The sequence below is a fragment of the Aulonocara sp. 'chitande type north' Nkhata Bay genome, linkage group LG18 (genome assembly GCF_057382095.1).
Source record: "Aulonocara sp. 'chitande type north' Nkhata Bay isolate Kocher_YH1m ecotype deep benthic linkage group LG18, A_spYH_male_GT1.1, whole genome shotgun sequence".
In the NCBI taxonomy this organism is placed as follows: Eukaryota; Metazoa; Chordata; class Actinopteri; order Cichliformes; family Cichlidae; genus Aulonocara; species Aulonocara sp. 'chitande type north' Nkhata Bay.
In genome coordinates this window covers 29,134,918-29,256,813 of record NC_141361.1, presented here as the reverse complement: position 1 = coordinate 29,256,813, position 121,896 = coordinate 29,134,918, and the positions used below count along the sequence as shown (strand labels likewise).

At 40.8% G+C, this 121,896-nt stretch overlaps 8 protein-coding genes across 15 annotated transcripts; 6 read left to right on the top strand and 2 right to left on the bottom strand.

Moving 5' to 3' along the window:
- Positions 1-432: 432 nt before the first annotated feature.
- Positions 433-8,537, top strand: LOC147308924 (cysteine/serine-rich nuclear protein 1-like). 3 transcript variants are annotated; one of them, XM_086272545.1, is made up of 5 exons: positions 433-555; positions 3,413-3,633; positions 6,120-6,382; positions 6,465-6,767; positions 7,045-8,537. In XM_086272545.1, the coding sequence occupies exons 2-5, from the start codon at positions 3,414-3,416 to the stop codon at positions 8,008-8,010; spliced, it is 1,752 nt and encodes a 583-aa protein (XP_086128671.1). In that variant the 5' UTR covers positions 433-555; position 3,413; the 3' UTR covers positions 8,011-8,537. The 3 variants fall into 3 exon arrangements, with proteins under 3 accessions (XP_086128671.1, XP_086128673.1, XP_086128670.1); XM_086272547.1 differs by lacking the exon at positions 433-555 and adding an exon at positions 689-812; XM_086272544.1 differs by lacking the exon at positions 433-555 and adding an exon at positions 961-1,125.
- A 1,333-nt stretch (positions 8,538-9,870) lies between these two features.
- Positions 9,871-16,468, top strand: gorasp1a (golgi reassembly stacking protein 1a). Of its 2 annotated transcripts, none has more exons than XM_086271291.1 (9): positions 9,871-9,990; positions 10,746-10,826; positions 10,973-11,176; positions 11,288-11,374; positions 11,468-11,598; positions 12,567-12,699; positions 12,781-12,886; positions 12,973-13,116; positions 13,742-16,468. In XM_086271291.1, exons 1-9 carry the CDS (start codon positions 9,871-9,873, stop codon positions 14,170-14,172), a joined length of 1,437 nt encoding a protein of 478 aa, XP_086127417.1. In that variant the 3' UTR covers positions 14,173-16,468. The 2 variants fall into 2 exon arrangements, with proteins under 2 accessions (XP_086127417.1, XP_086127418.1); XM_086271292.1 differs by having other exon boundaries at positions 9,944-10,107.
- LOC147308922 (WD repeat-containing protein 48) lies at positions 15,382-24,583 on the bottom strand. Of its 2 annotated transcripts, none has more exons than XM_086271289.1 (18): positions 24,442-24,583; positions 23,578-23,718; positions 23,364-23,442; positions 23,069-23,281; positions 22,813-22,901; positions 21,759-21,860; positions 21,455-21,679; positions 21,230-21,304; positions 20,905-21,007; positions 20,713-20,810; positions 20,005-20,112; positions 19,794-19,890; positions 19,602-19,697; positions 19,274-19,379; positions 19,032-19,119; positions 17,266-17,342; positions 16,978-17,170; positions 15,382-16,891 (listed from the first exon to the last, which is right to left on the bottom strand). In XM_086271289.1, exons 1-18 carry the CDS (start codon positions 24,511-24,513, stop codon positions 16,796-16,798), a joined length of 2,058 nt encoding a protein of 685 aa, XP_086127415.1. In that variant the 5' UTR covers positions 24,514-24,583; the 3' UTR covers positions 15,382-16,795. The 2 variants fall into 2 exon arrangements, with proteins under 2 accessions (XP_086127415.1, XP_086127416.1); XM_086271290.1 differs by having other exon boundaries at positions 23,364-23,439.
- Positions 24,584-25,989: 1,406 nt separating this feature from the next.
- On the top strand, positions 25,990-73,588 carry LOC147308920 (sodium channel protein type 2 subunit alpha-like). Of its 2 annotated transcripts, XM_086272316.1 has the most exons (28): positions 25,990-26,338; positions 39,693-39,990; positions 41,503-41,623; positions 42,672-42,759; positions 44,881-45,009; positions 45,599-45,690; positions 45,822-46,064; positions 46,183-46,246; positions 52,840-52,981; positions 53,807-54,004; positions 54,098-54,286; positions 54,369-54,740; positions 54,837-54,984; positions 55,516-55,754; positions 56,485-56,658; positions 57,066-57,422; positions 60,342-60,752; positions 63,541-63,658; positions 63,772-63,926; positions 64,152-64,325; positions 64,700-64,726; positions 65,988-66,110; positions 67,525-67,797; positions 68,073-68,126; positions 68,207-68,344; positions 68,589-68,693; positions 68,872-69,142; positions 70,160-73,588. In XM_086272316.1, the coding sequence occupies exons 2-28, from the start codon at positions 39,733-39,735 to the stop codon at positions 71,386-71,388; spliced, it is 5,892 nt and encodes a 1,963-aa protein (XP_086128442.1). In that variant the 5' UTR covers positions 25,990-26,338; positions 39,693-39,732; the 3' UTR covers positions 71,389-73,588. The 2 variants fall into 2 exon arrangements, with proteins under 2 accessions (XP_086128442.1, XP_086128441.1); XM_086272315.1 differs by lacking the exon at positions 64,700-64,726.
- Positions 27,969-32,998, bottom strand: LOC147308921 (sterile alpha motif domain-containing protein 3-like). 2 transcript variants are annotated; one of them, XM_086272318.1, is made up of 8 exons: positions 32,637-32,998; positions 32,309-32,467; positions 32,063-32,150; positions 31,185-31,242; positions 29,608-29,756; positions 29,172-29,343; positions 28,964-29,043; positions 27,969-28,779 (listed from the first exon to the last, which is right to left on the bottom strand). In XM_086272318.1, the coding sequence occupies exons 1-8, from the start codon at positions 32,867-32,869 to the stop codon at positions 28,483-28,485; spliced, it is 1,236 nt and encodes a 411-aa protein (XP_086128444.1). In that variant the 5' UTR covers positions 32,870-32,998; the 3' UTR covers positions 27,969-28,482. The 2 variants fall into 2 exon arrangements, with proteins under 2 accessions (XP_086128444.1, XP_086128443.1); XM_086272317.1 differs by lacking the exons at positions 29,608-29,756; positions 31,185-31,242 and having other exon boundaries at positions 27,975-28,779; positions 32,637-32,996.
- Positions 73,589-77,357: 3,769 nt separating the features above from the next.
- On the top strand, positions 77,358-83,564 carry LOC147308919 (uncharacterized). 2 transcript variants are annotated; one of them, XM_086272674.1, is made up of 7 exons: positions 77,358-77,509; positions 78,746-78,957; positions 80,302-80,385; positions 80,472-80,564; positions 80,644-80,754; positions 80,863-80,995; positions 81,484-83,562. In XM_086272674.1, exons 1-7 carry the CDS (start codon positions 77,506-77,508, stop codon positions 82,860-82,862), a joined length of 2,016 nt encoding a protein of 671 aa, XP_086128800.1. In that variant the 5' UTR covers positions 77,358-77,505; the 3' UTR covers positions 82,863-83,562. The 2 variants fall into 2 exon arrangements, with proteins under 2 accessions (XP_086128800.1, XP_086128798.1); XM_086272672.1 differs by having other exon boundaries at positions 77,364-77,515; positions 81,484-83,564.
- A 1,737-nt stretch (positions 83,565-85,301) lies between these two features.
- LOC147308918 (uncharacterized) lies at positions 85,302-91,046 on the top strand. Its single transcript, XM_086272417.1, has 7 exons — positions 85,302-85,696; positions 86,491-86,693; positions 86,796-86,888; positions 87,079-87,174; positions 87,300-87,410; positions 87,489-87,618; positions 87,704-91,046. The coding sequence occupies exons 1-7, from the start codon at positions 85,672-85,674 to the stop codon at positions 89,575-89,577; spliced, it is 2,532 nt and encodes an 843-aa protein (XP_086128543.1). The 5' UTR covers positions 85,302-85,671; the 3' UTR covers positions 89,578-91,046.
- A 1,985-nt stretch (positions 91,047-93,031) lies between these two features.
- Positions 93,032-117,249, top strand: col6a1 (collagen, type VI, alpha 1). Its single transcript, XM_086271125.1, has 35 exons — positions 93,032-93,310; positions 93,891-94,020; positions 94,435-94,635; positions 94,729-94,888; positions 96,042-96,155; positions 96,292-96,312; positions 98,648-98,668; positions 98,756-98,800; positions 98,906-98,959; positions 99,062-99,106; positions 99,414-99,440; positions 99,540-99,566; positions 99,691-99,735; positions 99,826-99,879; positions 100,414-100,476; positions 100,558-100,620; positions 100,709-100,762; positions 100,856-100,891; positions 100,974-101,036; positions 101,318-101,380; positions 102,439-102,501; positions 103,424-103,486; positions 103,588-103,638; positions 103,726-103,761; positions 103,975-104,037; positions 107,042-107,107; positions 108,046-108,081; positions 108,438-108,474; positions 111,700-111,708; positions 111,802-111,935; positions 112,331-112,428; positions 113,238-113,424; positions 113,516-113,687; positions 113,942-113,971; positions 115,289-117,249. The coding sequence occupies exons 1-35, from the start codon at positions 93,223-93,225 to the stop codon at positions 115,891-115,893; spliced, it is 3,024 nt and encodes a 1,007-aa protein (XP_086127251.1). The 5' UTR covers positions 93,032-93,222; the 3' UTR covers positions 115,894-117,249.
- Positions 117,250-121,896: the final 4,647 nt, after the last annotated feature.

Below are 121,896 nucleotides of genomic sequence, written 5' to 3'. Positions count from 1 at the left end.
ATATTAAAGGAAAACAACACAAACGCCAAAGGCTGTATCTCACGTTTAATGATGGTCTTATCACAATTTTACTACAGGTCTAAAGGTGGCTTACAAAGATGCGAAAGCCTTGTTTAAATAAAAGGATTAAATCCCCAAGGAAGTCTGAATACTATTGAAATACTATTATGTTTACTTTACTTTTACTTTAAGTAAGTTCTGTAGTTCTTTTATGTTTGTGTTTTCTATTCATTTATTTGCAAATGCATTGATCTGATATTTGCTAAAAAAAAAAAAAAAAAAAAAAAAAAAAAAAATACACCCTACATAGGAATAAACATAAACGTTGCCAAGGCACGTGTCCTAACTCGTTTGTAACAGTGGCTGAGTGCCTTCTGATAATAATCACCAGCTGGAGGTCTAAAGGTTATTTACCAGCACATCACCAGTGGGAACAGTACAGTGTGAACACAACAGACAGGAATCTGTGGGCAGCACTGAGTGAGAGGCGTCTCCCGCCTCTACGTGTGTCACCGTCTGCGTCAAGACAGACAGGGCAGCCACAGAGGACTGATGGTAAGCAAGAGGACTACCTGCCCGACACTTCCGGATTATTAAGCTAAACGATTGAGCTTTGGCTAATGACTCTATGGGACAAAATAGTGATACAGTATAAGAGAGTAATGATGGAAGCTGTTATACTACTAGCGAGTAAATATTAAGCTCTTGAAACGTTTACGTCGAGGCTAATAACATTGTTATGCTAGCGTCTTATATATTATTACTTTCTTCTGCGCGAGGTTTAGCCTGTGCTGAAATGTCAACGTACTATGGTAAGTGATACAAAAAGCTCAGCGTTAATGAAAACGAAAATGCTGTTGCTGTCTTATGAGGCGAAACTGCCGTGTACGTGATTTCCCAAGAAACATAGTTGAGGTCTCGAGGAGGGGGTGAAGTATCTTGTTGCCGTGTTTCGTGTCTTTGGGAGCTCCCAGCCAGTCCTCTCATGATCACACTGGTACTACTGTGTCGCTTCACTTAAACACAGGCGGACACACAATGCTCAGCTGGCTGGACGGCGGACAGGACACGTAACTTTGTGTCAATTTGCTCCTTCTTTGTTACTATGCTGTGTGTTAATTTGTGGTGAGTAACTAAAAAAAACTCTCTGTCAGTAAATACTTTAGCCTATAGAGTGACCTTAAATTGTTTCATGCTTTTTTCACTTCTCTTTATGCTTATAAAAACTGTGTGGCATATTTGTGTGAAATGTGGTAAGTTACAGTTATGCTGATTTTCTGCTTCATATTTCACACCTTAACACTTAACGGACAAGAGTAATGTTGAAGAAAACTTGTATGTGTTTGTGTGTATGTTTGTGTCCTGCTGCGCTTACGCTGACCGTGCCCGCAAGTGTTTGCCCTGTAGCGAGCAGTGGGGAACAGTGTTGTCATTGTGGCTGATATGATCGCTGTGTGTGTGTCTCCCTCCGCGAGGTGAAGAGGTCAGCTGCCTAATGACTGTTATTATGCCAAACAGGAAACGACTCCTACTCTCTTCCAGTGAAAACCCCGTGTAACATTCCTTAAGGCATTTAATGATTGTCTGAACGTTTTATTCTATCCTTGTATTGTTGTGGAAGTTTTTGTCCCATTAAAAGTCCTGCAACCTCTTCTTAATCACTTATGTGCGTTAACACAGTGTAGTACCTCCCTCTTACTGTTACACGCGCACGCGCACTCTCCGTTGCTGCTGCTGCTTTGAACCTTTAAATTATTGATGTGGTCTCAGCGGACACCTAGGCGAACTGCGAGGCTTTTCTGCTCTGTCAGATATTAAATGTAATAAATGTGATAGAACTGGAACAAGAGGGTGCTATAATAGCACTGCTCTGCAGTATTAATTAGACACAACTCTCACTCTGATTCTGGAAACCTTGAGCATGACTGTGCAGATGCTTTTCACCTGAGATAAATTCCTTTCCAGCTGTCTTTGTAGCAATGGTTCCTTTTGTGTAAACAGTGTAGGAGCTGAGCTAAGTCTCTTGTTTCATCTCGTATTTGCTGATGGATCCAGGAAGTTGCTCAGTCTGAGTGCACACACACACACACACACACACACACACACACACACACACACATACACACAGCCTCACTGGTCTAAGGTATTTGCTTACTGCAGACTATCTGAAGCCCCGTGTGGACCCTGGCTGACTGTGTATTAGTGTAGGGCAGTGACAGACTGTCAGTGCAGTGGTTTACATTCCTTTTCTCTGACAAGAAAAAGAAATGCTTCTGTTGTAACTGTGGGTGTGTGTGGTATGTTTTCGGTTGCTTGTGTTAAGTTCAGTCTAAATCCCAGTCCTGTTACCTATTGGATCACAATAGCATGCTCAGCGCAGATGTTTCTAACTGTTGGCAAAGAAGAATAAGAGCTATATGCCAGGCTTTACATTTTAATAGTTTTTTTTCATTGAAATGTCTTCATATAACAGGGCAAAATAGGAAACGTGCATATTCACTGACTGACTTCTACAATATTATTCTCACACGGATTTTTGGAGGTTTTTTTTTAATGTTTCTCAAGCAAAACCACATAAACATATGTAAACCTTTTTTTGAGAAAATTGTGCTTTGTGTTTTCAGAGCTTATACGGCTCAAACCGGTCGGTCAGTATTTAAAAATACTTAGCAGAACAAAATCGGTCATCTGCTGCAGCCCTCAAACAAGCAAGCAGTAAATGGGGCTTGTGCCTAACAGCTTTTATTTTCTGTTGCTACTCACTTTTTCTCAGTAGTTTAGGAAAGTCTTGCCAAAGTGTGCAACCCTCAGAGTTTGTATTTCCATGTTCACATCCAAAAATAGCATTCACTTGAACCATTACATCCCCCACCCCCACCCACCCCACCCGAGCTCTTAGCACACAACCACTGGACGGCCTGTTTCCACGAATTCTTCACAAAAAACTCGAGGAATCACTGGAATGTTAATTACTCAGCGGGGAAAAGAACAAGAAAAATAAATGTTGATTTTTTTTTATTATTTTTTTTAAATATATAACTCATCTTGTTGTTAGTCAACAAAAGATTTCTCTTGACTACGAAACATGACTTTGTAGGATAATCACTATCAAGACTGAATTCGCCTAAACAAACTTGTGGCCTGAAACTGGCTCGACCAGCTGACAGGCAGCTTTTGGCAGGAAGATCGTTCTTTCCCTTAGCTTTTGAAAAGTGCTGTTTACGTTCTCAGTTTCCATTACATGTGAGAACGCAGCGCTGTCTCAGTATCGCTCAGCTGTCTTGAATAGTTGTTCCAGTATTAAAGTGCTGATTTGCATAAGATCTACTGTAATTGTAAATGACTAAAATCCATTTCTTTTTCTTCTTGTGTGATTCAAACTAATGCCCCTGCTTCCTTTTTGTTTCTGCAGAATGCATATCACCCACTGCAGTGCAACAATGAGAGGCATCCTTAAGAGAAAGTTTGCAGAGGTTGATGACAATGCCTACTCATCCTCCTCCTCCTGCTCGTCTCCTCCATCCTCCCTCTCCTCTCCTGCCTCCTCAGAGTCAGACTCTGATGGAGAGCGCGGCTCTTCTGAAAATCAGGATTTCACACCTCGCAGCCCTGCTTCACCCACCAGTTTGCCCAGTAAGTCTTCAAACCAGCTGTCTTTTTTCCTTGTCTTTCAAATAATGCAAACGTCTTCCTTATCTGTCCACTTTCCCATCAGCTTTTTATAGGAGTGTCTCTTATCGCCCCGCAGCAGCACAGTTATGACTGACTGATATGAAAACGCTAACCTTAGGGCTGTTCTAGATAACACAGAGGCAGGATGGCTCGCCTCTGGACTGCCTGGCTGGTTGTGTAGAAGATCATTTGCCTGAGTGCTAGGAAGTTGTGGAATCAATTTGAATAGTAGGGTCACTTTAAACAAGCCATATCGAATGGCCTTTATTCAAATGTCACGAGGCTGCACACCCCATCTATCATCACTGGAAGTGCTTATAGTCACAAAATTTGATGCATCAAAGAACAGGATTGCCAGAGATGTTAATAAGCGGGCAATCAGGCTGACGCAATTATAGATCTGTAGATACAGGAGGATATCAAGCCACATCCAGGTGCCGCTAAACAAATACTTGAGCCTCAGAAGCGAAACAAGCTGCACTAACAGAACACACATTTCACACACATAAAGGAGAAGGGAACTGGCACACAGATGGACTGAGAGACAACAACAGCACACACACATTAGAGAGCGAGGCAAGAGGAGAAGTTGAATGTCCCAAAGGACAGAGATTCGTAATGAGGCACCGGCAGCCAGAGGAGAGACACAGAGAGGTCTGTGGGTGGCCGATGGTTCGCCACAGAGGAAATCGGGAGGTGAAAATAGGAAGAGCGAGCTGGAGGAGGGAAAAGACAGACACAGAGACACGCTTTGGGTCATGTTCAAATAAACAAAGGTTTGGGGGAAATGTTTTCAGAATATTTACAGTAATCTCTTGGACAGGACAAACACGGTGTCTGCTAGACTTGATGGATTCGGTGTGGAAGTTGCCTGGACAAACAGCAGCTGAGGCAAGCTTAATCAGCTGGCCTCCCTTGTTTACTGACTTTTGCAACTGGAGTTCAGCCTCAGTTATGTGTGAAGGTCAGGCAATTTGTTGAAGCCAAACTGTTACATCAAGCAGTAACCCGATGGATGGATTGAAAACTAAACTGCCAGTGTCTAATTATACTGTGATAAACACCCAAGTAGCAGCAGGCAGCAAAGACGTGAACTCGTCTCTCCCCCGCTCTGTTCTGTTGATCAGCCTGTTGTTGCAATCGACCCGTCTTGGTATTTCCTTTGTACATGTGTTCAACTGTTGACCCTGGCCTCTGTAGTGAAGCACCTGTAGTGTGTCCCCTAGTGGCCACGCTGAGACCTGCAAAGCCTGTGTCACAACTCAGCCCGTATTTATCAGGCATCAAGGAATCTTTTCCTGGAATTGTGCTTCATGTGAAGTTAGGAGAAAAGGGACTTGAACAGTACTTCAAAGCAGCACTTAACTTTGAGCAAGGCGGATTCTGTCTGTGAGAACGTGGCATTGCTCTTGAAAGAGCAAATTAAGAATTAAAGTGACCAAATAGATTTCTTTTTTCTGATGGTAATCATTTGGAAACATAAAAAATAGAGCCTGAGGATCTGTGTGTACACTTTGGTGACCAAGTTGAAAAGTCAAATGTTAAAGTTTTGCTTAATTTCTTTAAAGCACCCCTTTTATACACACATCAAACAGCACTTTATACAAAGATTCTTTTAGAGTAGCTTTGCATGATTCACATAATCAAAACCATCCGACACTGATTTAATCCACTGTCTGAAATAAGCCATTTTATCTCCCATTCCTTTTATTCTGATTGGATGCCCCTCACAGACATAAGGTTCAAACAATTGATGGACAATTATTTGTAACGTTTGTCATTTTTAATAATAAGGAAAGGAATAATAGGTGCGCTTGAAGTAACTTTACAGATGCATGTCTTTTATTATCATTATGGGGGTTAATTTCAGGGGAATGAGTCTATATTCAGAAGTACAGTCATTAAGGACCCTTTATTTAACAAAGTCCTTTTTTTTCTGTCACTGTTCAGCCTTAATGTTCTTCTTATTCTTTGGGAATACTTCATTTTGAAATCCATGTCTTAGTTATTTATGCTGAAGTAAACCTAAAATAAATTTCTATTTCCTGGCCTCTCCTGCTTTTGGGGAGGAGAAAATTACAAAAAATATCTTATTTGACAGAACTATAGGAGGTATTTTTAGCCATATAACACATACGTGTGCACTATTCATGGGTTAATGAAACTCCAATTTGCAAAAACTGGTTTTAAAAAAACAACCAGTTTATTTTAACAACGAACATTTTCCTGTTTGGGGAGTCCCAAAACTTCTGTATGTAGGAAATATTATTGCATCATAATTATTTTTGCCAGGATGGACTGATATATGATTTTGCTGACCAACATGCTTATGTTTTACAGTGTACTTATGGTGTCATTTACCAGATGCTTACTTTACACCACAACCAGGTACCGTAGTTCCTCAGTTTACGTGATGATTCTGCTGTTTGTTTTCTAAACACAACCAGCTCACTCCATCCTGAAGAGGCCTAAGCTTGCAAGCAGACCGTGCACCGTACGCTTTGACCAGGTGACAGTGTTCAGCTTCCCGCGGTGCCAGGGCTTTACCAGCGTGCCCAGCCGTGGAGGTGCCACCCTTGGCATGGTGCGGAAGCACAGCAGCCTTCAACAGTACACGATATCCGAGCATGCACTGGAACAACGGGACAGGCGCAGACAGAGACTCAGAGAGAAACGGAGGAAAGAGCGGTTAGAAGCTTTAAAACACAAAGTAGGTGCATTTCATTTCTAAACGTTTGCAGCGCCTGTCTGCATGACGCCTTTCTGACTTACTTCTGTTGTGCTCACTCCAGCTGATTACCAGTGGGGCCATTGACCAGCAGGAAGCAGACAGGCTTACTACAGATCAAATCCCAGATGAAGACACTGACAGCGACGTCAGTGATAGCGATCAGGAGGACAGAGGTTTCCTTCAGCCATTCTCCTCTAAACATCGCCAAGCCATCCTACAAGCAGCAGGGGTCAAGTTCATCGACAGGGAGGAGAAGAGGCAGCTTCATGCCTTGCGACTCTCTAGAGAGACCTGTGGATGTGACTGCCGAGGCTTCTGTGAGCCGGAGACCTGCGCGTGCAGTCTGGCGGGCATTAAGTGTCAGGTACATCTCCACATACACAGAATTTCTTCTCCAAACCTTCCCTCCATAAAGGGTAGTTTCAACATGTGTAATTCAGACTGATTTGAATGTAAATTGTAGTCTACCCTGAGTACGTATGCTTGTATATAGTCAGATGCTGAATGTTGGTTATTATTTCACCTACGTTTGTTTCTTAGTGACTCACTGATGCAGAGAATCCGTGAATCACTAAGCTGAGTCAGTAGGTTCTGTTTATGAGTAAATCACCATTTTCTTTCCTTGCTTTTGTCACATACAGGTGGACCACTCCAATTTCCCGTGTGGCTGCAGTAAGGACAGCTGTGGTAACATTCAGGGACGCTTCGAGTTTGATTCCCGCCGTGTGCAGACTCATTACATCCACACCGTCATGAGACTGGAATTAGAGCGGCGTTTGCAAGATGAAAAACAGAACCCTGAGGACCGGGCTGGACTTACAGAGGTGATTCAACAGCATGAAGAGGAGGAGGAGGTCTGTACAGAGCAGAATGCACAGGACAAGAGCTGTCCCTTTGGCTTTACCTCAGAGGAGGCTGGCCTTCCTGTCACCATGCCTGCCACCCCTTCATTCCATTTCATCCCAGAACGCTTGGTAGTGGAGGAGAACAGCTGCAGCAGCGATATGACTGAATCTTCTTGCTCCTCCTCTGACTGTGATGCAGGAGGAGGCTGCAGCGGGGGTCACAGTCTCCCTGATGTTGATGGAGGGTTGAGCCGTGCTCTTAGCCTCTGTGACTCGGACAGTAATAACTACTCCTCATACAGCCACCTGAGGCTTCAAAGAGACCCAGTGACACAGCACAGCAGCAGCAGCGGCTCTGCCACTCACAGCAGTACTACTGACAGTACGGGACCACACACAGTCGACACATTCGCAGACAATATAAGCAGAAACTCAGTGACAGATTATCTTGATGAAAATGCGAATCAACCCAGAGACGTCTTCAACGACGACTCTCTCGATGACTTGCCAAACACGCCCTCTCCCACTGTGGACTATTCCTTTAGCAGATACATGGACTTGAGTCTGTCCTCTGACTCCGACCTGGAGTTCTTTGACAGCGATTATCCCTGCGGACCACTGCACAGCTCTTTCAAAGGGCACAGACACCCAGACAGTTTTCGCCACCTCCAGCTGTTTAGCTCCGTCAGTTTGCCACAGTACGAGTCGAGCACCCAGCTCCTGGAGTCTCTGATCGGGTTAACTGAACAGAACACAGAGTAGATTTATTCAGTCACTGATACCCAACTTTTTTTTTCTTTTAAGCAGATTTAAGGAATTCTTGTGATACGATAAAAGAAAATGTGTGAGAGAATGTAATGTCCTGAGCACTGCTTTTATGTATTAGTAATAATTTTTTGACGTACAAAGACTAATGGATGATGACATATTTTTCGTAGCTGGATATTTTTCTATTGCTGAAAAAATATTTGCCTTGAGTATTTGAAGAAGTATTTGCCTAGAATCTATGTCTTTTTTAATTTCCTAAAACTATATAATAAAAATCTGATGTGTTATTTAATTTTTTTTGTCATCGTGCCCATACCCTAGAGGGTATGCAAGAAGAGAGAGGTGCCATGTGAATAGAAACACGTGTATACTGCTGGAAGGTGGCCAAGACAGGATAGAGCTAATCCACTGTGACTCATGACTCCAGCCTCTAGTATGTGAATATTTTTTCTTAATAACTGCCAGGGTCACTGTGGATTATCTGTTATGTGTTTAGCAGTATGGTCAGAGTGTGTCTGTGATGGAATAATAAAATATTTTTATTTATTTGATTGCAATTTTTTGTTTGGAGGTGCAATTTTGTATGAAAGTCTCTATTTTTGTGGTTGTTCCAGGTGCTCCCACTATTTACACTACAAACCAAAATCCAAAAATGTTATGCCGATTAAAATCTAAAGAAAAATAGAAAGCACCAATCTTCCAATTTCACAATGCCACGCTGTATTCATAATAGAACACAGAAAGCATATCAAATGCGAGAAACAAAGTGAGACATTTTATTAGTTAATGAAAATGCACGTCTCAAAAAAGTTAGGACGGGAGCAATGAAAGGTTAGAAATGTAAAAAAAAAAGTGGCACTAAGAAGAAATAGCTGGACCAACATTTTGAAACTATACACTATAAAAAGAACATCTTAGAGAAGCAGAACTTCTCAGAAGTAAATATGAGCATAGATTCACTAATCAATTTAAAACTGCGTCTACAAATTCTGGAATAATTTCAGCATAATGATCCTCAGTGTAAAATTGTGAAGACTGTGAACACAGTTTACCACAAATGCAGATTAATGTTGTGCAAAGAAGAAGCCATATGTGAACATGTTCCTGTCTTCTGTGAGTCAAAGCTCATTTAAAGTGGATTGAAGCAAAGTGGGAAGCTGTTCTGTGGTCACGGGAATCACAATTTAAATTCTTTTTTTCTTTTTCCATCAGCACCTAAAAAAACCTTCATCTCTCATGTTATTGGGGAGCAGCAGTATCTGTGGAAATGGCAGTTTGCACATCTGGAAAGGCTCCATCAATGACATAACGTATATAGAGGTTTTACAGAAACATATCGACATGACATCTTTTTCATGGAAAGTCTTGCATATTTCAGAAAGATGATGCTTAACTGCAATCAGCAGCTACTACAACAGCATGGCTTTGAAGTAGAAGAGTCCAGCCTTCCTGCAGGCCAGACCTTTCACTAGTTAAAGCATCATGGAACAAAAAAGTAGGAAAAATAAGACCCAGGAATGTTGAACAGCTAGAATCCTCTATCAGACGAGAATAGGACAACATTCCTCTTCTGAAAGTCCAACAGCTGGTCTCCTCAGTTCCCAGGTGTTTACTGGCTGCTGTTATAAATAGAGGGGATGCTACACAGTGGTAAACATGCCCCAAGTTAAAAATATGCAAAAAAATAAATAAATCCTAGAATAGAAAAAGTCCTTATTTTAAAAATTGAATATGTTTTGTGGGTACTAATCATATAAGATACGGGTTTATGAAATTTGCTAACTTTGCAGGCGTCACAGCTGAGTCACATCAAATAACACTGAAATTTGAAGCCGGTGTAACAGAATCTGAGGTATGAGGCAGCAAATAAACACTGTCAATGATGTGCGACCCTGCACGGTGTCCGAGGATCGACAGCAGCGATGTTCGACTGGTTTGGGCTGCGGACAAGATGGCCGAGAACTGTCAACTGTGGTAATTGTCGGTATTTTCTGATGACAGTAATTTTTAAACGAGTTCCCGGCAGAAATGGGTTTATCTCAGAGTTCAGAAGCATCCGAAGGAGGGACGTATGGATATCATGTGCACGGTGTAAGGCTTATAACGCGGCTCGTTTTTCTCTGAAACTGGAGCTGAATGTACAGCAGCTTATGAACTGTGTTGTATGCTAACAGGTAGCTAGCTTCGTAGTGTCAAAAACCTGACAGAAGAGACGGAGTTTACGTGTCATTGTGGGCGCAGCTGTGCATTAGGACGTATTTGTTTACGGTGTTATTAAGAAATAAAATGTTAGCACAACATATAACTTGTCGCAAAGAAAGTCTTTTAAGAAGTCTGAGTCCACTGAGCTTCTGTTTTAATAAGTGCCCGGAAGTGATGCTTTGACAAGTAGAACTAGCGCGACGACAGTATTAATGAAAATAAATGTTTACCGGCTTAGAACGAACCGCTTTCCTATAACCATTTCATGCTTCAGCAAAAAATACAAGCAGTACTTTGGATTATAGTTCAGAGATGCTTAAATGGTTAGTCGATCGACTGATAAATCGATGCGACTGATCAAGATGTGCGTTTGCGACGCTGTTATTTTTTTTCAATTTAAAATAATGATGCAATATTTAGTTTTTCTGTACATTTGCTTGCTTATATATTAATTTGAATTAAAACATTCCAGTAAATCATTTTCTTCAAAGATTAAAGTGCAGACTTGCTTGTATTTATTTTGACAGGTGCAGCCAAATTCCCCTGCAGAGAAGGCTGGCCTGCAGCCCTTCTTCGACTTCATCCTGTCTCTTGACACCAAGAGACTTGTAAGTTTAATTACAGCCATATAATAACAATTGCATTTACTGGTTATTCACTGCGACTGTAGATAAATATGATGAACATGAAAAAAGAAGAAGGTTAACACAGCTGGTTGCTATAATTGTTGTCTTCTTTAATTATTCCACACCAGAATGAGGAAAATGACCTTTTGAAGGAGGTTCTGAAAGCCAACGTGGAGAGAGCAGTGAAGATGGAGGTGTACAGCACTAAAACCACGAGGGTTCGTGAGCTGGAGGTGGTGCCCAGTAGCATGTGGGGAGGGCAGGGTTTGCTGGGCGCTAGTGTTCGCTTCTGCAGCTACCAGGGGGCCAATGAAAATGTTTGGCATGTCCTGGTGAGTTGCGTCGTCAAAGAACTACTAAAACGCATTGTGCTTCACTGTAGTCTCAGCTTCTGTAGCTGTGAGTCCATTATGGCTTCATCTTTTGTTTCTGTTTTCTCCAAGGATGTGGAAGCCAGTTCACCGGCTGCACTGGCGGGGCTTCAGCCCCACAGTGACTATATTGTGGGAGCAGATCAGGTTTTGCAAGATGTAAGATGTCTTATTAGAACCATGCAACATTACTTGTGGCATGAAAATTTCGAATTTGCACCTTCAGTAGTTAATTCAGTTTGTCATTTGCAGTCAGAAGACTTTTTCTCACTGATTGAGGCCCATGAAGGAAAACCTCTGAAGCTGCTGGTGTACAACACACAAACGGACCTATGCAGAGAGGTGGTGGTCACACCAAACGGAGCATGGGGAGGAGAGGGCAGGTATGGCCAAATGCAGCTGACAGTATATAAAAGATGGATGTAATCATTGTCATGTCACCCGGTGGTTTCTGGACTCCACATTCTAACGCGTGTTAGTGTTTTCCCCCCCACTATTTTTAGATTTTTCTTTGATGCAGATGCACCCTAAGGCCACTGGAAGACATACATTTTAAACTTTTAACTGTATTTTCACAAGTTTTACAGCTTTTCCTATCTCACTTATGGCAATTTTAACTAAACCAATTAATAATTAAGTAATAAATAAATGCTTCAATCAAAGAAAAGTTCCTGTTTTTTCACTTTATGATATAAAAATTTCAGGGTTTTTTTTACAAGGGGCCCACACTAAAGAAAAACAAAACCAGAAAAATGTCTGTGAAGTTTTCTCAGTCATCCAGGTCATTGTAGTCTAAGGAGCTTGGAAAGAAAATTGTCTAGAGTTCTGGACTTCCTCTACCTTATCACATGAGCCAAGGTGTGAGAACGGGGTTTCACAATGAGCTCACCCGATACCTTGACTGATTGTGACCTACGCACGTTTTCACACCTTGGCTCATGTGATTAAGTAGAGGATCATTAGGGTGTCCATTGTCCCTCTCGGGGGCACACTCCCACCAGGCTTAAATCTGGGACTCTCCACCTTTTGACCCTGCAGCTGAAGAAGCTTCTCGGATGAGAGGTGAAACGTCTTAAAGCCACTTAAAGAAGTCCAGACACTTTTCTTTCCAAGCTCCTTAGAAAACCAGAAAAAAGAACATTTTTTGTGACATAACAAGTATGTAGTTTACACCAACAGAAAATGGTCCAGCCCACTGTGGGCTATCAGGCTCACATCCCTAAAATAAGACATTCCCAGAATAGGGTCTTACTTGGTGATGGTCTTGCATGTTGCAACTATGATTTCATGTGTAAATTGTTAATCAGTTGTTGTATTATATCTTATAGCATCTGCAAATGTTTGTCTGCAGTTTGGGTTGCGGTATCGGTTATGGCTACCTGCACCGAATCCCTGCTAATCCAGAAATATCAACAGTCGAGCCTTCTGCCCCTGATGTTGAGGAGAAACACTCTCCAAAGCTGCCTGCGCATGGATACACAGAGGTGACAGTAAAATACAGCAAAATCTCACATTTGAGAAGCTGACACAGGTCAATAACTTTCACCGTGTGCGTGTGTCTCCAGGCACCTCTCATGGCACCTTCAAGCAATAGTGAAGAGTTAAACCTGGAGCAGGTCACCCTCGAGGACTCTTATCTACCTCCACCCATTCAAAGGGTCACCGAGCTTGGTCAGTTAAGATTCTGTTCACCTTAGCATATGCTGTGTTTGCAAAAATCTTCTTAAGATGTGTGTTTTATTGTTGGAATTTTCCAGGTTTTTCTGATTCTGAAATGGCAGTGATGAACCCCGATCCTTCAGACTTGGTGGACAGGCTGGATCTGTCCATGTCATCCATTGACATGACAAACACCTCGCTGGCGATGCACGAGGAGAAGGAAAGCGAGATATCTGGTGTTGGTAAGTCAGTGTGGCAGCTGTTCATCACTGTCCAGTGACTTTCATGCATCAGTTTTAAGAAATATATTCAGTTTCATTTATATAGGTTCAAATCAGAACAACAGTCACCTCAAAGTGCTCGAAAAGCATTTATAGTGCTTTTCGAGACCCTCAAAGCGCTTTACAATTCCACTATTCATTCATTCTCACATTCACACACTGGTGGAGCCACAGCTGCCCTGGGGCAGACTGACAGAAGCGATGGCCCCTCTGGCCATCACCAGTAGGTGGTAGGTGAAGTGTCTTGCCCAAGGACACAACGACCAAGACAGAGAGAGCTGGGGATCGAACCGGCAACCTTCCTGTTACAAGATGAGCCTCCCAACCCCATGAACCACGGTCGCCTTTTAATTTGGGAAAAACTTGAGGTAAAAACGTAACAATAATACACAGAAAACCCCAACAATGAAACATCTATGAGCAAGCACTTGGTGACCGTGGGAAGAAAAACTCTTCTAACAGGAAGAAACCTCTAGTATAACCAGGCTCAGTGAGAACTAGCCATCTGCCAATGAAATATGTTGTATGTTTAATATAATTCTCTCATCCACTTCTTTTGAATTCAACCATATTTGTTTTACTACAGAAGAGTTGGAGGACAGTGTTCTGCTCCCATCATTAGCAGACCACCAGAATGAGCCACAAGAGCACATCTCCCAGGCAGCCAGAGACTTCACTCCTGCTCTCTTGTCTGCTGATTCAAGTGTCCCACCAGCTGGACTCTCCCACCTGCTCACAGAGTGTGCAGAGCCACAGAGCTCTCTCATTGAGTCTAGTGATAGCCAAAGTCCAACTATAGGTGCGTTGTCTTTTTCTCTTGAGCCTTCTGTGCCCGCTGAAGACCTTCCTCGCTCATCTCCTGTCGATCTCATCCCATCTCTGGTCACCGAGGAGTCCACCGCAGACAGGTCTCCACCTCAGGCCATCGAGGACACTCTCGGGTCAGTGGATGAGATCGCAGAGCCTCTGCATGTGGCTTCTGCTCACCACTGTGACCATGAGCACGATGATGAGTAGGAACCCAAGAAGGCACATTTTGAGTAGGCTTAAGTCAGGCCAGACAAATGCAAAGTGTCGACGACAATCGTTTTGTTTTGTTTTTAAAGAAATGATTTTTAGGATAGATCATCAGAGGGAAGACTTTATCTTGTCAGTCTGTCTTGTTTGCATGTAAGACTGCGTCAGCAGATTGGTGACACTACATAAACCAGCTACAGCATTAATGCAGAAGATGGGTGAGGAAAAGGCACTGTAGTAATCTTCTGTGTGTTTTGTATGTGAGAATTTAGTTACTGCTTAGTTGTAAGCCAGAACAGTTTTTAAAGGTCAAACTTTTTCCTTCCGAGTGCAAATTTGGATCATACGGGTAATGAGACTGCTTCTGGTAGGCCGATGTGACAAAACTTGAATTTTTCCAAAGACAGACATTGCAAAGCACAGCTGCACCTTTATATCAAGGACAATTATCAATATTCTTTTGAAGTTACTAGACGGTTGGCCACTCAGATTAGTCGCCATAGTCTTTGGCGGTGGTGCAGTGTTACCTTTAATGTTTTGAAGCAACGTCGTTTAAACTCTTACCCAAAGAAACACTTTTAATTATAAGACATGGGACATTTTACTTTATATCCTCCAGATTGGTGACACTACATAAAGGGCTTTCACTGTGGGACGATGCTGAATAGAAACAGCACAGGTTTTACTTTTGTTTTTAACACTAATATTTAATTAGATTTTGTTCAGTGATGTACTTTGTAATGAGTCTAAAATGGATGTTTACTGCTGTATAGCCAGATTTATGCCCCCTTTTAATTTCCATGACCTATGCAACACTAGATTATACCCACCTTTCATTTCATAGACAATGCATTGCTAATGTAAAGTAAGCATTTAATTAAATCTAAGACTGCCAAGTTAGTAATACTTGAGTAATTCACTTTTGTTTGTTTGTTTGTTTTTTTAGGGGCATCTTAATAGTTTTCATTGGTCAAGTAGGTGCTAGTGTGTAAAATAAGAAAAAGTATTTTTTGCAGATATTTTTATCAATGAATTGTCTGTTTTATTAGGAATGAGTGCAAAGTCTTGATGAATGTGAAATGGGTGAATCTTCGATGGTTAAACAATCACTGGGAGAAAAAAAATGAGTCCCTCGTTTCTCTTATTTCACTTGGATCAGCTCAACACAATACAACTCGAGACAGCCATTTATAATCCTGGTAAAACCTGTCATTGTTAAACCATTCCAATTTATTTCTTTGAATGCCTAAAATATACATATTTCACAAATGATTACAATAATGGATATTGCAGAGTTATGGCCTGATTATTTGTACCCATCTTGGATTTTTATTTTTGGCCAATTAGAGCTCACTCAATGCATCCTCCCTCCTGCTATGGCATTACACACACTCGTGGCAAAATTAAACTCCAGGAAATTACAATGAAAAGATCTGTTGTTGTGGCTTGGTGACACACCAAGCGACAAGATGTGTTAGCATTTATTACACTTTGGTGAAGTTCCCACAGTGGCTGAATGTTCGTATGTTATCTCAGATGAGATTCCCCTTCAAGTTAAATTTATGCTCCACTGAACTCCTACTGAATCTAAATGAAATATACATTAGGAACAACCCTCGCTGTCATCAGAGTCCATGCTCGTGAACCAAACGCAGAGCATCTAAGCATGAATTACTGTTTAAGATATATACCCTATATATAATTTCCCCAATTGCTAAGATGACCTACACAAATACTAACTGCAAGTTTTAGATTGCAGTGAAATCAACAAATGCAAATCTTACCATTCAAGTCATTTAGCGTTCATGACCATGAATGTGCTGCAGGGATTTGGAAAAAAATTTTTTGTGTGTTTTGCTTTTTTAAGTAAACTGTACAAAAACAAAAAGAAAACAGCTGCAAAACCAAAAGAAAAAGTAATTTAAATGAAAAATGTTGTACATATATTTACAAAATAAAGAACATTCATTCCTTTGAGGATAACACCGCTAAAAACAAAAGACAACGTGGACTGCTTCTGTCGATGAGGTTCAAGCTCTGCACTAACTGGATGTCTAAGCCGAGGTTAAGTTCAAGTTAATGCAGACGACGTCGACTACAGAACAGAGGGGTTTTTTTGTCTTTGAGGGACTGTGAGGCTACCCAGAGACCAAGTGTACTCCTAAACTGGTGATACTGCTGAGACAGGACTGGAGTGTCTGTAGAACAAGGACAGTTTCCTGGAATGTACTAGAACAGACAGTCTACTACATCCGTGTGCATACATACACAAACTTCAGTCGCTTCAAAAATAAAATGCCAATCAGGAAAGGGTGGGCAGGGACAGTCAAAGATGTGAGGAAGAAGAACAAGGAAAAAAAAAAAGGATGCAGAGAGGAGACATTTACGTCCAAACTTAAAAAAAACAATATGGACCACTTATTTCCCAGGTGTCTGTTGGCTGCGCCGGCCTGTTCTTCTCAGTTTCCTATAATACAACATGAGCCATGTCCCCACAAATTTTACTGGATTCTCACTGTTACTGCAACTCTTGACCACACAATGGGGTTTTAGGGTACTACATGTCAGAGGTGGGTGGTGATTGGCAAATGACAAAGAGTTCTGCTTTTAAAAATGACGACTTTCACGTGGACTTCTGCCTATAGTGAAGTGTCAAGTCCCCTCCGCTCTTCCAGATAAAATGTTTAACTGTTCGCAGGTCCATGTTGGGATCTAGCACCTGGATGAATCAAAAACAAAAGAAGGTTACTAACATGAAAGAGAAGTTGTGTTCAGTGCATTCACAGAGCGTGTTGATGTGCCCACCTGGTCTTGACACATTAGCTCAATCTTCTCTTCAGCTAGCATGGCCATGTCCTCCTCCTTCTCCTGCTCCCCGGGTTTATCGTTGGCCGAGGAGCTGGTGGTCTGTGACTCGTTGTCCAAGTTGATGATCTTCTCATAAACATGTTCCATGACCTTTCTCACCTGGAGCATGTCACTGGCCGACAGTCGGTCCCTGTGCGACAAAGGAGGTATAAAACCCGGCTCTGAACATTGCAGAGCTGCACGTGACACGGATCTTTGCTGAAATACGAGAAATTACAAACTTACTTTTTTAGAGTTTTTGCACCAGAGGAAGAGTGGGGCTGGAGGTAGAACGGGATTTTGTTGAACTTGGGCATATTTTTCTGTCATGGAAAAAAAAAAAAAAAGACGTGTAACTCAAACGTGAGAACAAAATTTAATTGCAAATGTCACATCACAAAGATACAAGAAAATGGTATTGCTTCATCCAGGGAAGAACAGTGATGGATCTGTAACACCGCTGAGCTTTTTTCTGGCTTAGACCGGGCCTGTTGGCGAGCAGTGCGGTGATTACGCAGCCAGGCACAGCTGGTCCGTGTACTTTAAAAGCAATGACTCTGTGTCACCTTGTTTGACACAAATGAGTTCTGACCGTGTGATAAAAATAACATGTATTAAACTTGAGTAAATAAATCACAAAGTGGTTGAAGAACTTTTTTAACGGCAATGCTGCAGAGTTCCCTCTGCTTTCTCACTGCAAGAAATCTCCTGCAATCAGGTTTCACATTTGTATCATGTTGTGATAAAGTGCACAGTCATAGCTCTTAATGTCATACCTTAGTCCCTACTGAGTATAGAGCAATTTGTGAAAGGCAAGTACACATTTTTAGTGCTCGTCGTTTCTAACTGCCTTAATGTTCACTCATTCACTAACAACTGAGTGTTAGTGGATTACTATTAGAGCAGGCAAGCTGTGCACGTCTAGTCTCTTTATACAGAACAGAGTGTTTAGTTTGAAATAACAGAAAGTTGGTCAGGTCACATTTGTAAACAGTAACCTGATAAATGAATAACATTTTGCTGCTTCAGGTTTTAAGGTGTTGTATATTCTGGCCACTACTGATTGAGAGAGAATCATCATTGGAGTCACAATTCTGCTTTAGTCTATAAGCAACTCAAGGAAGTACTCATTACCATCATCTGTACCAAGTATAAAACATGTTACACAAACTCAGAAGTACTGAATCTCAAATACAAACACAGGGCTATTTTTGCCTGTTTTATGCAGCTTTTAGTTCCTTCCCACACTAAAGCCGTCCAACTAGAGTATACGTATTAACACTTTGTAGTGTTTAGCAACAAAAGCAGTCATGATTTTCTTCCTCCAAGCTTCCAAACCAGTGGGCTTCAACTACTCATGCCACATTTTTAAAAAATCTTCTTTTAATTTTTGAATGAAATGTGCATGAAATATAGACACGAGCACTTGGGCTTTCTAATTTTAATAAATTATGTAGAGCGATGTAGACCAAAGTTAGACGAGCAGATGAAGGATGATGCCCAGGATAAAGGGCAAATAAGGGAAAGGCTTTAAAAAGGGAGCCAGCTGCTCATTTCCAGTTCCATATTTTTATTCTTGGACTAGCTTTGCATGCTCCACAGTTCAAAAATAATGCTTATTTATCTTATACTGAGTCTCGGAGCAGCCTCTCATGTCGAACATATATGAAATGAGCTGCTTAGGTTTCTTTCACACTCACTGTCAGACAACTTTCTGATGATTGGCTACCCTTTGCAAACAAGAAATGTAAAACATTAGGTGCTGTGCTGTGCTTGATTATATTTAAGATAGCCCCTCTCTTTCAAGTTATGACCCTATGATCAGCCAATAGTGTCACAGAGATTATTATCCACTGATTTTATTATGTGAAACTTTGACCAGGTTTACTATGATCAGCCACCAGTGGAACACTGCATATGACAGGATAGATGAAAAGCACAACATGCACACTTTAATAAAAGATCAACGGAAAGGAGGTTTAAAAAAAATAATAATCAGCAGAGATACTCACATCTACAGTTATATCAATAACCCACTGTGGGACTGTCTCATTGAGCAGCATGGATTCAGTCTCTCCGCCTGAATCTCTACATAGCAACCTGCAGCGTAAAAATAAAGCAGATCAAAAGAAACGCTGGACTTGTGCGACCATTTCTAATGACATGTGATGACATCACAAGGGGAAGATTTGACTTTCTAACATGACCTTAACTGACGATCTAAAAGTTTGAAAGTTTGTTGGTGAGAGCTTACCTAAAAAGGGTTCTGCCTCCCGCTTCTCCAAAGATAACTGGTGTGTGTGGTGGCACCTGGAAATATCCGTTGCCTTTCTGGACCCTGTTTTCTTGCTCTCCGTTCACTGAGGGAACAAGAACATAATCAACAAACCCGATGACATCTTGGCTTAGAATGCGCTCACTGGCACAGTTTGCAGCCAATTCATGTTTGAGGCCAAGTGGATAAAAAGACGAGGGAAACAAGACAAAGGAAAAAACATGCCCCGATGACGCTCCCCTCGGTGCAGACATTTGGCAGTTTGTGCATTCACTGGATAATTGAATCAGACAATCAATCTCCTCACCATGGTTCACCTCGTTCTCTTCCTCGTCCATGGGGTTGATTCGGGTTCTGGGCCAGAACTCCAGCAGAGCCTGAAGCAATAGTCCGCCCAGGTTCACTGCAAAGGGGAGAAATCAGCGTTGTGTAATGCTAACTTAGACCTCTGGCTCTGCATTACGTAACCTTCATTAGTATAGAAAATGTAATCTCTTACACTTTGGATCCGATCCATCGGAACTTGAAAACCCTGCGTCCTTTGCAGACACCCAGGCAGCAAAGCAGTCACTCTCATCCAAAGTGATAGTGAGCATCTGTCGAGCACATAACCACGACAGGAATCAACCAGGAGAAGTTAGAACTCAGCTAGAAAACACTGAATGTCAAATCATGTGACGGGCTCCTGTATTACCAGGTTTGAAACTCACCCCAGTTTTCAGATCAACAGAGAACCAATTTGGCACATAGACCATCTTGAAGCGCTTTTTAATCTCTTCGTCAAATTCAACCTTCCCCAAGTCTTCGCCCTTACATGCCTACAGGTCAAATGTGAGCACAAAAGGTCATTTCAAACTACAGATATATCGACAGGTGTGCATTCCTACAATTTCACTTTAATTCACACAGATTCATCAGCTCATTCAGGTGGATGAGCACCAATAAAACCACAGTGGAGTTCTCCGCCCCAACACCCACGCCTGGGAAACTTTCAGAAGAACTAAAGGTTCATTCGGGGTCCATCAGTTCTTCTTCCTGGACGGCAGCCCCAGGAAGATTAAAAAATAAGGCAAAATCATTCATTTCACAAACCAAAAACAACAGCTCTTCTTTATTTTACACAACTATAAAACCATTCATTCTTGTTGGGCATCACCACCCAGTTCTGCTGTATCTCCATGTTGTCATGTCTTAGAACAGTGAACAAAAACAGTCTGCATTAGCAGCTTTTTTTTTTTTTTTAAATTTGGCTTTCTGATTCTGATATATTCGACTAATCAGTGACATTTAGTGATGCAAGCCACGCCCTGAAATCTCCTTCACTTATCCTCCCACCTATGAAGACCAATAAAGACCAAGATAAGAGCACATCCCATATCCTAATATCTTAATCATTAATGCCAGAGTGTGTGGTTTACCTTTAGGACGTCCCAGAAAGCCACATTGTTGTTGGTGTCTTTGGTGAGTATGTGTCTTTTGTCATTCAGAATGTGGCACTGAATAATACTGGCACCTCCTGCAACATCAACAGCGCTGTTAGTTAACAGAGGGAAAAGAGATTTGGAGGATTGTATACTTTCACATAAAAAAGAAACAAAAAACAAAAGTACCCTTGATGACTTGTTCTGGCTGAGTACACAGTGGTGTCAGAGGGGTGGTGCAGTCGTTGTCATACTCTCCGGATGATCTGAAGTTGTGCATTCCCTTTAGAGACTAAACACACACCAAAAAAACAAAAACTTTTAATAATTGCTTCCCCACTCCTTGTTCTTCTCTTTTGTAATACAGAATTACAAAGCTGCTTTTAAATTTTAAATGAACTGCAGATGAATTATGGCTGAACACAGTTAGGTGTGGCCACATGAACAACCCTCTATCTATACTTCACTACATTGACAGTGGATCACTGATCTCAGAGGTGTCACGCATGCTTACCCATTTATTAACAGATGACTTGGTGGTGGAGACCCAGATTGCTGGAGGTGGGTCCGCAGATCTGTCCAGTTCCATCTGTGCAAGAAAAGGCAAAAGGCTGAATGACCCTGAGACCCATCCTTTTATATTTTCAATATTATGGTTAAATATATCCTAAAATTAACTATTACACAGGTTGTTATGCAGTTATTACAAAAATCTAGCCCTTATTTGCTGGACCCTTACTTTGAGCACTGGGGCCTTCTCCTCACAGATAAGGACACGGATGTCTGGGTTACGCAGGTCCGTACAGTAGATCTTTTTGTCTCTGCCTCCAGAATATACGTGCGTAAAGGCCTCATTGACCTGCAGGGCCCACACCCCTTCGTCGTGCACACGGTAGGTGGCGATGCACCTCTGCTGGCCGAGGGACCAAAGGCGAATGGTCCCATCTGAACTGCCTGATAGGCACTGTGGGGAGGACCGGTGACTTTTAGATTCTGAAACTCTGCTCTTTGGCAGCCACGGCATTTTAGATTATTTAACTCACCTGAGTGCCGTCTCGATTCAGCAGCAACGATTTGACGTTGTCCGTGTGACCTTTTAGCTTCATGAGCTTAGCGCATGTTCGAGGATCCCACACTCTCAGAACCTGAAGAAAGACACAAGAAGGGTAACGACAGCAGGCACTACTTCACTGTGTTTACATGCATGATAATCCTACTGGGCTAAAACAAAGCAAGGTACGCACTCAATTACACCATTCATGCATTTCCTTTATATTAGATTTTTGAAGCAGTCTTTATAGTTTATAATATCCACAGATTTGTGACAGCCTAATGGAAATGCTTTAAGGATATCTGAACAGAAACCAAAGGTCAGTGAAGAACTTGTATTATCACTTGCTTACAAATTCTTAAGAGAAGTTAGAGTTAAGTTTTCTTATAATAGTCATTTTACTAAAGCCATGTAACCTACCTACATAGAGCTGAAGACTACAAGTTAGAATATGAAAGAACTTTTTATGGGTTTTGCGTTTTAAGAAATTAGTAAAAATAAGTTAACAAGGCAATTACTAGATTATAGTGTAGTAATTCATTGTCTACTGCTCAGGTTCAAGTTTTTGAAAAAATTGAACTCAGTGAATGGAAGAAGGCTAAAAAGGCTTTGTTGAGGCCTGAGGTTTATTTGGAAATCTGTCAACTAGACAAAACTGTGAAGGTACAATTTAAGATCACAAATGATACCTGGATTACAGAGCAACGCTTAAACTATGCTATTATACATCACCCCTAAGACAATTATGAGCATTTTAGGGACCCAAACAGGACTAAGAGACGTGTAATAATCCACAGAGACCCTAAAAAGCAATTCTAATCACTGAATGAGTGATTATAATTGGTACCTGTGACGCTCCTGAGAGCTGAGTTATTGAAGCTTAGAGTCCTTTTAAAATTTATTGTAGTTAGAGAAACAGATTGTTGCTCAGTGAAGCTGTTTATGTCTCAGTATTTTCAAAAATTTAACACAACTGAAAGTTTGCATTTATTCCTTAGTGTAAACACTGGGCACTGTGTAAATCTGTCCATCTGTGTGTCACAAACCTTTTCTGTGGATCCTGATACAATAACCGTGCCCATCTGGTTCATAGCCAGACTATAGATTGAGTCCTTGTTCCCACTCAGCGATGAAGCTGTTGGAGACAAATTATAATAAGTGCAAAGGTACAGACTGACTTTGACATAAACATATCGGTCATGCTGAATACAAATTACACTCAGTACAATTCACATCTAATCTAAGCTTCTGTCCAGAGGACAGAAATGGATACTAGTGTCACACTGCAAAATCTTTACTTACTGGTGACAGTGTTGTTGGAAGCAGTGAGTGCTGTTAGTGTGTTCACATCCCAAAGAAAGATCTGCCTGTCCAGACCTGCTGATGCTACCAGCTCTTTGTCCTTAGCGTAAGCCAACGCTTTCACGTAGTCCTTATGTGTTCGTAACGTTGACATACAAAACCCTTTGTGTGCGTTCCATACTTTGACTGTCGTATCCGATGAGGCAGATATCACTGAAAGCAAATTTTTTTTAGATTAGAAACGGGGGTTTCAAAATAAAATGTTGGGTGAACTGAACAGCTTAAAAAAACTCACAAGTTTTTCCATTGCAACAGAGGACTATGTCATTAACCCAGTCTGTATGATGCTCCATCGATGCAATGTATGGGTCCTGCTACAATAACAAGAGAGGACAAGGACAGTTAAAACAGTCTTAGGCATGAGATTTGAGAAATGCATACTAAAGCAGCTGCCTTGTGTAAAATGAGTTGACTGTTTTAGCATAACGGAGCAGGGCAAGAAGCTGTACTTTGTGCTGGTAGACGCTCCATATCCGGATGATGGAGTCCCTCCCTGCAGTGAAGAGCCGGTTCAGAGCAGGGTCGAGCTGGAGTGCATTCACCCCGTTTCGATTGTACTTCTCCACCTCATCTCTAATGACATATGATACCTGGAACACAGAGAGGAGAATGGGCGCTGGGCTCAGACTCCTAATCTCGACCTGTTTTGTTTTGGCCCACACAACACACCCACCCAACACACCCACCCTTTAAGCTCTAACGCTCTAACACTTGTATAACGTGAACTTTCACTGCAAGGACCTGCAGAGTTAACGAGACAAACACAGACCTTAACTAAATGTCACACACACTGGCATATAATGCAAACCGGTTTCAGTTTAACAACAAGGAAAGTGCATAACTTTAATGTGTATTTTTACGGCAGCTGGGCATACTGGCAATGGTTCACGACAAACCTGCCCGGACGCGTACGTTTCACTAGCAATTAGACGGAGCCCGGACACAGTAGCTAGCTTAGCTTCCGTCAACGCCGTAACAGCTTCAAACGGCAACCCAAGAGGGGTGTTATTATTTTGTACTGACAGGCGATATCTGTAGTTATCTTATAAAGTATTTTACACTTGCTCGTATGAAAAAAATGTTTGCAAAAGCATGTAATCATTTGGAAGCGACCGTTAGCACATGCCGCTAACACCTCTCGTATGCTAAGCTAGATAGGTTAGCTGGCTTGAGTCATGACACCTAACTGCAACGCTATCTTGTGCATGTGCTTTTTACTCCCTATCGGGTGTTTGTGAAGAGCATCTTTAAGCTGGAGGCCCCGATGTTGCCGTTGTCACACATTTATCAATAATGTAACGCCTCTAATTTACCTGTACTTTCCTCCGCCCAGCAGCATTTTGCCTGTGATGCGTGGCCATCTTGCATGTTGACAGTGAATTCATGTGATGCTACATCCGGAAAAAAAAGAAAACATATGTACCTGGGCTTTCTGGGTAATGTTGTTCTACACTTTCCTAAACTGTTAACTTAAAAGGATTTTATTTTATTCATTTTTTTGTCTTTCCCCACCACTCACTCCTGGGGATTTGTTCACTGGCACAGTGGTGCTGTTTTGTAATAGTACACTTTGGGTATCAATCAATTTAAAAATGTAATAATCAATGTAACATAATTTATGTATTTTAAAACTAGTTTTTGTTTTGTTTTTGGTTTTTTGAAGACCTAGAATCTAAATACGTCTCTCTCTCAAGCACTTTGGGTCAACTTATATTGTTCTATGTGCTACCATAATTAAAACAGATGTGACAGTCAACACAAAAAAGGTGCAGAGACATTTTTCATAGTGCGTGTTTGATATAGCTATAATTGTTCATGAAATAATTCAGTGGGGTACATAGGGGAAAGAAAGAAAGTATTGACTCTAACCGTCTCGAGCCAATATCAATACCAGCTTTGGTATTGAAACTATCAATATTTATATCGATCCGAGTACCTGTATGGCACAGTGATTGATACTTCCGCGCAGTTTACCATGATGCACGCTGGGTAATCGTTATGGCTGTATTATTATATAATATGCAAATATAAACATCTGTTTATATGGTCGCAGAGGAGGATTAACACAAGACTGTCCAATCGTCCAATGTTCACATTATCTGGGTAAACTATTTACCAGGCTTTTTATCTTTTATTAGAATGACTTAGAAATAAGCTTAAAATATGTCCCGCCTTCCTCTATACCTTAATGCACAAAATGTGATGTATGAATCCTGATGAGACAGTATTTGGGTCTATCAATCTGCGCAATGTTCTGAAAATAAGAATTCTTCCTGCTCCATACAAAAAAGAAAGTCTATTACCGAACACTAGAGGGGGTAATACACTATCATGAGCTGCACACGAAGTCCAAACCTCCCGGAAAGACAGAATAAAAGTCTGAGGACCGGTGGTGTGAAATCACGTCTTTTTAAGGATTCACTCATGCGAATCAGGTTTTGAATCCAAACCAAATCAGCTCACTGTAGGGTGCATGCTGTGAACTCGGGCTCTGGCTGTTCTTCACGGGTGTGCATGCCTCTGGTTGACCATTAAACCAAACAAAAGTGTTTCAAGTGTTCAAAACCCCCGTGTGAAAGGTGAGGCACGTGAAATGTTGGCTTCTCTGGTAGGAGACTGGGCGTTTCCCACACACACTTTTTACAGAAATAAACTTTGAGTTTCTTCATAGTCCTTGGACTAAGGCATACTTGGTGATGTGGCAAAAGCACAGCGCACATTATGCCTGAGAGCGCCATGGGACGCCTATGGCGCAGTAATCCTCTGTGGCCCAGCAACCCCCCCCCCCCCCCCCCCCCCACTTCCCCCACCCTCACTGCTCTCCTGCTCAAGGGCAAATCGAGACAGCGCAGCATCCTCCACGCTCGGCAGCCGGAGACTTTTCCTTCATGGGATGAAAACCGACGGGCCTCACGAATGGAAGGCAAGAGGACGAAGTTTTACTTACACCGCACCTGTGACAGCTTTCAAAATGTCCAAAATAGGGTGACTGCAGACCTCTGGCGCTTACCAAGAAGTCAGTTTTGACCGTTTTTCTCTGGATTCTGATGACACTTTTTCCCCCGTGGGCTTGAGTTTGGATCCACGATGAGGCGAAGTGAGCCTTGAAAAGAAAACATGGATTTTGCACGGAAGGTTTGGTTGTTTCTTCTTCTAAAACCCGAAGAACTTCATTCTGGAAACGATGCTGTAAAACTCACAGTTTCACATGTAAGTATATTCTGCACGGAATCCTCATGTGGCTGCAAAAACATATAGCAGAAAATGATTGGCACGACTTGTTGGCTGTTTGTTCTCTCCTTTTGTTTTTCATTTTTTATTGTATTCGCATAAGGGCCGTATGTTAACGGAGAAGCGCTCATTACTTCATCAAAAATAAGTGTTCAGTTTCAAAAAGCTTTAGGGTTAAGCTACATGTGGAAATTCACTTTAACGAGGTCAATGTTTCCTTTGGCTTCTTATCTCCATATGAAGTGAAAAGACACTTAATGTAATGATTATTACACGTCATTCATGACATCACAAACCACTTTAAAAAAAAAAAAAAAAAAAAAAAAGCTCAACAATCTTCATGTTTAATGTGACTCATGTAACTTTTGATAAGTTGTAATATTCATATTTTGGGTGTTTTTTTTTAAAGTAATATCTGAACACTGGCAACTGGGATTCAGTTCATTATCAGCTACTGGTTTCATGAGTGGATCATTTTACCACTGTCTATATTTTTATATGTGTGTACTTTCTGTATGCTTGGCGTTTAAGCTATCTTTTGCAATTACATTGAAAGGTTTCTGCCAAAGAAGTAGGTCATCAGTTCAGGCTGTGCACCTCAGATCACAGTATGAAGCTCTGAGGGGGAGAAGGACACATAACATGGTGATGAAGAACACACAGAAGGCCCAGTTACACTAGACCCCCCAGAAAAATTTGAAAAAAGTTGGACTCATTTCTAAACTTTTTAATGTTTTTAGTGTAGTTTTTAATATTTCGATTGCAAAATACAGCATTATTTAAAAAAAAAAAAAAAGTAAATCCAAAGAAAGCAGTCTTAAGTTAGAAATGAGTTAACAACCAGATAGTGAGAGCTATCGCCTGATAACAACTTTCTTACCTGTTAAAACAATCTTAAAATAAAAGATGATGGAATAGATAGCAGCAGTACAAAGTCCTACTGTAGTCCCATAAAAGATGGGGGGGGGGGGGGGGGGGGGGGGGGAGACAATAGTCTTCTGTGGCTCTATAAGGAACTATGCCATGTCTAATAGTCATGTTACTCCATTCGTATAGGTTAAAGAGCTGAAGACTACAAGTTAGAATCTGAAAGAATCTGAAAAATCATCTATTGACTATTTAAGACCACATAGCTAATACACTGTGCTGTGGACTATAGTGTAGTGATTCATACTCTACTGTTCAGGTTCAAGGTTTTAAAAACTGAACTCAGAAAATGGAAGAAGGCAAAAAGAAAAAAAGGCTTGGTTAAGGTATATATAGAAGGTTTATATGGAAATCTGTCAACTAGACAAAAGTGTGAGCTACAATCTAAGATCACAAACAATGGCTGGATTACAGAGCAACAAAATGTATTTAAATACATTTGTCGCATAATAATAGTTCTTCACTGCACACTCAGAAATTAAAGTACAGAAATGTACCTATAGGGGTACAATGGCTTGTCACTGGGGTGGTACCCTCTAAGGTACCGTTCTGTACCCTAAACTGTGGGTACTGATTTGTACCCTTGTAATTTGTACCTTTTACACGTCAAACCTGTACTTTAAAGGGCAAAATTGTACCCTTAGTATAAAGTACAAAAAAGAACCCTTAAAAGGAGTACAAAAATGTCTTTCTAAAGGTTCAGTATCTACACACAGATTTCCTATATTTTTCCTCTCAAGATTTGAAAAATTGAAGATACAAAGTCAAAAATACTTGTCACATTTATTACCTTCTTAAATACATTGCTTAACTGTTACATACAAACTGTTATCAACAGAGTATGTGTCATAAGCTGCAACATCAATTTCCTGTCCAGGTTTTAGCAACGTCCATTCACTATCAACTCTAACACTGTATGAATGAAAATGGTTGTCATATAACAGAGGAATGAGAATTTTTCCACAAAAGACCCACATTGTGTCAATATTAACACAACACCTGTTCTCTGTGTTTCCTATACACATGTCGTCTGAAAGATTCATATTTTTTGAAGGAAGAACAGCAGTCACTGAGTCCACAGGTTATATCAAAATTGGCATCATGGGAATGAATAAGTCCTATGTGCTGAATAAGCTTTGTCAAACTAAAGGTTCTTCTGCCACATTTGGAGCACTGATATGGCTGAGGCATGGTGGTCAATACAGAAGATTTATTTGTCTGGTGACTGTGATTGGCAGAGGCCGGTCCTCACCCTCATCTATTTTCACAATGTACTTTTGGAGAAAAATCAGGGTGTTCTTCAGATGTTTTGGATAAGCAAGGTTGAAGACAAAATACAAGCAGAAAGAAGAGATGATTCCTTCAAAAATACACGAGCTTCTGCACACTTCACTGCCATCCAACTTCACAATGTTTGGAGCGCTTCTGGAGAACACTGGTTTCCAGTCTTCATGAAGTAGCTGAACAGTTGGATAGGGGGTTTTAGGATGAACCTTTGAAGTCAAAAGAGAAGGTAGAGGAAAGCAATATCGTTAGCTTCATAGCATAATTGCCTAAGTCATTTGACTAAGTCAATGACTTAGGCACTTATGCTATGAAGCTAACGATATATTAGTCTCTTAACAAAAGATACATTTGTTTTCCTTTTATATAGACTAAATATTTTAATACACACACCTCTCCAAGTATGACAAAGAGATCCAGTTTCTCCTTGAAGACGTATGGCAGGAATAAAAGTGCAGCCCTTGTGTCAAGATCTGCCAAAAGAACAACAAAACACAAGATCACCCATGCATTTTATCTGGCATTTCCAGTTACCTATAAAAATTATATAAAATGGAAGCCTTGAAGTTAAAAAAAAAAAAAAAAAAAAAAAAGCAAATACCCGGTAGGTCATCAGTGAGAGCCTCCTCTCTTGCATCAAGGTAGAGCTGGTAGAGTGGGGTTTTCCCTTGTGTAAGGTCAATCACCTTTGCTGCAACACATGAGAGCCCTTCACGAAATCGCTGGCTTACATTACCCGTTGTTGGTTGGATCCACCCGAGTTCGTTGCACAGCTACAAGTAAAAAATTCATTTTCAGTACAAAATAACAGTGTATGAAAATGAAATAATCTAAAGTTGATATTAATTATGTATGGTGCTGCATAATTATTTTTTTTATAGAATTTAACAACAATGCTGTAAGAAGTTACATGAACATACGAAAAAAGGAAAGAGGGACAGATGAAGAAAACAAGGTCAAGGGCAAATAAAATTTACTACTATAAACATGTTAAATGTGACAGCTATTTCCAAGTTCAATCCAGCTTTCTGACTTACACCAGTAGGCATCCCTAAGAAGGGGTACTTCTTCAACACATCCTCCACAGGCATACCATTTGCAATTTCTTTCTGCCGCCAAGCAAACGTTTGCTGCACACGGTTATGAACCACCATTGTATCTGGTTGCATCTTCTGATATTGGCACTAGGGCTGGGCCATATTATACCGTTCACGGTAATACCGGTATAATGTTAGGCAACGATAGGAAAATGAAATATCGCGATAGAATGGGAGTAAAACGCGCATGCGCAGTGCCTTTGTTTTCATACGCACATGGCCGATTGTTGGTTTGTAAAAATGGTGCAACTTCCGTGATGTGGAACTGGTTTGGTGTTTGTCCGTCAGATACACAACAAAGCACATTTTTTTGCAGAACATGCAAGCGGCCGTTGTTATTGTCGTGTTTGTCGGACTAAGATGCTCTTAAATCTGGGAGTAATCTGGGTCCCAAACTCCGTATATTTGACTTCAGGTCAAACAACACTGCAGCATCACTGAGAGTTGAAAACTGTCTAAATTCTTTGATCTTTAATAAAACGATCAGCATTGCTGCTTTACCAGGTGTAACTATAAAGTTTAACTTCCAGGCATCCATGAAAACAAAAGTTATTACATTTAACGGAGTTAGAAGTTAGCAGGAAGCTAGCGGAAGTTAGCTCGCTAGTTTCGCTAGTTACCTAAGCATGATATAGCATGTTCTGACTGAGAGATTTCTGAAAAAAATCAAACGTACAGCTCTGCTATCACTTCCAACATAAATGAAGACAGGAAACTAAACAGCAGTGACGTAGGGTTACTGAAGTTGGGCTAGCTGGTATATAATGATGTGCTACGTGATCGCTAGCGACACAGCTATGTTAGCATAACATAAACAGTGAAGCTGGAGGACGAACACTAACACTTTTCCACTTATAAAAGTTAACGTGAAGGTTCCTCATGGTTAGAGACAAATGCAATCGCATGGCAGGATGCTGTAAACGGACCAAACTTCAGTCAGGAGAACAACTGAGATAATCCATCCACAATACGAGGTTAGTCATTAATATACTGCAACAACATGGGAATAGCTCAGCTGCCAGAGAATTCAACATTAATGAATCAATGGTACAGAAGTGGAGAAAGCAAGAAGAATGAGTTTAATAAAGTTTGATTTATCTGACTGCTTTGTTTCGCTTAATGTGCCTTATAATCCCGTGTACCTTATGGTCCGAAAAATGCGTACTGCACACTGCAGTTTAATGTTGCAAAGCACCTCTTTTTAACTTCAGTGGATATTATACATGGTTATGCTCAGGATATGTCAGCCCATTTCTACTGGAAATGCCTTTGGGTTAAACTTTCAGCAAGGAATTTGCATTTGCACTGTTACATTTTTATAAAGCTTTAATGTACATAAAAACCAGCTTCTTGTTTACGTGAAAATAAATGGAAGGTTGTCTTTTTGCGCTAGTAATGTTGTGGAGTTGTATTTTGTCTCGCATCAATTATATCGTCAGTTATATCGTTATCGCAAATTTTCAAATATATATCGTGATAAATATTTTTGGCCATATCGCCCTGCTCTAATTGGCACTGTAAGACCTTTAAGTGGGCGTCTATGGATAATAAATCCTCTCCTTGGACGCATGGTCCCTTGAAAGAAAGCAAGAGTGAGAAGAGAAAGTCAAAACAGATTAGAAACCCAACATAAGACTAAATATACAATTAGAGCTGACACAATCTGTGCATCACAAAGAACTCGTATCGGTTAAAGTTAACCGATACCATGAACCAATATTTAAAATATGGAAACTCTGAAATAATTTCACATAAAATCTTAATTGTTAACTTGAAATTTTAGTTTTGGAGTCATATTTAAAATGTTTTTTTGGTTTTTTTTTTAAAATCTAGTTCACCCTCTTTTAGCGCCTTCTAATTAATAATATTTTGTGAGGTAGAAGTATTAGCACTGGTACTTTGTATTAGCAAGTGCTCTAATCCAAGTATTGGTATTGTTTCGGTTTGGAAAAAAAAGGGGTACAGTTGCATCCCTAATCCTTAGTTTTAGATGTAATAACAGAGGCAAGAACATTTTATAGCTCAAGATGTCCCTCACACCAACCTGACAAACATTTCTCTGACTTGTTCATTGACATTTATTAGGCTGCCCTCTCCTCGTAGAACCAAACTTCTCCTTACAACGCCTCACTGCCTCACTGTCGACTAGTGGTGCCCGCTCTGATTTGAATTTACGTCTCAAAGACATATGCCATGTGTGCTTGTTGAACAGAAACATAAGTTACTGTAAAAACAATCTACACAAAATACACCCAACAAAGAATCAGTAAACATACTTCATACAAACCTACTGAGAGGCTACAGATTGTCTTACTAACAAAACAAGATTGAAAAAAGCTTCACTTTTACTTTGTAATCTTGAAGGAACCTTATGCAAATTTTAAATTTAACTTACATAACCATTTCCCTCACGATCCTTGAGGAAAGGATACTTCATTACCAGCGTCTTCACAGCTTGCACATATTCAGAATTTGTGGGATACCTGTAATATCAGAAGAAACATAAGTGTTAGAGCAACTGCTGACAAACAAACTTTATCAAGTGTCAGTTATTGTTTCTTAGTAATGTAGCGTTTATTTTCAATATGACAGATTCAGCTTTTTCTAAAGCAACAAGCTAACATTACCCTGATTAACTTACATAGTATACTGTGCCACAGCTTCATATAGAACTCTGATTATTGTGTGTCTGTCCCTTGGATTTTTATGGCACGGTTCTTTGTTGTCCAGTTTTAGTTGGAGATTTTTGGGAAATCTTGGAATTTCAAAAGACGCTGGTAGTCTCAAAGTATTTTCATTGCTGTGAAAACAGTTAAGCGTTTGTTTTTATTGCATGAATTGAAGTATAAAACACTACAGTAACAATACATATGGTAGAAACAATGATCATATTAACTAAATCCTAAAAGTGCATAACAGCCAACATGTATGTTTCAGACATACTAACTTCATTATAAATAAGAAAATACCTTATTGAAGTTGACGAAGTAGATGGTTGCCAGTCTTCTGGAGAGACAGTCTGTAGAGTCAGCGTCACTGAAGATTCCTTCATCCTTGACACAAATTGGTTGAATTTAACCTGCTTTTTGAAGGATCCTTGGAAAAGGTATGCAACCATAGTCTCAGTAAGACCGCAGTCAACTGTGTCACCATCAACCTCATTGTCTGCAAGATAAATGGTAGTACAAACTCTAAATTCCATGTAAGAATATTTATCACCACATTTTTACATGGGTAAAAACCGTATATCACACACATTAAAACCTTTTGTACAACTTCTTTCAGTTCAAAGAAATATTCATTTAAAAAAATCAGTAAATTAAATAAAATAAAGCAAATCTTTAGAGTGAATCCTCTTGATATGCAAAGTTTTCATTTTTAAATTTAGATGTTTGTTTGGGACTACTGGACACAGGAGAGCAGAGTCTGAGCATGCTTTTGTGCCCTTTCAAGTTTGGAAGAAAAAAAAAGACTAGAATGCTGTAATTTGTTAATATTCACTACTAAGGTGACTCCTTTCTTCAGATTTCCGACAGTTTCTGCCGTCTGTTCTTTCAGACCGATTACTTATAGCGATAACACCCGCAGGACCGTATTACAAGCTCAGATTACATGCTGAAAAAGTTCCCACATTGCTTAAAACGCGACTATCAAACCCCAGCTGCGACACCCTTGTTATATTTTAAACAAGTGCGGTGTTAAGATATTTCCTTTAGACGTTATATTCAGCCGCCCATGTGTGTTGATGGCCTTGGAATGGATGTAAAAACGTGATTTTATTAAACCATTAATACACTAACGGTAAACTGCATTCAGCTACCAGGGAATCAAATTTCGCGCCGTTCCGCTGCGCAGGGGTTACCGAACCCATAGACTGTGGCCGAACCACATATATAAGTTCAAACTTATACAAATACTATGTGTACACATTTTTCAGAACTGTGACCTCAACTTTACACATGAAACGTTTGTAAAAACGTTTGTAAAAAGACATAATTTGAGCTAAGAGAGTGCCGAAACTAGCTAAATTGCTAATATACGTTAAGTTACGCTAAGTTGCTTAGACCATGGTCTAAGCAACTTAGAGATTGTGCCATAAAAACCTGAAACTGAACAATTCGAATATAGTTACAATTACCAAGTAAGCTGTGAGAAAATTCACAGCTTACTTGTTTTGAACTATAGAATAAGACAGTATTTTCCATTTATTTTAGGTAAGCCACACATTCCAAAAGCCTACATTTTATATGTTTAACTATTTTATATGTTCTAAAATGTTTCACTTTTAATGAGAGAAAAATTAGTTAATTATGAGCACTTTAGGGACCAAACAGGAGGAGACGATTTGTAATAATCCACAGATGCCCTGAGAGGCATAAAAACAGGAGTTACCATTCGATGATTATAACTGGTAAACCGTGACACACGTGAGAGTCACAGAAGACTTTATATAAACATCTGGTAACAGACACAGACTTTGTTACAGTGTTGCTGAAGCTTAGGGTTCTTTTTGCAGTTATTGTCGTCGCAGGGACAGAATATTGTCAGTAAAGCCGTTTATATACTTAACAGAGCTGAAAGTTTGGATTTATGCCTCAGTGTAAGTTCAGCATTAGAATCAGACTCTCATAAAGTCAACAGGTGCTTTAAAAACATGTTTTGTTACCTTTGAATTATCAGGTTGGTTTGTACGCATGCATTGAACCTCAAAACTGCCCAAACTGTTCTGTCACTGTCCTATCATAATGTTCCATATTAATTTACATCAAAACACATCAGACTTCATGCAGTTATTGAACTGTGAGTCTTTACTTTAACCATTTTTTTCAATGCATAGCTGTACGAAGCTAAATTCTGGCGTTAGCTGATGTGAGAATCCATGTCACAATGCATGTGTTCGTGCATGTGCGTGCATTTGCATGTGAAAACTGCCAGTGTGCAGCTCTGCTCTGCTTTCAATCTAATTATCTTAATTATTTGCACTGCTGATGACCACAGCACATCTGGCTGTTATGGGAATTAAATTTTATTCAAACTAAAATGAGTGAAATACTTTACAACCACTTCCTCCTATGAGTAAGCTGGCATGCAAAGTGAAACTGTGCATGCTGGCAGTTGTCCTCTCTGTGCATTTAATAATATTCACATTAAATTTGTATCATTCATTCATTTGATTTATAGACTGAATGTTGGGGGCTGTGTTTCGCTGAAAGATTCGTCACATCCTGTCCCGTCGCCTCATGACAGAAATATCATTGCTTTGAACCTTTTATCTGCTTTATGATGTTGTAAATGGGCCTTAACCTCTTTATTTTGACAGTAAATGGGAGAGCACTGGATTCTGTGTATGAGACAAGCTGATCTGAGATAAACCTGGGCCAAATAAGCAGATCAAGTGAAAGCAGATAACTAGCGTCTGGCTGGACGTGTGAAGGGATCAATGCATTTCAGGACAGGAGTAGATGCAAAACTCGCAGAGCTTAGTCAATAGGAAAAGGATACAATGGTATTTCTCTTTCAAAAGGAGGGCATCGAAATGTAATCCTCCTGTTGGAAAGCTTTTTGAGTTATTAATATAGCAGACTCTGTCATGGATAACATGTAGCAGTGAGTTTTCGATAACGTCTTTAGTATTTATCTTTATTTACGAGTAGACTTTGGTTTTTATCTCTGATCAGATGACCTGAAAACTGTCTTAATGCTTATCCCATGGGAACGACATTTGCCATTAAGAACAAAGCAGATGTGCTGCTTTCGGGCTTGTAAACATCCACAAGTAGGATTTCGAGCTGTTTAAGCTATATTTACTTCTCTGGTAAAAATAACGGTGTAGTACCGATGACCTGCAACCTGTCTTAATGCTTATGCCAATCAGAACAAAGCGGATGTACTCTTCTAGACTGTGGGTTTGAGGTGAGCAGGATTTCAAGCTGTTCCGCCTTTATCTGTAATTCTCGAGTCAAAATAACCTGTTATTCTCTGATTTGTCAAAGGGAAAGACTAAAATTAACAACAGTTGTTATACAAATCTTTTTTTTTAGTCTAATGAAGTTTTACAGAGTGGAGGAAGTACTTACAGTGTAAATAATATTACACTGTAGTTATATAATATATGGCAGAGTCCAAGTAAGCTATAGCACGGATCAAATGAGCATTTCTCAAATCCAAATTGTTTATAATGTGGAAGAAGAAGCTCATGGTGAACAGACATTTTCATCCCAGTGTCGACTTTACTTGTTCTGCTTCTGTGGTTAATACATTTCACAGTTTCTGGCTTTCAAACTTGTTTCCAAGCAAACGTGGCAAATAGAAAACAACCCTGTGTGATAGATGAGCTTGCTTGCTTTGCTTGTTTGAGAAGCACCACCACCGTGCCCTCAATGTCCGAATGCAGATTTAGTTGATTTTTAAATGATCTCACTGTAGACTGAAAGAGAAAAAATATTCATATTTTCTTGGTAGTCATTAACTATTGATGCATGAGAATGTGGTGAAAATACCAGATATATCTTTAGAGTTGGTTGAGACCTGGAGTCCAAACAAGGAGTTTGATGTCACATTTGGTGATAGCAATTATGAAGCTAGTTCTTGTTTTCAGTTTTAGTGGCAACAGAATGACAACTTACGCTTAGGATTTTATTATTGCAGGCTGTTTCTCTTGTACCCTATATAATTTCTGCCCTGAGCTTTAAATATTTTGAAAACTTAGAAGCATACAGTTTAAATTAAGCCTCAGGAGCTCATTTTGGCATTTGTGATGCTGTAGTGACAACAAAGTGTGCTAAATATGTGTAAATGTACTGATAGCTTTGCATTTTCTCTTCTTGCTGTCACCTGTTGCAGTCAGCAAATGATCGCCATCCTAATCCTGATTCCTAATCCCTCTGATTTAGAACTATGTCTGCCTTAGTCTGACTGAGAAACAGAAAGCTGGTGGTTTGTGGTAACAGTCAACAATTTAGATCATGTCTCTTAACCTCCTTTAGCACAGTCTTACCATCAAAACAATAAGAGCTAATCCCATGTTTGACTGAAGTCTTCATCCTGTTATGCAATGTTTGAAATGAACCGTGTGAGGGCTTCAGTGGCATATCTGTCTCCTTCATAAATGCTACAAACCTCATATCAAGATGGGTGCCCAAAATATTTCATTGTGATTTTTGGGGTTTTTTCTTCTTCTTCTTTAGACCCCAAAGCAGGGCTGCTAGCCTAAACAAAACTAGGAGTAACTGAGTGTGTATTGTAGTTCGACCAGTAGTACAATACTGGTAATTAAATGATCTAATGGGGAATGGGATGTAGTGGTTGTTCAAGCATTATCGGTTAAGTTGTGCAGTCGAATTGCAGTGAAAGACGAACAGGATGCCACACAAAAACAAATGATAAATTGTCTAGGAAAGCTGGACACAGGCACCATGACATGATTTGTTTTGAAGCCTCAGTTTGAGTATTTTAGTGTTCTCGAAGATGTTTTTAAGTAACACTTTGCTGTGTTAACCATGTGTTAGCAGGTTGCTTAGCAGCTGTATTAGTCAAGGAACAGCCTCCATGACTGGAAGCCAAGTCAGAAGTGTTGAAAACCTCCCATGGTAATGTTTTTGGTCCCTTTCCCTTTCATGACAACCTTACAGTGATAGAACTTTTTAATGACTTGCCTTTTTAAACTTCATTTAGCTTAATTTAGTAGTCCGGCAGTTTTGACAGAGAAGTGAGTGCACATGCAGGTTTTGCTAATAGCTCTTTGCTAGGATTCACATCTGCTAACTAGAATAATCAGTAGTTGTAGTTTTATCCAACAAAATATGCAGCCTGTTGTGTGGTTAATTGTACTAACAGTCCATCCAGAGGCCTGTGCTAAAGTTGTGGTGAGTGAAATTCTAGTATTTTATTATCTAATTATATAGTTCTAATTTAAAGATATCTGCCTGATCTGTGCAGTGGGCCCATGCACTTGATGGATTCATCCTCGCTACCCAGGCTTAGCTAATAACTTACAGCTACACACTTTTGTCCAGATATGCTCACTTCTAGCTCCAGCTAACATGGCGCACAGATAAATGCTAATCTTGACTCTTCAAAATGGGAAAACAGGGCTTAAAAAATTAATATGTAACTTCATGTTGCCTGTGTCCATCTTTTACATATAGCTATGTTATAAGTGCATTGCACAGACAATTGGTAATTAGTTCAAAAATATAGGACAGAGTTTTTGGACTGGCTGTTAAACTTAATCATACAGCAAATGTGCCTCAGACTGGATTCAGATTTTGAATGCTGGCACAGAGAGTCAAACATGTTCAAATTCAGTCAGTAACAGATTTCTGGGCATTATGGGAGAGAGCACACCAAGCTGTAGAAGAGATCTGACACAATAGCCACTCAGTGCTTTAATATCTATCTGCAAAGTCTAGTTTTTGCTTTCTTCTGCCAAAATTGTACAACAATGCTGTTAGCCTTTTTTAGAGTTAAAAATAGGCAATGTTTTGTTTTTTAAGTTATAGCTGTATATGTCTTTCTAGATACAAATAAAATGGGTTTTGTGATTAAAAAAAATATATCTTTAATTATTTCTATATTCAATTCAATTTTATTTATATATCGCCAAATCACAACAACAGTTACCTCAAGGCGCTTTATATTGTACAGTAGATCCTACAATAATAGATTCAGAGAAAAACCCCACAATCAAATGAACCCCTATGAGCAAGCACTTTGGTGACAGTGGGAAGGAAAAAATCCCTTTTAACAGGAAGAAACCTCCGGCAGTACCAGGCTGAGGGAAGGACGGGGTCGTCTGCTGGGACCGGTGGGGTGAGAGGAGGAAGACAGGATAAAGACATGCTGTGGAAGACAGCTGGAGATTAATAACAAACACGGTTCAATGCAGAGATGTTTATTTACACATACTGAGTGAAAAGGGTGACTGAAAAGGAAAAACTCAATGCATCATGGGAGTCCCCCAGCAGCTTATGACCAATACAGCATAACTAAGGGAGGATTCAGGGACACCTGGTCCAGCCCTAACTATATGCTTTAGCAAAAAGGAAAGTTTTAAGCCTAATCTTGAAAGTAGAGATAGTGTCTGTCTCCTGAATCTAAACTGGAAGCTGATTCCACAGAAGAGGGGCCTGAAAACAGAAGGCTCTGCCTCCCATTCTACTTTTTAAATACTCTAGGAACAACAAGTAGGCCTGCAGTGTGAGAGCAAAGTGCTCAAATGGGGTGATACGGTACTACAAGGTCATTAAGATAAGATGGGGCCTGATTATTTAAGACCTTGTATGTGAGGAGCAGGATTTTGAATTCAATTCTGGATTTAACAGGAAGCCAATAAAGGGAAGCCAAAACAGGAGAAATATGCTCTCTCTTTCTAGTCCCTGTCAGTACCCTTACTGCAGCATTTTGGATTAGCTGAAGGCTTTTCAGGGAGTTTTTAGGACGTCCTGATAATAATTAGTTACAGTAGTCCAGCCTAGAAGTCTAGAATGCATGAACTAGTTTTTCAAACAGTAGTGTGAGCAGAGTGTTCTTTGGATGAAGCACGTGAAGATTATACTGTGAAAACAGAAGTTATCTAAAAGTTTTTAATTAAATTGCTATGCAGATAAACTACTCAAAAACACCCCTGTGTGTTGGAACAGGAAGAGGAAGTGATACTTTACCGCAGAGAGAGCGAACACCAAGTGACAGCGCCACCCGAAGGACAGCACAGTTCTACAAGAAAGATAGATGGATAGATGCAGAATTTTGAATAGTATTATAATCTAATCAGTATAATATAATAATCAGGTGACAGAGAAACAGTCTTCTCTGACACCAATTCAGTTCATTTACTGTTTACATTTACATTTAGTGTTTGAGTATGAGTTCCAATCCAGCTTTCAGACATTTTTTAATTTGTTTTACCAAACTACTGGTACAGATAGCTACAGGCAGATGATCTGATTCATGCAGTATATAATGTATTTATCCTCACCTTCTTCAATCTGTTTTTCTGTGTTCAATCTATACTTCCCTCCCTGTAGCTGTAAGTAAATTCTAGTACAGGAGAATCAGGATGAAAAGATGGCAACCATGCTGTTACCAACGGGTCCTGATGGCTTGCGGCGGTTCACTCGCGAATCCTTGGCTGCCTTGGAGCAGCGGATTGCGGAGGAGCAGGCCAAGAATGCCAAGGGGGCTCAGAAGAAGACAGAGCCACCGAAACCCAGGGTCGACCTGGAGGCAGGGAAGCAACTGCCACGCATCTTCGGTGAAATCCCTCAAGAACTTATTGGGGTGCCGCTGGAAGACATCGATCCATTTTACTACAAGAACCAGAGGGTAAGAGTTTGGGTTTGCTTGTCCCCTTGTGGAAGAAAGGGTTACTGTGAATCAGCACAAGTTTGTTCTGAGTGATGACCGTTGTGCTCGGATGAATAGGATACTACTCCCAATAGGAGTTGTTTGGGTTTTTTTGTAGTTATATGATTTTTATGACTTGACAGCTTGATCTCAACTCAGATTACGTAAAAACCTGTGGAAGTTTTAAGACTACAGTGTTAGCTCTCTTCACTGCCATCATCAAAACACCAAATAATGAAATGTCTTTTGGATGAATGGTTTTCCATATCTCTACTAGAGTTCCAGAAAGAGAATCATTGCAAAGGTGCCCTTATTTGAGTGGTTTGTATGCCCAAACTAATGTATGATGATGATAGCAGTTCTTTTAAATTCTTTTGTATTAACAAAGCTAACTGTCTTTTGCTTAAAGAAACATGTCACAGATATATTGGTTCCAGCAATCACAGACATTATGGGCAGAAACTTATTCATGTTTGCAATAAAATGATCAGTATTGATAAATCTGCCAAAGATTATGTACCATTTAAATTAAAATGAGCACATCAACACTTTTACAGTGGGAGTAGTGGGAGACAAAATTCAGCCTGTTTTAACAGACTGAATCAATATAATTTTTACTGGTTAAAGAAATACTTGACACAAAATGACCATTTTCTGGGGTTTCCTTCATAGAGGCAATTTCTTGGCAACCGTTAAAGAGATTGTAACCATGGCGAATCCCTGGCAATGTTAAAGTTATTTAACCACGTTTATTAATAATCGGCTTGAAAATGAAAGTGTTTGTGGTTACTAATGCAGAATTTTGCTGCTATATTTTCTGCCATGTTCGCTGATGAATGTTCATCTGAATTTGAACACGATATGATAGCGAGCCTCCAAATAAACTGGCATTTTCACAGAACTTAGCAAGTGGCTATTTGGAGCAGCGAGCTGAGACGTGGCCTCTGTGACTGCTTCGCTTTAGATCTCTTGCGGATGCAGAAATAGGATTAGCAAGTTTTGATTTGCTGCTGCCCGTTAATGGGCCGTTTATGGAGAGATGAAAAAAAAAAAGGATGTGGCAGTCATTCTCAGGGTCTCTTTGTTTTGGCATGTGGCGCACTGCTGGATGGGAGGATTATCCAAAGACGGAAAAATATTTAAATAAATGCCACATCTGTTGGGGAAAGGGTCAGCTCCCATTGGAGTTGTCTCCATTATCTCAGCCGGCCTCACTAACAGTGTGGACGGGCACTCATTGCTCGCTCACCTCTTGGAGCCATAAGTGCTCACGGTGAATATTAACACAGATGGTAGCTATATTGTTATCCCTGCTTGGTAAAGACAGCAGCTGAACTGCTGCTCAGACCTGCTGCTGCTGCGATTCACTGTTGTTGTTGTGCACAAAGTGAAAATCATTTTAAGAAATGCTTTTTTTGGTGTGATGTCTTTTCAAAAATGTGATTTCTGTCAATAATGTTATATTTTTCTTTTTTTTCTCCCCCCTTGCAGACCTTTATAGTACTTAACAAAGGGAAGGCCATCTTCAGATTCAGCGCCACATCTGCACTTTACATATTTACTCCATTTCACCTCATCAGAGCGATTGCCATAAAGATTTTAGTTCATTCATATCCTTTTTGGGTTCTCTGCATGTGCCTCTTCCTGCTTTTATTTATCTGTTGAAGGCTCATGTGTTCCTCTTCCCCTGCTACACTTGAAAAGGGACTTTTTAAACCACTAAAAAAAAGGTTGTTCTCTTTAAACTAAAAACATGAATGTCATTTTCCTGACATGTGATAACATGGGGATTAGACTGTGACTCAGATGTCCTGCCGTGAACAAACTAGTTTGAACCATTCCTACTGTAATTTATATATTTTACAATGAAAAGTCCAGATTTCACTTCCTGCTGACAGATAAGCCAATTTGTGATATTTACTGATTTCCCCCCTGTAGGTTTCTATTGGATTTTTCCAGTCCTATTTTTGAAACATCTTTGTGATGGTTCTCTCTGGCATCGCACACTAAATCCCCTCATATCCCTCTTTTAATCTCTGAAATGAAATAAGAGCAAGGAGATTTCACATCATGTGATGGCTGACTATTAGTTGTCAGACAGATGATTTGTAATTTTCCCAAATTTTCCTCCAACTCTCCCCTGTTATAGATTTCACTTCTGTTACTGATTCTCTGAAACATGCAGATTACCGCAGTCGGTTCTGAAGTGCAGGCTAAAAGCCCTCAATACCCAAACTATCGGTTTATTTTATAATGTAATATAATCAATCAGATAATTTAAATTATAGCGAAAAACTTTAATGTTCATTTCAGTGAATTTCTTATCATTTTATGCTAAAGCACTTTAATCTTTGCAATCATTTGTAAAGATTCAGTAGATCCTTTAGGATTTCAGTCCATGTCTCCATATGGGAGATTATGTTTTTCTACCGAGTCGATATTAAATAGAATTTGTTTACATTGTTTTTTATAATCTGCATTTACTGTAGTCTGTAGGTACAAACAGTGACCGTTCATCCTCGTGTATATACTCCACAGGATTACAATAAACCTTTGTTGTTTTATTTGAATACATCGTCTGCTTATCAGAAAAACGTATTTGATTGGGTAACTGTAAATCGTCACCTTACAGTACACATTCCTTAACTCTCTTTTCACATTGTTTAGCTTGTTCATAATGTTCACTATCCTGACCAACTGTTTCTTCATGGCCATGTCTGATCCACCAACATGGACCAAGTACCTGGAGTAAGTTAATGCAGCTTGAAGTTGTTTTCTTGATTCAAAATTGTCTGCATACGTTCTAATGTGTAGTTTGCTGGGGTTTGTTGCTTTGTCAGTGGCAACTGGCAGAATCAATTGACATATGTAAGTATATGATGCATGTGATATATTCGCCATGCTTGAAAACACCACATTTGCATGTTAAGTTGAACCAAGAGAAGAATCTTGCAATATAATGTGTTGTGCATGCTGTAAAGAGGTGGTGAAGCATGCAACAGGCTGTCCACATTCACAGAGACTTTTTTACTTTTTGCAACATCAGGAATTCATTTTTAGTTAATGTGGGAAGAAAAGCAGTTTTGTTTTTTGCAATAGTTTTTCCATTTGTCTTAATCAGTCTCCCGCATTGTTGGTCTTACATACACTGACTGATCACTTCATTAGGTATACCTGTTTAATTGGAGATTATGTATCGGAATTTCAGGAGCGGGACCACGCCTCCAAACACGCTCCTTCCGGTTGTCAACTATATAGGTTCCTCCAGTTCTGCAAGCTGTTCATTCTTGTTTACGTGCCCCACCCTCCCTCCCTCCTTGTTTTCAATTCTTTAACTTCTTCACTTGTATTTAGTACATGGGGATCTGCCTTCGAGGCTTTCCCCAAAACGCTGTCAAACCTAAAATGAGGACGTGGGTCCAGCTAGTGAACTGCTCTTTAATACAAATGTCTAATCAGCCAATCACATGACAGCAACCCAGAGCATTCTGCTATGTAGACATGTTCAGTTTGCCCTGTTGAATTTCGGACCGAGTATCAGAATAGGTGAATTAAAAGACTTTGAATGTGGCGTGATTGTTGTTGTCAGATGGGCTGGTCTGAGTATTTCAGAAGCTACCGGGATTTTCACTAAATTTTTCTGCGCAACCATTGCCGGGGTTTACAGACAACAGTTTGAGAAAGAAAGTATCCAGTGAATGACAGTTCACAATGTTTGAAAATGCCTTGTTAACGCCAGGTAAGAGGAGAACCTCTAATAACTCAAATAATCACTTGTTACAACTAGAAGAAGGCAGAAGAGCATGTCTGAACACCCAGCATTACAATCCTTGAAGCCTACACCAGCAGAAGACCACAGGGGCGACACCTTCTCACCTAAGAGAATGAAACTAAATTCACAAAATTGCAAAAAGGAAGATTGGAAAAATGTTGCTCCATGTGACAGTGACCGTATATCCCGCCTCTCGCCATCCATAAGTGGAATGGATGGATGGAAAAATGTCACCTGGTCTGATGAGTCTCCATTTAATTTGGATGGTAGGGTCAGAATCTGGTGTAAAAAAACATGAAAGCATGGATTCATCTTGCCTGCTTTCAGTTTTTAGACACTGTACCCATCTTCTGATGGCTCTTCCTAGCCACATGTCACAAAGTTCAGATCATCTCAAACTGAAATCTTGAACATGGAAGTGAGTTCACTGTGTGCAAATGGGCTCCACAATTACCAGACCTCAGTCCAATAGAGCAAATTATGGATGTGATGGAACGGGATCTCTGACGAATGTTTCCAGCAGCTGGTTGAATTTGAGGAATCATGAGGAATTAAGGCAGCTCTGAAGTTAAAGGGTATCTTGTAAAGTGGTCAGTGAGTGTATATATGCTCTATAAAGACCATGTAGTTACAAAAACAGATCACCAAACAGGATAATCAATTGTACAATTGCACCATCAGCAGATAAACTGCCCGTGCCACTTATACAGTAAAACAGCACGAAACTCTGAAAAACCACAAACTGAGAAAATGAGTTGTGTGACGCTGTCATCACACTACATGTAGTTTCTTTTTTTTATATCTGTCAGTCTATATATGTTTTAAGATTTGGACTTTATCATGATTTTAGTTATAGTTAGATTTCAAATCTTGGTAGATTTTTTAAAAATGGTGACAAATATTAAACAAGTAGTATTTTTTTTCTTTTTCAAGCTCTTTCAGCAGGCTGCGTCATATCTCAAACACAACTCTTCATTGTTATCTTACTATAAATAGTTTTAGTGTTGAGATGTATTTAAAGCTCCAGTTTGTTTCAGTGTAACGTTGTCCTTGGTGCTAATGCTACATTGTGTTCTCCTACCATGGATCTTTTCCAGGTATACCTTCACTGGTATTTACACATTCGAGTCAGCAATAAAGATATTAGCGAGAGGTTTCTGTACAGTGCCATTCACATTTTTGAGAGATCCGTGGAACTGGCTGGACTTCACGGTGATTATGATGGCGTGAGTACAGATATCATTTCACCATTGCACACATCATCACTGTCTTCTGATTCTCTGAATCTGTGTTTGTATTCTCTTGTGAGGAACAGTTTTTAAGAAAAATGTAATGCAATCATCTGATAAAAACAAAAATCCTCTCCCTCACTTAGTGAAGCAATAATTCTCCGTGGTGATTTGAAACACAACATTTGCTTTGTTACAAAAAAACAAACACTTCTACTGGATCTCATCCTTGAAGCTGCACATGACATGCATATGAATGGATGTGAGCCCTTGCAGCATTGTTTTTGAGAGCAAAGGGCAAAAACAGGAGACTTTAAACAAAAATGTTTTGTTGTAGCCTGTACTCACTGTGCATCCCCAGCACCTAACTCCATGCAGACTAAGTTAGTGACTAGCTATTGAACTTAGTGGAATGTTAAGCAGCTCAACACAAAATAGTTTGAGGTTGGTGGAGACCAAAATATGAGCTAAAAGACGACAAAATGTCAGATTAACATTGACCAGCTGAAAAGCTGTAATATAAACTTGTAACACTACATTCCAGACAAAGATGTGATTTCTCTTCACTTGTTGTATGAATTTCCAGATATTTGACTGAATTTGTAGACCTTGGAAATGTCTCTGCCTTGAGAACCTTCCGAGTACTGCGAGCACTGAAAACCATCTCAGTTATCCCAGGTAAGAGAACAATCAGGTTTCTTTGATTCCTTTTAGTTCTCTCTAAAATGTCTAAATGTTATTCACAAAGGTTTCTGTAATGGTGTCATACAACCAATACATATTGTTTCCTCCCCACACACACACACAAGGTCTAAAGACCATCGTTGGTGCCCTGATCCAGTCTGTGAAGAAGCTGGCAGACGTGATGATCTTGACCGTGTTCTGTCTCAGCGTGTTTGCCCTCATCGGCCTGCAGCTTTTTATGGGGTTACTGCGACAAAAGTGCGTCCGCAGTCTCTCGCACTGCGTCAACTCCTCGTTTAGCCCCAACACATCCTTCATCTGCAACAACAGAACCTGGAGCTCCACGGAGGACTTCCTCAGCAGTGAAGGTCAGCCAAAAATAGAAGAGCCTGCTATTGATCATCAGATGTACAGTGCTCTTAACAATGTAATATTTAATACTTTACATATTACAACTTTTTGTATGTTTAACTGGCTTTTCCTCAGATAATTTTTACAAAGTTGAAGGAGCAAAGGATGCCTTAATATGTGGATATGGAAGTGATGCGGGGTAAGTAAACATTCACTTTTCTTACTGCTTCTTAATCTGTTCACCTGTTTGGCTCTTATGTAATATCATATATATATATATATATATATATGTGTAGTTACATGTAGCTCAAGGCTCACAAGAAAAGGAGGATTCAATGATAGATGATGTCCTGTCATTTAGGATTCTCAGTCTGTGACTTAGGTATAATATATAGGTAACTGATCCCATTGGAGGGAGAGGTTTCGCCTGAGAGAAGCTGAGCACAAGACAACATGTGGCGTGGATAATCACCACGGCTCCACTGGAGCTCTTCACAGAGAGACATGGCATTGCCAGCTGGAGAGCGGGAGGTCTTTGGAGATTTCATCATCTCAAAAGCTCTGTGCTGTGATTAGGGTAACTGGAGCAGACTAGAACACTTTGGGATTGATATTTTGTTATCATATTTTTATTTCGACTGTACTGAAGCTTTTAACTAGTGCTTCTGACGAACCTGCTTGCTGAGCTAAAATAAGTCAAAACAATGCTAAATATAAGGTCCTTAGATGTAAGTAAATATAGATGTAAATGCATAGGTGAAATGGGTGATGGACTTTGTTCCCAGTCAAAGGCACAGTCTGAAACCATCCAAATATTGCTACTCAGCCTACGCACTGAATAATCCTGTAAATCCAAATGCTTTTGAAACAAGCACAACAGGATGACTCTGCCCAATGCCAGGCCCAGTTCAGGGGTTATAGTGAACTAAATACCCATCTGTGTGAATCTGAAATCCTGTAGCTCCAACAAATGGCTTCCATTAGGTGCTCTTGTTAATAATACAAGATAATGAATGATAGCAAATAAAACATGGTGATGATGTTAAAGCCTCTGCAGGGAAGTTTGATGCAGATGTTTTCAATTTATTTGCACGTTAAACAAAGGTGGTTCTATATGAAACCTTATAGGTTTATGTCATGCATTTACTTCATGTACCATTAGCTTGTCATGTTTTTTGGAGAAGCAGGGATAAGCACCTAGAGACAGCAGGAGATGATGTAGCATATTTGCAATGTTTCTCTTTTATGGTGAAGAAATTGTTGAATATGATTCTGTAATTAAACATACCAGAAGCTTTATGTTATGGTAGAAGGCACGCCAGATTCCTTTTATATCAAGAGGAATCAGAGTAATACAATGAAGGGAAAAAACTTGGCCAACCTGAACTTGATTTGTCTGCTTAAACATCGCTGGTCAACCTTGGATGTTGTTGTGGGTTATAGTTTCATATGTTGTATTCTTTTAAGCAGCTTTAGCCACGTGCATCTCACTGAGAGTGTTGTTACACAATGTAGTGGTCTTTGCCCTCATGCTATTTCTCTATTTAAATCATGTCTTATATGCTTTTCTCTCCTGACCCTTTAGGTTTTAGATTCAGAGCATTCTCATTTCCAACATACCGACGATTTGTCCCGGCCCGAGGCGTCTAATAGTATGGCGAAAGGTACCCTTCCGCCTCCTTATGAGACGCTCTGGATTCTCAATTGAATCCAACAGAATGCTGCTAGTGGAGATAACACACGCTTTGAGCAGGGGCTCCAGCGGTCCATTCCAGCCTTAACCCTATCAGATCATGTTTTCCAAAGTGATTAATGATCAGAAGATTATAGCCAAGTTTTAGTTACTTTGATTCTAAAATAAAAAAAAAAGATTTGTCCACAGTTTATCTAAATGGTCTTTTGTGACCCTCAGCTAGTCACATACTCGAAGCAATCTTCTGGTTGTCACTGGTGGTCACTTCACTTCTACAGCATAGTACTGTTGGATTATGTAAGCTCAGTGATTGTCTCCGGCCAAAAAGTAGCTTTTGGCCGGAGACAATCACTGTGTCAAAAAATAGCTGTTTTTGACATTTGCGTGGACAGAAGTTTTTTTCCTCAAAGAACCAGAAATTTTGTTACAATGGCTGTTATCAATTTTTTGTTGATACCAGTTCAAATTGTTCAAACACTGTCATTAAGAATAAAGTAAATCAACTTTTTATTCTTGAAAAAAGGGCGCACCAAAAATAGCTCCTCTTGCTTCAAAGCTAACCCTTTGCACAATGTTTGTTACAGCTAACCAGGCTAGTGAACTAAAAAACAAAAAATATATATTTTAATAAAAGCAGAGAATATTTAGAGTTAAAATGTTTGAGGAGTTTGACGTTTTCTATAAATGATCAGCTAATGTTTGAATAAGGACCTAATGTTTAGCCGACATTAATAACTAATAATAATGGATTGGATTTATATAGCGCTTTTCAAGGCACCCAAAGCGCTTTACAATACCACTATTCATTCACACACTGGTGGAAGCAGCTACAGTTGACTGACAGAAGCGAGGCTGCCATATCGCACCATTGGCCCCTCTGGCCAACACCAGTAGGGTAAAGTGTCTTACCCAGGGACACAACGACCAGGACAGAGAGCCCAGGGATCGAACCGGCGACCTTCCGGTTACAGATGCGATTCCCAACCCCCTGAGCCACGGTCGCCCGTGGCTAAAACTAGCATTTTAGCATATATTTAATTCATGCAGATATTTTGTTAGAATAATCAAGAAGAAAAAAAAACCTCTTGATTCTTTTGCTTTGATGTAGTTACTTCTCTAAGGTGGAAAGTTTTTTTCTTCTTCTTCTTCTTGGTTTGTTTGTTTGTTTTGTTTTTGCTTTGTTTTATTATTTGCTTTGAGCCCTGTGTACAGGAGCTGCATGCAAAAAGGCGTAATAAGCAAATGCTTCAGCCAATACCTTTTGATTAGCCTTGTCTCATGCTTTCTTGCTTTGTGGTAGATCTTTGTTCTGTCTTCACTGAGATATTTGAATGCTAATCAATAAAATCAAATCAAATCAAATCAATCAATCAAGTCAAGACAAAAACTGCCAGTATGAATAAGCTAACACTATCTGACTGCCACAACTCCAGTTTTTATATAGAATTCAAAGAACAATTAAAAAATACATATTTATATTTAATTTGCAACTTATAATCCTTCCCATTCCCAGTTATAGTTATTATGAGTGTAGTCACATATTTTTAGAGGCAACAGAATCCAGCCACCCTTTAGTTTTTAATCCCTCTCCTCCAAAAGCACAGGACCTTAATCTCCCAAGAAGTACCGTCTGATTCAGTAATTTGTGTTGAAGTCAGAGCAAAAGATTTGGACGGGGAAATGATGTCACTAAACTCACTTAAATAGTGGGTCAGTAAGATCAGGCGAGACCTACCCAGCTGTCCCACCTACAAGTCACTACATGTGAACTTTCTTTTGTTGCCCGCTTTTTGTGTTTTTGCCATTTGTGGAGCTCTAACAGAGCGCTGCAATCGATACAGCAGAGTTTGAACCTTTTTGTTGTTTTTAATGGCGTCTTTGTCCCCTTTTATTTTAACATTGCTACATCATCATCAAGAAAATGCATTTTGTTGCACTTACTGCATTTTTAAAAAACTTTCTCTCCAGCTAAACTGCAGCTAAAGCAAGAGTGGCACAGATTCGTGACATGCTTGACAGGTTAAAGATACCATAAGGTAGCTTATGGTTTTACTGGCAGATAACTGAGATGGCCTCTTAACTTGTGCAACATTTTTAGATGGAACTTTCTGAGGCTGGCTGTGGAGGAGAGCAAGATATTAAGCAGGTCAGGATGGAGGACGTAAAACATAGAGGATGCTTAATCTTTTGAGTGTATTCCAACAAGTAATCCCTGAGTAGATTTCCAAATTAAAGCTTTGGATACGTTATGATGACACACACACACAGTCACACACATGCGCATAGCCCCCATCACGCCTACTGTAGAGTCGAGGCAAGTGCTTATCCCCTTACATCTTAAAACCACTATGCATTAAGGATTATGACTGATTGTATTGAAAGTTTCCACTTTTGCCCTGAGCTGGAGCGATGCGGGCAGGAAACTCACCGCCTTAGCCCCACCCAGGAAAAAAAACTGTTGCCACCGACAGATGTTATTTCCTGCTGTTATACAAACAGCAGGAAATTGATGTTGTCCTCACATATATAATATTAAAAAAAACCAAACATTGTAAACATGGAGCAAAGGGCTTTAATAGAGGTCTAACACACCCGACCCTGTGTTAGCTGTGCTCCAATGATTGCACAAAATGACTTGTAAAATCAATTATTATTCATATTTTGCCTTTCTTTTCACATGTCGCTTTTTAGATTTTTGGCTGCATGCTTCCTATAATTCCAGTAAGCAACAGGTTAATAAAATCATAAGGCCTTTTCAACTGGAGGAACTGCAGATTGCATCACTCAGCAGTGGCTTCATTTTCAGCTCCCTGGGTTTCCTCTTTGGATTAACTTAAAAAATCAATAAGTGTTGTCCTTTTTAGCTCTTACCCCAACTTCCTCAAGAGGCTTTGAGGAAGTTGGGGTAGACCGCCACTGTCGCCATGGGTTTGTTCTTAATGACGTGTGGTTAAAAGAATGAAATGGGGGTACTGCTTTACCTCATAGTTTGAGCAGCTGACCATATACCCCAAGGCTAAATTCAGCTGCCCGGGTTCAACTCTGACCCAAGGTGCTTTTACCTTTGTCTTCCCCAACTCACTCATTCCCTGCTTTCCTTTCTAATCAAGGCAAAAGCCCCCAAACAGTAAAGTAAAAAAATAAAAGGGAATTTTTGCTCAGTGTACTATGGTAGAGAATTCATATAAAAATAACTTCCTAGAGCCTGAGAACAGATATATATAGTAATAGTAGTAATAGCAAGTGGTAAAAATGCATGAAAAAACAAACTTGCAGAATACTTAGATGTGATGCACAGCTGAGTTATATCTGTGTGTATCAGCAGCTGCTCCATTGGGCAGTTGCTATAGAGACTAATGGGACATGAACTCTGCAGGCACCTTGTTCACAATTACAAAACTACGAAAGGACTCTCACATTTTTGTAGCTGTTTAATGGACAACAGTGGATTAACAAGCATATCATTGAGTGCAGTTTATTCATTTATAAACTGCATACAGAGGCACCTAGTCTGAGCACCTACAGAAAGTTGCTCAGACTTGATTGCAGAATGACACGATGAAAACATGGAATAGTGATGATTACAGGAAATATTGTTAGCTAAACTTAGTGATATGACACCTTCCATGCATTGTTTACCATTGTATTATTATTTTCATTTTTAATTAAGCTGCAGTTTATTTTCCAGACTAGTCATTTCATGTGTAAAGTATATAAAATGTTCCAAAGTCAAGTTATAAGTACTGTGCTGAAAATGATCTCAGACGTAAGAATTAATCACCAGCACACCAGGGCCGCTTTACATGGATGTCAATCATCAGTAACCTATACTCTCCTTGGTGGTTTATCTCGGATCTGCCCTCGTCGCATCACCAGCTAGTCGCTCAATGTCATTGAGGTTGTATGGTCTGTTAAAGTGAATTGTTCTGAGTTTAGACCCAACATGGTCTTTCATTGGACATTGCCGTATATCACTTCCTGTCAGGAAGCAGCTTTAGTTGACAGGAACTCAGCAGTATACTTGGCATGTTTGCTTGAAGACGCATTAAGCTGCAGTGTATAGGAAGCTCCACATAGTGCACATAGGAAGTGATTTGCAGTTGTGACCAGAGACAATAGAAAATCAATGGCATGTGGCATCTTCAAGCAAACACAAGGTGGAAATTTCCGGGATAAACTTTACAGTTGGGAGTACACTCGGAGTCTTGTAGAAATCACAGTCTCCATTAGCACGTGCTCCGAAAGCCTCTTTAAGCTGACAAACTTGACAAAGACTAAAACAAAAGACAGTTATTTTTTACAGGCATGATACTGTTTTCAGTTAGTGTGCATTTTTTTTTAAATAAAGTTTTCCTTTTGACAAAAGTCGAATTTTTAAATCACAACATTTGTTTAGATGCCGAGTTGACAGAAAGATTTTTGCTAATTTTGCTCAACAATGTTGATATGAAATAAACTAAATGTGCATTGATTAACAGAGGTGAACAGATTGGTGTGAGTGATGTAGCAGAGGGCCAGCCTGACAGGAAGATGTCGCTGGCCTCACACAGCATCCTCTGCCCTCGCTGCTGGATATTAGTGAGCTGGCGTGTTGGTGAGATCCACAGCTGTTCTCACAGCAGCGCTCTTCCGCCCAGCTGTTTGCCTGCCATTATGAAATTATTCCACACTGAGATTGACATGGCAGTCCAGCTTGTTCTCAGCTGCTGGACTTAAATATTTGCTGTAATGCCACTATGTTGACAATGAAGATCAGAGGCGCTGGAATCGAGCTGATTTTTTTTTCCTGCTGCAATTTGATATCCATCTGGCTAATCTCTTTTTGCTCCAGTGCATTTTAGTGCTCCTGTCTGAAACAGGTTTCAAGTGCCGTCTTCTTTGAAATAACGGTGATGATAGTACGTACTTACTGACTCATCTCCCAGTTTTCTCTGTGAAGAGCCACATGTAGAATGTTTTTAACTCTGGGAAAGCAGCACGCACACCGGCACGGCTATATCTCTCCGCAGCTGCTTTTAATTTCCTGTGTTCGGCCTTTGTTTATCAGTCCTGGCCTCTAATCATTTATCTTCTACCTCTCAATCATTTGCACATTACAGGAAGTGTCCAGAAGGATTTGACTGCCTAAAAGTAGGGAGGAATCCAAACTATGGCTACACCAGCTTTGACACTTTCGGCTGGGCTTTCCTGGCACTTTTCCGTCTCATGACGCAGGACTACTGGGAAAAACTGTTTCACCAGGTGCAATTTTCTACTTTTGGTTTTTTCATCTATCAGCATCCTGTAGTTACAACCTTCAACTTAAAAGTTCAATTTTCCTCTTATAGGTTCAGTGTTTTCAGCAGTGGCTCTAAGAGGTCAAACGCATTGCAACTTAAGGAAACACCAACAAACAGAAAAACGTCACCAAAGCTCACAAAAAAAACAATAGAAGTTGAATAAAACACAATAGAAACAGAAAAACAACTCAAACGCTCACAAAGAAAAGACCCTTAGAAAACACAACAGAAGCATTTTTGGGGACAGAACAGCTGTGGAAGTGACGAGCTAACGCTGAAATGTACGAGCAAACATGTATTTACAGTGTCTTGCTATTAAAACACAGATTACCTGCATCTTCTGCCTCACTTCAGTCTTTCACATGTTCTGGTTTCTGTTACTTAAGCAGATGTTTCATCACTTTGTCTCCCAGATTTGTTCTTTTCTACTTCCTTTTGTTTTCCTTCTGTTTAGTTTTTTTCCCATGTCCTTTGTTCTTTATTCAACTTCTGTTGTCTTTTTGTGAGCTTTCGGAGCGTTTTTCTATTTGCTGGTCTTCTCTGGGGCCAAAGTAGTTTTCACTTTCACAAAGAATCAGTAACTGGGTGACATAGTGGAGAAACACAACTAACATACTTAAACGGATATTGAATAAGACGTCACTTCACAAAGTGGCCAGAAACCTTTTTGTACTGACCTGTGTTGTTTAGCTTTAGCATATGATCTGCCTTATGACTATACACAGTGCTGAACCAGTGACTCTGGTGAATTTGCTTTTATTGCCTTTACTTTCTTTGATTCCCACAGACTCTGCGCTCAGCTGGGAAGACCTACATGATCTTCTTTGTTCTAGTGATCTTCATGGGCTCTTTCTACCTGGTCAACCTTATCCTGGCTGTGGTGGCCATGGCCTACGAGGAGCAGAATCAGGCAACCATCGCTGAGGCCTGGCAGAAGGAGAGAGAGTTTCAGATGGCCATGGAACACCTGAGAAGAGAGCAAAGAGTAAGTGCGGTGCATTGTCATATTTTCATGTGCGCCTTCAGCTGAAGACAGACACAACTGTAACTCTTTCAAACAATTTCATCCCATGTGAAGCTGGCAGCAAAAAGACAAGCACAGGAGACAGACTCAGTGTTGTCCCCGGAGCTGTCTCCATTCTGTGTGAAGTACACAGGAAGTATACGAAGAAGCAGCAGCAGAAGAAGAAGATCTCACAGAACGCTGTCCGAAGAAACGGCAGAAGAAGCTGCAGAACAGAAGATGGAGCCCCTGGAAGAAGTAATGGTATGTAACCTTAAGGAGCGCGCTGTCGAGTTGTTAATGGTTGAAACCACAGAAGCTAATGCGTTCTTCCATATTTCTGTAGCCTCCCCTGTCCCCCCTGCCGGCCCACCCTCTGCTGGCCACGCTATCCTCTCACCCGCTCAGCACCAGACGAGGAAGCCAGAACAGCATCTTCAGCTCCTTCCGCGTTCGCAACAACTCAGAGGCCGACTTCGCGGACGACGAGTACAGCGTTCACGGAGACGTCTTCAGGAGTCGCACCAGTTCGACAGCGACGCCATGGAAGAGGAGAACGGGCAGCGTGAGAAGCCACTGCTCCCAAATCTTCACCCCCAGCCTCAATGTCAACGGTCGACTGAACATCTCCCTCGACCACAATGGAGTCATGACTATGGGTCTGCTCACCCCTACGTCCATGCCAGCTCACAGCATGGAGAGAGTCAGGGAAGACACAGTGAGTGACGGAGCCGTTGTTATGAGACTGTTCTGAAAAGTTTAAATATGAGTTTATAAGAACATGACAATACAGCCTTGTTTGTTTGTTTTTTAGATATTTTCTGTTTGCCAGAAGCCCTCCAGCACAGAGGAGACAGTTCCAAGGCCTCTCCTGCAACCTTCCCCCACAGTGACAGATCCATCCCCCGTGCGCAGGAAAAGGGGCCTGAGCTCTGTCAGCTTTTATAGTGATGCCATGGACGGTGCGTCCATTTCACTGTTTAAGGAAGTGTTCAGAAATTACATCCCTTTTTGGGGATATATGAAGCTAGCTTAGCAAAAGGGTTGGAAACAGCTAGCCTGGTCTTGTCTGAAGGTTACTAGATCCTCTACATGTTGCTAAATAACATATCCAGGAAGTTATTACATCAGAAAATAGTGTAACAAATGCATATATCTCCCATTATTTCTTTAGTACTGTTTTGTGTCATTAAGCAGATGATACCTAACATATTTAAGGTCCCAGTAGGTGGATTTTGCTACTTCCCAAACAAAGCCAAACCAGCTTTCCCCCTGATTTCTGTATTTATGCTCAGCTGTTATAATGAAGGCGTAGTAGAAGAAATTAGAACTGGTTTTCTCAACCAACCCTCCACCTGCCCAAATAACATTTAACTTTAGTTAACTTTGCTAGCAGAAGGACCCTAGAATCGCCGCTGGTTTCAGGTTTTAGCTGTTCAAAAATGATCAAGTTATCTGCAGATATAAATCATTTCCGTGTGGTGTCTCTGCAGAGCTGGAGGAGTCGAGGCAAAAGTGCCATCCCTGCTGGTACACGTATGCCAAGAAGTATCTGATATGGGACTGCTGCCCCTGGTGGCTGAAGCTGAAGGAGTATGTGAAGCTAATGGTGATGGATCCTTTCCTGGATCTTGGTATCACCATATGCATTGTGCTGAACACCCTCTTCATGGCACTTGAACACTACCCCATGACTGATGAGTTCAACACCATGCTCTCAGTGGGCAATCTGGTAAGAGGGTTTTAAAGATACCAGAGGGATGTTTCCAGCTTTTAACACACTTTCTATAAGTGCTGTCGGGTGCTAGATAAGGAGAGGAGAGTGGAACAGAGAGGAAACTGAACTGGCCGGCATTCAGATAATCCGTCTCTGTTTGCAGACAGGTTGATTTTTAAAGCAGGTGCAGGACAGGAGGTCAAATACAGTGATGCTGATCCGCTGTCAAAGATTCTGTTTTAGACTATTTGCGATTATCTTTAATAACATGGAGTATTTTTAGCAAGAGGTGGAATTGATTTCCTGTTGTTCTGTTTTGAAATCTCTTCCTACCGGTGAATTTTAGACTCTGACAGAGATTTGGTAAATAAATAAATACATTAATACATTAAGTAATTTTAAAATTATATAACTTTATATGTACCTTTATATGAATAAATTAAAAACAACAACAAAAATGAAATAACACATTGAAATACATTGTTATATTTTCTGTTGAACTAAGGTTTGTGTGCAGAAACCTTCACTGAAATGTTTTTAGTTCACTCATTAATAAAATTCAAATTACACATCTTTTGAAGGCGGTTGTGTAAAATTGTTTATTTGTGGTCAACAAAAGAGAAACAACTCATCTAAAAGACAGTGAATGCTCTACTAATTAAGCTGTAGCTATATAATATTCCTAGTGTTTTGCTGGATTTTTCACCTCTAAATGTCCTTTTGTCACTCTGTGTTTTTTTTCTAGGTGTTCACTGGTATATTTACAGCTGAGATGGTACTGAAGCTGATTGCCATGGACCCCTATTACTACTTCCAACAGGGCTGGAACATCTTTGACGGCGTCATTGTTTGCCTCAGTTTAATGGAGCTGGGCCTCTCCAATGTGGAGGGACTGTCCGTCCTGCGATCTTTCAGATTGGTGAGGGAAATCTTGTTCATTCTCTGTGTTACTTTGAAGAAAATTGATTAATTATTTCCGATTGATCAGCTCCTGATGAACAGAAGACAAAACCTAGACACGGGAGCAGATTCAACTATTTGCAATGGGAAACAGACAGCTGATGAACTAAGGGTTCTCGGATGGGTGAAGTCTAAGATAAAAATATGGACAAAGCATAATATGTCCATTAAAAAAATGATGATACCTAGGAACAGAGTTGTCAGAGTTGCACATTATATCTAATAATCAGACTACATCTAAAAACATAAAAGTCTCTTAAGGTTTTAACTCTGAAGTCTAGTTAACTTGTGCAACTTGTACAGTGTAATAGTCAGTCTATTCTGAAGATGCAGCATCATTTGTCTTCACATTTCTCTTATCATAAGTTGCGAGTCTTCAAGCTGGCAAAATCCTGGCCCACTCTCAACACTCTCATCAAGATCATCGGCAACTCGGTGGGCGCCCTGGGAAACCTGACGCTGGTGCTGGCCATCATTGTTTTCATCTTCGCTGTGGTGGGAATGCAGCTATTCGGCAAGAACTATCAGGACTGTGTCTGTAAGATCTCCTTTGACTGTCAGATGCCTCGCTGGCACATGAAGGACTTCTTCCACTCCTTCCTGATTGTGTTCAGGGTCTTGTGCGGCGAGTGGATCGAGACCATGTGGGACTGTATGGAAGTGGCTGGCCAGCCCCTCTGCATCCTGGTCTTCATGTTGGTCATGGTCATAGGGAACTTGGTGGTAAGTTATTATGACTTGGCATTTAAACTCTAACCTGTTTAAGGTTATGTTGAGTGATAGTCTATATTTTTTGTACCGGCAAAGCTCACAAAAAGATTAAACTCAACAAGAGTTTCTTTTGAGAAGTGTCTGTGTGGCTTTTCCCCTGTTCCTCTGTGCTGTAAAGTTCAGACAGTAGAAATGAGTCAACCACAGTGTTGCACTGAGTGACATTTACCTCAGTCCTACATGCACCACATTGCTGCTGCAAATGCCAACTACAGGATCAGGCACGAGGTGCAGTCAAAAAGCTGGAAAATGAATCCAGTCCTAATTTAAACTATCTGATCCCTCCTTCACGTTCTTTCATTGGAAAGCTCTCACTGGAAGTCCTGTTCTGATCAGCTGCGCTTGCATAGAGAGCAAACATCAACTTCTGTCACAAACTGACCAACTTTCATGCCGCAACCGTCACATTGCTCATAGCAGTGATCTCAAAGTCATAGCCACCCGACTCAGAGAGCATCCTCACATCATGTCAGGAGCACAGGCAACATGGTTGTTCACCAGAAATGACCCCAAAGTCAAACTTTCAGTGTGGAAATTACTGTCACATCACCATGTGGTAGCAAGTCATTCCCCACCACCCTGAGATTTGCTTCCAACTGTGCAGTTAAATTACCAACTGTGCAGGAACTGGAGCAGCACTTCCCCGGGAAATTACCTGGAAGGGGAGACTGAGAAAATTAAAGTTTGTTATTTTTGAACATACCTTAAATGTTTAGGTCAGTGGCTGAACTACTCTGAAAACGGACTTGTTAAAAAAAGGTGTCCAGGCAGTACGTGGAATTACTCAGCCTATTTAAACATATAGAAGTATGGATTTTTGTAAGCATTACAAAATGATTGAATCCATTGCTCCTTAATAAAGATTTAAAAAAATGGAGGATATGTGGAGGGTATGAGTGTATCATTTGTCTTTAACAGAAGAAGTGCTTTTGATGTTCAGGCAAAGTTGTGACAGGCAAAGTTATCCTTTAAACAGTATTTGATGACTAAGAGCGATGCAGTAGCGTTTCAATGCTACCAAATCCACTTGGTGATGTCACAAGTAATCTGGGATTACGTGGCACAAGAGAGGACTGCTGATTGTGTATTATGTGAATGGACCATCCTTCAAGTTAATTATGTTAAAATTTGCAAGCTGTATTAGTTTGTATATCTGTAAATGAGCAACTCTTCAGCATGCTGTATTAAATGAAAGTGTCATGGTCTTGCTTCAGATTAGATTTAGCAGAGTTTCTACCAAATTTAATAGATTATAGATTTATGAGATGTGCAGATCATTTCGTTCTATTTTCACTTGCATTTTTACACATCACCTCAACTTAAAAACCCTCTGTTATTTGTGCTGCATCATATGTGTATTATCTACACATGTTGCCGTGCAAACTGAAGCGACAAGAGACAAACTCAGTGCTGGAGCAGCTTTACTGCCCTTTTATCCACCACTAATGAGCTAAGCCTTACGGGTGAAATGGGGACCCAAGTGTTGCACAAACACCGCAGAGCGTTCACCCCGTTTAACACCAAGTTTTGATTTTTACTCATTTTGCAAGCCAACACATGCAGCTGTTAAAAAAAACAGCAGTTAATTCAGTTTTAATTGTATACGCCCACCCACATTCACTGCTCCTCCCATATGGCCAGCCGTTTCCTGTGAGCTGATATTAAAGAATACAAAAGCGCGCTGAATTTGCAGGATTTGTTTATAGTCAACGTTGTTTTGCTTTGAATGTGGTGTCGTTCCAGTGGTGATCCTGGTAATAGAAATACATGCAGAAATAGTTGTATTTTAGTATAGCACTATTTTAACCCAGTAAAAATCTAGTTTTATTTACTTGTTCACTTGCTCCCCTCGACTTTTGTAGTTAGGATAAGTTTAAATTCTTTTGACAAAAAATTAGCAAGAGATTTGCATAATTCAAACCCAGTCAAAAGAATGGTACTAGATATTTCTAGGTGTACATAGCAGTTTCTCAAGTATCACATAGATGCTATTAGTGGATAGAGACACTTTCATTGACTGTATTGCCTTGTTAGCCTAAAGATCAGATCACAACAGCGCTCCCTATGGAATTTAATGGACAGGAACCTCTCTGTGCACATGAATCGTGGGAAAGCAGTTTATCTGTGGGATTATCCAGGATGCTTAGGGGTGAGAAGGTCGGAGGGCATTCATCACTAATCATCTGCTCATGCTCCCCATCTCTGAGTAGCTCAGTGGCTAAAGATGATCCTTGCCAACTGTGCACATCACCCATGAAGGGAATGCACACATAGACACACACACATATGTGCAGTGTTATGCCCCGTGCTGCTGCTCTCTAAGCTAGCAGACAGATTACTTAGGAGTTGGATGCTTTGAACCTTGACTTCAGGAGGCCTGAAACATCAGCCATATGTACCTGAGCGTATCATTGTTGCAGAACTTTGTGGGATTTGCCAATGTTGACAAAATATATGGGACATCATGTCCGGCATTATGTCAAATGATAAAGCATACATACATACTAAACAATTCAGAGCTTTGCGCATCAGATGGTGATACAAGCATAATATGGCTATACAATGTCCTGCTTTGTTAACCCTTTTCACACCAAGGATCTCTGCTGCAGGCCATATTAACACACTACCCACCACCACCTATTATTGTGGAGTGTGGCATATTGAATAAAGAGGCTGTGTGGAAATGGGATGTAGCATTTCTGTGCATAAGCAAATTTGGTTGAAATGTGTTTCTTATTTGTAGATGCAAAAAAGAAAGAGAGAAAGGGGCTAAGGGTTTAAGTGGTTACGGCTAAATAGCTATAAGCAAGTTTAATAGTTTCATCCATTCAGATGTAAGTAAACATACATTTTTTGGTATGTCAACAACAGGTGCTGAATCTCTTTCTGGCCCTGCTGCTGAGCTCCTTCAGCTCAGACAATCTCTCTGCTCCAGACGAAGACGGGGACTTGAATAACATTCAGATTGCCATCGCTCGCATCCATTCCGGCTTTTCCTGGATTGTCACAAGCGTCATCAACCTCTGCAACAGGAGCTTGAAGCGTCGAAAACACAAAGCCAAGGAAACCAGTCAGGCTCTCAAGCCGGTCGGAAATCACATGGAGAGCAATGGGGGGATTTTTGGACGTTATGGAGAGAAGTACATCGTACCAGAGGAGGACAGCTACATGACCAACCCAAACCTGACTGTCATTGTTCCTATCGCGCCTGGGGAGTCAGATGTGGAGTTTTTGGAGGAGGAGGAGATCTCAGAGTCATCAGAGGATGAAGAAAACAAACTGGTAAGTATGTCGTGCCCAGAATCATGTTTGGGGCTTAACTTCAGGCTTTAATGCTCTCTGAACTTACATACTTTAGAGAATGTGATTTTATCGGCATACTTTTCGCTAAGAATGAAATCTCATCTTGTCATTTGAAACACTCAACTTGTTTGTTTGGCTTGTGTTTCTTATTATATAAATGAGTAATTACTTGGTTTTTTGCTGTTTGTATATGCTGAGATAAACTCAAGAAGTCCACGTTGACAACAAATTATGATTTTGAAATTATTGTCTGATCTACCTATTAAATTGAGATGTGCTGGAATAATTGAAGTTTTTTCAAAGATTTTGCAGAAGCTTTTAATTTTTACAAAGGGTCTGTATGAGAATGAACATGATATCAAAATGGTGGGATTAGTTTATCATGTTTAATGACTGGACACAGAAGGGCTGCACACTTTCCAAACTAGCTGTGGCTAAAACAGAGCTTATACTGTTTAACATATGTGTGTATGTTTAAGCATATATGTTTTGTGCTGGTAGCCTAAATATTATTAGTAACATCTGTGTTTTCTAATTCTGATGATGATGATGATGCTATGGAATCAGTCTGTCATAGAGTCCCGCACACCCACACACATGTTAATGAGATGTGGTTGAATGTGTGCCGAGCTATGCTTAAAGCTATATTTAGTACACACATGTTAAAGGGGTTGATTATCCCTAACTAACAGGAAAATGAGGCCATTACTATTTAAGCCACACATCTTATCCTTTGAATTTAGATTTTCAGTCCCATTGAGACACGTGTAGAAAATCAGCGTCCTAGCCACACAGTCAGCCTTTACAAACATTTGTGAAAGAATGGCTCGTTCCAAAGTGCTCACAGAATTTGAAGGTGGTGCTGTCACAGGATGTCACTGTAGCAAGAAGTCAGCATTCGATATCTCTTCCCTTCTAGATATTCCACGATCCACTGTAAGTGCTATTATTACAAAGGGAAAGCTTTTAGGAGCCACAGCAATGACCCATGGAGTTACAGCCCACTTAAAGTTACAGTATCAGGTTGCCAAGTGGTAAGGTGCATAGTGAGTAAAAGTCACCAATGCTCTTCTGACTCAAAACCTCTTCTGGCATTACCATCAGCACAAAAACTGTGTGCAGCTTCATGTGTTTGGATGGCTGAGCAACTCCTGTAGGTTTGATGTTTAGGTCTCCCTGTACTTTTGTCCACAGCACTCTTTACACCCATTAGCGAGTACTGTAAGATTATATGATTATTAAGAGTACAAACATTGGAAGAACACATCATTGAAATCATTGAAATATAAAGTAAAGAAAATTGCAATTGAAAGCAGAACACGTTTATAGAAATCAAAATGATAAAAACATGAACAACTGAACAAAAGAATCTGGGATTAAAGCAGTTCAAGACTTCAGGACGTATACAGCAGACGGTGCATCGCTGAAATGCCTGCCTAAACAGATATGTCTTTAGCACACTTCTGAAAGCCTCTTAGGGAATCTTAGGGAAGCACACCGAGCATTCGACGGGTCAGGCATCGCAGCTTGAAAAGCTCACCCCTGATCCGTAGGTGCATTAGTATTATTTGCCCGGCATTAGACAGCTAACTTACACACCAACACTGGACGAAGCTGTAATGACTGAGATACAGTTTGTTTCTTGTTTGCATTTCTGTACATATTAAATGAGTTTACCGTGCACTCAGCAACAGTAACTAACACCGTGTGTATAGTTGCTTTAATTTGCATGAAAACGCAACAGTGAGAGTGCAATAGCACTCCTCAGTTTTTGTATAGATTTGGATTTGACTGTGTTCATTCGAAAGCTTTAGAGTCAGACTGTCCTGCAGATCGGGCGTTTGTTGAGGCGGAGGATGTGTCGTTCCTGTCCTGTCTGGCAGAAAAACAGGAGCAGGCCAGATGTGGAGCCAGGCGCTGTAGAGCAGATTAAACTGACACAGCTGAGCTGGGCAGCCTGCAGTCTGGTGCTCTCTCTTCCTCTTTCCCTCCCATGCACTGCTGCACACCACACTAGAACTAGGCATCATGAAAAATGGGGGCGGGGGGGACCTCCAATCGTCCATCAGCTTAACTGGGCATCTGCAGCTGCTCTGCATATGCAGAGCTTTAAACACACACAAAAGTGATAAACATATTATATGTAAGAATATTGTTAAAAAGAAATCCTATAGTTAAGTATTTGAGTCTTCTCTAGAGTGTAAATAAATCTCCTTTGCTTAAATGGGATCAATTACTACTTTCTGATGTGCCATCAGTCCATTATGTTTCTCACTGTCTTTAAACTCTAAGATGAGCAATGCTGGTAATTTGGTTTCCAGATCCCGTGCATGCCCTTTAATGCTGGATTAAATTTCGTATCATTTTACGAGATTGAAGCTGCACCTCTGTCCTGTAAATCATATGAAATATGTTGTTGTTACAACACGTGAAAATCTCATCAAAATTGCAGTAAGCCTCACAGGAGATTGAAAGTCCATCAAGGTGCGCCGGCTCTGATGGGATGAATGCACGCAGGCTCATGTGGAGCAGGAAAATGTGCTGCAACTTCTTTTTCTTTAAAAAAAAACTCTTAATGTGTGACATGAATGTATGACAACAGCATCAGCAGTATCACAACAGGCTGGGGAACACAACCAGAACAAATCACTGTTTGCTAGTTTAATATAGATTCATATTCTGTATTTACACATGCAGATGTCAAAGAGCTGAGGGCTGTTTCCATACGAGGGCACGTGATTGTAAACACTCAGACTTTATTTTGTAGGAGAAGATCAGCCTGTCAGAGGGCAGCACAGTGGATCTAAGGAAGCCCGGAGAGGAAGAGGATAACTTGTCAGTGCTGGATGAAGACAGTATGGAGCCTGATGAATGCTTTCCTGAATGTGAGCGAAAGTAGCAACCTCACTAAATCTGCTAACGTGCATTCATTTAAAATGTTTATTTTTTTCCTTCATGCTGTGATAAATGCCGGTTTGTTTTTTGACACGGTCATCAGTCTGCATGAGACACTGCCAGTGCTGTAACATCAACACCAGCCATGGACTAGGACAGGCCTGGTGGAGGCTGAGGAAGACCTGCTACCAGATTGTGGAGCACAGCTGGTTTGAGACATTCATCATCTTCATGATCCTGCTCAGCAGTGGGGCTCTGGTAAGGGTCCTAGATCTAATTAGAAAGATTAGTATTGATCCAATACCAATATTAATTATTAATCTCTGGATTGACCAACAGTATCAGCAGTAGATTTGATGAGACGTTGAGCTGGCTGATGTCCAAATTGCGCCTTTTGTGTAGTTTTAAAGAAAAAAACTTCTCACAGATGGTTTTCTTATGCTGAGCAATGGAAATGTAATGCTGCGTTTTCTTATACTGCAGGCATTTGAAGACATTTACATTGAAAAGAGAAAAGTCATAAAGGTGATGCTGGAGTACGCTGACAAAGTCTTCTCCTACATCTTCGTCCTGGAGATGTTCCTCAAGTGGATTGCATACGGCTTCAAGACGTATTTTACAAACTACTGGTGCTGGCTCGACTTTCTGATTGTGGATGTAAGTTAACGCTTTGCTGCTTTGGTTTTCAAATCATATGACGTGAAAGGATGTAGCTGAATGTATGCCGTACTTGTGGGATTTATAGCTCTAATGATGCCAGATTTTTCACAGGAGAGCACGTGAATTAGCTCTAGACAACATTTTCAATACCTGAACCTGTTCGCTGCAGAACTAAGTGCTAATTCACACTGAAACAGTAGATACGTTGTAGATTTTTGCAGCTGCTCTCATGTCAGGATTTGGCCGTTCCCCAGTAGGATTTTGCCACACATTTGTGGGGAACTGGATGCGGTTCTGTAAGTGTTTAGTCACTCAAAGTGCCCGAGGCATGCAGCCCTTGACTTCCTCTGATTTCACCTGCTGTTACACAGATTGCCACAGACCGCTCTATTGTTAGGGTAAGTTGTAGTTAGCAGGTCCCAGGTGAGTATGGAGTATGGAGTCTGGGACTGGAAACTTGCATCCGCATCACAAATGCTTCTGTGTTTCTTCACTCGTAAGCGCTTTTTGTTGCGATATCAAAAGCCACCGTCTTGTTTCTAAACAAATGCTTTTCATATAAAATGAGATTTAAAATAAGAATAATTTAAAAAACCGCTCTCAGCAATCATCGTTTGAACCGCTTGGGTACAGGACCTTGGCTTTTATATCAAAACCAAACGCAGTTTCATGTGATCTGAGGCTTATCTACAGAAGATCTGGTTTACTGTGGAACGTAAAGTCTTCTTTTTGAACTGCACCAGCTGAATTCATGTGTGACCTGTTTGGTGTAACTCAGGTACCGAGCGTTCTCTGTTTTTTATGTTTAAAGGAAGTCCTAGCAAACTTTTCTTTCCTACTTTTGCTTTATTTTTGTATTTTTTTTTGTCTGTATTGTGGTGGAGCCAAAGACTTCTGTAGTCCTGAAATTGATTTTGAGTATCTTCTTTAGATATATTGGCCAAACGCATCTTTAAAAGGACTTTTATAAAGAAATACAGATCATTGGGACCTTATTAGCCCTAAATTGTTTTGAATGAACTTATTGGATCAATTTGGAACAAAATGGGAAACAAATTTGGCAAAGACAGATTAAACTTCTTTATAAAACTCACTCTATTTGATATATATACATATTTATATGCATATATAGCTGAGTATGCATGCATGGATACTGTTTTTACCATATGTGCATACTTGTCTGTGTTTTTTCATCATCCTTCATGACTCGACTTTCTCACATATCTTTCATGCCATTTTCATCCATAGCTGTCATCCAAGGGTCATTCAACAGCGGAATACCATTTTGTTTTGTCTCTTTTGGATGTAGAATAGAGTGGAAGTCTAAATTTGCTGAAACGATGATTCAAAAACCAAATCAAATCTAAACCTCAAAAATACAATATTTGTGTTCCTAACTGTGGAATGTCCCAAAATACACACAAAAAATGTGACTATGGCTCTTTAAATGTTTCTGACGTGTCTCTTACGACTCTCCTCCGTTTTTTTGATTCTTTATAAGAGTCGCTAAAAATATACTCACTTTCTTGGCAAATGTGCTGATAAGACCAGTTGATATTGTTTTTTTCAGTACTTTTCGCTGTTTCCTCTCAAAGGTTTAAGCACAGATGTCTGTTTTATGATTCTCAGAGTTCATACACCTTTCTGTACTCCACATAGGTGTCCTTGATAAGCCTGGTAGCAAATTCACTGGGATATTCTGACTTTACTGCCATCAAGTCCCTGAGGACCCTCCGTGCTTTGAGACCTCTCAGAGCTCTGTCCAGATTTGAGGGCATGAGGGTGAGAAATATGTTTTCTGTCCTTTGCTGTCACTGTTGGCTACTAACATCCTGATTAATCTCATTAATATTCTTTCACTTATGGATAAACTCTTAGTTATAAAGCAACTTTAGCACTGGGACTACCACAACAGCTTAATTGATTAGTAGTTTTCTACAAGGTAGAAATGTCTCAACAGCTGCTGAGTGGATAAAACTTTGGAACTGATGTCACTGTGGATGTGTTGTAGTATTTCAGGGATTTGTTACATGTAAAGTCTTTAGTTATCCAACGAAAGACAGCAGTTCTTTAGCTTCTTGCTAGATTAGCCCTAAACTTTGTGCAAACATGTATAGTTCCCAATCTTATTGTAAAAAATGTAAATTACTCTAAAGTTCTGACAACTAGATTTTCCAGCAGTATATGTGTTTTATAGGGTACATGCTGAACCGAGCCATACTAAATGTAAACTTTACAGTACTGTTATACTTTTATAACAGTAGCTGTTAGCTGTTATACTTTTATTTTAGTGATTGTGATTTAATGCAGTTTAAATGGTAAATGGTCTGGTTCTTATATAGCGCTTTTCTACTCTTCTGAGCACTCAAAGCGCTTTACACAACTTGTGCATTCACCCATTCACACCCATTCGCACAAGCACATTTTTCTAGGTGCTTTCTAAGTAACATTCACACACACTCATACTCCAATGGTTTGGGGTTAGTATCTTGCTCAAGGATATTTGGCATGCAGACTAGGGGAAGCCAGGAATCGAACCACCAACCTTCCGATCTGTAGATGACCTGCTCTACTGAGCTACAGCCACTCCGTTTATTTAACTGCCACTTTATTAGGTACATCTTTTTACCTGCTTACTAACACCTAATCACATGGAAGCAACCCAATTCATTTAGGTATGGAGACATGGTAAAAGGGCCAGCTTAGGTTCAAAGCAAGCACCAGAATGTGGGGGGAGATGATTTGAGTGATTTTGATTTGGGCTCTGAAAACAAAGGGGGTCTCACACTAATACTAGCAAGGTGTAGCTCATAAAGTGGCCATGTGTATAAATGTGTGTGTCTGTCCATATACCCTGAATTTGTATGACAGTATCGCCACATTGTTATGTATCCCACTGACTTTTCCTGTACTTTCAAAAATCATACATGTGATTTAGAGTGAAATTGATTATCAACACACAGCACATGTATTATCATACAAGGGATTGTCATAACGTAAATCACTGTGAAAAATTGTCCTGTTGGCTTCAAGTTAGAATTGGGAAACTAAACTTCAACTATCACATCATAGCATATGTAGAAAACAAGATTACCAGACTAGTGTGCACTACAGAGATCACAAAGATAAGCTGTTTACAACAATAGAATATACTTTATTTCTCTGGGACTGACCTGATTTCTTGTTTGCTCATCAGGTCGTGGTGAACGCCCTCATAGGAGCTATTCCCTCCATTATGAATGTGCTGCTCGTGTGTCTCATCTTCTGGCTGATCTTCAGCATCATGGGAGTCAATCTGTTCGCCGGCAAATTTGGAAAGTGCGTGAACAGAACGGGGTTCATCCACAGTGTCTCTTTGGTCAACAACAAGTCAGACTGCCTCACCATGAATGACACCCAGTTCTACTGGACAAAAGTCAAGGTCAACTTTGACAATGTGGGGCTTGGCTACCTTTCTCTTTTGCAAGTGGTAAGTTGATTTTATTTTTAACCTGTCAAACATGATGCCAGCCTGTTTTTGCTAATAAACACCTTGAGAACTTGTTCACTACTCATGTTGTTGTTTTGTTCCTCTCCTGTTCTGTCCAGACACTTAAATCAGTCTCTCTCATGTTGCAATATTTACAGCAGATCATAAAAGACATTTCACTGTTGTTTTCTTTCTAAAAATGAAATCAGCTGTTACTATAACATTACAATGCAGCGCCTGGACTATGACATCGTACTATATTCTCTTATTTACAGGCTACATTTAAAGGATGGATGGAAATAATGTATGCAGCTGTTGATTCAAGAGGAGTAAGTATATTATTTTCTTCCACACCTATACCATGAAAATTCTAACTAACTAACTGACTAATGAACCCATTTGTTTTTAGGTGGAGGAACAACCGATAAAAGAAATCAACCTCTACATGTACATCTACTTTGTAGTCTTCATCATATTTGGCTCCTTCTTCACCCTCAATCTCTTCATCGGTGTCATCATTGACAATTTCAATCAGCAGAAAAGAAAGATGAGTATTAAAAACGCTGATTTCAGGCTGGGATCACTTGATATTTGCGTGCAGTTCTTATTATTTGAAGCTGCAGAAATAAATGCATGAATAGTCCAATAAAAGTACAAAGGAAAATTTTCTATAGTAAGAATAAGGTGGCAGGATTTTTGGTTTTAATTCCCCCAGATTGAACATTTAAAAGAAAACAACTCCTGTCATTGTTTTAGGAAAGAAAGTAACGTGAGATATTTTTCTTTTCCACTTAGGAGGACAAGATATCTTCATGACTGAAGAGCAGAAGAAGTACTACAATGCTATGAAGAAGTTAGGAACTAAAAAACCTCAAAAGCCAATACCCAGACCCACGGTAAAGCTATATAAATTGCAAATGTAGCACATTTTTAAGATACAGATTTTTACCTGTACACTTTATATATTGTTTAAAATATTTTGTATTTTTTTGAAGTGATATCATTAACCTTGCAAACCTTGTTAAGGATTATATAAATTAAATTGTATTCTTGCTTGTTCTTTCCCGATCCTAGAACATTATCCAAGCCTTCTTCTTTGATCTGGTGTCTAAGCAAGCCTTCGACATTATGATCATGATGCTCATCATTGTCAACATGGTGACCATGATGGTGGAAACCGATGAGCAGTCAGAGCGAATGGAGTCCATCCTCAACAAGATCAACCTGGTTTTTATTGTGATCTTCACCACCGAATGCCTGATCAAGATCTTTGCCCTCCGTTGTTATTTCTTCACCGTTGCATGGAACATTTTTGATTTCGTGGTGATAATTCTCTCTATTGTCGGTAAGAAGTAAAAAAAAATATTTTTGTTTACAATTTTTGTAAATGCCAAGCTAGTGAAAAAACCAGTCAGAAAAGATGAGGAGGGAAAATTGTGAGTGTCCACCTGTAAAAACATACCTGTTTTGGGGGTTGTCTCATTGTTGTCCTGTTGTTATTTCAACATCTAAGCAACCCAGTCTTTAAGTCTGACCTCATTAGTCATTTCCGGGTCCAAACTTTGCTTCAGGTCCCACAGTCACTTTAACATCGCTGAAAGTTAAACACTGTCTAAATTCTTTCATCTTTAATAAAATGATCTGTGTGGCTGTTCTACCAGGAGTAACAATTGAGTTTAACATCCAGGCATCCATGAAAACAGAATTTATGAAATGAGTTAGAAGTTAGCAGGGAGTTAGCTTGCTAGTTTCTACCTAAACATGATATAGCATGTTGTGACTGAGGGATTTCTGAAAAAATTAAAATGTACAGCTCTGCTATCACTTCCAAAATAAATGAAGATGGAAAACTTAACAGCAGTGACGTTTGTAGGGTTACTGAAGTTGGACTAGCTGGTATATAATGATGTGCTGCGCGGTGGCTAGGCACAGAGCTATGGTTAGCATAATACAGTGGCTTGCAAAAGTATTTGGCCCCCTTGAACTTTTCCACATTTTGTCACATTACAGCCACAAACATGAATTAATTTTATTGAAATTCCACATGAAAGACCAACACAAAGTGGTGTACACGTGAGAAGTGGAACGAAAATCATACATGATTCCAAACATTTTTTACAAATAAATAACTGCAAAGTGGGGTGTGCGTAATTATTCAGTCCCCTGAGTAAATACTTTGTAGAACCACCTTTTGCTGCAATTACAGCTGACCACATCAATATCCCACAAGTTTAATTTACTTGATGTTATACTCTGATTAAAAAGGGCTTTTTGAACAGTATATGAATTACAGTGCTGCAGGTTAATTTGAGTGTGTCATTGTGCAATGAGACAAATCACTTCCTGTCTGCTCTCATTTCAGGGATTGTTCTTGCTGACATTATTGAGAAATACTTTGTATCGCCGACCCTGTTTCGAGTCATCAGACTGGCAAGGATAGGACGTGTACTCCGACTTATACGTGCAGCCAAAGGAATAAGGACTTTACTGTTTGCCTTAATGATGTCCATGCCAGCACTGTTCAACATTGGTCTCCTACTTTTCCTTGTCATGTTCATCTATGCAATCTTTGGCATGGCAAAATTTGCCTATGTGAAGAAACAAGATGGAATCGATGATATGTTTAACTTCGAGACCTTTGGGAATAGTATGATCTGCCTTTTCCAGATCAGCACCTCGGCAGGCTGGGACAACCTGCTCAGCCCTATAATGTCCAGCCCCCCAGATGAGTGTGACCTCAACTTCATCAACACAGGCACCAACACCCGAGGAAACTGCGGCAACCCCTCGGTGGGCATAGCTTTCTTTGTCAGTTACATTATCATTTCTTTCCTCATTGTGGTAAATATGTATATAGCTATCATTCTGGAGAACTTCAGTGTTGCCACAGAGGAGAGCACAGAGCCCCTGAGCGAGGATGACTTTGAAATGTTTTACGAGGTTTGGGAGAAGTTTGACTCAGAGGCCACGCAGTTCATTGAGTTCTCCATGCTGTCGAACTTTGCTGACACTCTGTCGGAACCGTTGCGTATCCCAAAGCCCAACAAAATCCACCTGATCTCCATGGACCTCCCTATGGTCAGTGGGGACAGAATCCACTGCCTGGATATTTTGTTTGCCTTCACAAAGCGCGTACTGGGAGAGTCGGGGGAAATGGATGCCCTGAAACAGCAAATGGAGGAGAAGTTCATGATGACCAACCCGTCCAAAGTTTCCCACGAGCCCATCACCTCCACACTGCGGCGCAAACTCGAGGAGGTGTCTGCGATCGTCATCCAGAGGTGTTACAGGAGGCATCTTGTGCGCCGGCAGATGAAGCAGGCGTCCTACCTCTACAGACAGATAAACTACGAGACAGTTGTGGATGTGGAGAATGCTCCAGAAACGGAGGGTCTGATAGCCACCATGATCCAGCATTATGGGCCTGTGGGGGCTGCAGAGACAGCAGACGACACTGTAACATCCTCCCCACCATCTTATGATAGTGTGACCAGGGCAGCCTCTCTGAGCCTCTCTGAGGTGACCCGATCAGTATCCAGAGACTCTGAACTCAGGGAGCCTGGGGAAAACTATGAGGAAACTTTTCTTTGAGAGTCAGTTGAACGGAGGGTGATTGTATTGTTTTTGTCTGTTTTGTTTACAGCAGAGAATATGCATTGAAATTACTCACGGTCTAAGAGAAAAAAAAAGCGTTTATATTTTAACAGATATGGAGGGAATATGCAGTGTTTTTAGGTAACTCGGCCTCTATTTTCTTAATGGAAGATGTCAGTTATGCCACAACGTTCAAAAGAGTACCATGGACAGCTCTGAAGTTAAACGTCATCTTAAAAATATCACAATATGGCATCAGACATAATCACGCACTCTTTTTTAATATCGACCTAGACCTATCAAGACAAAGCCACAACATTAAAACCAGCTCCCTTGTATCGTATTGGTCCTCACTGTGCAGCAAATACAACTCTGAGTCATTGAAGTAAGGAAACCAGAAGACTTGCAAAGGTCATTTGTGATATCTGGCACCAAGTTGTTAGAAGCAGATTAATCAGATTTAGAATAAGGTCTTCCGTTGAATGGATTTGTTTATCCACCACTTTATAAGACAACTAAACACTGCACTTGCTGCAACCAGTTGGCAAACATTTGAGTCAAGTCCCCATAGCAAAGAGATTGCTCACAGATGAGTTGCGCTCACACAAAAGTCGGGTGTGACTGATGCCGACATTGCTGCAGTCTGTCTGCCTTTATAAATAATTTATTTGCAAACCTTCGACAATCTGTCTGAAAGTGAGTGCAGTCCGTCTGAATTAAACCACAATTTTTTGGAGACAGGTTGCTGCCCACCAGGCAAACTGTGCAGTCACAATCTTTCACCCTCTGGGCAAGCAACTGGCCACCACAACTCCTTACAACCTGTCTTCAACAGCAAAAAAAATGAAATGCAATCACTGATTTTTCCTAATCACAAGGAGGTTGCCATCCTACTTTTACTTTAGTGTGACTGAGCCATTACAGAATTAGAGAGTTAGATTAGAGAGTGTTTACTTGCAGATTAATAAAACTATCCAATGACAGATGCCAATGAAACAACATCATGACTTCAAGGAATTTACAACAGTAGTTTACACTAATAAATTTTTATTGCTAAAACCAGGAGTCCTCGTGAAGTAAAATTTGTGTCTGAAGCAACACATCCCTCCTCAAGGCCAAGAACTGTCACCTGCAGTGAAAAGCTTCTCTCTGATTACATGATAAATGGACAAGCAAAACCCCCGAGAGAACAGCAGACAAAAAAAGAAATTGGTTTCTCAAACTGAGAAATACAAGATATATGCAGCAAATTAAAAATTATTAAAGAAAGGTATTAAAGAATGCGCCTAAGTAACAAACTGACGATACAATCAAAAACAGATTTGGCTAAAAGTTTCATGAAGTTAAAAATATATATTTGTTGAATAAGTTATTTTCTACAAATACAAATTTGATAGAAATGTCCAAATGTTTTGATGGCAGTCAGTCTCGCCTGCAGGCTGAAGTTTCTAGTTTTAATTGACTGTGGCACTTTTAAAGTGCTAATTCAGGTTTTAATATGTTAATGCATACTACCGTATTACAGTTTTAACCAAAGCTTACAACTTTAGCAATTGCTCATCCAGAATGCAGGAAAAAACATAGCCAAGCCAAACCCATAAAATGACATTCATTTTACTACTTTTTGTCAACAAAATATCATTATTGATTAAATGAAGGTGATATATGCATTTTCAGATGACAGAAAACAAGCAGTATTTCATATTCATTATAAAAAAATATACTACAATGAAACCTTTTACAGCTATTTTGTCATGTATTGTCATGCACATTTAACTTGTGTGTCAGTTACTAAGAAGGGCTGTGTGTACTGATGATCCCTGAATCATGTGCCTGATATTGATTATTGTCCGCACACTCTGAATCTCTTTAGACCGTTTAATTTGATCTGACTGATGTGGGTTTGAAGAGCATGCATGCACTGAAAGCTCATTTTGTAATTAAGCGCGTAAACAGCTTCTAGGCTGTATGATGAGTGTAAAGCTAATTTTTACATATTTTTTGTGATATATTTATATTTAAAGACCGTTTCAGTGACTCTCATAGTGGCCATTATACGATATGTTAAAACTATAAAAATATAATATCTTCATTTTTATATAAAAGACTTTCCTTGAGGACCTGGTTGTCTGTAATGCACTTAGGTTAAACATTTTATCGATTGTTTTACTGAATGATAATAAAGCTCTTTTACAGACCTGTGGATTTTCACTGACCACACAGTGGACAGTTAAAGCTGCGCTCAGAACCGAGCAGCATCCCAGCATCTTCATTTTCACATGAGGAACCAGTTAACTGATTTGACCTCATTACAAGTCAGGGCGATATTAAATCTCTCTCTCGCTCAATCTCTCTCAGAGTCCATGTGTTTAAAAAAAAAGCCAAACAGATGTGCAGAAACCTTTGCATCACTGTGCTGTCCTTGTGAGTGTGCTCGTATTGCCCTTTGCAGCTTAAATTTGTTCATAATGCCAGCACAAAAGCAACATGACCACAAAAACCCCTCAACAACCAGCCTGAGTGATCTTAATCATTTCCACTTGTTGTTATTTTTTTAGTTTATTTTAGTTTTTTCATTCTGACACAGACTCATGTGTCAGTGATGTGATGTGATCACACAGTGATGGGAGATTTATAACACATGCGAAAAATTTAGCAATACTTTGAAGAGCCACAAAAACTAACTACAAAACCAGTTTTACAGTGTTCATACCTCGAGACGTCAGTGTGTTTTTCTACTTAATATGTTTTAGATATTAGTGTCAAATTCATTGTTTAAACACGCCAACATTTTCAGTTTGCTAAAAAAAAAAAAAATCAAGGGTGCCAATTTGGATTTAGCTCCAAAGAGATTTCCTCTCTCTCGTTGTCGGGTGGTCAAATCCAACTCTGACCAGCTGGGATGGAGGGATAATCTGTGTGTAAAAAAAAAGAAAAAAAGGTGGGGGGTGGTTCACTTGTTTTAATTACACACTCGCAGACACACAAACACACACACAGTCTTCCTCTCTCTCTTCCTGTCTTTCGCACTCTTACACACTTGCGTGCACACATGCATTAACCTGTCCACCATACACACGCTATACTCTTCGACCGTGGTAACAGACAGATGCTCGCTTTAAATTGAATTTGGGTTTTTATGCGTGAAGGGCCGGAAAAAAATGTGGCATGACTGGATGTGACTTGGTAATTGATCTGATTTTTTTTAAGCGTTGGGACATGTGGCGGAGATTAAAGCTTCATCACGGAGAGAAACTAAAATATTTTTTAAAAGATTAAAAAGGCACTATGTGTAATTACAAAATGCACAGCCACAGTAAGAATAAATAATTAAAAAAGAAGCGACGACAACGTAATGCTTTAGAAACACTGACTGCATATGATGTGAACACCTAATACAAGGGACATATGATGAATATGGCACCAGTATATTCATACATACATATATATAACAATAAATTTTAAAAAGGTCATGACTCATGTTGTGTCTCATCATCATCATCGTCAGTCTTTAAGGTCAATCTTGGTTCTCCACTCTTGGAGTACAAACATTTACACTTCAGCTGTTTTTAATGAATCTCTGACTTCTTGGTTTTGTGGTTTTTATGGCCTGTCTCTGCCAAAAAAAAGAAAAGAAAAGAAAAATGAAAAAAGCGATAAAAATTGAAAGAAAAACATTAAAAATAAAACGTTATGTTGGAAAAATTGATACACTGTGAGCAAAAAATTGAGAAGAATATGAGCTTAAAGCTTTTTAAAGTTATGTGAAAAGTTATGTCACTTCAAAAGATCTTAAATAGGTGGTCGACACTTTTGTCCTGGCATGGACCTTCTAAAGTCTGAAGTTTCTAAAGTTTTGCAGTGGTTAACTACATCCAATCCAAATCCCCCCCCCCCTCCAAAATGGGACAGTGCAGTAAAATGTAAGTAAAACAGAATACATTGATTTCCAAATCTTATAAGCCCATATTTTATTCACAGTAGAGCACAGAAAATATGAATGTTTACATAAGAAAATACACCATTTTAAGAAAAAAAAAAGGTTATTTGGAAGTGAAAGGCTCAACAAAAGTCTGGACAGGACCATGTTTAGTACTGTGTAACATCCACTCTTTTAACAACAGTCTGTAAAGATCTGAGACCTGAAGAGAGCAACTGCTGGGCTTGTGGGAGAGAAACGTTTCCCACTCTTGTCCTCAGTTTTGTCATAGCATTTGTTTCATGATGCTCCAAATGTTGTTCATTTGTGTAAAGAACCGGACTCTTCTACTACAAAGCTATGCTGTTATAATAGATGCAGTATCCAGTTTAGCATCATCTTGCTGAAATATGCAAGGCCTTCAATGAAGAAGATGTGGTCTGCGTGGTTGCTCTAAAACCCGTATACACCTTTCAGCATTGACGGTGCATTTCCAGATGCGCAAGCTGCCTAATCACATCTACACCATCAGAGATGGAGGCGTTTGAACTGAGTATAAGCTGGATGGCCCCTCTCCTCTTTAGTCTGAAGGACCAAAAAGAATTAAAATCTCTGATTTTTCTGACCACTTTGGCAAATTTCATTTTAAATGACACACAATCAGATTTGTATCATGTGTCATTTGTAAACACAGTGTTTTACAGACCGGTGAACCTCTGCCCATCTTTATATGTGAGATGCTCTTTTTATACCCAATCATGTTACTGACATGCTGCCAACTGCAGATGTATTTGTAATACTAATTATTTTCCCAGCCTTTTTGTTGCCCCCATCCCATCGTTTTTAAAACTTGTTGCTGCCTTCAAATTGAAATTGAGCTAATATTTTTCATGAAACAGTTTAAATCTCTGTTCCAACTTCTCTGGAATTAAAATTGTTTATATAGTGCTTTTGGTATTTTCATGTTAAGCCTCAAATACTTTAAATATGGGTAATTTTCTTTTTAAATTACTTTCTTTCTAAAAGAAAATAGATCTAATTGTTCTATATGTGAAGTTGATTTTAAAGCCTTCTTTAATGATCCTACAGACTTTGGGTACCTTAAAAAACTAAACAAAATAAACTTTATGGACTCAATCAGTCAGGTTTTTTGATAAAGATCCTCTTACCTGAAATCTGTTCACAGTGAGTTAGATTTTCTTACTTGATGTCCACACTGCAACACGTGTATTTTAGTAGTTTATCACCCAGTTTTATTGATATTGGAATACAAAGTTATAGCTAGCTTGCATGTTGTTGTAACTTTTTAGTCCTGGACCGAGTGGCTGTGGGTGACAGCAAAGTAAAAACCAAGGCTGGCTTTACTGAAAGGACTGAGAGACACATAAAGAACACAAACAAACAAAAGAAAACAAAAACAAAAACAGAAAAGAGCGGAAATAGCCTTTTTAGGTACTGCGTCTGTCAGTCACCACATGTGCTGCAGGGTATTTACTTAGTCATGTTGGTTTATACTGCCCAGATGGCCTGATGAGGCACTATCTAATTACTTCTCCCATGGATCCTCTGCCTCTGATAAATACTTACTGAGCCATGACTGTTTCATATCCTTCACTGCCACCACCAGGGGGTTCATGCAACTACACATGAGTCTGAAGGATGAGCAGATTTAGTTTGGAAAGGAGACAAGGCCCATCAACATGCAGTATTAATGAAAAACTAGAGAACATGTGATAAAGGTTTGGTGATTTACTATGGCCTTCTGATCGCTTCTGCTTATCTTCTCGTCCTCCTCTTTATAATTTTTTTTTGTTCATCCAAATGTTACGATATTAATCATTTTCATACTACTGTCATTTAGGCTATAAACTACCACTAAAGACGTATAACAGAGAGGGTTTTTTTCATTTACATTTACAGCTTGAATAAACTGGCAGAGACGTCTCTGACTGCGTGTAATTGCTGTTATTGAGCTGTTTGCAGCAGACAGTAGAGGGCGGTAGAGCTGTCAACCCAACATATGCACCACGAAGAAGAGTCCGGAAGTTACTCTGCTGTGTTTGTCCGCCTACTGGAAACGGTGAGGTGTGTTGAAGCGAGTGCTTGTTGTCAGCGTTACCCCAGCGGGAAGATTATTTTATGAGGGAGCCTTCCTCAGTGTCCGCTGAACAGCTGTAGCGCTTCAGGATAACAACATGGGTAAAGGTTAATTTTCTTTATCGGTTGTCTTTGTTTGTCTTGATGTCGTTAGCTTTTCCGCTAACGTTAACTTCCTCTCTTTGACTCATTTTCGACAGCTTGTGAAAAAAAAAAGTCGAAGAAATTATACTGCACTTTGAAAAATATTCAGTAAATTTCCTGCCGATAAATCACAGACGATGAAAGTTTTTTGGTTTGTTTTTGCTCGGCAGTGCCCCTTCAGTCTTATTTTGTTCACATGAAAGATAACACATAAGAGAGATCCTAATTACACAGAAAGGTAGTAGTGTCATACACAGATAAGAAATTAAAGGGTGGACCAATCCTAAGCACACATTCATATCACACATCAATAAGATAACACAAGCTAGAAGCTCGAGGTGGGACTTACCGGACACCCCACAATACAGTATTACCGATACTTAATTTACAAAACAATATTATTGTGATTTTTGACATTTTTGCAATATGCTGGGTATTGCAATGACATATATTGTCACTTATCATCTTTTTTTCAACTGCCAATTATGTTCTTAAAGTTAAACTTTGTCATTATTTGTTTTGTCCAATGAGAAAAATTTATTTCACTTCATTTTTTTTATGACAATAAGATTGTCAAGTGTACCAATACTGTCACTAAAACCTGAAACAATTCCATGCAATTAAGTTTCTGATAATACAGCTATTAACTGTGATAAATTGTGGGGAAATCACAGCTGTTGCTTACTGTATAGACGGAAATTTACATTTAAGTGTTTCCTTTGCGATCAGCACATTTGGGACTGAGCTTGCTCTAAATTAGGAGGTAGCTTTCTTAAGCTAGACGTGTCCAATATTGGATGTTTTTTTTAATGGTTGAGCCGATTTCATGTAAGTTTGCTCAGCTAATATCTCAGGATAGTGGTGCATAAGATTAGCTCACATGTTCATAGTACTCTCAGCGTATGTACTGGCACGCAAAAATATTGTGATACTTTGGTGTTTTCATTTTTTTTCTCCCCACAACTAATGGAAGCCTATTAAAATCTTTGTCACGTGTGGCTTCATTGACTTCTACCTGACACCATATTTTCTTCTTTTAAGAAGAACAAACAACCTAAAGAAAACTGAGTTTTTATGTACCGACACCTGTGTTTTTATGAATAGTTTTCTCATTCCAACTGTTCAAAGTGTGAAGAATATTGATGCTGTAGGAGTCTCTACAGATTCATTGAAAGGATCAATGTACTGTTCTAGCACGTACAGAGGGGCCCTTGCCTCCATCATCGCTGAGGCTCTTGGTTCCACCACTGCGGGTGATGTCGGCTGTGATGTGGAAGGTGGTTCATCTGAAAATCGTCAAGCAATATGGGAAAGTGGAGGAATTTGTGTCCTTGGTATCTGAAGCCATTCCCGACATCTTAACAAGCCATCAGGTGACACTGCTCACTGTGGGGTTGAGGGCAAAGGTAAGGAAACATACTGCGGATTCAGTCTCCACATGTATTAGTCACATTTCTATCATGTTAAAATTTCTTAGGTATTTGCATATTTGTCTGACTGTGGAATTTCTCATTTTACAAACTTGTAAGGATTATGTTGGCTCGTGCAGTTGTTAATCTAACAACAAAATAAAAGCATTGCATTGATCACAAACTGGTGGCACAGTGGTTAGCACTGTTGCCTCACAGCAAGAAGGTCCTGAGTTCAATTCCACCATCAGGCCGGGGTCTTTCTGTGTGGAGTTTGCATGTTCTCCCCGTGTTTGCGTGGGTTCCCTCCGGGTACTCCGGCTTCCTCCCACCGTCCAAAGACATGCAGCTTGTGGGGATAGGTTAATTGGCTAATCCAAATTGCCACTAGGTGAATGTTTGTCTGTCCCTATGTGTTAGCCCCGCGACAGACTGGCGACCTGTCCAGGGTGTACCCCTCCTTTCGCCCTATGACAGCTGGGATAGGCTCCAGCACCCCCCGCGACCCTGAAAAGGATAAGCGGAAGCGAATGGTTGGATGGATGATCACAAACTCCAAAACTTTACTTTGTCTTGAAGATGATATGAGTAACAAATATACATAATACTTTTTCTTAAATCTTTAGTGTCACATTTGTAGATACAGAGGTGTTACGACCCGTCTAGGGCCAGGCAGTAACATGAGTGAGGCACTCGCTCAAGACCAAGACCCAAGCAGCCAGAGGAAACAAATCCGTTCGTTATAATGTGATTTATTTACAAAGTGGAAAAAAAGGAACAACAAAACGGGAGTGTCAACACTTCAGGGTGAGCCAAGGCCAAAATAATAAACAAAAACAAATCTACACAAATCCCACACCCCTGACCTTCCTAAAACAAAGTCCAAAAATAAAGACAGAGTCTGAGCTCCTTAACTAATTCAAAACAGGAGAAAACGGGTGATCAAAAGAAACGGCAGCTCACCCCTACCCACTCCACTTCCACAACTTTTAAGCCGCACTGCAGCCAGCAGCTGCCACAGGTACACTGCTGGGTCATGAAACGCGAGGACCTCTCCCGCCATAACACTCCAGCCTTCTTTTAATGGGCGGGTCCTCCAGCTGGAACCAGTCACGTCGGGGCAGTGTATCCACACACCAATCGGAGCAGGGCTCTGGCACAGCTGAATTAACATAAAAAGATACATCACCTGCACAAAACAAACACATGAACATGCAAGTTCGTAACAAGAGGTAGTTAAAGGCAAGTCTTTCTGTAAGTAGAACAGAAAGAGGCAGCAGGTAGATTTCACTGTTTACATTTGATCTTTCACTGTTTGTCTGTCCTTAACGTCTCTTCCAGATGATATTGCAAATGTTAAACTCTGAGGATCTCGGAGGCATTAAAACACACTTGGGTTGCCTGCTGCAAACTCGCTCACGACAGGTGTGTAGTGCTTAACGTTCCTGGATGTTGGTTATTGGCTGATTCAGAAGCTCTGCTTGACTTTAACTGTTTATTTAACTCTGCAGGTCTATCCAGAAGGTAACCCTCTTGAAGCCAACATTGTCACATTTGTTCAGAGACTCCTGGACGACTCAGAAGGGAGAGAACACTTCCTCAAAGTGTGTCTCTGCTTTTGTCTTACAGTTAGTCTAAATATAAATAGGTGAGGGTGTTTAATAATAACTTTTCGCCTGATAGAATGTGTTTCCTGTGGCGTATGGGCCCGACTTTGACACAGCACTGGAAAAGCTTCTCTGTGACTTCTTCTCCAAACTGGAAGAGCTGCTGCCAGTACCAGACTTTAAACAGGTAGAGGTCCACAGTCTTTACCTGTAAGAAATGACTATTTTTAGGGCGTTTTCACAGATTAGCAGTCTAAGGCCTGTGCATTAAAATCATATTATTTATCTGATAAAGGCTGCTTTGTGGATCAGTGATACACCAGCTGAGGTAGAGGAGTACATGCACTGTGTAACTGAAGCTGATGACATCAAAGTATTGCTCAGAACCAGGCCTCGCAATAGTGAAATGGCCAAGATAGATTCAAGTGGTGAGTCTGTCTGCCTTTCTTTTCTCATTCACATCCCCCCGCAACCATAGTCAAACTAATGATGCTTAAGCCGGGGGTCTTTCCTGTTTAAAAGGGTTCTTCCTCCTCAGCATCTCCAAGTGCTTGCACACAGAGAGTGATCTGATCATTAGGATTCTCTTCACTCTGTAGGCTCTTTACCTGACAGTCTGTAATGGGTTCATAATGTGTGCTACATACAGTATAAGATGCCTTGAAATGACTGCTGTTGCTGAACTGAGGCTCTATAAATAAAATTTAAGTGTATATGTGCACTTAATCAGAGTTATGTATTTGTCAGATGCAGTATTTCTATTGTAGGTCCTGTGATTGACATTGGGAGCTGTGTTTTGGATTTCTATAGCCAAATACCTTCAGTTAATTGAAAAAGATAAAAATGCATTGGTATTGGATGCAGTTATTTTTATTGACCCTTTTCTTTTTGAATTCTTAATTCCTCTTTCAAACAGTGCCATCTCCCTCAGAGCAGCGGCTTTTTTCCTCGTTGTCGCTCCCCGTCTCCCTGATAGACAACAGCGCCAAAGATGTGGAATCAAATGCACCAACTTTCGAAAACCAAAGAGTGTCTGAAGCAGCTGCCTTTCAAGAGCCCAGAGATGGTGACATGTGGGATACAAGATGGCCACATGAGGAAGAGTCTCACAGCGCAGAACAAGAGGCGGGAGGAAAAGACACCGACAGCATTCCTGACACACATGTTGTGGAGGAGTGTGGTGACCAAGCTACAACAACTCGCCAAGCTCCCTCTTCATCTGCTGAGAGTCATGTGGTATCCAGCTCTGTGATCGGCCCTCTCAGACAGAGAGTTGCACAGAAATGCACTCAGTGTGGGAAGTGCTTCATTTACAAGTATGAACTCCTGGAGCATCAGCGGCTGCACACCGGAGAAAACCCTTACAAGTGCTCTCAGTGTGGGAAAGCTTTTCGGCGGAGCTCTGATCTATCAAGTCACAGGCGGACACAGTGCAGAAAAGCAGCGTACATTTGCATCAAATGCGGGAAAAGCTTTCAGTCTATGCAGGAAAAATGTAGACACCAGTGTGTTCATAGCATCCACAAGTTTGACTGTCCTTACTGTGGGAAAAGTTTTAAGAAAATGTACCTGCTGGCTAAGCACAAGCTGACTCACAACCAGAACCGCATTTTCACATGCAGACAGTGCGGGGAGGTATACCCGGGTATAAGCGAGCTAAGATCACATCAAAAGATCCATCCTCCTCAGCTGTCCAATCAGTGCCAGCAGTGCGGGAAGTTTTTCAGCTCGGCTGCGTGTTTGACTGCTCACCAGCTGCGCCACACACAGCAGAGGACACAGATTTGCACACGCTGCGGCAAAGCCTTCAAGAGCAAGCATGATCTGAACCTTCACATGCGCAGTCATACAGGCGAGAGGCCCTTTCAGTGCACCTACTGCGAGAAGCGTTTCTCCGTGTCAGGAAACTTGAACGTACACGTAAGGATTCACACAGGAGAGAAACCGTACCTGTGCTCCGACTGTGGCAAGGCTTTCATTTCTGCCGGAGAGCTGCAGATACACAGGCGCACCCACACGGGGGAAAAGCCATACAAGTGCTCGGTGTGCGGGAGAGGATTCACCAGGGCGAGCAAAGTGACGCTCCACATGCGTGTTCACACTGGGGAACGCCCCTACGAGTGCTCTGAATGCGGGAAAGGCTTTTCACGTGGCAGCGAACTGAAAAAACACACAATGAACCATGCAGGAGTCCGGCCCTACGCCTGTCAGCTGTGTGCAAAAACGTACACGTGCCTCAGTCACCTGAAAAGACACTTAAAATCTCACAGTGTAGTCCAGTCTCAGACCCTCTGATTCTACTGACTATCAAATGGTCTTTTGCCATTGATGAGGTCTTTGTGCAGTGACACTGTACACACTGTTGCTGACTTCATGCACTGCATCATAGGATTTGGACTTTGTTTTCTTCTTTTCTTTTAGAGACTCCTTCCTTATCCTCCATTTAAAATGTCACTCTCAAGTGCAGCTTCTGGTCCTGACATACAGATGTTTTGTTTGTTGTGTTGTTTTTGTTTTATTTGTTTTCTGATATCCTAAAATGTGATTTTGAAGTCATCCAAGAAAACGGTGTCCTTCTGCGTTTATTAGTGCCTGTATTATTATTATTATTTTTCCTTCTATGAGGTAACACTGACTGGAGTAGTATTATTTACCAGTGACACTGTTCAATATTGTAAACACAGAATAAACTAGATAATTGCCACCTATTTGTCCTATTTGTTGCTCTACAACAGCCTGATATCCACTTATGAGGACCTTATACTGTCACTGTTCTATTTAACCCTTGTATGGTGTTCGGGTCTGTGAGACCCGTTTTCAGTTTTTCTCAAAAGAAAAATTAAACAATTAATTATTTTTTCAACCTGAAATTCATTGGCTTTGGCTTATTTTCTGTGAAGAACATAAATCCGAACTAATTTTCAATGACCTCATACTGTACCTCCCCCCACGCATTTACATTACATACAAGGTGTTCGGGTCCACTGGACCCAGGCCTAATAAAAGTGTTGAAAGTGCAGGTCCTGTGTTCCCACACTCTGTCTTCCTCCTCTCTGGTGCTGCTGATAGTGTTTTCTTCCCCTCCTGCTCCCGCACAAAGTTGCAACATTGTTGAAAATTCAACTATCAACACCGTCTGCTCTTACATTCCTGCACATTTTACCCTCTTTCTTGAGGGATCCAAATTTTATTTTCTCATACCCTGTCCCTCCTGCAAATTAGGGGCATAATACTATAAATAAGAATTTGCCAGTGTGGTTCTTTATCACAACTGATCAAGATGGCAAAAGATTATCTGCTGCGAGGGCCATCCAATTGATTTTGGAAGAGAGAGGGGCTTCGGAGGATGATGTTGACAAAGAGGGTTCAGAATATTTCACATTTCTGAAAATTCAGAGTTTGACAGTGACTTTGAAGAAGAGGATGAGGTTGAGCACCATTTAGTAACCAAACAAAGACGAGTACCCCATCTGCTGCCAGCTCCAGGACCAGAACAAGCCCACCAGACAGCAAGTGAAGAAATATGGATGTCAATAACTGGTGAAATTGAATGGTCTTCTTGCCCAAGAAATGAGCCACCCTACAGAGCTGTTACTGTGATAAGCCAGGGCCAACACGGCTGACAGGTACTCATGTGCAGGACATCAAGTCTTCATTTGAGCTTTTCATCCCAGATTCCATCCAGAAAATTATTCTGGATTGCAGTAATCTAGAAGGACGTGTGTTTTTGGAGAGAGGTGGAAGGAGATGGACCAAATTGATCTGCAGGCCTACTTTGGGGTTCTTATCCTTGCAGGAGTTTTGAGGTCCAAAGGGGAATCCACAGAATCCTGTGGGATGCAGAAACCGGCAAGAACCTTTCCATGCATCAATGTCTCTGGAAAACTTCCACAAAATTTCCAGGATTATCCGTTTTGATAACCAAGATGACAGACCAGCTCGACGGCAGAGAGACAAGCTAGCTGCCATCAGGACAGTGTGGGATAAGTGTGTGCGCCACCTCCCCCTGTTTTTTACCCTGGGCCTAATGTCACCATTGATGAACAGCTGATCCCATTTAGTTGTGAAACATATTGCTTCACGTGTAAATGTGTTGTCTTTCCACTCACTCCACTTGATTATAACTGATCTATTTTTTATAACATTTTATAAAAAAAATAAAAAAAAGAGACACATATTAATTCATAAATGTGATCTAACAAAGGTAAAGGGAAAAAATTAACCATGTTTACTGTTCATATGGCTTGTAATTGGGATGAAGTAAACATCTGTTGAGTAATTTAACATAAAATTGTTTGATAGTGTTAATTTGGAAAGCCAAAACTCTAGCGGGTCCACCAGACCCATGAACACTGGCTGAGTAACAAAAATATGAACACCACACAAGGGTTAAATTTAAAAAGAACATCTTCATATGTGGATCTTATTTTCCTCTGAAACAAAAATAAGGTAAAACAAACAAACTGCTAATTCTTTGTTTTTACATTCATCAGCCCAAATGGCAAAGAGAAATTAAAAATGCATGTAATGAAAGAGTTTGGGTCTTAGGAGGTTAAACATCCTGCTGTGGGTTTGTTTAATGTGTTTCTGTGTTTAAAATAATAAAGTCACACCGTCGAAACAAATGAAAAATTACGTTTAGTTGAAAGTAAAAAGTTTCTAACTCTTATTCCAAAGCTGAAATGGCAGTAGTTTTTTTATTACTTTGTTTACTGTATTTTTTTATTTTTTTAGTTGTTGATTCTTTTTTTTACACTTTACGTTGTAACGTCTGTTCCGAACTTAAAATATGAGCATAACAACAGTGTACGAACTGTGTAATAAAATACAGTTGAGCCAGGTCTTTACGCTACCCTTTATTATTTAGATTTTTCGGAGGCGTGGTGCGTTTACAAAAGTAAATGGGACTCGTTGTGTACGGGCTGCCCCGTAAAACAAAACGAACCTCCCTGATGAACCTACTGGCCCAGCGCTCCTCGCGATATGAACAGCGTGCTTCAGGAAGAAGTTGGCGCCTGAAGCCGTATATTCGGTTAGCTACTACACTAGCCGATATTATGAACGAATTAGCTGTTCATGTTGCGTTTTCCTTCCATCGTTGCTAATGAATTCCACAATGAATGATATGGGTAAGTGTTACCTCGTGGAGAGCAACAACATGTTGTATTTTCGCTTGTTATGTGGTTAGCCGACTAGCCAAAGAGAAGGATTACTGGGAGCTGAGGAGGCCTCGACTAATCTCTGGAACAAGAATTGTTTTGCTCCCCGTTAAGCCGGGTTTTGCCCTGTAGCCAGCAAGTTAGCTGATGCTCTAGATATGGAAGAAACAGTGGGGATTGTCCGCGTTTCCAAACATTTTATTTGCATGAAAAGGCTTGCTTCAGTGTATCAAATGCGGTTAAAAAATCGGTCTATTAACAGGCATTTATAACGCGATTCCTTTTAAATAAAGTAACTAGCGTTAAGCTACCACTAGCTGTTTACCCATCTAACCTGCTCATGCCTCCGTAATAAACTCACATCGTCTCTTTGTCTTTGTGGTTAATTTAGTGTAAAACAACTGAATTTTATCCTATTTATGCACACAAACCTGGTGCTTTAGGCTAAGGACGGGCTGTAGTCTTGTGTTTCTGCAGCTCATGGATGGACAGTAGCGATGGTGAACAGACGGTGCTGACAAGTGGTTTTATTGTACAAAAAACAGTATCTCCCACTCATTTACCTTCTTCCTATTGACATATTTAAGGCACGGTCAATTATTTACATTAATAACATTTAATCTAGCCTTTGAAACAACGAAGGGGATCTCTGTTCTGCCTCAAAGTTAAATATTCTCATGTAAACTCGGGTCCACAGAGGGGTACCAGGTTCTTAATTAACCTGACTGACAGCCTGTTTGACCCAGTCTGTTTTCTCTCCAAAGAATTCAGTGTTCCCCTGTCCTCGCTGGCTCTCCTGGTCCCACCACTCCGCCTTATGTCTGCTGTGATGTGGGAAGTGGTGCGCCAGCGGAACATAAAGCACTATGGGAAACTGGAGGAGTTTGTGTCCATGGTAACAGATGCAGTTCCTGAACTGATGAGTAAGAGGGAAGGGAGGCTGCTCTCACTGGGTCTGAGAGCAAGGGTAAGTGAAATGTCTGGATCGCATGACGTGTGTAAAAGGAGCTATTCAAATGAGACGAGGACGCGAGGCACGTGTTAATATTATAAACTACGCTTCTTCTAGACAACTCTTGAACTGCTGCGTTCTGAACACCCTGAAGATCTCAAGGCGGTTCAGAGCCACCTTAACCGAATCCAATCTTCCTGCATCGAGGAGGTGGGTGAGCCTGTTAGCGTATTTTAATTTGGAATATATAAATGGCTAATTTGTAAAAATCAAAAAATGATGAAAACATAACTGTTTTCAGGATTGTTCAAACAAATTGATTTTTTAAAGAAGTAATTCAACAGTAATAATGAAAATAATTATTAGCTGTTGACCTATGACCTGTCCTGTGGTTATCTAGACCAATGATCCTGTAATTGAAGCACCAGAGGCAAACTTTATGAAGTTGGTGCAAGGCCTCATTGAAGACACGGATGGCAGAGAACACTTTCTCAAGGTAAAGTTGGGACTGACAATGTTTGAATCACATTTAAAAATGTGATTATAATAACATGTGTAAAAGGACGAGGTTGTATGTTGACAGTACAGATCTTTTTTTTTTTCTTTTTTCCCATGTGGCAGAATGTGTTTCCTGTGGAGTACGGCCCTGACTTTGATACGGCGCTCGAGACCCTAGTTTGTGAGTTTTTCACAAGACTCGAGGAGCTGCTGCCAATACCAGATTTCAAACAGGTACAGAGAGGATCTTTTTAAGATGATAAAATAAAGGAGCGCTTTTAAATGTGCTTTTTTTGTGCCTGTGTCTCACAGACTGCATCCTGGATTAGTGCTGCCCCTTCAGTCCTAGAGGAGTATATGCAGTGCGTGTCCAACGGAGAGGACCTTAAATTTCTTCTCCAGAGTAAACAGTGCCACGGGAAATTAGCAAAGAGCAGCATTGGTATGCATATACTAGTCAGTGCATCTTCTTTTAGTTCAAGATGTGGGACTATATTAATATTTGTTTCCTGTTTCTTTTCATGCAGCTCCATTTCAGTCAGATGATCTTCTGATCCCCTCGCTGTCTCTCCCTCCATCTCTGGAAGTAGCCATCGCTTCCCACCCGAGTGCTTGTGATGATGAAAATAATGACGTCCCTCAGATTGTCATGTTTGACGAAGAGCTGTCCACAAACCCTTCCACCTCAGCTGACTTTCCCGAATCTCCAAAAAGGGCCGATGTTACTTCGTCTCCGCGCAGGAGACAGCAGTCAGGAATCCATAAATGCCCCGAGTGTGACAAGTGCTTCAAGCATCACTCTGTCCTCATTGAACATCAGAGAGTCCACAGCGGGCTGCAGCCCTACAACTGCTCTGAGTGCGGGAGGGCTTTCCGAACAGCCACTCTGCTTGCTGGACACAGGCTGCGGAAATGCAAAAATGCGGCATATCTTTGCATCAAATGCGGGAACAGTTTTCCAACGTCACTGGAGAAATTCAGACATCACTGCCCGAAACGAGGACGTAACTACGACTGCGGGCAGTGTGGAAAGAGTTTTCCAAAGTCCAGCAGCCTGAAGGAACATCTGCTAACTCATGTTCAAAGCCGCCTTTTCAAGTGTAGCCACTGCGGGATTGGTTTTTCAGGAATAGGTGACCTGAAGTACCATCAGCAAGTTGATCATGAGAAGCCTTATCAGTGTAAGCAATGTGGAAAGAGCTTCATCTCCTCAAAGAGTCTGGACAAACACCAACAAAGGCATGAAGAGGTTGGTGAAATGGACACCCTCAAGTTAATGAGTGGAGATAAACACAGGAAAAGTGGCTCGAGTCATCGGACATCAGTGTCTCTTTCCTCCAGGAAGAGGTCCGTCAAAGCAGTCTACCAGCGAGGAAGAGTCACCCATAACTGTCCGCTGTGTGGCAGGAGCTTCAAATATCGCTTTGAGTTTCTTGAACACCAGAGATTCCACACAGCTGTGAAGCCTTACAAATGCTCTCAGTGTGGAAAAGCCTTCCGCACCGAGGCTCACCTGTCAGGGCACAGGAAGAGGAAGTGTAAAAACGCCGCCCACATTTGCACCAAGTGTGGGTGCCAGTTCAGGTCCATGCACGAGCGCGTCAGACACCAGTGTGTCCAGTTGCTGACGAAATATGAATGCTCTCATTGTGGGAAGACCTTCAAGATGGCTCATCTGTTGAGGAACCATCAGATGAGTGAACATCAGCTCCCCTACAGCCCCAACCATCGCTTCAGGTGTAGATACTGTAACGAGACCTTTCCTGGGATCAGCGAGCTCAAGTACCATCAGAGGGTCGACCACGAGAAACCGTATCAGTGTCAGGAATGCGGCAAATGTTTCCTCTCCGAAAAATGCCTGGCCAATCACGAGCTCCGCCACAACGACGACAGACCGGAGAGCTGCCTGGTGTGCGGCCGCGGCTTCAGAAACCGCTATGATTTGAAGCAACACATGCGCACTCACACGGGAGAGCGGCCCTACCAGTGCACTCACTGCTCGCAGTGCTTCTCCACGGCCGGAGGACTGAGGAGTCACACCAGGGTTCACACGGGCGAGAAACCGCACGTTTGCCCAGACTGCGGGAAGGCTTTCTCCCAGATGGGGGCGATGCGCACGCACAGGCTCACTCACACGGGAGAGAGGCCGTTCAAGTGCACGGTCTGTGGCAAAGGTTTCACAATGGCGCACAAAGTCACAGTTCACATGCGCGTGCACACGGGGGAGCGGCCGTACGTGTGCTCCCAGTGTGGGAAGGCCTTCTCAGACGGAAGCGTGTTGAAGCAGCACATGCTGAACCACTCGGGGGTGCGACCGTATCACTGCCAGATCTGCCCCAAGACTTACACCTGTCTGAACCACCTGAGGAGGCACCTGAAAAGCCACTCAAACATGAGCTGAAGCAGGCATGAAGGAAAACTGACATTATCTAAGAAACTTTCAATGGACCAACTAAACCAAGCAATACGGGAAAGATGCCGATTGGCTGTTGTAGAAAGTGAGGCGAGGAGATTCGGCTCCTGTTCTTCATCCATTAGTTCGAGATTGTTCCAACCAGCACAAACAAATTCTTCCCTCTTTTCCCATCTGGCTTTGGTTGTTTTGTTTTGTTTTTTCTTCTGTGCATCAGTTTCTCATGCGTGAATGCAATGAGATGTTAGTTGGAACTTACTTTTTCCAGACCTCCCTAATAGTTACAGAGATAAATATTTGTCTGAACTTCTGATTATTGATCCTGATTCTTAGTGTCGGTTGTGACAGTTGTTAGACCCAGCTCTCGATCACCACACTTGTGAAAATGATGAGGTTACCGTGATTAACTGACCGGGGCAGACTGCAGCTCTGATGATGATAAGATTCAACGCTGTCTCCTAAACATCACAATCCCCCCTGCAGCTAAGCTGACAGTTAAGTTGGATGACAAAGCATAGATATAAAGGGTTCAGCAGAGATTTGTTGCTACGTTGCACATTTGAGAGCACAGGGGCATACATCCCTCTTCTGGGCCTGAGCCACAAGACTTTAAGCCAGGAAATTTGACTCACATGTTGGCCCTTTGTATTTGTTAACTTAGTTTCATGATTTTTTTTTAAAACCATGGTTAGTGTCAGACCCAAAACGGCTTGGTTCAGTTTCAAAATAAGCAGCGCGGTTTGGGTTTAAATTGGCCTTTTTTTACAATTGTAATCACACAGAAGCTTCTCCTCTCTTTCCTAAGTCATGAGTAACCACAATGTCTAATATATATATTGGTTGTCTAATAAGAAGCAGTCAAAAGGAATGCCAGAGACCGAAAGGGCAAATGTGATTATTTGAGATTGCAGTTTGTCATGCGAGGGGTGTAATTTTCAGAAGGCAAGGCTCATTTGTTTAGTAAATGTTTGCAGTAAAAGCTAGAGTAAATACTGAACAGAGCTGCAGCAGAGTCGGGTCCTGTGTGGATTGTCAGTGCTTTCTTGGCTAATGTTAAGAGTCAGCTAAGAATGTGCCATGTGAAGTGTCACCTCAGGTGCTGCCAGAGCATTTAAGCATTATATCTGGTCTACACAAACACCAGCTCTGCTTCACATGGATCAGGGGAGACGGATAAAAGGAGTTCAGAGAATATTTTGTCACTGAGATGATTGGGGTGGGGGGGCATGTGCTGTATGTCTGAAGTGGATGAAGATATAGTTTGGGAAAAGGAGGTAAAAGTTGCAGAGGTGGAAAAAATGTTCTCTGTAAATATGCTGGATGACAAATAAGTGTGAGTTTGTAAAAGTTAAAAAGCCCATTTTCTTTTTGTTGTTTTGTTTTTTTCACCTTTTGTATTCTCTCTGTGGTTTGAAAGGTTTGTGAATTTCAGATTAAATTCCCTTCGTTACTCCTTATCTCTGTTAAGTTTTTTTTCTTTCTCAGAAAAACAAAAGGTGTCTGTATTAGACTTCAGTTTCACTAGATGGCAGTAGGTGACTATTAAGCAGTTTGCCATGCACTGATGCGTGTTAGTTAACCAGCAGAGCTGATATAATGACTGTCTATCATCAAATTATTTATTTGTCAGGAAAACAAATACAGCTTTGCAGCTGTGGCCCATGTCCCCTTTATCTGCTTTCTTTGGCACAGCTTGGAAGTTTGATTAAAGCACAGTTTCTTCTCGTTTCCTCATTTCCTCACTGGGGTCCCGCCATTTCTGAAGTGTTTAAAGGCGGCATAAAAAGCATCACCACATTTTTATCTAGCTTTTAAATTCAATTCTCTACTTTGCGTCCAGCTAAAAAACAGCTGGATTCGGACCACTTTGTTCCCAGTTTTGTGTTTTAACTTGAAATTCAGGCAAACATGATGTGTCATTATGTAAGAGACGCATTACCATTAATTTCTTCCATCTGTGCTGAGTTTTATGGGATTTTTTTTCCTTTGGGGAAAAAAAGAAGCTCTGTTTGTCTTTTTTCAACTTCAGGTTTTTTTCTTACTCCCCATCCCAGTTACATCTCATCCATGCTCACTCGTCCATAGCAACCTTTGAGTTTTACTCTCTCTCAAAACAAACCCATTTCTCTGCCATTCACAGGGAGGTGCAACCACCAAAGTTGGCTGTCGTAATGATTTAAATGTTGCAAGATGTTAGCATCTTCTAGCTGGAGGTGCGTTGGCTGCCTTCCTTCTAGCTTACTAAGAAATCCTACTGATTTCCTGTGAACATTGGTCTTCTCTGGAAGCACCCCGAGCCTCTCGTCTCCTGTTTCTTCACATGTATAGCTTAAGCTTTTGCTTCTAGTGAATGAAACAGATTCCAGTCCAACTTGTCAGATTCATAAATTCCAGGGGGTTGTGTAACTCACAAAAACAAAGCTTAAAGCAGAGCTCTGTTTGTGCATTCCTGTGAGTTTTACTATGGAATAATGTATTCCTGATGAAGGCACGTATTGTGAAATGCATGCATCACGCTTCATGCTGAGCACCACATCTGCCAAAAATCCTACAGATTTACAATGAGAGCCTGCTAATAAATACAGATCATAACCAGATGTGTCCCCCCCTCTCTCTTCCTAGTCCCTCCTCCTCTCCCTTCTTTGCTCTCCTTCTCTCCCTAACTCGGTGATCTCAGTGGAAAATCTGAGTCCAGGCCAGACCTTCGATGCCTTCACACACAGACACACACACATGTCGGCAGCAACTGTGCAGCATCCACCTCCCCCCCCCCCATCAACACCCTGCCAAATGAACACCCCCTCTTTCCAAAGTAGCTTCCAAGGTCAGCCCTCAACCAGCGCTAGATGGCGCTGCTTCCAAAGGGTCAATAGAGACACCATCCCACCGCAGCGCGCTCCCACGCCCTTCTCGTCTTGCTTTTATGTTCAGGTTGGTCTGGACTTTTAAAATGAACCAGATGTGTTAAAGCTCCACCCACCAACCCCCACCCCATCTTCCGCAGATTTCTGCAGGAATAGAGCTCAAAATGCTTCCAAGATGTGCGCCACATGGTTTTCATTAAGCAACATGAAGTGATTTCAGCTTCATCTATTCTGGTTTGCGTTTCTTGATTTTTGTGGGTGACATGTAGGCAGTTTGATGAAGGGGCAGCCGCGTAGTGACCAAATAACATTAAAGGGGCGTTCTCTATAAACGATGTGAAACTGAAAAACTAAATGTCCAGTTTCCACATTTTCTCTTTATGCCAAAATAAAAAGAATCAGCTCTGTGAATGCTGAAGTCTCGCTGACAGTCACCAGTTTATTGTTTGGCCCCTTTTAAGGAAGCGTGCACATCTGGGTAATTGGCGTAAACTGCTGGTCCGTGCGCGCTCTGGTACATTGCTTCTCATCAGCTTCCTTAGAGAAAGCTTTACAAACTCCTCCTCCTCCTCCTGCTCCCCCCTCCTCTCCCCTCACCGTGCGCTCTGGTCCTCCTCTGCGCGCTCTTGGGTTTCGCCTCGGAGAAACCTCAGACCTCTGGATCGCCAAAACTTCACGAAATCAGTTTAGAGGTGTGGGGCTTGGGGCCGCAGTTGTTTTTTGTCGGGGGTTGGGTGCCGTGGTTTAGTTGTTCTTTCACAGTTTAATCATGGAGACTCTCAGAAGTCTCCTCGCGCTGCTGTGCGTTTTCATGGCTGGAGCGCAACTACAGCAGGACCAACGGCGCAGAGTTGCTGGTAGGTTTGCTGAAAACATCTGGTGCTTTCCAAGCAGATGTTCTAGTGCGATTCTTTTGCACTTGAAGTGTGTTTATTGTGTCGAATGCAATGAAGTCGTTTGTTTGCTGTATTTTGATGCACTAACAACCAAGATGATAGAATCCTAGTCCGCTATCGTTTTACCTAATGGTCATGTGAGGTGTTGGCTGTAAAGCAGACTGATATGTGATGTCAGAGTAGCCGAGAACCTCAGGCCGGCTCCCCCACCGAGGTGACAGGAGTCATAGGACAGGTGTTTGTGCAAACAGCCATGTTATAGATGCAGATAGTCTGCTGAGGTTTCCTACCTGTATGACATGATCAGCCAATGAGATGATCTAATGTTGCTCATTATAATGAGCTGTAGGCCTCTGGTGCTGAAGTAATGACTTCTGCTGGTTTCACCAGTGTTGAAGCTGATTGTTAACACGTTTAGAGAAATCTAAGCAGCTAGAAATCACATTAGTTGGATCATTTTTTCGTTCTTCTTCATTTTTTTTTTTAAATCGTGGGATTATATTTGCTGATCACAGTCATTGATTATCTGCTTTGTGAACAGAGTGTCCTGTTGACCTGTTCTTCGTCCTGGATACATCTGAGAGTGTTGCCCTCAGAAGGACACCGGATTCCTATTATATTGACCAGATCAAAAATTTCGCCAAGGACTTCATAGATCAACTCAAAGACATGTAAGAAACACACACACACACACACACACACACACAAATTACCTTCAGTTCTGGAGGAAGTGTTCAGGTACCAGTAAGGAGCACTGTACAGCATACTCGGATACACTGTGGGCGTGGCTACAGGTGCAGAGTCCTTTTGGCCTACCCACCACACCCACTACTTACAGTGGCTGTAGTTGGGGAAATGTAACATAGAGTAACTTTTAAACACCTGGGCTTAGATTTTTTTAATCAAATGACAGAACTCTGCCAATTACTTTTATATGAAATATAATGGGATGAAAGTGTGAAGCAGAATGAAAAAGAAAAACTTAAAGAAAGCCCTCTGACTATGACTGTGATTGAATCTGCATAGTTCTGGTCCACCCCTGCCTGTCTGTACCATGTTTGATTTTAATACCATTGCTTATCCAGGCGCCACCAGTGTGACCGCATCCTGACATGGAACTCAGGAGCGCTGCACTACAGTGACGAAGTCAAACTGGTGAAGGAGCTGAGTGACTTGAATACCGAACGCAATGCCCTGAAGACAGCCATCGACAACATCGCGTACATCGGCAAGGGCACGTACACCGACTGTGCCATCAAGAGGGGCCTCGCTGAGCTGCTCATTGGGTAATAACAGCACGCGCATAGTTTCATCCTGAAATAATAAAGACGCTGACAACATTTCTGAATGTGTTTGCATACGTGTGTACCTGCTTGCAGGGGTTCCCATTACCATGAGAACAAGTATTTGGTGGTGGTGACTGATGGACATCCTATTACTGGTTACAAAGAGCCATGTGGAGGTGTGCAGGAGGCTGCTAACGAAGCCAAGCTACACGGGGTCAAAGTGTTCGCTGTCGCCATCTCACCTGACCAGGAGGTACAACGCATACACACACATACAGATCATTTATTAAACTTTGCACAAATGAAGCCGTGCATTGCTCAAATACATTTTGGGGGAGTTAAGGTTTGGCGTGTCATTTTCACTAATTAGCTATTATAAGTTAATTTTGATTTCAGAGTTTGATACTTAAATCAGTTTCAGTCTTATTTTCATGGGTTTATACTTACATAGCCATGTGTACATGATAACGGTTATTTGATCTCTGATGAAGACATCTGTTCTAGTTTTTTTAAATTGTGAAATATAAGGGATAAGTCTTATGATTATAAACCAAATCCTGTTTGCAAATGCATTAAGACAGAAATGTCATACTAAGAAGATGTTTTTCTTTGGATGATCTGGTCAACTCAGCTTTCTGATGCCATATGAAGCTAAAGAGCGTAGTCCACTTTTTCTCTTTTTCTCAAGTGTTCAGATAATGAGGTCAGAGTGTTAGCTAAGGCAGCTCTAGGCTCTGCTGGATATCAGTAAAAGCTGAAACTTCTAATATGGCTATATCAGGTTGTAAGCACAGAAGCTCCTCCCACCTGTTTCTGTTTCTGAGCACCAGCCAATAAGATGAAAACAGGCAGTAAGGAGGAGGGAGGGATGCTTAATTTCAGACAGGTCATTGAATTGATGGGTTGTAGGATGACTCGATTAAAGATAAACAAGGCTTGTTTAGACTGTGAATCATGCAAACGTGGAGCAAAAAAAAAAAAAAAGAGCATAAAAGGTCTGCTTTAAAGACAAATCCAGCATAGCTCAAGTGTAAACCCCACAGCACAGTGAAACAGTTTAAGAGACAGTGAATTGAAGAAAATAGAATTCTGGAAAAACAAATTATTATCTTTCCAAATGTTTTTGATTCCACCATGGCTTCTTTAGATTAAACAGATATACAGATTAAACTCTGCATGCACTGTATTGAAAATGCTTTTTTTTAATGTGTTCTGTTCACAGTCAGGTAAAAACAAGTATCATTAATCTTAATACCATGTTATGCCAGGAATCTCTGCATGGTGGATTTCACAATTTTCCTCTACCGGCTAATGTCAGGAAGAACATGTTGGCAGATGTTAATCTTAATCATTCGGATACTAGTGTGGCCAGATCGTAGATAAAGATGTTTGTGTTTGATTTACAGGAAGCCAGGCTGTCTCTCATTGCCACAGACCGCAACTACAGACAGAACTTCACTGCTGCAGATGACCTCAGAACCAGCAAGATGGCAACCATTGAAACCATCATTAACATGATCGTACGTCTCTTCTCTTCTCTTCTCTTCTCTTCTCTTCTCTTCTCTTCTCTTCTCTTCTCTTCTCTTCTCTCTCTCGTCTCTGAACATTGAAACATTTGGATTTCAAACTAACTCCTGGTTTATCTCTTCTTTCCAGACAAATGAAACAAAGGATGTGGTATGTCCAATTATTTATTTATTTATTTTTATTTAGATAAAGTTAACTTCACTGCTTGTTGCATGCTTTGCTGCAGAAGCCGGCCTGGGTTTTCTCATGTTTGGGGCTGAGAAGGCTGGCTAGAAAAAAAAATGTCACCAATAATGTATTTAGTATTTATTTATTTATTGTCATTGTCAAGAACAATGAAATTGCGTTTGGGGCTTCCATACAACCCAAAAAAAAGAAGAAAATAATAAATACCCCTTAAAACCCAAGTGTACATATTTAACCCAGTGTGACTCCAATGCAATAAGACCATCCTTAGCAATAATGTTCGTAGAAATTCAGACAAAGACCTGAGAAACATGACAAAATACAACAATGCAACCCATTCAATATTATTGTACTGTGAGATATGATATCAGATATGATAGTTATCTATTTAAGAAAGAGGGGGGGGGGCAGGAGGGGGAAGAGAATAAAGATATGATGCACCAATGCAGACCAGTTCATTGCTATTAAGAAGTTGGATATGGTTATTGTCCGTGAGAGGGGGGCAGAGAGTTCAGGAGCCTCACAGCCTGTGGATACAGGCTGTTGGCCAGTCTGGATGTTCTGGCCTGTATAGACCTGTACCTTCTCCCTGAGGGCAGCAGATGGAAAAGGTGGCGCGCAGGGTGATGTTGGTCCCGCAGGATACTGTGCACCCTCCTCAGACAGCGAGTGGGGAAGATATTACTGATCTCTGGCAGACTTGTTCCAATAATTCTGCCAGCTTCTTTCACCACCCGCTGGAGTGCTTGCTGATCGGCCTTGGTGCAGCTGGGGAACCACACTAGAAATCCATACGTCAGAACGCTGCTGATGGCACAGTTGTAGAAGTTCAACATCAGAGATCTGGGAATGTGTGCGCTCCGCAGTCTCCTCAGGTAGTAGAGGCGCTGTTGGGCCTTCCGTACAACTGAGGTGATATGGTTGCCCCAGGACAGGTCCTCGGTCACAGTTACCCCCAAGAATTTAAAACTGCTCACCCTCTCCACCGCCTCACTGCCAATGAAGAGAGGCAGATGGTTGTTATGACCCCTCTTCCGGAAATCTACAATGATCTCCTTGGTCTTTTTGGTGTTTAAGACCAAGTTATTGTCGTGGCACCATGACTCTAGTTGTTGCACCTCTGTCCTATAGTTTGTCTCATCATTGTTGGATATAAGTCCGAGCACTGTAGTGTCATCTGCAAACTTAACAATGAGATTGGACGCGCAGGAGGAAATACAGTCATGGGTGAAGAGAGTGTATAGCAGAGGGCTCAGAACACACCCCTGAGGGGCACCGGTGTTGACCACAAGGGTGGAAGAGGTGTTCTTACCCACTCTGACACTCTGTCTACGGTTAGTGAGGAAGTCCACAATCCAGTTGCACAGAGAGGAGTTAAGTCCCAGTTGGTGGAGTTTGGGACGGAGTTTGTATGGCCGGATGGTATTAAAAGCCGAGCTGTAGTCTACAAAGAGGAGCCGTGCATAGGTGTTCCTATGTTCCAAGTGCTTCAGTAATGTGTGCAGCACTGTGGCGATCGCATCCTCGGTTGACCGGTTCTCCCTGTATGCAAACTGGTGCGAGTCCAGGGATGGTGGAAAAGCAGCTCTGATGTGTTTAATGACCAGTCTCTCCAGGCATTTGGCGGGAATGGGAGTGAGTGCCACAGGTCTGAAATTGTTCAGATATGTGACGATGTTCAGCTCTTGTTTGTTCAAACATATTTTTGGCTGAGTAAATATTAAGCACTGTGCTTTTAAAGAAACAGCCTAACATCTTATTTGTATCTGATGAGCTCTGCTGATTCATTTTGAGTCAAAATGCAGTATTTAAAAACCAGGGTTCTCTGCTGTACTCTTTTTTTTTTTTTTTTTTTTGTGCTGCATATTTCAACTCAATTCAGTTTTATTTATACAGCACCAATTTACAACAGTTGCCTCAAGGTCCTTGAGGCAAGTGAACATCTCAGTGAATCTTCACTGAGATGTAAACTTCACTAAACAACTTCACTAAACAGGAAACTAGGAGAGGTCACTGAGGGCACACACTAGATGCTACAGCCACCACATCCAAAAGCTAATTGAGATTACTGCGATTACTATTAAAACTATAATAGCTTGTTTTGTTTTTACCGCTGTGTATGTGAGAGGTTCAGGTGACACCAGAAAACATGGTTTTTTTGTATTTCCAGTGTGATCGCACCCGCCTAACAGCATGTCTTACTTAGATTTGAGCAAAACTAAGTATCCAATCTTCTGTACAGCCATAGACGCACAGACACACTTTTCATTTTTTAAAATCTTTTGTTCTTTTTTTCCAGTGTTGCTCGTTTGACTGCGTTGTAAGTACTACCTTTTTTATTTTATAAGTCACAAGCGTGATTTCTCTTTGGACTATATTTTTGGAGCTAACTTTTGTTTGCCTACAGGCTCCTGGAGGGGACAAAGGACCAGATGGAGAATCTGGCTCTAAGGTGGGATAGCTGTTGGGAAAATTGAGAGATGTAGTTATGTACAGATCTCCAACCGTCCCATTTAAACCTTGTTGACTAACCTCCATCCTCCCCTTCTCTCTACAGGGAGAAATAGGTAGACCAGGGATGCCAGGAGAGAAGGGAGATGTTGGTGATGTGGTAGGTGGCTTCCTCCAATAATAAGCATAAAAAGTATGTGGCATCCAACACTTGGTGCACCTGCTGAAAAAACTGTCCGTTTATCCCATTTCTTTCTTACAGGGCAGGATTGGCGACCCTGGTCCTGTCGGTTACAGTGGAATGAAGGTACAGTGCACTTAATAAAACATGCTGATAGATTGGAGCTGGGATCTAAGGGAGCCTTCATGATATTTTGAAGCAAAGTATTTATTTGTTTTTTAAATTTTCTGCACTATTAAGTAAACTAGAAGGATATTAATCCTGCTCCAAGTAAATTAAGTTTGACTTCTCAAGAGGAGGCAGTCTGGTAACTCTGAGTATGTGTATGTTTGTCTAGTCATGACCGCTGACCTCCAGTCAGTTTTCCCACCTTATCATTCACCTCATCCCCCATGCTGTGTAATAATAATGACGTATGTGTTTCTGTTTCTAGGGAGACCGTGGCCCAAGAGGAGGGAAGGTACTGTCAGATACCCCCAAAATATATATTTTAGTAAGATTCAGTTCTGTGCTTTAATATTCTCGAGTGACTGACTCTGTGTTTGTGTGTTTTCTGCAGGGTGACAGAGGACACAAAGGCTACAAGGTGAGCTAATATTGACTTCTTGTCTTCAGAGAGAGAGGCCGTTGTACCGGCGGTTGCCCTGGAATCTTATGGTTTCCTCTCGCTTTAATTCTTTCTATTCTTTCCATCTGTTCCATCTTCTCAGGGAGACAAAGGTCAAAGGGGAAAGGATGGAATCGACGGACGCAAGGTGAGTAAAGTCCGGCCATCTGATGCGTCCATCTTTCTCCTCTCAGATGTATCCGTTTTTTTAGATGTTTTTGTGTGTTTTCCCCTTTAGGGTGAACCTGGTTTCCCTGGACTTGCTGGCTGTAAAGGCTCTCCTGGACAAGACGTGAGTTTAAATATATACATTGAACCTTTTATGACCTTTAATCGAGCACCATTAACACTCATGGCCAAGTGCAAATGGGAGCTAATCATGAGATCCATGACACTAATTAGAAAAGTTGCAAATGTGCAATCAGATGTGTCGACATTGGGACAAACAGAGTTTATGTTTTGTCTTAATTACACTCCTGAACACTTTAACACACCCTCAGATAAGCCAATGCTGTTTTCAGCGTCTTTGTTTATAGATTAGCCGTTAGCTATTGTGTGCATGCCTAGGAACGTCGCTCTCTTTCTTTTTATTTGGTCCAAACACAAATTCTGCCTGGTATCTCCAGCAGACCACACCATGTGCTCTTTAATCTTTGGCTTAGTTTACATTCTTTTCTGTCAGACTGTTTGGATGAGTCCATATAGCTGTACTGTAAACATACACACATATACATGAGCTTACAAGTACGGCAGCCTCCAAGATGGAGTGTTACCTCAGCTGCTTCTGATCATGCATTGAAACTGTCTCTGTGTTGTGTGTTTCCAGGGCTCGCAGGGAGAGCATGGACCAAAGGGAGACCCTGGCTCTTATGGAATTAAAGGAGAAAAAGTAAGAGAGAAGGAGTTCTGGGTGCTAGAATTTTGTGTGGCCTTTAATGCCCTGTATTAAGGTGCTGTGTGCTCATTCCAGGGAGATCCCGGGAGGGACGGCGAACCAGGACGACCTGGAAACTATGGACCATTGGGCCCAAAGGTGAGTCAGCGTACAGAGAAACACAGAAACGACGAGAGATGACAAAGCAGGAACTTTGATACAGAATTAACCATGTTTGTCGTGACAGGGTGATCCAGGCCCTCGTGGTCCTGACGGGGACAAAGGAGAGCGCGGCGAAGATGTAAGCGATAAAGCTGGATAAAACCAAAAAAAAAAATGAAGTTCATGACTTTCACTGTAGCTTCTATAAGTTTCTGCTATGTTTGCATTTCAGGGATTACCAGGGAATGATGGACCTGCGGGCGAGAAAGTAAATATATTGACTTTAAAATGGTGTTTTTGTGTGTGACAGCTACCAAAATGCACGTTACCGTCTCAAAAATCTCTCGTAGGGGCTACCTGGAGAGAAGGGGGAGCAAGGTTCCCGTGGAAACCGAGGCCCAAGAGGAGAACCGGTAAGTGCTGATAAAAGGTTTAACCCCAGTCCCTCACGGGCCTTCACCAGTTCAGCATTTTCTCCTCAGAAATTCATGGGAAATTCAGTTTGGCACGTGTACAGTATAGTGAGTCCACTGTAACCACACTGACCTTAATAGAACAGTTTTTGTGTAATTCCTCATGTACTCCCACTGAGCTGACTGTTTTTTAAAGCCTGGCTCTGTCTGCGTTCCTTGTCTTTTGTTACTGTCTTGAATGCCTTTAGTCTAATTTATACATTTGTTCTTTTCCTTGCCAGGGGGATCCAGGACCCCGCGGAGAACAAGGGAGGGAGGGCACAACTGGCCCCAACGGCGCCCCCGTAAGACAGAAACACTCACTCAAATATGAGCAACCATGCAGGCATTCGAGCAGGCACGAGCAGTTAGCGGCCCTGCTTACAATGCTGCGTGGTGTAGCACGGCACAGCCCCAACTATAAACCACTCGCTCTTTCTCTGGAATTATCCTTTTTTTCCTTTCGTAGGAACATGTTAGTGGCTGCATGCGCACATGTGAGCAGTTGTGCATATTTCATGTTAAGTGGGGATAAACTGGCCAGGTTTTCCAGAAGTAAGACCTGGCTGTGTCCCCGCAGTGCTGCCCACTCCTCCCTGCTTTAACCCCAACTCCCCTCCTCTTATTCTCCATTTTACTCCTCTTCCTGGGAACATCAACAGTCACTCTTTCCCCTCTGACTCAGTTCTTCTCTCCGTCCTCTCAAGCCAAAGCCTCACCATGGTTTTTCTTAATAAGGCACCAGGCAGTGTAATAATAATAATACGTTACAAGCATCAGCTGCGGCAACCTCCGTGATGTCAGAGCGTTCAATGGCTCTTTTGTGCTTCTGACTGTGCTACTTTCCTTGTCAGTGAACACTAAGGAAATGATTAGTATGGAAAACATGGAATAACGGACAACCGGAATAATGGCATAGCATTACTCTACAGGAGTGTTTAACAGTATTTTTTGTGTGTTAACTAGAATATAAAGAAGTGCTGTGGTGTGTTTGTCTTATTGCTTGAAAGTCCAAAACCTAAATCCAAACCTAAATATCGTATACGGCATTTCAGATTGATCCAGATGTTACCAGATCTTAGCAGTGACTTTTAATTGTTTCACAACATCCTACTGAATAATGTTACAATGCAGAGAACATAATTTCTTTTTTCACTGCTCTCCGGGCGATTATCTGCTCACATAGACACAGCGATGGGAAGAGTTGAGTAAATTGAGAAACTTTTCCTCAGGCAAAGACTCATGGGAAGTGTAGTTGTTAAATAGTGACGCTGTTAAAACTTTATTTTTTTTAAAATCCCCCTTTTTGTTATGTACAGTAAAAGTGTTTAAACAGTTTGTCATTAATGTTGTTGTTTTCCAGGGTGAAGCTGGCAAGCCCGGGCCTCCCGGGTACAGAGGAGATGAAGGCCAAGCCGGATCAGAAGTGAGTCCAACAAAACAAATGTACAGGTTATAATGAAAGTGCAGGAGTGTTTGAAGACTCTGGGAGTTTGTTGTTCCTCCATGAGCGAGAGGCTCCTAAATGAACTGCCCTTTATCTGCCAAAGTTAAAACTGTAATTTTACATGAGAGACTTTTTTGGTCTGCCTTTTTGTTTAAAGTTGACGAACGTTAGAAGCAAACAGAGACTGTCTCATACTTTCATGTCATTTACAAAGTAATAGTAAAGATTTGACTCTGTGTTTTCAGATAGCAAAGGCTAAAGTGCTACAAACCCGCTGATGTAGCTTTAAATCCATAAAAATTTTGTGAGTCAGCTTTGTTTTCATTTGTCATGTCTGTTGGTGGTTTGATGCTCGTTATCACACAATCTAGGCAGTCAGCTTGCCAGAATCTCTGACAGATTGCAGATACTAATAGTTACTGTTAAGCCTTTATATGGGACTGACGTGTCTGTTATTAAAACGGATCAGTGCTCAGTATTACTGTCAGTAAAACAGATGCTGCACTTTTGTTTGTGTTTCTTTTCTGATTAATCAAATTTGGTTTTAGAGCTCACTGAATCACATGATTATTTACTGAATCATCACGAGAGAGGCTGCTATTTACTTTCTGATTTAGAATTTGAACTTCCGTCTGATCCCACTGATGTGATCAGGGAGAGGTTTTTTTTAGGTGTTTTTCAGGTGGAAATTTCAAGAAATAGAACTGGTTCACAGTCTTGGTCCACACATTAACTCAAAGACACACACACACACACACACACACACACACACACACACACACACACACACACACACACACACACACACACACACACACACTCAGTATCTGTCAGCAATATCCAAATGTTTTCATGTTGCATTTCATGTGTTTCTAATCTCATCATTCCTTTCTTCTCTCAGGGACCCAGAGGGCCGAGAGGAATCAAAGGAGCTCCAGGAGACAGAGGCCCTATGGGAGAGAGGGTGAGTGAGAAAGGGGGGAGACAGATGTGTTCTATCGATCATAACTCCGGTCGTGTGTGTGTGCAGATGGATCTGTAAGTGTCTCTCTTTCTTATTTTCAGGGAGCGGATGGTGCTCCAGGAAATGGCACAGAAGGTTGTCATGGTTTCCAGGTAGGTAGTTAGGGCATCTCAAGTGTGGAGCAGCTTTCTCGCTGTAACTATGTATATTTTTGATGCTTATGTGGTTTTATTTTTTAGGGTTATCCTGGGCCCCGTGGAGACCCGGGTGAGCCGGTAGGTTCTTCTTTTTTTTTTTTTACATAGACAGTCAGGGCACTCTTTTTTTTAATTTGAGATCAGATGTTGGGATGCACGTTTGTTAGAGGCAGCGATTAACTGAGCTAAAATTAATGGGCTTTGTTAGCCCTTTTATCATCATTATCATTTAATCATCTGTCTTTGCCAGTGCTCCCATGTAACTGTTTATATCTGCTGTGCATTTATCAGGGTGGCAGGGGGACGCCTGGACCCAAAGGAGATGATGGCGAGCCCGGAGATCCAGGCCCCGATGTAAGTCCAACTCTGACTTCTTTTCCCTTTTTGAGTTGCTACTCGCTCTTGATCTCATTTTATCTTTCCTCCTTTCCTTTCTTGGCGCAGAGAGCTGACAGGATATGAGTCACACGGCTACTATTTTAGATATATTTTCATATCTCCTTATTCATTTGCCGTCTTTTAACACGTCTCATACTACAAAGTGACTTTTTGTCTTTTCTGCTTTTCATTATTTTTTTTCTTCTGTAGTCTAGAAGTATTTTGCTGCTCTTGTTTTTTTGTCTTTCTCCCACACTTTCCTCCTGTTCAGCAGCTGGAAATGCTTTAAGTACTTTTGAACACATTGGGGATGAGGGCTTTGAGCTGATGCAGCTGTGTATATGTTGTTGTCAAGGCTACCAGGAAGTGAGCAGAGACGATGAGGGGACTGCATTACTTTTTTTCTGGAGTGTGTGTGTGTGTGTGTGTGTGTGTGTGTGTGTGTGTGTGTGTGTGTGTGTGTTTGAGAGAGAGAGAGAGAGAGATTATTCCTGGTTCAACTTGGCCGTGTTTACATTTAAATAATTTCACTTCCAGGGTTCGAGTTTCATGGCTTAAAAGTTTCTATCCATACATCGGTGCACCCTGACCTTTTTCTGCAGAACAGTCACACTCTGTGAGCTGTGGATTTACAGTGCCAGATCAGTTTACCACTCATCAAAGCTTTATGTTACTGCAGCCAGAGCAGGATAAGATGCCGTACAATTCACCCAGTCACCCAATATTTTACTAAAATTTGTTTGGTACTGTAGTAATGTTTCAGTAATGTACATGATACATTCACTCTGACAGCAGAGTAATGGGCATATTCTGTTAAATGAATACATGAGGCAACCCAAATTATCTGGTTAGCTTAGCATAAAGCATGAAGACTATAGCTTAACTCAACCCAATGATACTTGTTTGAGGTATGCCAAAAGGGCTGACCTGGTACATAAATCAGCATTCTGCACAAAAGATATATATATATATGAGCTTTTAGAAGTGCTAGTGGGTGCATGCTGTCATTGTAAACCACTTTGAACACACAGGAATTAGTTTAGCAGAATGGGTGCTAAGCTAACCTGTTGTTGCCTGCAGCCTTGTATTTGGACAGTGGTCCAGTGGTGACTGTTCTCTTATCTAGGTTTGGAAAACAAGTCCAGTTAGTTACCAAAATGACGTACCATTTAACAATGGTTTAATTTCCACACCGCACCCTGTATCGGTCCATGACAAAATCGTAGACTAAAAAAACCATAGTTAACATAATTAGATGCCATTTTTTGTATATCTCAGTGAACAGAAAGAAGTTATTATGTTCCACTCATTCTCAGAGGCATGCATGCATTTCTGTTTTCTTCTTATGTCTTTCTCCCTAGACAGTGACTTTCTTGTTTCCACATTCTCAGCTGTTCACAAAAAAGCTTTTTGTTGGATGGTGGAAGGCTGTGAACGGCGTGTGGCTTTCCCACCTATTTAAAGTTGTGGCTAACATACTTTTAAGATCATATCCTGCAAAAGGTATGACAAACAGTTGCATCTGGATGTGATCGCTAAATATAACGCCATAAAATCAAGCCTATGATTTGTCTGGCTGTTTGTGTAACTATGGATGATGTAGTTCATGTTCATTACATCCTAGCATTTGAAGTTGAGCAGTAATTGGAGTCACATGCATTGTGTGCACATGTATGTTGAGATATATGTGCGTGTGTGTGTGTGCGTGTGTGTGCACACGTGTGTGTTCCTATTAAAGGCTCACGTCTGTTGGCATGTGTGTGAAAAAGCCAGATGGTTGGCAGTACCGTCTCCCCAACAGCCCTCATGTCTCCGCTGTATCTGTCCACTGTAGGTAGATGGTTGTGTTGCAGGAGTGCAGATCTGCTGGTTGTGACTTTACACTGTGAGCTAGTCCCTTTTGCTTACACTGCTTCCTGCCTTACATGTCACTCCCAATCAGAAGGTTTCTAGGACAGACATTTGTCCATTAATGATCTGTAATATTTTCATTCACATTGTTTATGAAGTCGTTTTAAAAAAAGAGAGTAAATACACTTTTATCCAAAATGAGCCGTTTAAAGCACACAAGCACCCACTTTAAAACAGTTTCTGCTCTTCTCGTGTGTTTCAAAGATTTTTTTTTTAAATCTTCTTTTATTTTGGTATCTGCTTTCAGTTTTGGATTATTGTGAAATTCATTTCAGCTGCCTGCCGTCATTCTCAAATTTTTAAGTGTGTAAAAGTATCTGTGGGAACATTCAAATTCAACGATGTGATCATTGTCCTAAATCAATTTGTTTACAGTAGCTCTCACAGCGATCAGCTGTGTGTCAGGGTGCAGCAGCTGCAGGGGCTTTGGCTCCTTTAGCCCGCTGCATAGTTAGATAGCTGGCCATGATGAGACATGGCACAGCACTTCAGTGGATTTCTCCAAGATCAGGCAACAAACTCGTGCTTACAATTTCTGAAACTGTGTGTGGAGCAAGCAGGAATGCATTGTCTTTGTATACACAAAAATAAATGACGGTGCTCCACTTTCTCCTTCTCCTCCACTTTTATGATATGAACTACCACACTCGGAGACAAAACTCTTCTGAAGTTTTACATTTATTACTTATTTCCATAGTCAAGCACAGAGTCATAAAAAAAGTAAACAAATGAACACACACACACTAATCAGGTTGTTTTGCAGTCAGGTAATCACTTATACAGTAAGTCAGTATGAAGGTTTTAGTTGGACTCTGGATCTAAAAAGTGTGTGCCACTGCAGCTGTTTCCAGTTTAGACAAAACTATGAGCTGTGGTTATTGTTTAGCAGTGCTTTGCCACACAGCATTGCACGTTCATTGTGATTAGTGTGTAAATCAACTTAGTTTCTTTAAATAGCTTTTCATCCTGTAATTTGAAAAGATTTACAATCATTTATTTCAAAAGAGAAAAACAAACCAAAGGTGTGACCCTTTCTTTTAATCTCCATTCATTTTCTCTTTTTTGACAGAATAACGAACCAGGGCCTCTAGGACCAAAAGGGGCCAAAGGTCACAGAGGGCCCGAGGGCAGGCCGGTAAGAATGACATGGAGTGTGCACGTATGTTTGTGGTGTATGAATGTGTAAAACATAGATTCATGGGCAATGCTGACATATTTTTTCTGTTAATGTTATTTGTGCACTTGATTAGTTAATTCATTAAAACATTAATTCTTCTTAATAGGAAAGAAATACAGACTTAGCAGGCCTTTAAGAAAGTGAGCTAACAAGAGCACAGCCAGCTTTCAACTCTGTCCATTTCCATGTTTCAGACAGACACCACAACACCAAACCACATGCTAAGAGATGGAAAAACAATCATTCCTATGTTTCCTTAAACCTTAAACTTTGTGGTGTTGCTTCATGTGAAAATATAAACAAAGCTTAATCTAAATATGACATTAATCTAAATGATCGCACGCTCTCTGAGAGGAACCACTGAAAAGTTTGCGTCATGTGCTCCGAGTGCTGTTCTTCTCTACAATTAACGGCTGTCTCTCTCCCTCGCTCTCTTTTCCTGTCTTTCTCATTCTGTAATGTGTGTGTGCTAGTCTGGTGTCTTTTACGCAGAAACGAGTGCCCTTAAACAGAGCTTTAATGTCGGCTAAAACATAACAGATGGTTTTCCTACAGTCGAGAGAAGAAAAAAAAACGACTCCCAAAATTCTGTGGCAGTGAACTTTTGGACGTTTCAGATGTTTGCAGAACGACAGTGGCGAGCATGAAATGTGTGGGCGCGGATTGTGGGTTCAGTCATGGTGAGAACCTTGCGTACAGTCAGAGGAGTAACGTCTTTTTCAAAGAAGCCCCCCATATTTTTTAATTCCAACTAAAACACAAAAACTTTCCTCTGTCATCTTGAAGCCAGACCAGATAGACCTTTGGACAGATTTTTAAAACAAAAAACAAAACAAAAAAAACATAGACATTTTTCAGGAGGATGAATCACTCAAGTCTCCCTATCTCCTTTTCAGGGACCACCAGGGCCTCCCGGACCACCAGGAGCCGATGTGAGTATCAAGATAAAAATTGAAGCAATCCAATTAATGTGAGCCTTCGCCCTCAATTTAGCCGTAGCACCAGAGTGCTAACACACTTAATTCCCCCTTGAGGCTGTGCAAGTTTTGCATCTGCAACTGATACTGTATGTTCAGTCCAAAGCCACACAACCAATTTCCTGAACACAAAACCCCAAGCCGCTCACTGACTTCTAAGTAAAATATCACGTAGTCATGTTTTCATTTTCTTCTCCTTTGGAGCGGCTCAAAAGCAGTCAGGGAGCTGGCTGTGTGTCGTGTTTGTATATTATGTAATGTGATGTAGGTCTGCGGCCATATTGTAATGTATCCTCTGCCTCTCTCTTCAGGATTGTGAAATTCTGGATATCATTATGAAGCTCTGCTGTAAGTTCAAGACTTAACGGTTTGCCTTCTTGAACACCCACTCACAGAATTTAAATTCTTTATGTTAAAGTTTTCTCTGTCATTCATATGTATGTATATATATATACATTACAGTTACAGTGGTGAGTGCGAATGTTAAACATTGCAGATGTTTCAGATAATGAGGTCAGCATATGTACAAGTAATCCCTGTGAGCCAAAAGTTAAGACCTCAGATTGTCAGTTTCAGTCTTGGTTTGTATGATGTCATAAACAGGGGATCTCCCTAATGTGGTCATCTCAGGCAAAGAGCTCTGACTAAGAGAACAGAAGACCTGCTGTTTGAAGCTTCTGGTTGTCAGGATCACCCAGTCAGAAAAAAGGATGGCTTAAAGTCTAACTAAAAACACATGTATAGCCTCTTCGATTAAAAACGAACGTCATCCATTTAAATCTGATTTTTAAAAAGTCTCAGTGCAGTCTGGGTAGTGATGTTGAACAGTTGGAACAGTCTTGGACTTTACATTAAGATAAACAGGGAATTATTCTGTTTATCCTTTTCAATTTGAACCTGATTGTACTGTAACTGAGGAGGAAACCATACTGGGTATTAGTCAAACTGGACATCCATATCCAGCACTAATTTTCCTTGAGAGACCCATCCCAGTATAGGATCTAATCCCCTCCACCATGATAAGGTGATGTTTTACAGAGGGGAATTTAGAAACCTACTGTGAAAAAGTAGGTTTGTGAAAAACTGTGAAAATTGAGGAACCTAGACTTCAGTGGGGTTCAGTGTCATGTAGACTGGGCAACTTTCTCGACTGGAGGGCTGTCTAGGTTGATACACCAACGCAAAGCTGCATGGAACTCAACAATAGTGCCTCTGGTTTATCAAACTGGGGTGATGTTTCTTCTTTTTAAGAAGGGAAAACAAGGTTGTGGTCCAACTTTAGCAGAATCAGCAAACCTCAGCTCTCTGGGATGTTCTTTGTTAGGGTGCTTTTGGGAGAGTCTGTCCATTGGTCGACCCTCAGATCCACGAGGAACAATTTGATTTTCATCCTGGTTGTTGAACATATGACCAACTCCTTTTCTTCTCAAGGATATTGCATGTATTTTATAGACAATAAAATAATAAGATATCCCTCAGTGTGTCCTCTGGGATTGCTTTAGTAGTATGAAGTGTCTGCCCTGCTGTCATGGGCCATTCTGTGCCTGTACAACCTTAGTAACAGCTTGGTTTGCATTGCCAAAGGTAAGAACCAGCAGGGTTGCACACAGATTTTAGTTATAAATTTTATGGATAGGCAATTTTTAGTTATTGTCAAGCAGAGAAGGGTTTCTGGTTTTGTGGCCTCGGGATCTCCTCTGCTTTTGCAGTTTATAGCCCAGTGTGAAACAGCAGGAATGAGAATTAGCATTTCCAAGCCTGAGGCCATGGTTCTCAGCTGGAAAAGAGTAGAGTGCTCATTCCAGGTCACAAAGGAGTTGCTGCTCAGGTATCTCAGGGAAATGGACAGATGGATTGGTGTAGCATCAGGAGTGGTGCAGAGTGCTGCCACCACATCATTGCTTAGGCTACTGCAAAGATGAGGCAGTCCAAATCTCTGCTTAGACTGCTGACCCTGTGTCCCAGACCCTGAAAAGTGTTGGAAAATGAATGAATGGATGTTGCTCCACTAACAGTGTTTAACAAAATAAGCATCTACTGATGTAATATAGTCCTCTACCATCATTCCTTTTAAAAAAAAATCCAAATAAACTTTGTGTTTAAACAGTTATATATGGTCCACAAACATCTGTTTATGCACATCTGCTGGCCATCATAGGTCTGCATCTGAAATATTCTTAAGAGCTTGAAAAAAAGAACACAACTGAACTTAGAGACGCTTCTTCATCACTAAAAACGAAAGGTGGAGAGTCTCAGGTATTTAATGTCTACTGAAGGTTGTCTCTTTTGGAAATGATCCTGAGAGCTGTTGTTCTGCTACTTGACCTGCTACTGACTATTGGTTAATACCATCAGCGGTGTTTAAGACTGAAACTACTGTGAGACCCTGCCCTCCTCTGTCATGTGACCTATTGATGTCACTTGAGGTGAGGTGGGGGGTTGAAGCAACAGTGAAGGGATCTCAAGACAGTGGCTACAATGTAGCAATGGACATAGGTGGCCTCCTTTACTGGTTTTACAAACCATCTGTCTACTCGGTCCAAAATATGAACATTGTCATTGTCCTTTAAGTACAAGTGTACACCTGAGGGTTGTGCTGTTGAATGATGAGAGGTGAAACGTTTTGACAAGCTAAAGAAGTTAAGACAAGCTCTTAAGGCTGCCATGACCTGGATGATGGACAGACATCTGACATACTGGTCTTAGTTGGAGGTTGCTGGTCACTTATGGACTGCTGAGCTGATTGAACTGGCAGGTTGTCATCTTCCTATTTGAACTGGGTCATGACCAAACGTTTGCTTTCGGAGGTTGTAAGTGTTGGATGTATTGGACGGTTTTGTGCCTAGCATGAGAGGATTTTATATTTACCATTGTTGACTTGAAGTCCAAAACCATTGATTCCTTTTGATTTATTCATTGTTCATAACCAGCTGCGCCATTTGGTATATTCATCCCATCAATGCAGCAAAAGTATCATAAGAGAAGTGCTCAAAACACAGCCACAGTCCTTTGGGAAGGTGCCACAAGCATTTTCCTGCTCATTTCTCGTTTCTTCACAACAGGAAAGATGTTAAGGCTAATATCGCTTCCTTTGTTTCCTTTCAACTGGAAATGAAAGCCAGATGCAGAGCAGTGTGGCACAGAAACTTGTAATAATAGCGTTTGAGTTTAGATCATCAGCCCAGAGAAAAAGTAACAGCAGCTTTCATTAGGTCATAATATGGAGTAAACATTGAGGATTGTTTCACTTTTTTTCACAGAGTATTTCAGGTATTTTAAGCTAGTGCTTTAATAGAAGATGGCATTTATTGCATTTTGAGAGCTTCAAGTTTTTAGTTTAAGAAAAGAACAGCTAAAACTGAACCAAAGCAAAGCTTACACAGTCTTAAAATACAAATATGGTGCAGGAAATTGATATAATAGGGCCACTTTAAACAGTTGGCCTTCTTTAGCTCAGTGCTAGGCTAACCCTAATGAAAACCGAAGCAGATTGTATCATGATACATTTATTTCTGCATTTCATTAACTTTGATTTGTGGTTTTTTTCCCCCATGCTCTTCTAATCACCCCCAGCTTGTTGTGGTGAGTTTGGAGTCATTGCCTATATTGTTCTCCACTGTCTGTAGCTACTTTGACGATTAGCCTTTATGAAATTATTCATGTGTGTGTCTCCAGAGTGTAAGTGTGCACCAGTGGACCTGGCGTTCATCGTGGACAGCTCAGAGAGTATCGGTTCTACAAACTTTGCTCTTGCCAAAGACTTTATCATCACAGTCATTGACAGGCTGATAAAAGACCAGCAAGTAAAGGTAACATCCTCCTTTAATTTATCCTCTGTTTTGACAGCATTGCATTTCATATTCTTCACCTTTTTCCTAATCTCTACCACCATCTGTCAGCCACATGCTTGACCTTTGTGGGATTTGTTGTTTATTTAAAATCATTCCAAGAATGGTGCTAAAGCTATTTTTCAGAGATGTTACGAAATGCTCGCCTCGAGAGCAAACCTCAAAATAGAAAAGTGTGAATGAAAGATATTCTCTTGGGTTTGGAACATGCTTTTATGTCTCTCCAGTGACTCTCCTCTCCCAGTTTGGTTGCAATTAGTCAGGATGGGTGGGACACAGAAATGTTGACAGAGGAAAACACACACAGACCAAAACACACAGTCACCATGCAGTGCTTTGGGTTTTTTTCTTTCCAGTTTGCTGTCGACGAGTCCACAGTGAGTGTTGTCCAGTACAGTGGATCAAGAGCCCAAGAAGCTGTCAGACTATCCTCAAGCCTCACCGAATTCAAACAGTGAGTTCACACACGCGTGCGGCAGGAGTCTCTGGCTTTCTTTGTTCTTTATAAATGTACTTTAAGAATTTTGCAGTGCAGTAAAAAATGAGAGAAGGGTAGCATTGCAGATGTTTACGCTGATAACACAAACATTATGCAGGAGCAGGTAATAGATAATAGGTATTGATTTTTCAATAACCGGACATGAACATGGAGAGTTTCCTGTATAACTTAGATTTCTAACTAACAAGGCTGCTCATTCTCTTTCTCTTGATAATATTTTCTTTAAAGTTATAAGACATTTTGGGGTCAACTTGAAAGAAATAGATGCAAACTATAATAGTATATTTCAAATCCCCATATACCAGGATTATTCCCTAAATTCTGCCAATATAAACAAAAGCAGTGGATATTTAAGTCGTTTTTAAAGCGTTTTTAAAGATAATATTAGAAAGTTTGACGAGCAGGTCAGAAGTCCAAAGTAACGTCCCCTGTATGCCTTTATGATGCTCTCAATACAAACAATGGCAATAATGGACAATGAGGGACTTTTCTACCCTAAAAAAACAGCACTATAGATCTGATCAGAAATAGATCTGTCGCTATTAAGTTAAATACACTCTAAGTGGTAATTACTTATCTGGAAACAGAAATGACTGTTTAAATGTATAAAATGAAAGAACCTTTGAATACAGCATGTTGTATATTTTGCCTTATGTTTCAATGCTAAGCACGTTTTCTTTGTGTGTGTGTGTGTGTGTGTGTGTGTGTGTGTGTGTGTGTGTGTGTGTGTGTGTGTGTGTGTGTGTGTGTGTGTGTGTGTGTAGGGCAGTGAGAGACATGAAGTGGCTAGCTGAGGCCACGTACACAGGCGAGGCCCTTGATTTTGCTTTGAGCAACACAATCAGTGTCATGAGGAAAGAGAACAAAGTCGTTCTCGTTCTCACTGATGGACGCTCTGATATCGACAGAGACAAGACCCCCCTCAACATACTCTGTGGTAAAGGCCTCCAGGCAAGTGTGACACACTTTGAAACACACACTGTAGAAGGTTGAATCACATCCCTGTACAGGCAACCCTAAAAGGTCCCTGCTTCATCTCTAGGTTGGTGGTTTAGGAGTAAAGGACTACTCAGGCCGTGAGCCCAACCAAGAGCAGCTCGACGACGTGGTGTGTAAGAGCGACCCCAAACCAGGCTTTTCCTTCGTGCTGGATAACTTTGCTGAACTTCTCGACGACAACTTCCTGCAGAACCTTACAGACAGAATCTGTAAAGGTACAGCACAGCTCCACATATTTAAATAACCTATGAATGCACTCCTTATCTAGTTATTAGTGTTGTTTTAGCAACACCATATTCACGATATACAGCGATATCCAGGCGTCTGTGTCAGTTGTGGTAACAGAGAAACATTAAAGACTTCTTTGTAGTAACAAAACAACACGCCAGTATCTGATCTTGCAGTTATTTAACCAGCTGGAAACAGTAATTTGGAAATAAACTGACTTATCTTGTGCTTTCTGTTACAGAGAAGAAATGCCCAGACTACAGATGTCCCAGTAAGTCTGATATTATTTTCCAATACACAGTTACACTGGGTTGTATTATATTTGTACTATTTTACTGGGTTTGACAATGTCTTACATCCCTCATTCAGAAATCAGTTGTTCAAAGCTATTTTTCTATAGCACCTTTCATGCAGGTTAGTGCAGGTCAAAGTGCTTCACAACTGTCAAAAAGACATAATAAGGAGGAACAAATAAATTATATAATAAATTAATATGCAGCAGACAAGAAATAAATCTAAATTTGAAATGGCCTATAGGTATGATAAGAGTAAGTCAAATAAAGCTTAAATCAATTTAAAAATAGATATTAAAATATTACATTAAAAATGTAAAAATAAAAATAATCACAAATAAAATAGCAACAAAAATACAAAGTTAAAGATATAGTTAAAAACATAGAAAGTTATTTTAAAAAATCAAATAAAAATATGCGACATCAGTAGGACATGTAAGAAAACCCCAAATCCAATCTTTTCAGCATAAAAGATTTGATTTAAATTTCTTTTTAGAGATTTCAAAAACCTTCTGTTGCTCTTGGGTGCTGCTGCTGTTTTAGCGATGTGGGTAAAACCTCATGGCTGCCTCTAAACATTTTCTTCCTCCACACTGGAACAAGAAAAAGACCTGAAATACTTTATATGCCATCAGCACGTGAGACATAGATACTGGAATAAGGCCACGAGGTGGTTTAAAAACAAGTAAAATGATTTTGAATTCACTACTGACAGGCAGCCAGTATAGACTTCAGAATCAATATAATCTTTCTCTTATCTCCAAATAAATGATCTAACTTCTGCTGATGTAACACATTTTAAGTCGACCAGCTAGCAGGGCATTACAATTATCCAGCTTTGTTGGCATAAAAGCATGTTATCAGTTTCTTTGTGTTACTCAGACTTAGAAAAGGTCGAACAGTTTAAAGCAGAAGGAAGGAGACTCAGTGACAGACCCCACATGAGCTCTGACGTTCAGATCAGAGTCAGCCCTCCTACCTCTATGTTTTGTGCTTAGTGGCTAGAGGTAACTCTGAACGAATTCCCTTTTTCTGTTTCTGTCTCTAAGCTTTAGGCTAAAATTTAATTTTAGTTACTTCTGCCTCTGCCTCACCTTTTCTATATTATTTTAAGGATTGTTTGAAAAAAATACATCTCAACACAGTCAGTGAACGAAAGTCGAAAAAACCCCAAACCAACAATAAATTAGAATCTGGATGTTAAAGACATCATAAATAAATGCTGTGTTTCTCTCTCCTGTGTTGGAAATCTCTGACCAGATGTGTTGTGTGTATTATTTCTGCTTATATTGCAGTCGAGTTTCCTCAAAGTACCGATATTTTGGTGATGATGGACAGCTCGGCCAGCGTAGGCCAGAAGAACTTTGAAATAAGCAAAACCTTTGCCCAACACTTGGCTGATCGCTTCCTGAACGCAAACAGGTCGCTTGGTGCCCAGATTAGAGTGGGTGTGGGCCAGTATAGTCGGAATGCTCGCTTGGACGCGCCGCTGAATCACAATCTGACGGTGTTGTCTGAGGAAATTAAAGCAGCTACCTTCCAAAACGATGGCACCAGCGTGACCCAGGCCTTGGAGTTTGCAATCAGGACTTTAGCCTCCCGCGGGGATGGATCAGCAGGCAGTAAGAAGCTGGTGCTCTTCTCTGACGGCAGGTCTCAGGGCGTCACCCAGCCTGTCCTGGAGAAGCGTGTTCGCGAGGTGGCGGATGCTGGTATTGAGCTCTATGTCATCTCAGCTGGCACCCAGGTCAGCGAGGCTAACCTGCGCACTCTGGTGAGCAGAGGACGGCTGGCCGACATCACATACGCTCAGCGCCATCTGTTCCGTCTCCCAGACTACCCGTCTCTGCTCCGTGGGGTCTTTTACCAAACCGTCTCCCGCAGGGTGTCCATGCCCTGAATGGGGATACACCATACAACAGGACTAATACGCTTTACATTTTTAGTCCAATGAATATTCAGTCTCACTCATTTACAGTACACTGTGTTTAAAAAAGAAAAGAAAGTCGCAAAATGACTAATGATTGTGTGGCAGAAAAAATGTAAATTTCTTCAAAAATTACCCAGAAACCTTTTTTTTTTTTTTACCCCAACTTGATCCTCCAAGGCAGACCATGTTAGGCTGTGTACAAACCCCGGTGCCTTCGCTGAGATCATAACCAAACGAAGGTATTTGACCTAAACCTCCCACTTTTAGAAATTTCTGCCTTGGAGGTAAAGTTCAGGGTAAAAAAGTGCCAAATAAATGGGTAACTCCGGTCCTGGAGAGCCATCAGTATTAGCACGTGTCTATTTCTAGCTTTCATCTGCATTAGGCTGATTTCTACTCAGGTATCCCTGTATCACTGTCAGCTCTGACTTCAGCTTTAAACAAGGCTCTTTGAAACAGCACTTACTTGCCTCTCCAGGACCGGACCTCCTGCCCTTTCAAGGATTGTGTTTAGAGTCTAATGTGGATTCTTTTTTCTTATTTTCATTATAACTCTAGCCACTCTTTCAAGTGGTGTCAGATCTGTTGTGTGACAGTAACGCAAAATGAAGTGACCAATCACAGCTGTGAACTGATTTATTTTAAACTCCACCTCCATGATCTTTAAGTGTTAACTTAGTCCACAATTGGAGAAAACTCACACTGTTCATTATGTCAAAGTTATATTAAATCACCAAAACAGGATGTGACATCAGATAGGCTTATGTAGAAAGCCTGCTTCACCAGAACTCCACAGCTCGACCTTACCTGTGTGGTTCTGTCTGTGAGTATGTGTGAACCCTCTCAGTGTGTGGACATCATTTACATGTGAATGTGTGTTTTACACAGAGCCTCGGGGCGTTGGTCCATAAACAGCTGTGCTATGGTCGCTGGTTCAAATAATAGAGTAATGATAAAAAACTGTTCTTTATTGTCTGTGGAGCAGAAAAGCCTCAGTTTCACACACACATACGCTTACATGCATACATTGGTTCAGTGACCTTGGAATCTGCCATGGTGGAAACCTTGAAAATAAACATGGCACTTCTCACACCTACCCACACACAGAAAAATACACACAGGTTTTTAGATCACCTTAAGTGGAAGTTCAAAGGTGTTGTTATCTTCATTGGCTCAGAGTCACTGAGCTGTTGTTGTTATCTGTGGTGCTACTAGTTTCAGTGTATTAGCCTCTACCCTTTTTGTTAAAGAAGATATTTTTACCGTGGGGATGCACAGCCGCAGTAGTTTCATAAGAGCTCCTTCAATAAAGGTTGCTGCACCTAAGTGTGATTGTTTTTGTCCTGTACACACACACTCGCAAAGGTAGTTTACAAAGATCCATTCACACATGTTCATGTACCTCTACTGACAATTCTTTGGTTCAGATTAAAACACTGAGGAGAAAAAAAGAATTTTTACATCTCTCAGGTAGTGTTATAAAACAATGCATACATTTACATTGCTGTGAAGCCAGCAATTAGTTAAACTACAGACAAGTCTTCAGTACACAAATGACCGAATTTCCTGACTGAATTTCTCTTCACCTAGACTCCAACAAATTGAGGTTATTGTACCTGAGCCCTAAAAATCTTAGAAAGTGTGGTTTCTAACCAGGTTTCTACTCTGGATGGCATTACCCTGATGTCTGCTAACAGTGTGAGGAATTTTGGAGTCATTTTTGAAAAGCTAGTCCATTTGGGGCAGGTAGGTAGAGTGGTTGCCCCATGATCAGAAGGTCGGGGTTTTGACTCCACTGAACGGCTACCCTGAGGTACCCCTGAGCAAGGTACCGTCCCTACACACTGCTCCCCGGGCGCTGCATTGGTGGCTGCCCACTGCTTCACTGGGTGAATTGGTTAAATGCAGAGGAGTAATTTCCCTATGGGGACTAACACATACACATTATTTGTTACTCATAGGCAGGAATACTGTGATTCATTACTGTCAGGCTGTTTTCAAAGTTCCCTGGAAAGTCTTCTGTTGATCCAAAATGCATATTTCTCCCATATTAGTTTCTCACCATTTGCTCCCTGCTAAATCAGGGAATCAAATTTAAAATCCTTCTCATATACAAAGTCTTGAATAATCAGGCCCCATCATAACTTAAAGATGCCATAGTGCCTTATTATCCTAACTGAGTACTTTGTTGTCAGACTGCTGGCTTACTTGTGGTTACTATGGTATTTACTATGGAGGGTGATCGTGGCCGGTGGCGCCAGTGTCCGGCAGCCTCGCCCCTGTCAGTGCGCCCCAGGGTGGCTGTGGCTACAATGTAGCTGCCATCACCAGTGTATGAATGTGTGCATGAATGGGTGGATGACTGACTGTGTAAAGTGCTTTGGGGTCCTTATGGACTAGTAAAGCGCTATACCATTACCAGTTACAGGCCATATTTAAAAGTAGAATGAGAGGCAGAGCCTGCAGCTTTCAGGCCTGTGGAACCAATTCCCAATTTGGATCCAGAAGACTAACCCTAATTCTCACTACTTTTAAGATTAGGCTTAGAGCTTTCTTTCTTTTCTTTTTTTTATAAAAACATACAGTTAGGGTTGGATCAGGTGACCTTTAACCCTCCCTTAGCTATGCTGCTTTAAGCTCAGATTGCTAGACGTCTTTTTCGTACCTCTCTTTTTACTCTTTAATTGCGGTCTTCTCTTTCTGAGAGTTTGTATTTAGCTCTTATTTCTCTTTTCTCTTTTTAATCTTCCCCTTTCCCACTAACAGGTAAGGCCTGTTTCCTTGTTATTCCTGGTTATAATAAATTAAGCAATTAAGCAGATAGCTGATTAATGTCATTCTCAGTAACAATGATGGCCAAAGAGATATCAGTGGGCAAATCCATCATCGGGCAAATCCATCATCGGGCTTAAAAAACATCATAAACGTATCAGGGAGATAGCAAAAATATTTGGGAGTGGTAAAATCAACAGGCAACGTACTGGTCAGCTCAGCAACACCAAAACATCTGGAAGACAGAAAACAACTAAACTGCAGACAACTGAGAGAATTATTTCTACGGTTAAGAAAAATGTCTTCATAACATCCTACCAAGTGTACAACGCTGTCAAGGAGATAGAGATCTTATACAATCAATAATGAAAATGAGACAAAATAAGAATGGAAATACAGAGGGTTTGCAACAAGACGCAAACTACTGGCTTCACTCGAAAACAGGTAGGCCAGATTCGATTTTGCCAGAAAACATGTAAAAGAGTCTGGAGAGTACTGAGAAAAAGGGAAAAGAATAAAGAAAGACAAAAACAAGAGTGTCAAAGTGTCAGGGTATGTCAGCAGGTAAGTGACGGAAGTGACGGACAAGGTAAGCGACTCATGTAACTGACGTCAGACGCCAGAGATTTTGGCAGAAAATTAAAGCGAATGGTAGTTTAGAATTGAACAAATTCCTTTAAGCTTCAGTATTACCAAATACACTTATCAAATGCAGAGAAACTCACAAACAAACAACAACTGAAGGTGACTATGGTAAAGGCCTTGAAGAGCATCTCAAAGGAGGAACCAGCATTTGGTGATATCTATGGGTTATGTATCAGTAACTACTGAGTGCAAAGGATTTTCATCCACACAAACCCATCTACCTATCCATCTATTTTCATCCACTTATCCGGGCAGAAGCCTAAGCAGACAAGTACAGACCTTCCCCATTCACCTTCTCAAGCTTATCTGAGGGAACACTGAGGAATTCCCTGGCCAACTGAGAGATGTAATCTCCTCGGTGTGTCCTAAGGCCTCTTCCTGGTGGAACATGAAAAATTTCATGCATAAGAGTTTAATCTTCATTTCATACAAAACTAAAAAAAATATATTGTGAAACTTTACTTAGATAAAAGTGTGGTTGTGAGATTAGCAAATTAGCATGCAGCATTGCCATTAACTCTGGAAATTCTCCAAGAGTTGCTAGCTGTGCTGTAGACATGTTTGGTTTTTTTTACCTGTTCTTTGCAACAATATTTAATATTCTTTTAAATAAAACAATAATTTTGATAGATAATCAGGAAAGAGTGAGGAGAATTTTTCAGCCTGTTTTACACTGCTAAATGTCCAAGTGCTAACGTCACCATTTCCCATTTGAAGACAGCTTAATGTTCCATCTCTCAGTGTAACAGGCCAGTAGTCTTGTACAGCTTCCAAAGTGCTACCCATTGTGACGGCAAGTATCAGCCTGTTGAAATGCCCCTAGCAAGACAAGATACAGGACTGCTGACCTCTTTGCAGAAAAGGACAAGAGAAGGAATTCGTTTAGCAAAAACTGTCCATGATTTATTTAAAATATTTGCCTCTTCATCACTCTGTATCCACAGACACAAATGTTTGATTTTCTTCTCTATTGCTCAATGCGAAACACATGTTTTAAATTAAATCTCCTTAGTCAGAATTCAGGAGAAATTCGTTGAGACTGCCTCACTAAATCTGCTGTTTTCCCCTCCAGTGATCCTGATTTTTTTGTTCAGATCTTGACTGTGCAGCATTTATGTGTGCACCAGACATTCACTTCTGTTCGGGGTGTGTGTATCTCTGTACTGTTTGGTACATAACTTCCTGTGTCCAAGTAATTTCAAAATGACCTGAGCCCGAACGGCGCTTATCAGATTGTTCCACAGATCTTTCCCCAGTGTGCATGTTCTTTTATGCGCATATGCATGGGTGTGTCCAGTTGCATGTTGCCATGCATGATTTACATTTGCATGCACCTTTTAAATCTGTTGCATGCATGCAGCTATGCACTTGCACAGTGGTGCCAAGCACATAGCTTGTGTTGGCTGTTCTGCAGCTTTTCTGCAATTTCCCGTGCTCCTTCTGTTTTCTGAGGGGACTGGACCTTTCTGTGCTGTCCTGCCCTCAGACCTCAGTACAGACTTTTTCCAAGGAAATTCGCTGAAAGTGTAGAAAATGTTTTTGCAAGATGTGTCCAAAAAAGCGGCAAAAAAGTGTTTGTCTATTATAGTTCTCTAGAACTCTGGAAATGGTTATGCATTAAACCTCCTCAGAGGGTGAAAGAAATGAAAAAAAGAAAAAAACAGAGAAGAAGAAATTTAAGTGTGTGTGTGTGTGTGTGTGTGTGTGTGTGTGTGTGTGTGTGTGTGTGTGTGTGTGTGTGTGTGTGTGTGTGAGCATGTGTGTGAGCATGTGTGTGTGTGTGTGTGTGTGTGTCTGTGTCTGTGTGTGAGCATGTGTGTGTGTGTGTGTGTGTGTGTGTGTGTGTGTGTGTGTGTGTGTGTGAGAGAGAGAGAGAGAGAGAGAGAGAGAGCGATGCAAAGAGGTAACAACTACCAGCTGTTTTGTCTAAAGACAAAGCACATCTGGATGAAGAGAGAGACTGCCAAAAGAAGCAAAAAATGGGGGTTAATGTTAACTTGTGTAATGTTTATATGTAATATCCTGGCATTTGTTCACATATACATATACAGATCAAGAACTGCTCTGGAAAACCTCTTGAAAGAATGGCTCACATTCACACACCCAGTGACCATCACAGAGATTAAAGCACATCAAATAACCCATATCTGCACTCAGTTTGTTCTGCGCTCATTACAGACAGCAAAAATGTTTGTCTGCTTTTTCACTGCACAGCTCTTAACATTTTTATTTCCCCCCCTGCCCATGTTGCCCTTCATGTGCATTTGCAGTTGTTTGCAACAGGCACAAATAAATTGTTCCTTGTGACCTTTTCCATGGAACTGTGAGAAAATAAGCTGCAGCAGTGTCTGAGTATGATAGTTTTCTAGACACTTTTCTTCTACAGTAATCCCTCTACAGAACTCTCTTTCAGTCCATGTGACAAAAATTAATGTGTGTGTGTGTGTGTGTCAGAGAGACACAGAGAAGCAGAGACTGGTTTACTCTTATTCGGGAGGAAGGTCATTCCTATCCTATGAGTCACCCAGTTTTAAGAGAGACCAGAACACCCCCATC

What these genes read in the sequence shown, in the direction of transcription:
- LOC147308924 (XM_086272545.1), top strand. Translation starts at nt 3,414, where the DNA reads ATGCATATCACCCACTGCAGTGCAACAATGAGAGGCATCCTTAAGAGA. An exon ending in TTCACCCACCAGTTTGCCCA is followed by an intron (nt 3,634 to 6,119) that starts GTAAGTCTTCAA and finishes AAACACAACCAG; the next exon opens with CTCACTCCATCCTGAAGAGG. An exon ending in TAGAAGCTTTAAAACACAAA is followed by an intron (nt 6,383 to 6,464) that starts GTAGGTGCATTT and finishes TGCTCACTCCAG; the next exon opens with CTGATTACCAGTGGGGCCAT.
- gorasp1a (XM_086271291.1), top strand. Translation starts at nt 9,871, where the DNA reads ATGAGGCAGCAAATAAACACTGTCAATGATGTGCGACCCTGCACGGTG. An exon ending in GCCGAGAACTGTCAACTGTG is followed by an intron (nt 9,991 to 10,745) that starts GTAATTGTCGGT and finishes TTATTTTGACAG; the next exon opens with GTGCAGCCAAATTCCCCTGC. An exon ending in CTGCGCATGGATACACAGAG is followed by an intron (nt 12,700 to 12,780) that starts GTGACAGTAAAA and finishes GTGTGTCTCCAG; the next exon opens with GCACCTCTCATGGCACCTTC.
- LOC147308922 (XM_086271289.1), bottom strand. Translation starts at nt 24,513, where the DNA reads ATGAATTCACTGTCAACATGCAAGATGGCCACGCATCACAGGCAAAAT. An exon ending in AGTCATCTGTTAATAAATGG is followed by an intron (nt 21,008 to 21,229) that starts GTAAGCATGCGT and finishes GTGTGTGTTTAG; the next exon opens with TCTCTAAAGGGAATGCACAA. An exon ending in GGAGGCAGAACCCTTTTTAG is followed by an intron (nt 19,120 to 19,273) that starts GTAAGCTCTCAC and finishes TTTACGCTGCAG; the next exon opens with GTTGCTATGTAGAGATTCAG.
- LOC147308921 (XM_086272318.1), bottom strand. Translation starts at nt 32,869, where the DNA reads ATGGAATTTAGAGTTTGTACTACCATTTATCTTGCAGACAATGAGGTT. An exon ending in ACTTCGTCAACTTCAATAAG is followed by an intron (nt 32,468 to 32,636) that starts GTATTTTCTTAT and finishes CTGTTTTCACAG; the next exon opens with CAATGAAAATACTTTGAGAC. An exon ending in GCTGTGGCACAGTATACTAT is followed by an intron (nt 32,151 to 32,308) that starts GTAAGTTAATCA and finishes CTGATATTACAG; the next exon opens with GTATCCCACAAATTCTGAAT.
- LOC147308920 (XM_086272316.1), top strand. Translation starts at nt 39,733, where the DNA reads ATGGCAACCATGCTGTTACCAACGGGTCCTGATGGCTTGCGGCGGTTC. An exon ending in CCAGATTTGAGGGCATGAGG is followed by an intron (nt 66,111 to 67,524) that starts GTGAGAAATATG and finishes TTTGCTCATCAG; the next exon opens with GTCGTGGTGAACGCCCTCAT. An exon ending in CAGCTGTTGATTCAAGAGGA is followed by an intron (nt 68,127 to 68,206) that starts GTAAGTATATTA and finishes ATTTGTTTTTAG; the next exon opens with GTGGAGGAACAACCGATAAA.
- LOC147308919 (XM_086272672.1), top strand. An exon ending in CAGTACCAGACTTTAAACAG is followed by an intron (nt 80,755 to 80,862) that starts GTAGAGGTCCAC and finishes TATCTGATAAAG; the next exon opens with GCTGCTTTGTGGATCAGTGA. An exon ending in GGCCAAGATAGATTCAAGTG is followed by an intron (nt 80,996 to 81,483) that starts GTGAGTCTGTCT and finishes TCTTTCAAACAG; the next exon opens with TGCCATCTCCCTCAGAGCAG.
- LOC147308918 (XM_086272417.1), top strand. Translation starts at nt 85,672, where the DNA reads ATGAATTCCACAATGAATGATATGG. An exon ending in TTCCACAATGAATGATATGG is followed by an intron (nt 85,697 to 86,490) that starts GTAAGTGTTACC and finishes TTCTCTCCAAAG; the next exon opens with AATTCAGTGTTCCCCTGTCC. An exon ending in AATCTTCCTGCATCGAGGAG is followed by an intron (nt 86,889 to 87,078) that starts GTGGGTGAGCCT and finishes GTGGTTATCTAG; the next exon opens with ACCAATGATCCTGTAATTGA.
- col6a1 (XM_086271125.1), top strand. Translation starts at nt 93,223, where the DNA reads ATGGAGACTCTCAGAAGTCTCCTCGCGCTGCTGTGCGTTTTCATGGCT. An exon ending in CTGGCCCCAACGGCGCCCCC is followed by an intron (nt 101,381 to 102,438) that starts GTAAGACAGAAA and finishes GTTGTTTTCCAG; the next exon opens with GGTGAAGCTGGCAAGCCCGG. An exon ending in GTGGAGACCCGGGTGAGCCG is followed by an intron (nt 103,762 to 103,974) that starts GTAGGTTCTTCT and finishes TGCATTTATCAG; the next exon opens with GGTGGCAGGGGGACGCCTGG.